The sequence below is a fragment of the Macaca mulatta genome, chromosome 1 (genome assembly GCF_049350105.2).
Source record: "Macaca mulatta isolate MMU2019108-1 chromosome 1, T2T-MMU8v2.0, whole genome shotgun sequence".
NCBI lineage: Eukaryota > Metazoa > Chordata > Mammalia > Primates > Cercopithecidae > Macaca > Macaca mulatta.
Window position 1 is genome coordinate 135,560,907 of NC_133406.1, and position 144,179 is coordinate 135,705,085.

Below are 144,179 nucleotides of genomic sequence, written 5' to 3' on the forward strand. Positions count from 1 at the left end.
TCATGTCTAAAACACCAAAAGCAATGGTAACAAAAGCCATAATTGACAAGTGGGATCTCATTAAACTAAAGAGCTTCTGCACAGCAAGAGAAACTAACATCAGAGTAAACAGGCGACCTACAGAATGAGAAAAATTTTTTGCAATCTACTCATCTGACAAAGGACTAATATCCAGAACCTACAAAGAACTCAAACAAATTTACAAGAAAAACACAAACAAACTCATCAAAAATTGGGCGAAGGATATGAACAGACACGTCTCAAAAGAAGACATTCATACAGCCAACAGACACATGAAAAAATGCTTATCATCATTTGCCATCAGAGAAATGCAAATCAAAACCACAATGAGATACCATCTCACACCAGTTCGAATGGCAATCATTTAAAAAAATCAGGAAACAACAGGTGCTGGAGAGGATGTGGAGAAATAGAAACACTTTTACACTGTTGGTGGGACTGTAAACTAGTTCAAGCATAGTGGAAAACAGTATGATGATTCCTCAAGGATCTAGAACTAGAAATACCATTTGACCCAGCCATCCCATTACTGGGTACATACCCAAAGGATTATAAATCATGCTGCTATAAAGACATATGCACACATATGTTTTTTGCAGCACTATTCACAATAGCAAAGACTTGGAATCAACCCAAATGTCCATCAGTGACAGACTGGATTAAGAAAATGTGGCACATATACACCATGGAATACTATGCAGCCATAAAAAAGAATGAGTTTGTGTCCTTTGCAGGGACATGGATGCAGCTGGAAACCATCATTCTCAGCAAACTATCACAAGAACAGAAAACCAAACACTGCATGTTCTCACTCATAGGTGGGAACTGAACAATGAGATAACTCGGACTGGGAAGGGGAACATCACACACTAGGGCCTATTATGGGGAGGGGGCAGGGGGAAGGGATTGCATTGGGAGTTATACCTGATGTAAATGACGAGTTGATGGGTGCTGATGAGTTGATGGGTGCAGCACAGCAACATGGCACAAGTATACATATGTAACAAACCTGCACGTTATGCACATGTACCCTAGAACTTAAAGTATAATAATAATAATAAAAAATAAAAAATAAAAAAAAGAAAATGTGACACATATACACCATGGAATACTATGCAGCCATAAAACTGATGAGTTCATGTCCTTTGTAGGGACATGGGTGTAACTGGAAACCATCATTCTCAGCAAACTATTGCAAGAACAGAAAAACTATTTCAAGAACCAAACACCGCATGTTCTCACTCATAGGTGGGAATTGAACAATGAGATCACTTGGACACATAAAGGGGAACATCACATACTGGGGCCTATTGTGGGGAGTGGGGAGGGGAGAGGGACAGCATTAGGAGATGTACCTAATGTAAATGATGAGTTAATGGGTGCAGCACAACAACATGGCACATGTATACATACGTAACAAAACTGCACGTTGTGCACATGTACCTTAGAACTTAAAGTATAATAATAATAATAATAATAAAAAAGAAAAAAAGAATACTCCCATCAGCAACATGACAGTGTACAAATGTCATGGAAACATCACGAAATTACCCTACATGGTCTAAAATGGGGAGAAACCCTCAGTTCTGGGAATTGCCCATCCCTTTCCTGAAAAACTTTTGAATAATCCTCCTCTTCTTTAGGATATAATCAACAAATAACTATAAGTATACTCAGTTGAGCACCCCATGCCATTGCTCTGCCTATGGAGTAGCCATTCCTTTTTTCCTTTACTTTTTTTATTATATTTTAAGTTACAGTGTACATGTGCACAGCATGCAGTTTTGATACATAGGTATACATGTGCCATGTTGGTTTGATGCACCCATCAACTTATCAGTCACATTAAGTATTTCTCCTAATGATATCCCTTCCCCAGTCCTCCACTCCATGACAGGCCCTGGGGTGTGATGTTCCCCACCCTGTGTCCAAGTATTCTCATTGTTCAATTCCCACCTATAAGAACATGCATTGTTTGGTTTTCTGATAGTTTGCTGAGAATGATGGTTTCCAGCTTCATCCGTGTCCCTACAAAGAACATGAACTCATCTTTTTTATGACTACATAGTATCCCATGGTATATATGTGCCACATTTTCTTAATCCAGTCTATCACTGATGGGCATTTGGATTGGTTCCAAGTGTTTGCTATTGTGAATATGCCACCATAAACATACGTGTGCTTGTGTTTTTATAGTAGCATGATTTATAATTCTTTTCGTATATACCCAGTAATGGGATTGCTGGGTCAAATGGTAATTCTAGTTCTAGATCCTTGAGGAATCACCACACTGCCTTCCACAATGGTTGAACCAATTAACACTCCCACCAACAGTGTAAAAGCATTCCTATTTCTCCACATCCTCTCCAGCACCTGTTGTTTCCTGACTTTTTAATGATTGCCATTCTAACTGGTGTGAGATGGTATCTCATTGTGGTTTTGATTTGCATTTATCTGATGACCAGTGATGATGAGCGTTTTTTCATGTGTCTGTTGGCTCCATAGATGTCTTCTTTTGAGAAGTGTCTGTTCATATCCTTTGCCCACTTTTGGATGGGTTTTTTTTTTCTTGTAAATTTGTTGAGGCTCTTTGTAGATTCTGGATATTAGCCTTTTGTCAGATGGGTAGATTGAAAAATTTTCTCCCATTCTCTAGGTTGCCTGTTCACTCTGATGGTAGCTTCTTTTGCCATGCAGAAACTGTTTAGTTTAATTAGATCCCATTAGTCTATTTTAGCTTTTGTTGCCATTGCTTTTGGTGTTTTAGTTATAAAGTCCTTGCCCATGCCTATGACCTGAATGGCTTTGCCTAGATTTTCTTCTGGGGTTTTTATGGTTTCAGGTCTAATATTTAAGTTTTTAATCCATCTCGAATTAAATTTTGTTTAATAAAGAAGGGATACAATTTCAGCTTTATACATATGGCTAGCTAGTTTTCCCAGCACCATTTATTAAATAAATAATTCCCTATTAAATAGGGAACCCTTTCCCCATTTCTTGTTTTTGTCAGGTTTGTCAAAGATCAGACAGTTGTAGATGTGTGGCATTATTTCTGAGGGCTCTATTCTGTTCCATTGGTCTATATCTTTGTTTTGGTACCAGAACCATGTTGTTTTGGTTACTGTAGTCTTGTAGTACAGTTTGAAGTCAGGTAGTGTGATGCCTCTAGCTTTGTTCTTTTTGTTTAAGATTGTCTTAGCAATGTGAACTCTTTTTTGGTTCCATATGAATGTTAGTTTTTTTGTTTGTTTGTTTGTTTGTTTGTTTGTTTTTCCAATTTTGTGAAGAAAGACATTGGTAGCTTGATGGGGATGGCATTTAATCTGTAAATTACCTTAGGTAGTATGGCCATTTTGACGATATTGATTCTTTCTATCCATGAGCATGGAATATTCTTCCATTTGTTTGTGTCCCCTTTTATTTCATTGGGCAGTAGTTTATAGTTCTCCTTGAAGAGTTCCTTCACACCCTTGTATGCTGGATTCCTAGGTATTTTATTCTTTTTGTAGCAATTGTGAATCAGAGTTCACTCATGCTTTGGCTCTGTGTTTGTCTGTTAATGGTGTATAGGAATGCTTGTGATTTTTGCACATTGATTTTGTATCCTAAGACTTTGCTGAAGTTGTGTATCATCTTAGGGATATTTTGGGCTGAGACGATGGGGTTTTCTAAACCTACAATCATGTCATCCAACAACAGGGACAATTTGACTTCCTCTTTTCCTAATTGAATACCCTTTATTTCTTTCTGTTGACTTATTGCCCTGGCCAGAACTTCCAACAGTCTATTGAATAAGAGTGGTGAGAGAGGGCATCCTTGTCTTGTGCTGGTTTTCAAACGGAATGCTTCCAGTTGTCACCCATTCAGTATGATATTGGCTGTGGGTTTGTCATAAATACCTCTTATTATTTTGAGATACATTCTGCCAATACTTAGTTTATTGAGAGTTGTTTGTTTTTCTTTTTTGAGACGGAGTCTCGCTAGTTGTCCAGGCTGGAGTGCAGTGGTGCAATCTCGGCTCACTGCAAGCTCCACCTCCCAGGTTCATGCCATTTTCCTGTCTCAGCCTCCCGAGCAGCTGGGACTACAGGCGCCTGCCACCACACTCGGCTAATTTTTTGTATTTTTAGTAGAGACGGGGTTTCACCATGTTAGCCAGGATGGTCTCGATCTCCTGACCTTGTGATCTGCCTGCCTCGGCCTCCCAAAGTGCTGGGATTACAGGCATGAGCCACCTAGCCAGGCCTATTGAGAGTTTTTAACATGAAAGGCTGTTGAATTTTGTGAAAATCCTTTTTCTGCATCTATTGAGATAATCATGTGGTTTTTGTCGTTGGTTCTGTTTATGTGATGGATTACGTTTATTGATTTGCATATGTTGATCTCAAGCATGGGGAAGTTCTCCTGGATAATATTCTGAAGAATGTTTTCCAACTTGGTTCCATCTCTCCTTGACTTTCAGGTACACCAATCAAATGTAGATTTGATCTTTTCACATAGTCCCATATTTCTTGGAGGCTTTGTTCATTTCTTTTTATTCTTTTTTCTTTAGCCTTGTCTTCTCACTTTATTTCATTAATTTGATCTTCAATCACTGATACCCTTTCTTCCACTTGATCGAATAAGCTATTGAAGCTTGATTTCACTTTACTCTATGGACTCACCCCAAATTCTTGCATGAGATCCAGAATTTCTCACTTGATGACTGGATCAGATATGCTTCTCAATATCAAAACTGCAACGTGAATTCAGTTCAGACATATTTAGGTTTGACGTGCCTGAGGAACTCAGATTATTTGTATCTGTGTCCTCACTCAAATCTCATGATGTAATTGAATCCCCAGTCCTAGAGATGGGGGCCTGGTAGGAGAGATGATTAGATCATGGGGGTGGTTTTTAAATGCTTAGCGCCATCCTCCTAGTCTGTTTTCATGATATAGTTTTCATGAGATCCTGTTATTTAAAAATGTGTAGCACCTCCACCATCTCTCTTCTTCCTGCGCCAGCCGTGTAAGACATTCCAGCTTCTCCTTTGCCTTCTGACGTGATTTTAAGTGTCCTGAGACTACCAGAGAAGACAAGTGGATGCCAGAATTATGCTTTCTGCACAGCCTACAGAATGATAAGGCAATTAAACCTTTTTTCCTTATAAATTATCCAAACTCAGGTATTGCTTTAGAGCACTGTGAGAACAGACTAATACAGGGACAGTAAGCTAAAGATATTTGTAGTTGAGTATCTAGAACTCAGAAATATAGATGAGAGATTTAGGAATTGGTAGTCCTTACTTATGGCATAACAACAAGGATACTCACTTCCAATATTATTTATATTGGCTAAAATTAAATAAAAATAAATATTTATAATTAAAAATTCAGTACTTTTTTTTTTTTTTTTTTTTTTTTTTTGAGATAGAGTCTTGCTCTTTTGCCGAGACTGGAGTGCAGTGGTGCCATCTTGGCTCTGTACAGCCTCTGTCTCCTGGGTCCCAGCGATTCTCCTGCCTCAGCCTCCTGGGTAGCTGGCATGACAGGCATGTGCCACCATGACTAGCTAATTTTTGTATTTTTAGTAGAGACTGGGTTTCGCCATGTTGGCCAGACTGGTCTTGAACTCCTGAGCTCAGGTGATCTGCCCACGTTGGCCCCCTACGGTGCTGGGATTACAGGCGTGAACCACCACGCCCGGTCGAAGATTCAGTACTTTTAAATGATTTACTATGTATCATTTTATGTGTTTTTATATAATTATCGAACTTAAAATTTACAGGCATTATACAGGAGGAGAGGAGAGAGATTTAATTGAAATTGCTATTCTACAGATGAATATATTGAGAACTACAGAAGTAAACTTAAAAGTTACATTAAACTACTACCTGCAGAGCTAGGAGGTAGATTCAGATCAACTGACTTCAAGGTTAGTCCTTTCTCAATGTCATTAGTTCCCTCTTATGGGCATCATTTATATTTTGGTAGTGTGATAAAACTCTAGCAGTGAATATCATAACAATCATACTAACTATAGATTATAAAAGTAAATTAATATTTTAGAAAATTGAGTCAGGGGATGTATGTTCAGCTAACTTACAAAAATATATTGCCCAGGCATGAAGTATGGGCTTCTAGTGTGCTCATAACCTAAATAGTGAACATTGTACCCAACAGGTAATTTATTCCCCTTATTTTCCCTTTTTTGGAGTCCTCAGTGTCTATTATTTCCATCTTTATGTCCATGTGTACCCTTTGTTTAATTCTCACTTATAAGTGAAAACATGTGCTATGTGATTATCTGTTTCTGAGTTACTTTATTGAAGATAATGCTCTCAGGCTGTATGTATGTCGCTGCAATAAACTTGTTTTCTTTCTTTTTTATGGATGCATAGTATTCCATGATGTATGTACACCATATTTTCTTTATTCAAACATCCATTAATGGATGCTTAGATTGCTTTTATGATTTTGTTATTGTAAATAATGCTGCAATTGACATATGAATGTTCATATGTCATTTTTGATATAACATATCAAAATATGTCGATATAACATATCAAAATATTGATATAACATATCAATATTTTTGATATAACATATCAAAATAACATATCAAATGTTTTGATATAACATTTTGACATAATGTTCATATGTCATTTTGGTGTCTTTTTGATATAACAATTAATTTTCCTTTCAGTAGATACCCAGTAGTGGGATTTCTGGATTTAGTTCTATTTTAGTTCTTTGAGAAATCTTCATCCATACAGGTTGTGCTAATTCACATTCCAACCAACAGTGCATAAGCATTGCCTTTTATCCACATCTTCACAGACATCTGTTGATTTTAATAATAGCCATTCTGACTGATGTGAGATGGTTTTCTCATTGTGGTTTTACTTTGCATTTCTTTGACGATTAATGAGGTTGAGAATTTTTTCGCACTTTTTTGGTTGTTTGTATGACTTCTTTTGAGAAAGAATGCCCTTTGTACAATTTTGAATGTGGTTATATGATTTTTATCTTGTTGAATAGAGTTCATTGTAGATTTTGGATATTGGTCCTTTCTTGGATGCATAGTTTGCAAATATTTTCTCTAATTTTTGTACGTTGTCCATTTACTCTGTAGATTATTTCTATTGCTGTGCAGGAGCTAGTTTGATTATGTCCAATTTGTCTATTTTTGGTTTTGTTGCATTTGTTTTTGAGGTCTTAGTCATAAACTCCTTGCATAGGCCTATGTCTAGAAGAATTTTCCTAGATAATTTTCTAGAATATTTATATTTTCAGGACTTACATTCAAGCCTTTTATTAATGTTAACTTTTGCATACAGTGAGATATAGGCGTTCAGTTTCATTCTTCTGCATGCGGCTAGACAGTTTTCCCAGCACCATTTATTGAATAGGGTGTCTTTTCCCCACTGTCTATTTTGGTCAGCTTTTTTCAAGATTATTTGGTTTTAGGTATGTGACTTTATTTCTGGGTTCTCTATTATGTTCCATTGGTCCATGTTTTTATTTTTGTACCAGTACCCCATGCTGTTTTGGTTAATATAGCCTTTAGCATAGTTTGAAGTCAGGTGATGTGCCTCTGGCTTTGTTCTTTTTGCTTAGAATTGCTTTGGCTATTTTTATTCTATATGAATGTTTAGATTTTTTCCTAATTCTGTGAAAAATGGCATTGGTAATTTGATGAGAATTGCATTGAATCTGTAAATTGCTTTGGGCAGTGTGATAATTTTAATGGTATTAATTCTTAAAATCTGTGAGCATGGGATGTTTTGCCACTTCTTTTTGTCATTTGTGATTTCTTCTATCAGTGTTTTGTAGTTCTCCTTGTAGACATGTTTCATTTCCATGGTTAGGAAGGAACCAATTAAATAAAATTCCTAGGTATTTTATTTCATTTTATTTTTTGTGTGGCTATTGCAAACAGTATTATTGATTTCATTTTTAGCTTGAATATTACTGTTATATAGAAATGCTACTGATTTTTGTACATTGATTTTGTATCCCAAAACTTTACTGAAGTTATTTATCAAGTCTATGGGTCTTTTGGAGGAGTTCTTAGGGTTTTCTTGGTTTAAGATCATACCATCAGTGAACAGAGATAATTTGACTTCCTCTTTCCCAATCTGAATGCCTTTTAATTCTTTCCTTTACATTATTTCTGTGGCTAGGACTTCCAGTACTATGGCAAATAGAAGTGGTGAAAGTAGACATGTTTGTCTTGTTCCAGTTTTTGTTGTTGTTGTTGTTTTTTGGTTTTTTTTTTTTTTTTTGAGACAGAGTCTCCCTCTGCCGCCCAGGCGGGAGTGCAGTGGCGCGATCTCAGCTCACTGCAAGCTCCGCCTCCCGGGTTTACGGGATTCTCCTGCCTCAGCCTCCCGAGTAGCTGGGATTACAGGTGCCCGCCACCACCCCTGGCTAATTTTTTTTGTATTTTTAGTAGAGATGGGGTTTCACCGTGTTAGCCAGGATGGTCTCGATCTTCTGACCTCGAGATCTGCCCTCCTCGGCCTCCCAAAGTGCTGGGATTACAGGAGTGGGCCACCGCGCCCGGCCTTGTTCCAGTTTTTAAAGAGAATGGTTTCAACTTTTCCTTGTTCAATATGATTTTGGCCGTGGGATAATTGTATATGACTTTTATAATTTTGAAATATGTTCCTTCCAGTCCTAGTTTGTTGAGGGTGTTTGTCATGAAGAGGTGTTGAATTTTATCAACTGCTTTTTCCGCATTTATTGAGATGACCATCAGGTTCTATGTCATTTGCTAATTGAGATCACAGCAACATCAAAAGAATCATCCAATTATCTGCAATGGATTTAACATAGGCTATTGTGCTTGGTAACTTAATAAAAAAATATGCATTGTGTAACTATTCCACAAACATTGCAACTTTTCTCAATAAGCTATTTAAGAAATAAAATATCTGAAAATTTTATAATTTCCGCTAACAAAGGCTCTTGGAATAGTACTTTGTTGACACATCCTGAGTCTGCTTACTGTAGTTTGGAGTGTAAATGTGGAAAAAATAACCTCATTTGTTTAAAATTAGCAATTATACACAAGGAAGAAACTAGAAATAATTTCTATCCATGAAAATTAATAATATTGGTGGGGGCCAACGAATGGGGGCTAATTATAGCTTCATTCATTTATATATTTTATTTTCATCATATAATGCAATTTGGTAGGCCTTGGTGTGTTACAATAATGAAAAATAAATTTTCTCTGAAAGATTAATTGCAGACGTGGAAAAGGGAACATGGGACGAAAGGGGCAAAAATTATAATGTATGTCAATACGAAATTTAGAACAAAAAGATAAATAGGGTAATAGTGGAAGCTTCATGAAATCATCATCAACAACTCTGTAATACAGACAATCTTTAGATATTGAATGTCTGATAAAAATATTATGATAGCTAAATAAATCAGTTAAGTCATCAGTCAAGATATTTAAGAGATGGGCACTGAAATATAAAATTAACCAGATTCAGAGCCACATGTTTACAATATATTCCAATTTACCCATGAATGCCTTTCTGTGGTTCCTTTTTTTGTCTAGGCTTTTATTTATTCATTTTATTTTAAGAGAGTTAATGGCATGCTGTACTTTATGTGCTAAGCTTCCATCCTTTTTACCTTGTGACTAAGACTAATGTTAGCCTCAGTAAGTCCATATGGCAGACATATCTTCACTTCGTAGTATAGAATTGATACATTACCATCTCTGAGCCTTTTACTTTTTTTTGATGTAACTACTTCCATCAAACACTCAAAAATGTCCATAATGTATTTTTTAAGGGGTAGACATATGATAGAGTCGCAGTTATGTCCCTAAGGGTGTATTCAGAAGAGCTAGCGTTAGTTTTCTTAACTTTCTGAATGAATAAACCAGACTTCCTTTCATTATAATGTATGAAAATAAAGAAGCAAATTAGTTGCAAGTTTTGAGAACTTTACTGTTTTATGCACTCTTCACTTTGTAATATTAAACTACTTAAAATAATGTTCCTAATGTTGAATTAAAATTAACATGTTTTATTCAGAGAACACCTTTGATTTTAGAACAACATGGTAAGTACCTGGATTGTAACTATTAAATAATTATTATTACTTTGACAATATGGAAAGCAGTTTCACTTATTTATTGGGGTTGTGCATTTGAATAGGAATATTTCATGGGAATAATATTTTATCAAAATTTTAAAGATTTGAGAAAATAGGAATACTGAATTATGTAATATTCTAAATATTAAAGTATACTTACATATCTAAATTTGACACATTCTTACATGAGTAACATGTTTTTATTCCACATATTTTAGTTGGACAGGCAAATCCTTTCAAAACTTGTACGTTTTGAAAGGATTTGCCTGTTGCATCTTGAAATTTAATGTAACTCAGCCTGAATGTGATGTCTGAGTGCTAATATGGGTTTTAATTCCATACTAGTTTTAAGCTTTAAAATTTCTTCTTCAAAATTAGCAGGTGTAAATAAAAATTTCTATAGCACTTAGAATAAACAGTCTCTATGTTGAAAATCAGTAGAGAAAACAAGAGTACTGAGAGAAGTATCAGAATTTGGGACATGGATTTGGTGATGTGATGAGTGAAGCCATGAGAGTAAATTAGTTATTTTAGGTAGAAACTATGGAGTATGTAAAGAAGAGAGAGGGGTGGAAAAAGGGAAATTAAAAGAAAAACAGAAAAGAGGGGAGGAAGGAGGGAGGCAAGGGAATTAATCCACAGTGAAATTCTCTGCCTTTCCCCACTTTTAACAGGAATGAAAACAACCAAGATCCTCTTGTCTCCTATATTAAAGTTTTTTTACACATTCTTGAAAAGCACGAAAGAAACATAAACTCTAAGCTAATGTATCCACTGCATTGGATAGTTATTTTGAGGTCTATGTTGAAGTAAGTCAGTGCTCAATTTTAAGTGAATTCATTTTTGCACAGACAACAATTTGAAAATAAATAATTAGTAAAAACCTAACCTAATTAGACTGTCATAGCCAAATAAATTCCAATTTGTCATTTAAAATATCACTATCTTATTAAAATGATTTTAAATAATACAGGAATTTCATTTAATGATTAAAAACATGTTTTATTTGTGAAGTAATAAGAAGCTGAATGACAAAAAAACAAAAACAAAAACAAAAAAACAAAGAACCTCAACTTCACAACTAAATATTTATTTACTTAAAATTGAAGCTTTAATTTTCAGTCTGCAAGAGTTTTACTTGTTGAGAGCATGGAGAACACTAATGCCAAGTGTGATGGGTTTTCTGTGCCCTTTTCCCCTCTAGCTTGATGATATGATTTGTTTTCTTTACTTATGGTGAGAAGACAGGTTACTTGCACTATTTCGGTTATGAACTGAGTTAGCTTCTTGAACTTTTCTAACTAGTAATTTTCCTTTTTGCCTCTCAAGTGTGTTTTTTCTCTGTATAATATAGCATAGGTATACCACCAACTTGTTTAAGAAAATGTATTAAACATTTTTTCTATAACTATTAAATACTTGTACAAAACACCGTGTAGCATTATTATGCAAATTGGAGTAAATAGCATATTAAATAACCCACAATATAGAATCAATAATTTTCTGAGTCAGAGAATGTTACAAATTTATCTATATATAGAAACATTTTTTTCTTTTATTTTTCTTTTATTAGATTTAGCCTACATATCACTGCATATTGGGCCACATTTATGTGAACCAAACTTCTGCTTATAATTTTATAGTCTTTAACCCTTTAATAGTCTATGAAACACTTTTTGTAAGGTTGTTACGCTGTTATAACACTTAATAACTATTACTATAAACAGAAGGAACTCCAAATTCCTAAAAAGAGTTTAGAAATTTCCCATCAGTGCATTCTACTCTTCCCGTCTGATTTTAATGTTCCCTTAAAAATAAGCTAATTAATGACTTCAGCAGGACACAGAGGATTTTTACCAGGTTATACTTCCCTGTGATAGTATTTTAAATAATATGGAGCATCTTGCACATGTTATAGAGCTATCAGGCTTGCAATTCTTTAGAGAAAAAATATATGAACAGGCTTCCCCAGAAGGACTGCCTAGTGAAATGGAGTATCTCTTTGTTAAACATGCATAGCTAAGCTATTTAGTAGAACTTAATATAGTATTAATATTTTAAATATTGCATATCAATGTGTGTCTCCAAAAGTATATATAGGTGTATATATTATGTGTATGTGCTATTGTAAAAACTCAAAACAATAAATGAGTGAACTATCACTGATTGCACTGATAGTAAATGGTATATTATTTTGTCATTGAAGTGAGGCTGAGGGCAAAGAGTAATTAGGTTGGCATGGTATTTCCTCCTGATTCAGGATTTGTAGGGTCCTTGGAGAACAATGGTAATAACCTTTCAGAAGTACTGATTACAAAGAGAGATGATCTGCATATTAACTACAGATTTTTACCCAAGAGGATCTAGAAAATAACTAACAGTGTTAAAGAAACAAAGTGGAGAGAAGCCAAGAATGCTTTGAGGGTGGGGTAGTGAAGCAATTGTCTTTGAATATAATGATTAAGATGCACTGGTGTTGAAGCAAGGTAGGTTGCTGACATTACAAGACAGAAACAATGTTAAAATCAATTATATCACTTCTCACTTAACAATTTAGTAGTTCTCTAAGTGGAAATGTGGGTTGTTAAAGGTGAGATCTTTATCAGTGTACACTGTCATTGTACATTATTTATTACATATTTATGAAGACTAAGGGCTTACTTATGTTAAAATACAAGGACTCAGTTTTAGGAATAAAGCCTAGTTTAAAAAGAAATATTTAATGCATTTATAATTTATGAGATAAGCACTTCATTTTTGAAACTTATGAAACCATGGAATATAAAAATATCAATATGAGAATGTCAGATTAGAAAATGACAGACATTTGTGAAAGATGATGCATATACACTTAAAGTGATTGCGTGTCACTTACATTTGTAAAAGCAAATGAATATGAGAAAAACATTCTTATTATTTAATTTATAATTGTTTTACATGGAATGTAATTACATACCCAGAGTTTTAATATGGTACCAAAGGTATACAATATCTAATATGGAACTAAGATATGGGATATCTAATATGGAATTAAGATATTTAAAGGTAGGATTAAACGGTTAAGATCAGGGATTTTTTTTTTTTTTTTTTTTTTTTGGACTGAATCTCACTCTCCCAGGCTGGAGTTCAGTGATGCAATCTCTGCTCACTGCAAGCTCTGCCTCCTGGGTTCAAGCAATTCTTCCGCCTCAGCCTCCCGAGTAGCTGGGACTACAGGTGTGCGCCAGCATGCCAGGCTAATTTTTGTGTTTTTTGTAGAGATGGGGTTTCACCATATTTGCCAGGCTGGTCTCGAATTCCTGACCTCGTGATCTGCCTGCCTCGGCCTCCTAAAGTGCTGGGATTACAGGTGTGAGCCACTGCGCCCAGTCAAGATCAGGTTTTATGCAAAAAGTTGCTGTCTTCTAACTTCCTAGATTAAATTTAACAAAATATATTTTTAATAGATCTGAAGGTTTTTTAATACACCAATGAAGATAGTTATCTCTTATAATGTAGAATAACACAACAAACAGAAAATTTATATTAAATTAATAGTTTTTCTTTATGAAATATCTATTTAACAAACATTCACTTATCACTAAGTGCTCTGACCAAAAAATTATACATTCAAGAAAAAGTAAGTTTAAATGCCTCATTCGTGTTCTCTAGACTCTTGGGTTTCCAATAGGAGATGGGCAACCACCGAGTACAAAATAGTAAAAAAAATTCAGCAGCTTCTAGTATTTAATAAATTGAGGAAAACGTAAAAAAGAATCTACGTCTGGTGGACTAAATTACTAAATGTTTCATGAAGTGGACACTTGAAGGATGAGTACCTTTGATTTAAAGTTGCATAAATATATGCAAACACACAAGAAAGCTGGCTGGAGGATGGGGTGGGAGATGGGAATGGAACTGCACATAGTAAAAGAGAAGATGTACAAAGATGATGAATATTTCTCATCCATATCAGGCACACTGCACCCCCTTTTTTTTTTTTTTTTTTTTTTTTTTTTTTTTTTTTTTTTGAGACGGAGTCTTGCTCTGTCATCCAGGCTGGAGTGCAGTGGCGCGATCTGGGCTCACTGCAAGCTCCGCCTCCCGGGTTCACGCCATTCTCCTGCCTCAGCCTCCCGAGTAGCTGGGACTACAGGCGCCCGCCACCTCGCCCGGCTAGTTTTTTGTATTCTTTTTAGTAGAGACGGGGTTTCACCGTGTTAGCCAGGATGGTCTCGGTCTCCTGACCTCGTGATCCGCCCGTCTCGGCCTCCCAAAGTGCTGGGATTACAGGCTTGAGCCACCGCGCCCGGCCCTCTTTTTTTAATAATAAATAATTTCAAAGACTTCTTTTATTTTTCTGTATTGAATTAATAGATAACATAAACTCCCCCCCAAACTACTATAAAACAATAACGATATAATGTCCTCAGAGGAGAAAAATAGCAAAATTAAGGAAAGTAATTTATAATAAAATAATATGCATCTTAGTAGTTACATCCTCAAGGCTTAACTACATTAAAAGACAATCAAGTGTTTGTATGTGTGTGCCAATATACAGGACCATTCATGATTCTGAGAGCTGCAAATGCAGATTTATAAAGATGATGTAGTCATCATTCAACTACCTGGGTTGATATTGTGTTAGATAACATGGATTTCCAGATGGAATAAACCCCTGATTAAGCTTTGGAGAAACAAAGTAAATTTTCTTCTGAATTTGCATTATAATTATTTATGATGGGAAATAAAAATTTAATATCAGGCTTATATCTTATTCTATCTTTGCTGGTATATAACATTTCAAACAAAGAAAGATGACCTAGACTAATTTCTTACTAAATATACTAAAAACAGAACTCGAGAAATACACATCTATTCGCTAGCCGGGGAGTCTTCTTATGGACTACTTTTTTAACAGATATCGTGTTTGTCTAGAATTGCTCATAAAAAACAAACCTAAAATCTCCCGATGAAAATTTTATTGAATACACCACATTTTATTCCTAAAAAAGTACTACTACTACTTAAAAACTATTCTAAAATTCACAAGAAACTACAAAGGACCCTGAATAGTCAAAACAATCTTGACAAAGATGATCCAATCTTTCTGATTTCAAAACATATTCCAAAGCTACAATAATTACAACTCTCCAGAATTGGCATAGTTACAGACAATGAGATTATTAGAACAGAATAGAAAGCACAGAAATAAACCTATACATGTACAGTTAAATTATCTCTGACAAGGAAGCCAAGAATATACAATAGGGAAATGATAGTCTCTGCAAAAAATGGTATCAGAAAAACTGGGTATCCACATGTAAATTAATGGAATTTCACCCTTATATCATACACAAAAGTTATCAACAACAAGAAAACATTGAAGACTGAAATGTAAGTCCTGGAACTACAAAAATCCTGAAAGAAAACAAACAAAAACCTTAATGAGATTGATTTGGCAATACTTTTTGGAATATAATACTAAAAGCACAGGCCTCAAAAGCAAAACTAGACAAGTAGGACTACATTAAACTAAAAAGCTCTGCATAGCAAAAAATTTATCAAAATTAAAATTGTATGCAATGGGAGAATATACTTACAAATCATCTATGTAATGAGAGTTAACATCCAAAATATATAAGAAAGTTCTACAACTGAATACCAAAAATCTGATTGTTTTAATGAATGAAAGATTTAAATACACATTTCTTTAAAGAAGAAAATACAACTTGCCAACATAATATATGAAATGAAGCTCAGTATCACTAATCATCAGTGAAATGCAAATCTATACCACAATGAGATGTCAACTTATACTTGTTAGGATGACTATTACCAAAAAGTCAAAAGGTAAGTGTTGGTGAGGATGTGGAGAAAGGGACCCCTACTACATTGTTAGTGAGAATGTAAATTAGTAGACATTATAGAAAACAGTATAGAAGTTTCCTCAAAACATTAGAAATTGAACTATCATATGATCCAACAACACCACTTCTGAGTATTGGGTATATATCTTAAGACATTTATATCAATGTGTGAAAGAAATATCTGCACTCTCATGTTCATTGCAACATTACAATAACTAGGATGTGAAAACAACTCTAGTGTTCACAAACATATGAATGGATAGAGAAAATGTGGCATATACATGCATACAATGAAATATTATTTAGCCCTACAAAAGAAGAAAATTCTATCATATTTGGCAACAAGAAGAAACCTGAAAGACATTATGCTAAGTTAAATACACCAGTCACAGAAAGATAAATAATGCACGATTACACTTATAGGGGATACTGAAATAGTCAAACTCATATACGTAGGAAATAGAATGGTTGTTTCTGGGGACTAGGCGATGAGAAATAGGGGAAGTTCCTGTTTCATAGGTAGAAATTTTTAATCATGCAAGATGAATAAGTTCTAGGGATTTGCTGTACAGCATTGTGCCAATAGTTGTCAATACCATAGCGTACGCTTAACATTTTGCTGTAGAAAGCAGATCTCATGTTACCTTCTGACTAAAATAAAAATAATCAAACTGTGGTATATTCATTGAATATATCACATTTTATTTATCTGTTTCCCAGTTGATGAACATTTTAGTTCTTTCTGGTTTAGGAACAACATTATGAATAATGATGCTATAATTGCGAATGTAAAATTATATGTGTGGACATATTTTTCCATCTCTGTTGGGCAGATATCTAGGATTAAATTAGTAAGAAATATGGTAAATATATGTTTATCTTTTTATGGTACTTACTGTTTTTACATTGTCATCAGCAATGTATAATAGTGCCTTAGTCCATTTGGGCTCCAATAACAAAACACCTTAGACTGAGTAATTTAAAACAACAGAAGTTTATTGCCTACAGTTTTGGAGACTGAGAAGTCCGAGATCAAGGCATAAACAGATTTAATTCCTGTTAAGGGCTTGCCCTCTGCTTCATATATGTTATGTTGTTGCTACATTCTCAAATGGTGGAAGAGGCAAGGAAGCCCACTTGAGTCTCTTTTATTAGGTTACTCATTACAATCATGAAGGTGGAGACCTCATAACTTAATCACTTTCTAAAGGCCCCACCTGTTAATACTCTTACATTGGGTATTGGGTTATAAAATATGAATTTTGTGGGTGACACCAAGATTCAGATCATAGCAGATGGTTTTATCTCCTACACATATTCTGCAACACTTGATATTGTCTATCTTTTTTATTATTATTCTCCATTTGTAAAGTAGTATCTTACTGTAATCTCCCTGTTAACTAACAATGTTGTATTTCTCATGACTAATGAATTGAACTTAATTACATGTGCTTATTAAACATTTGGATATGTCCTTTGGGGAAATATACATTCAAATATTTAGCCTAGTTTTAATTGGGTTACTCATCTTGTTATCATTGAGTTGTAAGAATTCCTTTTACGTTCTTGATGCAATTACTTTATAAGATACATGACCTGGAAATATTTTCTCTTACTGTGTGGCTTGCATTTTCTCATTGTATTGATTCCTTTTAAATTACAAAGTTTTATAATTTTAATGAAGACCAATTTAATGATATTTCTTTTATGGTTTGTGATGTTTGTGTCTTAAGAAATCTTTGTCCAATTTAGACCAGAAAAAATATGCTTTAAACCTTCTTCTAAATAAAATTATAGCTTCAGTACTTAGGTTTGGGTCTGTGATTCTTTTTTATTATTATTATACTCTAAGTTTTGGGATACATGTGCAGAATGTGCAGGTTTGTTACATAGGTTTACACGTGCCATGGTGGTTTGCTGCACCCATCAATCTATAAATCATTTCAGAGTAATGTTTATATGAACATTGGATCTTCTCATCTTTAAACACTGAATATGTCTGCATTTAATTAGATCTTTACTATCTCTCAGCAATGTGTTATAGTTTGCAATGTACACACTTGGCACTTTATTTGTTGAATGTATACTTAAATATTTTAGTCTTATGCTATTGTATGATTGCTTTTTAAATTAATTTTCTCTGTTTACTAGCACATAAAAATAAATATATATTTTTGTATATTGATCTTTCATCCTGTATTATTGTTGAGCTCAATTATTAATTGTAGTTGTTTTCTTGTGTATTTGTTGCAATTTTTAAAATATGGAATAATGGTATTGGTAAATACAATTTTTCTTCTTTCCAATTCTAAAGCTATGGATATGATTATTTTTCTTGTTTATACACTTGCTAGTTTTGAAAGATTTTTTGTCTTTCATCATTAGTTAAAATTTAACATTAGGCTTATTCAAGTTAAAGAAGCTTCTTTCTGTTAAAAGTTTCTGAGAATCTGAACTACAAATGGATGTTGGGTTATTTCAGATGCTTTCTTGTTGCTTCAGTTGACACAATCGTGCTAATTTTGTCTTTGTTCTATTGATATGGTTTATCACATTAATAAATTTTTAGATAACTAGAAAGTGATGTATTATTGGGATAAATCTCACTTGCTTGACATGTGTAATAATTTTTATATATTGGTAAACTTAGGTTGCTACTATTTTGTTGATAACTTTTATATTTATATTTATGATGGATATTGTCTATCATCTCTTTTCTTGTGATGTCTTTCCCTAGCTTTGGCATAATGGTATTACTGGTCTCATAATATGAGTGGGTATGTATTCTTTTTTCTTTGGACTTCAAGAATAGTTTGTGAAAGAATAATATTTCTTAAAATTTCTAACATAATAAAACCATAAAGCAATTTGGGCCTGGAATTTTCTTTGTTGGAACACATTAAACTACTAACTTAATTTCCTTACTTGTCATAAGTCAATTCAATTTTCTATTTTTTCTTGGCTCAGTTTCAATTTTTGTCTTTTGAATGTTTTTTCCTTTTATTTAGATTTTGTAATTTTTTTACTGTAAAGTTGTGTATAGTATTTCTTTATCATCTTAAATTTCTGTGAGGTCATTGGTGACATTACTTATTTTTGCTGATTTTAGTAAATTGTGTCTTTTTATTTTTTTCTTGGTCAGTCTAGCTAATTTAACAATTTTGTTGATCTTTTCAAAAATCCAATTTGGTTTTATTGACTTTATTGCACTACTGGTTTTAATTTTGAGATTGAGTTCATTTTTTTCTCATTTTTTAAAGTGAAAACTTAGGTTTTAGATTCAAGGCCTTTTCAATTTTTCACTAAATGTGCTTTTACTTTTAAATGTTTTATATGTACTATGTTAGCTTCTCTTGTAAATGTTAATATTTAATTTTCATTCAATCCATAATATATTCTTTTTTTTTTTTTTTTTTTTTTTTTGAGAGGGAGTCTGGCTCTGTCGCCTGGGCTGGAGTGCAGTGGAGCGATATCAGCTCACTGCAAGCTCCGTCTCTGGGGTTCACGCCATTCTCCTGCCTCAGCCTCCCGAGTAGCTGGAACTGCAGGCGCCCGCCACCGCGCCCGGCTAGTTTTTTGTATTTTTTAGTAGAGATGGGGTTTCACCGTGTTAGCCAGGATGGTCTCGGTCTCCTGACCTCGTGATCCGCCCCTCTCGGCCTCCCAAAGTGCTGGGATTACAGGCTTGAGCCACCGCGCCCGGCCAATCCATAATATATTCTAATCTCATTTGTGATTTTTTTGGATTATTTAGACATTTACCTTTATTTTCCAAATATTTATAGATTTACTCTTGCTTTCATTTCTTATTGATTCCTAATTTAGTTATTTAGGTATTAAATTGATTCCTAATTATTTATATAAGTTAAATTCTTTTAAAATTTTGGTCTACGGCATGATATACCTGGAAAATGTTTCAAGTATATGTGCAAAGCATGTCCATTTTGCTGTTGGTTGAAATGTTCTATAAATGTCAGTAGGTCACCTTTCTTGATAGAATTGTTTAAGTCTTCTATGTAATTCCTGACTTTCTATCTAGTTATATGTGCTGCTGTAAATGGAGGTTTCTATTACCTTAATATTTTAATTGAACTAATTATTTGTCTTGTTCATTCTGTCAGATTTTTTTCTCATGTAATTTTGGGTTTATCACATTGTAAACATTTGTTTGATTTTTAGAGCAGTTTTAAGTTCACAACAAAACTGAGCAGAAAGTACAGATAATTCCCATATATTCTCTGCCTCCATACATACATTGCCTCTCCCATTAACAACACCCCCGCCAGAGTGTACAGTTGTTACAATTCATGAACCTACATTGACACATCATCACACAAAGACTATTGTTTACATTAGAGTTCATTTGTGGTGTTGTATATTGTGTGTTACATATACTTGTTTAAACAAGTGTATAATGATATGTATCTGCCATTACAAGATTATACAGAATAATTATTACTGCACTGAAAATCCTCTGTGCTCTGTTTATTAATTCATCTCTTCCCCTTACCTGGCAAACACTGATCTTTTTACTATCTTCATAGTTTCGCATTTTCCAGGCTTTTGTATTATTGGTATTATACAGTATGCAACTTTTTCAGGTTGGCTTCTTTCACTTAGTAATATGCATTTAGGTTTCTTCCATGTTTTTCATGATTTGATAGCTTATTTCCTTTAATGTTGAGTACTAGTCCATTGTCTGAAATAGGATTGTTCTTTTAACCTAGTTATTCATCTTTTATCATACTACAGGATAATAAATTATTCATTATTTAATGATTCATTCATCCTTTAGCTTAGTGAATGACATCTTGGTTGTCTAAGGCTTCTTCACAGCAAAAGAAATAATCAACAGAGTGAACAGACAATCTTCAGAATGATAGAAAATATTTGCAAAATATGTGTATGACAGTGGGAAAATATCCAGAATTTACAAGAAACTTAAACAATTCAACAACAAGCACAAACACAAATGAATAAAAAATAACCCCATTGAATAGTGGGCAAATGACATGAATAGAGAACTTTCAAAAGAAGATATGCAAATAGCCAACAGGCATATGAAAAATGCTCAACATCACTAATCATAAGAGAAATACAAATTAAAACAACAATAAGATATCATCTCATATGAGTCAGAATATCCATTATTGAAATGTTAACAAACAAACAAAAACAAAAAGATATTGGTCAGGATTCAGAAAAATGGGAACTCTCAATCACTGTTAGTGGGAATGTAAATTAGTACAATCTCTATGGAAAATAGCATGGGGATTTCTCAAAGATCTAAAAATAGAACCGTCACTTGATCCAGCAATACCACTACTGGATATTTACCCAAAGAAAGATAAATCATTATATAAAAAAGATTCCTGTACTCATATGTTTATTGTAGCACTATTCACAATAGTAAAGATAGAATCAACCTATGTGGTCATCGATGGATAATTAGATAAAATAATATGATGTATATATGCAATGGGATACTATTCAGTCATAGAAAATAATTAAATCATGTCTTTTGCAGCAACATAGGTGAAACCTGAGGCCATTATTGTAAGTGAAACAACTCTAATTCAGAAAGTTAAATACTGCATGTTCTCACTTATAGGTGGGAACTAATAAAAGGTGAGAACTATGGACATAGAATGTGGAATAATAAATATTGCAAAATCAAAATTGTGGGAGAGTGAGAGGGAGTGGTACAATGTACATTATTGAAGTGATAATTACACTAAAAGTCTAGAGTTCACCAAAACTCAATATATTAATGTAACAAAAGTACACTTGCACCTCTTAAATTTATATAATTTTTTTAAAAAACAAGTTTTTGCAATTATGAGTAAAGCTGCTATAAATATATTTATGCAAGTTTTTGTGTAGTCATAAGTTTTAAATCCTTTGAGTAAACACCACAAAGCAGGTTTGCTGAATGATATAAGAATATGTTTAGCTTTCTAAGGAAGCATCAAACTGTCTTCCAACATGACTATATCATTTTGCATTCTCTTCAGCAACGAATGAGAAAGTTTCTGCTGCTTTAAATCCTCATCACCATTTGCTGTTGTCAGTATTCTGGATTTTGGTCATTCTAACTTATATGTAGTGGTATCTCATTGTTTTAATTTCCATTTTCTTGATGATCTATGAACAATCTGTTCTAATGATTATTTATCATCTGTATATTTTCTCTGGTGAGCTGTCTGTTAAGGACCTTGGCCCACTTTTAAATTTTTTCTTTTCCAAGATGGTGGATTAGAGGCATTGCTGGCACACCTCTCCAACTTGGAAGAACAAAATAGTGCGTAGAGATTAACACCATGAATTCTGACACAGAGTCTCGCTCTGTCACCCAGGCTGGAGTGCAGTGACGCGATCTCGGCTCACTGCAAGCTCCGCCTCCCGGATTCACGCCATTCTCCTGCCTCAGCCTCCAGAGTAGCTGGGACTACAGGCGCCCGCCACCACCCTCGGCTAATTTTTTGTATTTTTAGTAGAGACAGGGTTTCACCGTGTTAGCCAGGATGCTCTCGATCTCCTGACCTCATGATCTGCCCGCCTCTGCCTCCCAATGTGCTGGGATTATAAACGTGAGCCACCGCGCCCGGTGTTTTTTGTTTTTGTTTTTGTTTTTGTTTTTTTACCAAGAAGCTATGCAGGAACTGAACAGGAAAACCAATGGAATATACAGACACTTTGAAGGAAGCAGGAAGCTGCAAGCTACATAGTGGGTCAGGCTGACAGTCCCTAGAATGTGAGGAGGGGAAAGACCCACCAACATATACACGCCCACAGGGGACCCTGAAAGTCCAGGCCACATGGAAAAGCCTCGACTCTATGCAGTGCAGGAACTGACTTGGGGAGTTTGGTGGAATATAATAGCAGAAGCAGCAGCAAGAAGATCCCTGCATGCACTCCTAGATCCCAGGGCAGACCGAGGTCAGCTATTCCTTGCTGTTCCTCACAGGGGACATTTTAGAGGACAGCAAAAAAGTTCAGGCAGTGGTCACAGATTGAAAGAAGTCCCCAACTGGGTCTCACATTATAACCACAAGTGGGGACAAACTCCCTTGACCTGTGCTGGGGTGGGGGTAAGTAAAAAGTGGGCTGCAACTGTGAGTGCAGGAGCTACCGCTGCAGGAAAATTAACTCTGGTGATATGACAAAATAGGGTTCTATAACACCTCCAAAAGATCACACTAGGTCTCCAGCTATGAATCTAAATGAAGATAACATATTTGAAATACCAGATAAGGAATTCAGAGGTTGATTACAAAGCTACTCAAGCAGACACCAGAGAAAGGTGAAAACCATTATAAATTAAAAGAGCAGTTCAGGAAATGAATGACAAAATTTGTAGAGAGATCGATATCATCAGGAAAAAACAATCAGGACTTCTTGAAATGAAAGACAGAGGGAATTACAAAATACAGTGGAAAGTTTTAATAATAGACTAGAAAAATAGAAGAAAGAATTTCAGAGCTTGAAGACATTGAAGACAAGGGTTTTTTTGTTTGTTTTTGTTTGTTTTATTAACCCAATCACACAAAAATAAAGAAAAAAGAATCAAAAGAAATAAACAAACTCTTCAAGAAATGTGGGTTTATGTAAAATGGCTAAACCTAAGAATGGTGTTCCTGAGCAGTGAGGGAAAATAATAAGTCTGGAAACCTTATCTGAGAGATGGTTGAGGAAAACATTCTAACAGCAGTAAGACAAAGGTATCAGGTAACCTAAAAAGGAAAACCTATCAGAATAACAGCATACTTCTCAGCAGAAACTTCACAAGCCAAGAGCTTCATAATTGAGAGAGAAATAAGTTCATTTGTTTCGGACAAACAAATGCTGAGGCAACTTGTCACTACAAAACCAGCATTACAAGAAATATCAAAAGGAATTCCAAACCTTGAACAAAAGCTTAATATACACTAAAGGGTAACTATTGAAAGCTTAAAACTCATAAGGCCTATAAAACAATAACACAATGAAAAAAAACTATCTAGTTAACAATTTACATAATGAAGAGTATAGTGCCTTATATCTCAATATTATCACTGGAATTAAGTGGCCTAGAAAGTAGGGACATTTCAACCAACACCACAGAAATATGTAAGATTATTTGAGACTGCCATGAACACCTTTTTTCGTAAAAACTAGAAAACCTAGAGGAAATAGATAAATTCTTGGAAACATACAACCCTCCTAGATTAAATCAGAAAAAAAAAAAAAAAAGAAAAGAAAGAAACTTTGAACAGACCAATAACAACCAGTGAGATTGAATCAGTAATTTTAAAATATCCAATTTAGGACCATGTGGATTCAAAGCTGAATTCCACCAGTCATTCAAAGAATTGAAACCTATTCTACCTAAACTATTCCAAAAGACTGAGAGAGGGAGTCCACTCTAAATCATTCTATGAAGCCGGTATCACCCTGAAATCAAAACCAGGAGAGGATACAAAAACAAAAACAAAACTACAAACCAATTTCCCTGATGAACATAGATGCAAAACTCCTCAGCAATATACTAGCTAACCAAATTCAACAGCACATCAAAAAGATAATTCACCATGATTAAATGGGTTTTATTCCAGGGATGCAGGAATGGTTTAAGGTATGCAACTCAATAAATGTAACACATCACATAAACAGAATTAAAAACAAAAACCATATGATCATCTCAATAGATGCAAAAAGAAGCATTTGACAAAATCAATCCTCCCTTTATGATAAAAATTCTCAACAAACTAGTCTAGTCATAGAAGGGACCTAACTCAAATAATAAAAACCATATATGATAAACCCACAGCCAGTATCATACTGAATGGGGAAAAGTTGAAAGTATTCTCCCAGATAACAGGAACAAAACAAAGATGCCCACTTTCACCACTCCTGTTCAACATAGTTCTAGAAGTCCTAGCCAGAGCAGTTAGGCACGCAAAGGAAATAAAGGGCATCCAAGTTGGAAAAGAGGAAGTCAGACTATTGTTGCTTGCAGATGATATGATTGTATACCCTGAAAATCCTAATGATTCCCCCAAAAAACTCCTAGCTTTGATAAATGAATTGAGTAAAGTCTCAGGTTAGAAAATTAATGTATACAAATCAGTATTTCTATTCCCCAACAATGACCAAGTTGAGAATCAAATCAGTAATTCATTCTCATTCACAATAACAACAAAAAGAATGAAATACTTAGGAATATACTTAACCAAGGAGGTGAAGATATCTACAGGGAGAACTATAAAGCACTGCTGAAATAAATCATCGATAACACAAACAAATGGAAATGCATCTCATACTCATGGATGGGTTAAATCAGTGTTGTGTAAATGGCCATGCTACACAAAGAAATCTACAGATTCAATGCAGCTCCCATCAAATAACATAATTTTTCACAAAATTAGAAAAAAAAATCCTAAAATTACTGCAACCCAAAGAGAGCTTGCATAGCTAAAGCAATTCTAAGCCAAAAGAACAAACCTGGAGGCATCCCATTACTGTACTTCAAATGATACTTTAAGGTTATAGTTACCAAAACAGCAATGTAGTGGTATAAAAGTAGGCACATGCACAAATGGAACAGAATAGAGAGCCCAGAAATAAAGCCAAATATGTACAGCCAACTAATCTTTGACAAAACACACAAAAACATAAATTGGAGAACAGACACCCTATTTAATAAAAGGTGCTGGGAAAACTGGCAAGCCACATGTAGAAGAATGAAACTGGATCCTTATTTCTCATCTTATACAAAGTCAACTCAAGATGGATCACAGACTGATATATAAGTCCTAAAACTTTAAAAATTCTAGAAGACAATGTTGGAAAACCTCTTCTAGACATTGGCTTAGACAAAGAATTTATGACTAAGACCCCAAAAGCAAATGCAGTAAAAACAAAAATAAATAGATGGGACCTAATTAAACATAAAAGCTTCTGCACAGGAAAAGAAATATTCAGCAGAATAAACAGACAATTCACAGAATGGGGAAATTATTTGCCACCTATACATCTGACAAAGGACTACTATCCAGAATCTACAAGGAACTCAAACAAACCAGCAAGAAAAAGCCTAAATAATCCCATTAAAAAGTCAGCAAAGAACACAAATAGACATTTCTTAAGAGAATATATACAAATGGCCAACAAATACAGGAAAAATGCTCAGCATCATTAATCATCAGGGAAATGCTAAATAAAACCACAATGAAATAACACCATATTCCTGCAAGAATGGCCATTACTAACAAGTCAAGAAACAATAGATGTTGGTGCAGATGTGGGGAAAAGAGAATGCTTGTACACTCCTGGGGTGAATGTAAATCAGTACAGCTTATATGGAAAACAGTATGGAGATTCCTTAAAGGGCTAAAAGTAGATTACTATCCAATCCAGCAATCCCACTCCTGGGTATCTATGCAAAAGAAAAAAAAAAAGTCATTATATAAACTAAACAAAACAAAACAACAACAAAAAAACACTTGCACACATATTTTATAGCTGCACAATTTACAATTGCAAAGGTGTGGAACCAAGCTTAGCACCCATCAACTAATGAGAGGATAAAGAAAATTTGGTATGTGCACACACACACACAAACACACACACACACACACCCCCCATGGAGTACTATTCAGCCATTAAAAGGAATGAAATAATGTCTTTTGCAGCAAACTGAATAAACCTGGAGGCCATCGTTCTAAGTGAAATAACATAGGAATGGAAAATCAAAAACCTTATCTTCTCACTTGTAACTGGGAGCTAAGCTATGAGTACACAAAGGTATCCAAAATGGTATAATAAGTTTTACAGACTCCTAAGGGGAAGGTTGAGAGAGGGGCGAGGGACAAGAAACTACACGTTAGGCACAGCAAACACTACTTGGGTGATGGGTGCACAAAAAAATTCTCAGAATTCAACACTCTGCAATTCATCCATGTCACAAAAACTACCTGTATCCCAAAAGCTATTGAAATAGTTTAAAAACATTTAAAAAGTATAAATAAATTATATTTTTTGTTTCCTTATTGTTGAGTTTTAAGGCTTCTTTGCATATTTTGAATGAAAGTCTTTTATCAGGTATGGTTTTTGCAAATATGACCACTGTTTTTTTTTAAATCCTTTTGACAGTGCCTTTTATAGAGAAGAAATTATAATTTTAATAAAATCCAGCTTGTGAATTATTTCTTTCATGGATTATACCTTTGATGTATCTTAAAAAGTCATCACCAAACCCATGGTCATCTGTAATTTCTCCTATGTTATCTACTAGGAATTTCATAGGCATACACTTAAACGTTTTATTATCATTATTTGTTTTTTAAAAATAAGACCGTCTTTCTAGCTACCATTGCTAGGTCAGGAGAGCTTAGTCATCAGCCAGGATTGTCCAAAAATTGTGATTACACCTTGGGCCAGTAAGGGTTCATCCCTTTGTTACTATACTTTTGGAAGGACAGTGATTTATTCACAACTTGGTAACTTGCAATTTTCTCTTGTCTTTCACTGTCTCTGTGTATAAGCTTTCATGTTCAGCCAAAAACTATAGACAGAGACTGTTTTCTTTGGTGACTCATGAACTTACATGTGTTCTTCTATATTTAGACAGTTTCCCAGACTAACAGAGATATATGGAAGTTTATTAAGGTACACTATAGTTTTCAAATTTCTTAGATCTTCCTGTGAAATTTTTGGCCAGCATCTTACAGACCCTACTGAATATTAAAAATTAAATGAATTGCAATGTTGGCTCTTCCCTGATTGTTTGATATCACATATGTGATGCCTGGATAGGAGAGACAAGACCAGTTTCGGGGCTGGAATAACTGTGTGTCCTTTGGTGTCTTTCACTGCCTCTCTATCATCTTTCCATCTAATCTCTTCTACTGGGCGTATTCAAGATAACTGGACTTCTCAGATGTTGGCTTTGAGCTTTCAAGGCATGAGGTACATTAAGAGAAGCCAGGTGGAAGCTTTGACAAATTAAATGTAACAGATTTTATTGTTTTTTCATTATAATCTATACTCACATATTATGAAGTACCACATCCACCATATTCTATTTATTAAGATAGTCACCCTGGGTGTGGTGGCTCATGCCTCTAATCCCAGCACTTTTGGAGACTGAGGTGGGTGGATCTCTTGTGCCTAGACTTTGAGACCAGCCTGGGCAACATAGTGAGACACTGTCTTTACAAATAATACAAAAATTAGTTGTGTGTGGTGGCATCCCCCTGCAGTCCCGACTACTTGGGAGGCTGAGGTCTGAGGAATCACTTTTGCCTGGAGAGGTAGAGGCTGCAGTGAGCCATGTTCATGCCACTTCACTCCAGTCTGAGTGACAGAGTCAGACCCTGTCTGGGAAAAAAAAAAAAAAAGTCACAAAACTCCACCCAGGTTAAAGAAGAGGAGATATAAAACCCAAATTTTAGTGAGGGAGTAGCAAGATTCTACAAGGGCATGTAGGAACATAAGTATTGCTTTGGGGAAAAATAGTACTGAGATGTCAATAACAGTGGCCCTAACTTTATATAAATGTTGCTGCTCCAAGATGTACCAGTTTCTTGGTTCTGGGATCCTGAAGCAAGCAATTAATTAAAAAATTTGTACCAGGCTGATGATATATATTGTTATGGGCTTTTATAAGTTCCTTTCACTAAAAGAATTTTAAAGAGTGGCCAAAAATATGAACAAACCTAAAACAGAACTCTTATCAAACATTATCTAAGACAAGTAGAAACAATACACCATCATGCAATGATAAATACACAAAAATTAAACCCTTATAAAATGACCTTATGAAAGGAAAAGCAAAATGAAAATTTAAAAAGCAATTTAAAGTACACAGCAAAAACAAGAGAACTAAATAGTAAAAACAAAAAACAAAGATATTTAAGTAGGATTAAAATGGAATCCTAGTAATGAAAACAAATTTTTATTGAAATTAAAAGCACTAGTAAGATGTTAATAATAGAAGAGACCGTGGGTCAAGGGAAGGTATTTAAGGGATTCTCAATACTTTTTACCTAACTTGTATGTAAATCTAAAACCACCTAAAAATAAAGTCTACCATAAAATAAGTAATAATAAAATTTTAATGGAAATTAGCTTAAGAAGGAATTTAACTGAAAGATTGAATTGCGTTAATGAGATAAAAATGTAATTGATGGAGAGCATGAAGGTGATGTTAAGAAAATAATCAGAACATAATGAAAACATTAAGCATATATGTGAAAGCCATCCAGAAAGATATAATAGAGTAAAATGCAGAGAGCTAAAAATAAAGGTTAAGTAGCGAGAAATTTTTATTTAAACAATATAAATTTATAATAATGAGCGAATCTCCAAAGGATTAATAAAACTAAATAAAAAACCTAGATATATTGTGTTGAAACTGCAGAAAAATACAAAACAGAAAAAGAGACTAATTAAAAAGCAGCACATAGAAAAGTGAAATATTAGAGAACACATGGAAAACGGAAATATTACTTTCAGAACATACAAATACAAAGGCTTCTCAAAAACAGTAAATATAACAGGCTTGGCTTGATTTATGAAAAACAAAAAACAACGCAAAACAAAACAGACAAGCAATCTCATATGGACGTGTGCATTAAGATATACATTATGAACTAAAACATAGTAAACATTGAATAAGAAACTAAGACAGCAGCAAAAGAACAAACGAGGGCTTGCCTCATACTTCAAATCTACAGTATTTACTACATTGAGCTAAAAAGAACATAGTAATTCTGGTTCTACCTTTTTGTTTTGTTTAAGTTTCTAGACTTTTATTTTCCACATCTGATAAAAAAATAGAGTTGAAACAAATATATATTTTGGAAATATTATTTCTATTATCACTTGTAATTGGGGGCTATTCCTTTTACCGAACTCATTGGTCCAATACGGTATGCATTTTTTCCCACTATGTACAGAAGGTGAGGATACCTCGTTAGAATGTTACTCATTTTTTATATTGAATGATTGCCATTAAGATTTGTTACGTTTTTGCTAAACTCACTTGGTATCGATTGTGTAGGGTAGAAGATGCATTAAAAGAAGATAAAACATAAAAGATACCAAATAAAATGGTTTTAGTTAATGCTATTAATACTGATAAAATATTTTAGTTATTAAATAACCCTTCAAAAATAATATAACAGGTAGTTATACAGTCAACACTCAAATTTAACAGATATTAAAATATTGTCATATTTGTTTTTAAAAAATAAAATGTTGAAGTCAGAGCTAAGGCTACCTTACTTTTCCTGTTTATATGGATACCTATTACATTGTTTCCTGAATGGTGAAAGTATGTAGTTAACGATTCTATTTTATTAAGAAAATAGCTACACTTGACCACTTTGTAAACATGTGGATGTGATATAATAACAATGAGACACTTGATGGAGTGTCTGTATAATATATTTTTTAATATATTTAATTGCTTTTGGTTGTTTATTGTAAATAAACTTGGAATGTAGATTCATGTGATGCAGCTGTTTGGAAATTCAGTGTCAACTAGGAAGCCCCAATGTTAATGTGTCCTCTTATCTAGCTTATATCAGACAGTTATGTCGTTCATTCTATTATAAAGAACAACTTTGGGCCGGGCACTGTGGCTCACGCCAGTAATCCCAGCACTTTGGGAGGCCAAGGCAGGTGGATCACGAGGTCAGGAGATCAAGACCATCCTGCCTTACACGGTGAAACCTGATCTGTACTAAAAATACAAAAAAAAAAAAAAAAAAAAAATTAGCTGGGCATGGTGGCAGGTGACTGTGGTCCCAGCTACTCAGGAGGCTGAGGCAGGAGAATGGCGTGAATCTGGGAGGCGGAACTTGCAGTGAGCTGAGATTGCACCACTGCACACCAGCCTGGGCGACAGAGCGAGACTCTGTCTCAAAAGAAAAAAAAAAAGAACTTTGGCAAATTAAATGTAACAGAGTTTATTTGAGCAAAGAATGGTTTATGAAACAGGCAGCACTCAGAAACAGAAGTGGTTCAGAGGGGTCTACCAGCCATGTGAGCCTGGAGCTTTAATAGGCCTCAGAGGGAAGCAAATTGAGATATTATTTAATTGGCTACAGACAGACATTTGCCTTGTTCAAGCATGATGTGATAAGGCATTTTCCTTCTCTGGGCATGGTCTGATCAGTTGGATGCTCAACTGTTTTCAATTGGCTGAAAATCAGCTATTATAAAAATATACTTCTACATTAGGTTTTAGTTTGTTTATGTATTAATTTAGGTTTCAGTTTGATACAGAGGAACTTAAAGTACTGAGACAGCTTCAGGCTCATGGCCTCCTGCTTATTTAATTTAGGAACTCCAAAATCAAAATGTATACCAATACAGAGAAAGAGTATTTTGGAGGCTGTATCTTACAATTCAGAGTCTTCCAGAAACAGATTATAATATATCTGTGCTTTCTTTTTACCGGCATTCTTCATTATTCATTAGTAACGTTTGTTTTGGGTAAGATCTATGATTCATGTTGAGTCTGCTCTGATAATTCAGCCTTTTGTGACACTGCAAATATATAAGCAGCAGCCATCAGCAAGTGGATTTTGATGAAACAGATCCTATCCATAATGACAATAAAAACCATAGGTATTTGAAAAATATTGTAATATAAAATATATAATACTTGAATAATCAACGGACGAATCTTTCCTGACAAATGTATAAGTCTTGAATGAAAAGTGAGATAAAGAGATTTTTAGAATGAGAAGACTGAATATTGTAGAGATGTCATCTCATGGTAAATTATTTAGAGATTAATGCAATTCCAGTAAAACTCCATGCTGGATGTTAATTTTAACCTGAAACAGCTATCAGTGAATGCAAATAGAAAACACAATAGGGAAAGACAGCAAAGACATCTTTGAAAAACAATTTTTACCATTTCTTACCAAACTGTCAAAATTTGGCAGGACATTGGCCATTCTGACTGTATCTAGCTTACATTTTTAATATAATGTCCAAAAAAAAGATGCAGTGTAAGGAGTTATTAAGGAAAGACACTGTCAGTAGCTGGACCAAAGTATAATTGTGAAGTATAGGTTTAAAATTGAAAAACACACAAAAATAAGGATTTTTGTAAAAATAATATCAACTTTTTTTCACACTACCTAGAATTTACTATCAGAGTGTTGGAAGTGTACCTTATAATGAGGCCTCCTAAAATAGTAGTGTAATCTAGTTAGACTGTGCATGTCTTAATTCTATCCTCAGCTGTTTTAGAGTACACCCTCTTTCAGACCCACAAATTATATTTTTTGTACACCTTTTCTTTAACAAATACATATATGCCTATCTTAGCAGTTACGAAGCATTATTGTGTGTATTTATTCTTCCCTGCGAAACAATCTGATAACTTAGGAAGCAGGGCAATTTCTTTAAAAAATGCTTTTGCTAACATATTCTCAATGCCTAACAGAGTATCTGAAATTGAACAGGCACAAAATAAATTTATATTCTATTAAGCAGATTCATGAATGGATGAATGGTAAGAGATTATCACTCTTTGATTCTGGTAGTGGACATAATATAGATGTACAGTTCATTCTCACAGTAAGATTTAAATATAACTATTATAACATTTTGCAAAATAGAAAATTTAGTTATATTAACTAGCTATTCAAGTTTACTCAAGTGTCAGTTTCATGGTGATTTGGGTTTCAAACAAATGATTTTATTGAAACCCTTGATAATATAGACAAAACTGAGGTGTTGAACAAATAAACTCACCAAAAGATATTTTATTTTTCATTGAGTTTTTAATTGACATATAATGAGTACATATTCATGGGGTACCTAGTGATGTCATCATACATATTATGTATAGTCATCAGATCAGGGCAAAATAGGTTTGGAAAATACAATAACATGATAAAGGACAAATAAAAAATTAATAGGGATGAAAGGTGATATTGATTAAATAATAGCAGAAATATTGGCTTGAAATTTGAACAAAAAATGAACAGAAATTAGTTTTGATTCAATTAAAAATTACATTTTAAAACAAATAAGCAAATACAGTTAACTTAAATGCTATCGGTCTCAAATGTTTGGATGAGAAGGCATTGAAAACTAAAAGTTATCGAAAATATAAAGAATTTATACATATGCTTTTCAATATCTGCCCTATTTTTTCTTTTGTATTTTTTAAAAAATAAAATACTAAAGAAGTAAAAATGTACCATGTAAACATGTTGGTACTAAGAAGCTGAGAAGAGGATTTATTTTATATGTTATAAAATATGCAATTAGATATATAAGTAAGGTCTTGGAGAGAAGCTATACCTAAAAAGAAGGTATGAATTTAGGGCCAGTGAAGAAAAATCTCAAGGGGATGGTTTGAGTGAGCAAAATCCTAGAACCTTATTACTGTGTAGATGTATGAAGTTATTAGAAAAGTGTTCAGACCACCAATTCGTAAGTGTTAAATGAAATGTCAGGGCTCAATTATAAATATTCTTTTCTTTTTTGCTAAGAGATTTAGACTGATTCTGTGAAGTAGACCCTGAAAAGAAGATTGGGAACTTTATAATTACAAACAACAAAATATGTGTGAAGTAATTAACATGAAGGTAAATAAAAATGCAAAAATAAAAATGAAAAATCAATAGTCATATAAGGAAAATGTATATAAATGTATGAAGACTGAAAGATAATGTCTATTATAAAACATTAAAAATATAGCTATGATAATCTGTATCATGTCATATATCATTTAATTTTGAACTATAGGTAAGATGGAGGAACCATTGTAACTATTGTTATCAGTAGATTCTCAAATCCTCTTTAAATATTTTCAATATTTTGGTAAACAGATAAATAAGACATAGAGATATTTTCCCTGAAAGTAATAGATTCTGTTGTCATAGCTCATTTATCATCTCAAGTTTTCTATAAGCAGTCAAAGCAGAAAATCTATTTCTCTCTTGTGTGAACCATATTCTGTCTACTTCTGTCTGAAGCCTCTGCAAATTCATTTGAAAAGATGGTTTGTCAGTTTTACACTTCTGTGGGTTGCTGCTATGAAAGGATAGGTAATTTGCTCAGAGAAGCAGTGGATTCTGTGTTAGTACTTGTCATACTAATGGCTAATTCAGAAAACCTTAAGTACTTCAAAACAGAAGTCTCTGATATAGGTCATCATTAGTAGTGAGTGAAATAGAGAACATACATCAGAGTTGGTTAATAAACACTGTTTATGCCGGGTGCAGTGGCTCATACCTGTAATCCTACCACTTTGGGAAGCCAAGGTGGGCAGATCATGAAGTCAGTAGTTCAAGACCAGCCTGACCAACATGTTGAAACTCCATCTCTACTAAAAAATGTGCAAATGAGCCAGGGGTGGTGGCGTGTGCCTGTAATCCCAGCTACTCAGGAGACTGAGGCAGGAGAATTCCTTGAACCCAGGATGCAGAGGTTGCAGTGAGCGGAGATTGCACCACTGCACTCCAGCCTGGGCAACAGAGTGAGACTCTGTCTCAAAAATAAATAAATAAATAAACAAACACACATTATTATTCTGATCAGATATTCCATGGCTTTCACATTCAATTATCTGTCTTAGGTTAGGTTCCTCAGAGAACATCCAGAGACTGAGCTTTACATGCAGAATGTTTATGAGGAAGCACTCTCCTTAATGATATTGGAGAAATCAATAGGGAGGATTAAGCAGAGAAAGAAGTGGAACTGTAAAGTATTGCAACAAAGACCTCAGCTAATAGCATATGGAATTCTAGATCTGGTATGGCCTTTCATAGTTATCCTTCCCTGAAGAGATAGTTCTTCTAGGCCTTCATATTCTGTATGCACTAGTCTTTAGATGGAGGCAGTCTTAGAAATAGGAATGTCATTTCGAGCAAAGCAGTTTACATCTCCTGTAGGAAATGACTGGACAGGGACTCCTGAGTGGTCTGATTCCTTGTCACTGGGTCCTTCTCGGTCCATAGCTGAGGCACTTACTGATTTGCCATAAACATAAGGAAAAGGAATTATAAGAGAAATACATGGGCATCACCTGTATGCCAATTTTTTCCCTATTGTAAAACAACAGCCTACCTGCTGGAATGGTGTGATGGTTAAATTCATGTGTTAATCTGACTGGGTTAGGGGATATCCAGATAGCTGGTAATGTGTAATTTCTGAGTGTATCTACGAGGGTGTTTCTGGAAGAGATTAGCATTTGAGTCAGTAGACTGTGTAAGAAAACGCATTATTGTGGGCAAGCATCATCTAATCAGTCAGTCGACAGCTCAAAAAGAACAAAAATGCAGAGAAAGCACAAATTTCTTCTCTTTCCTGGAAATGGGGCATTTATCTTCTCCTTTCTTTAGACAACAGAGCTTCAGATTCTCAGGACTTCAGACTCTGGGATTTATGCTAGCACCCAGATCACAACTCCTTTCTCAGGCATTCAGCCTCCGACTGAGAGTTATACCATTTAATATTCTGATTCGCAAGCCCTTTGACTGAGACTGAATTATACCACTGGCTTTCCTGAGTCTCCAGCTTTCCAAACAACATATTGTGGGACTTCTTGGCCTTATTGCATGAGCCAATTCCCATTATAAATCCCCTTTTATCTATCTATCTATCTATCTATCTATCTATCTATCTATCTATTCATTCTACATCTATCATTTATTTATCATCTATGTATTTATCTCTATCTATCTATCTATCTATCTATCTCTACATATGATCTGTTTATCCTATTGGTTTTGTTTCTCTGGAGAACCCTGACAAATACACTAATACAGGTGATAACTTTTTTCCTTGCTTGAAGAGATCAAATGGCAGCTCAATATTTAGTGGGATACTTGATTTGCCTGGTGGAAGCATTCCTTATCTGGGATTGGAATATCTAAATCTGCAGAGATCAGTGTTCTAGTGACATAAACTACAAATTTTCCAAGATGGATCACTTAGAAAAAGAGACACTCTTACTCCATCCTTTGGTTCTTGTTTCCTAGAGAAACAGCATCATATCATGATCATTAGTTAAAGGTATAGTCTGTGGCCTGAGAATGGCATTCTATCCTTGCATGACAAAAGAGAGCAACTCAGCTGCACCTTCAAAACAGCATTTTATGAGGTCGATATTTTGAATGGTACTGAATGTGCTTGAACCAGTATATGTAATCGTGTGTTAATTGCTGCACCTTTTGGCTATAAAATAGATCATTTAGTCTTTTATACTTTAAGGGATTTTGTGTATTGGGGAGTGTTATGAGAGATTCTATGTCAGTGAAACAAATTCTTCTTAAGCCAGTGGTTAACAGTGCTGGTTAAGGTCTTGTGGGCAGAAAAGGCTGTGTTATTGGAATATATGTAAGTTCTAGTCAAGATGAGTCCTTGTGCTGTTAAGGATAGAAGAGATCCAATGCAATCTGCATACGATCAAGTTGCTAATGGATCTCGCTAGAGAAGATGTTAAATTATGGACAGTAAGAGTTAAATCAACCTTGGTCAATAGGAGCCCATGTAAACCCTCTGTATTAGTTTGCTAGTGCTGCCACAACAAAGCAGTTTACATTTCCTGTAGGAAATGTCTGGACAGGGACTCCTGAGTGGTCTAATTCAGATTGTTTGGCTTAAACAATAGAAATTTACTTTCTCACAGTTCTAGAGGCTAGAAGTCCAATATTTAGGTGTCTGCAGGTTTGGTTTCTTCTGAATTTTCTCTCCTTGCCTTGCCTTGCAGATGGATGCCATCCTGCTACCTCTTCATATGGTTGACCCTCTGTGCACACATGTCTGTGGCTCTGTGTCTGTTAATTTCCTCTTTTGATAAGAACATGAGTCAGACTAAATTAGGGCCCACAGTAATGGCTGCATTTTAATTTGGTCATCTCTTTAAAACCTCTGTTTCCAAATACAGTCACATTCTGAGATACTAGATGTTAAGACTTCAACAAAATTTCTATCCTCCCTCCCAGAGCTTCCTCTACTTTATCCTTGCTACCCAGCAATGTAAGCAAAGCTTCTCTAGGTGGGGAGGGAGACATTTTTTATTTTTTACAAGATAAATGAAGCTGAACAAATGGATTGCTAATGCATGAGCCTAAAGAAAGAGAATTTCATAGAGAATTATTTTCTACAAGGTACAAGTTGGATTTGATGGTTAATTTTGGCTAGGGTTTCTGTGGCAAAAGATTTTTCTTGGCAATCCCCCAAGTAATAACTCTTTCCTCCCAGGGCAAAGAAACAATGTGGCGTTTATAATAATTACCAATATGTCCATTCTAGTTATACATTTTGAGTTATTGTGCCACATAAACTCACTGTGAGTTGTAATTGGGCCAAGTCCTCATTATGTGCCTTGTCCCTGTGTTTTCTCATTTATAATATAGGACAGGAAATCACTTTCAGTCTATGGGTTTCAGTGCTAAATTGGATCTTGTGTCTAACAATCCTTGAAATATCTTGGTGTGCTTCATTCACAGGTGAATGATTAACTAAATATAGGGCTACAGTTTTGAGGAAGTAATGGACAAAACGTCACCACGCAAATTGTGGTGTTACAAGATTCCTCTTCTTGCAGTGTCTATAGCAGTCAGAGATTCCCAGCTCTAAATTTTTCAGCTTGAAAACAAGACTTTTTTTTTAAAGTGATTATCCTCAGCCTCCTCATCATCAATTTTTTTCATTGATTATATTGAGCAATGCCCTTATCAGCTTCCCATCTACCTTGACCACAGAGACGTTACATTACTTTAACCATCTCCTTAACTCTTTTTGGGTCATATGCTGCTGAGTGTCACTTTGATTTTTACCGTTTATTATGATAATAATGTTATTTTTGCTTCTGAAATTTAAGTACTCCCACCTAGATTCTATCACTTGAGATATCATATACTACTTTACTATTGGAAAACCCAGTTCTATAGCAGCATCTACCACCATCAACTTTGGCTTGTAGATGACACCCAATAGTAAGTTTCTCAGTGATGCTGGTGTCCCCCTTACCGGTGCATTCCTTACGGCGTTAATAAATAGCATGTCCTCACAGTTCTTACACAGAACACAAACTGCAGGTTAGTTTTCTGGCTTTATCTAGTATAGCAGCCATTCTAGCATGCCAATATATTTGAGACATTTATTACCTTTCTCAGAATCTGACATGGAAATGGTGACATTCCTGCTTCACTTAAGAGTTCATTACTTTCTCTAAACTTCCAAGAACTAAGCCAACATTGTGTAAACACCGTCTCTAAAGTTTTTTCAGGTTAAATCCCATACTAGGGAAGAATTCTCACACATCCATAAATGCTTCCATATGTTGTGTTACTTCTTGATCCAGTAATCTCAGAACCCAGTCACATACTACTTTCTTTACTCCTGTACAGCTTGGTTAGATTTGGCAGTTTCATTGAACAATTACTTATTTCCTCTTTTAATATGCTCAGAAATTCTTCAGGTGGGTTATATATATATTTTTTTTCTACTTAATGGCCTATGGGTGTAGAGCTTGAAAAGAGTAGGTTTGACTTTCAAAACAGAGATCTTTCATCATCTGCAACAAGGATGTAGTGCTTGCCTCAAATAATAAACCACCTCTGCAAGGCCTGAACATTCAGAGTGATACAAAGTTTTAAATTTTTGAATCCATTGTCCCGGATTTCCCAGTCTCACTCATTCCCAAATAGAGGCCTGATCGTTGCATAGCGTTACGTACAGGGGTTGAGTAGCCAACCTGCTTTGGAACCTTGCTACCTACAAGTGCACCTGAAACATTCTCCATGATTGATCACCTATTAGGCCATAAAAGAAGTGTTAAAAAATTTAACAAAACTGAAATCATATCAAGTATCTCACCACAATTATATAAAATTAGAAATCACTAACAGAAAGTAAGTTGGAAATTGATAAACGTCAAAACACATCCTCAGAAAGTGAGAAAAAAAATAAATCAAAGGGAATTCAGAAAATATTTTGAGGAAAATAAAGATAAAAACACACAACATACCAAAACTTGTGGTATGCTGTAAAAGCAGAACTAAGAAAATGCTTATAGTGATAAATGCCTAAATTATAAAAGAAAAATCTCAAACAACCTGACATTAAGCCTCAAAGATCTTAAAAAATGTAGAAAATAAACAACATGGGGGCAGAGCAAGATGGCCGAATAGGAACAGCTCCAGTCTCCAACTCCCAGCGCCAGCGACACAGAAGACCGGTGATTTCTGCATTTTCAACTGTGGTACTGGGTTCATCTCACTAGGGAGTGCCAGACAATCGGTGCTGGTCAGCTGCTGCAGCCCGACCAGCGAGAGCTGAAGCAGGGCGAGGCATCGCCTCACCTGGGAAGCACAAGAGGGAAGGGAATCCCTTTTCCTAGCCAGGGGAACTGAGACACACAACACCTGGAAAATCGGGTAACTCCCACCCCAATACTGCGCTTTAAGCAAACAGGCACACCAGGAGATTATATCCCACACCTGGCCAGGAGGGTCCCACGCCCACGGAGCCTCCCTCATTGCTAGCACAGCGGTCTGTGATCTCGGCAGCAAGGCAGCAGCGAGGCTGGGGGAGGGGCGCCCGCCATTGCTGAGGCTTAAGTAGGTAAACAAAGCCGCTGGGAAGCTCGAACTGGGTGGAGTTCACAGCAGCTCAAGGAAACCTGCCTGTCTCTGTAGACACCACCTCTGGGGACAGGGCACAGATAACAACAAAAGCAACAGAAACCTCTGCAGACGCAAATGACTCAGACAGCTTTGAAGAGTGCAGTGGATCTCCCAACAGGGAGGTTGAGATCTGAGAAGGGACAGACTGCCTGCTCAAGTGGGTCCCTGACCCCTGAGTAGCCTAACTGGGAGACATCCCCCACTAGGGGCAGTCTGACACCCCACACCTCACAGGGTGGAGTACACCCCTGGGGGAAGCCTCCAAAGCAAGAATCAGACAGGTACACTCGCTGTTCAGCAATATTCTATCTTCTGCAGCCTCTGCTGCTGACACCCAGGCAAATAGCGTCTGGAGTGGACCTCAAGCAATCTCCAACAGACCTACAGCTGAGGGTCCTGACTGTTAGAAGGAAAACTATCAAACAGGAAGGACACCTACACCAAAACCCCATCAGTACGTCACCATCATCATCAAAGACCAGAGGCAGATAAAACCACAAAGATGGGGAAAAAGCAGGGCAGAAAAGCTGGAAATTCAAAAAATAAGGGTGCATCTCCCCCGGCAAAGGAGCGCAGCTCATCGCCAGCAACGGATCAAAGCTTGATGGAGAATGACTTTGACGAGATGAGAGAAGAAGGCTTCAGTCCATCAAATTTCTCAGAGCTAAAGGAGGAATTACGTACCCAGCACAAAGAAACTAAAATTCTTGAAAAAAAAGTGGAAGAATGGCTAGAGTAATTAATGCAGAGAAGGTCATAAACGAAATGAAAGAGATGAAAACCATGACACGAGAAATACGTGACAAATGCACAAGCTTCAGTAACCGACTCGATCAACTGGAAGAAAGGGTATCAGCGATTGAGGATCAAATGAATGAAATGAAGCGAGAAGAGAAACCAAAAGAAAAAAGAAGAAAAAGAAATGAACAAAGCCTGCAAGAAGTATGGGATTATGTAAAAAGACCAAATCTACGTCTGATTGGGGTGCCTGAAAGTGAGGGGGAAAATGGAACCAAGTTGGAAAACACTCTTCAGGATATCATCCAGGAGAACTTCCCCAACCCAGTAGGGCAGGCCAACATTCAAATCCAGGAAATACAGAGAACGCCACAAAGATACTCCTTGAGAAGAGCAACTCCAAGACACATAATTGCCAGATTCACCAAAGTTGAAATGAAGGAAAAAATGTGAAGGGCAGCCAGAGAGAAAGGTCGGGTTACCCACAAAGGGAAGCCCATCAGACTAACAGCAGATCTCTCAGCAGAAACTCTCCAAGCCAGAAGAGAGTGGGGGCCAATATTCAACATTCTTAAAGAAAAGAATTTTAAACCCAGAATTTCATATCCAGCCAAACTAAGTTTCATAAGTGAAGGAGAAATAAAATCCTTTACAGATAAGCAAATGCTTAGAGATTTTGACACCACTAGGCCTGCCTTACAAGAGACCCTGAAGGAAGCACTCAACATGGAAAGGAACAACCGGTACCAGCCATTGCAAAAACATGCCAAAATGTAAAGAACATCGATGCTAGGAAGAAACTGCATCAACTAACGAGCAAAATAACCAGTTAATATCACAATGGCAGGATCAAGTTCACACATAACAATCTTAACCTTAAATGTAAATGGACTAAATGCTCCAATTAAAAGACACAGACTGGCAAACTGGATAAAGAGTCAAGACCCATCAGTCTGCTGTATTCAGGAGACCCATCTCACACGCAGAGACATACATAGGCTCAAAATAAAGGGATGGAGGAAGATTTACCAAGCAAATGGAGAACAAAAAAAAGCGGGGGTTGCAATACTAGTCTCTGATAAAACAGACTTCTTCTCCCTCATGACCTAATCACCTCCCTCAAAAACATGCTTCCTAATACCATCATCTTGAAGTTTAGAATTTCAACATATAAATTTGAGGGCACACAAACATTCAAAATTTAGCACCTCTCAACAAAGAAAACCCCAGGAACAAATGGCTTCACTAGGGAATTCTGCCAAATGATTAAAAGAAGAATTAATGTTAATCTTTCTGAAACTCTTATAATTATAATTAAAGCAGGGCCAAATACTCAGATTTTCTGGCCTCTAAGGAAATGATTCTCATCTACCAAGAAGGCCCTTCAACTTTTGTGTTTTTCTCCAATTGTTGATTAAACACCTTGGTATTCTGTGTGTGTGTGGGGTGTGTGTGTGTGTGTGTGTGTGTGTGTGTGTGTGTTTAATACACTGATGAAACTCAGTAAAAGCCATCCAATTCCACTGGCCTTCTGATTAGTATCAACTTACCTCCCTCAAACTTCACAATAAATATTTTTTACAGTAAATCTTTTTCATTTTTATTACAGTAAATCTGTTTCAATGTATTCAATTCAAGTTCAAGCCTAACAAAACTTTTAACAATTGCACCATCACTTCTTGGTAAGCTGTACCATTAGTGATGGAGTCTTCATTATCAGCTGACTGGTGGATGATTGAGCTCTAAATCTCACATTACATTTGATTTCTTCTGACTACTTTTAATTTAGGTCAAATTTCCTAGGAAACTAATTTTGAGGAGGACATTTGAATCAGGAGCATAACTGGAATGTTTTTACACATCAATAATTAGAAGATTACAGTAAGTAATCACTAGCAGAAGGAAGATATACTATTTTCCTATTACTGTTGTAATAAAGTATAACAAACTTAGTGGCCTAAAATAGTATGAATTTATTCTATTATATTTCTGGAGGTCAGGAGAGCCTCCTGTAAGTTCTAGCAGACAATCAGCTTTCTTGACTCGTTTAGCATATAGAAGATATTTGGATTCCTTGGTTCCTGTCCTTGTTCTCTATCTTCAAAGTCAGAAGCATAGCATCTTCAAATATCTGTCCTGCTTCTGTTAACACAATGCCTTCTGTATCTATGACCATCCTGCCTCCCTCTTATAAAGACTCATGATTCAACTGGGCCTACTACATAATCCAGAACAATGTCCCCATCTCAATATTCACAACATTTCTTTAATCATGCATGATAACACATTTACAGGATCTGGGGATTAGAATATAGACAGCTTTGATGAACCATTATTCAATGTCTCACAGTCTACCCTCTGAGATATTTTCAATGTATAACCCATGGAACTGTTGAAGGTTAATGACATTTTTGTGATATCCCTAATATTATTGGATATCCCTAATAAAGTGGATGATCTCTGCAACATGAACATAATTTCCTTACAGGTGAAGTAATAATGAATCTTAGCATGTGGTTTAATGCCAAAAAATTCTTTAATTGTGTGCTATTACTGTTTGAATTTTGAAACGTTTATATTTAATTATTACAGTTTCTGCAAATGGCTTATGTTTACTCAAAACACAATTTTTACATTGTGCTTGTGCTAAGATTCATTTCATATTTAAACTTTAACAATAGTTGTATTTTTACATATTTTTCATCACAAGGGTTTAATTTTCCCTTAACATTTACAGACTTTGAGTCTCTTTTCCTCTGTATACTTCCAATAAATTTTGTGTTTTAAATTATGAAGTAGAGATATTGTATAAATATCAGAGTTAAACAGAATTAGGTAAAGTATATTTGGGAATAAATTGTTTATTTTGTAAGATTAACCTTTTACTACAATTACCTAATTCTTAGTAACTTTTTATTTAATTTTAATTTTATTTTATATATATATATTTTGAGATGGAGTCTTGCTCTGTCACCCAGGCTGTAGTGTAACAGTGCGATCTTAGCTCACTGCAACCTCCACTTTCCAGGTTCAATTGATTCTCATGCTCCAGCCTCCCGAGTAGCTGGGATTGAAGGCACGTGCCACTGCACTCTACTAATTTTTGTATTTTTTTTTTTTTTAGTAGAGAGGGGAGTTTTGCAATGCTGATTAGAATAAATGCATGTTAATTGTCATATCCTCACCTTTAATAAAGTGATATATTTACCATCTTTATTTTTATACATGAGAAGAACCCATAAGCAATCTTTTGAACATGCAACCTCAAAATTTTAGGCAAAAATGTAATAAAATTCAGACCAAAAACATTGATAAAGATTATATCTTGTAGATGAAAAGTTTGATTTATTATTCCAAACAACTACATGTAATAGAAAATACATTATTTGCATCTGCCTAGAGATTCAGTCTAAACATATATTTTAATATTTTTACTAATTAATAAAGGCTCATAATGATCTTAGAATAATACAGTAAATAATTAGTGTTCATTCCTATATGACCTCCATATCCGTCACCTGGGACAGTGTCTATGACATTGCTGTATTTTACAGCCAGTTCTATTCGATACATATTTTATGAACATTAAGTGATCACTTCTAACCTAGATATGTTTACAGAGTGTGTGCTTTGCCTCATGGAACTGAGACCAAAGCTTTCAATAAAAAGCCATTGGAGATCAGTACAACATAAATTACAATAAAATAATATTTATTGAATAATATTTGAACTGTTCACATATAAAATGCTTCATAGAGGCTTTATCATATAGTATTCAAAAATTATAATGGGCTTTTAAATCAAACAGAACTTAGATTAAGTGAGGAATGCAGCCCAAGCTGTATTGCCTTGGGCAGGTCAATTATTTTTTCATATATTGAAGAGGTTTGATAGTATCTATACCCTAGATTATTTGTGAGGTTAAATTTGATGAATCCCATAAAGCACTTTTGGTGTTATACACTATTTAGTACTTGCACATGATTTAGTACATACACAGCACTCCATATATGTCAGATCTTTTATTACCACTATTGCCTCTTTTAGGATATTTTTGTTAGTGTTAGTATTTACATTAGTATTATTTTGACTATTGGTTTATGTGTTACCTGAATTGAAAGAGACAAATATCTCAGGGTCTCTCTTGGCAATGTATTCATAAAAGTGGTTATGTGATTCTTGCAGCACACATAAGACTAGGGTAAGGAGATGGGAGGTAAATGTATTTTATTAATCGATTAATAATTTTTTAAGCATTCACCACATTGGAAGAACTACATTAATTCCTGAGAAAATTGAATCTATTCATGCATCATTTTGCTTTCAAGTAATTTATAATCTGTGGCTAGAAAAATATAAGTAAATCAAGGATTAATATGCCTAAGAGTATATTCAGAAGCATAGAAAAAGAGAATTAAAATTCAGATGGCTGCTCAGTGAAGACTTCAAAGAGCAAAAGAAATGGATGGTGTTCTACTTAGGCAGGGAAAATAAGCCTGTCATGTACAAATAAAGCTAAAGAGTCCAAAATGATGGGAATCAAGTCAGGAGATGTGTTTTACAAAGTATCTGGTTTGATAGATGAAGTAGAGCCAGTTTGCACATGACATGGACATCGTGGAGATGTGGAGTTCTCTAGATAACAGCTTGTCACTGGAAAATTGGAGCATGGGACTAATAAGACTAATACAAACAAAAGTTATTTGGCAAGGTACATATGAATTATATTACCAAAATACTTCTACTATTTTAAAAATACATATTAGATTGACTGCCAAAGATAAAGGGAAGCCTATTTTATTGCCCTTTACCTTTACAACTGCCTTCAAGAGAAGACGTCCGAAAGTCACATCTAACCTAAGGAGTTGGACTTTGTCAGCAGTATTGTCTATGTAAAAATGCCAATAAGAAGTCTCACTCAAATGACAACTTTCTCCTGGCCATTGTCCTATAGCTTGAATGCATTCTTTGTGAATTAATCATTTAGCTAACAATAATCTCTTTGAGATGTAAAATGAAACATTCTTATACTCAATATTTCAGGAAAAAAAAAAGTGTTAGCTGTTTTGATCTTGAATATAAATACAATTTGAATCTTTCAGTGTTAGCTATTTTGATCTTGAATATAAATACAATTTGAATCTTTCAGCTTAGTGGCCCATATGAAATACAATAAAATATTTCCACTTTTCCTTTGCATCCTCATATGTCAAAGACACTTTAAAAAATAAATCTCTTATCACCATCATCAAACTTTTATGAACATTGGCAAGAAAAATGAATGCTAGTAGATACTATAATGGTGAAAGAATTTAGGGTAAAAATTGTCCTGAAAATCAAAAACACACACATGCCCACACAAATACGGGCCAAAATCACAACTTTACAGCATGTGCGTTAAAGGTAAAATTACATAACTAAAACACAGATTTGAAAGAATAGGAAGAATTTACATTTCTCTTCAGATAACATTTTATCCCGCTGTCTCAGTACTTTGCCTTATAGAAAATATGACAAAGTGAGGCTTTTTTTTTTTTTTTTAAATACATAGAGGATTATTCCCTTTACTGGCTACATTATGCATTATAGGCTCCACACTGAGATACTGAGCTTCTTACCTCATAAAGTGATTTATTTATGGAGCAATTGTAATCTGCTGATATAAATTCCATTTTTAGTGGCTCATAGAAAATTATGGGCTATGTTCCTGATGGATAGGAAGACGTCTGGTGAGAACTATGACTATAAAATGATGGGGAATGTGGCAAAAATGATACTCAGATAAGTGGAGACATTATTTTATTAAAGTTTTAAATTAAAACATTCAAAAATGCAGGAAAAAAGCTTTATGAAATGTTTTATAAAATTTAGTTCATGCTACAAACTTTATTTTTATTGTAACATTGTATTTCGCCTAATGTTTTATAAGATCTTAGCCCCAAAAATGATTTTAAGTAAACATCTACAATATATTTACTTTCTAAAATTACTACAATTTATATTATGTTTTATTTCAGCTTATAGCTGCATAAAATTCTTTAAATGCAAACATAAAAACATATATTATTTCATAAAGTATTCCTGTTACATAGCTACAATCTACAAAACTAAAACTGTAAGTAGCATTTTAAAATTTGAATAAAAAATAGAAAATAATTTTGGTAGATATAACTGTATTCTAAAATATGTAAATGGCTTAATGAATCTACAGTTTAATTTTTTTATGTTTCTACTTTGTTTGTGGGACTTGTGTATTGTATCTTCTAAATGTATATTTCCTGTGGGCCTTATTTTATTTTTATTTGAAACATGAAAATACAGATTATCTCAGTTGAATGTCATGTTCTTACTTTGAAACGAAGAATTAAAATATGAACTAGACCACCACCTTATATATCAAAACATATTACATAGTAAGACATTATTTTTGTTAATTTGAATGTTGTTACAAGGTTGACATGAAAAAGCAAGATGTTTATTGCTCAAGCAGGTTCTTTGGGAGACAGCAGAAGGGAAGTCATGGACGTAAATTTAATAGTTCACCTAGTAATAACCAGATTGATCTGTTATCCGGAAGGGTATTTGGGACTACTAAGATTAATTTCTTTAGACGTATTGATTTCCATAGATTCAACACGAAGAACATCCACTTTATTATTTAGTGACTTTAGGAACAAGTTAGTAATTCAATGGATTCAGTGAATATGATATTGAAGGAAAAAAACTGGCTCATCCTATGAAACTTTCCACCTATGCTATTGTAGATCTTATTATAGTCTTTCTATTATATGAGAAAATAAGTGAGCAGGACACCTATATCACTGGTAGAGAGTATTTATTTTCCTTGGACATGTTTGGGTACCTGCTCATAAATTATTTTATTAAATTTTTTCAATGTCTTCTATCTATCAATAGAATCATTTTTTTTTATCCTTTGACACTTCAGCTGAACAACCATTTCACAATTCACTGCATCATTCTTACCTTTATAATATTTTAACTTCATAATATTTTAACTTAATAACACTCTCTCTAGGAAGACATAATAACCATTTTACTAAATTTTAAGTAGTGTTGTCTACTCTTTCCTGGGATCTAAGTTCCTCTATGTGATGGAAGCAGGAAACAGACAAGTTCCTAGGTGGGAAGGGGCAGATGCCCAGTGATGCCTGACCTTCAAGCCAGGGATAGACTGAAGCCTGAAATCTAGGCTGCCAGTTCCAGGTGTAGCACATGACCCAAAATAATAACTTTCTTGATGCCTTTCAGCCAGTGGCACGGTGCTTTATACAGGCCCAACCATGAACCAATCAGCACACACTTGTTCCCACCCATGGGCCAATCAGCATACAGTTTCTCCATTCTGAGTCCATATAAAAACCTAGACTCAACAGGACTCAGACATACATGGAGACTACCTACCTGAGGGTAGGAGCTACCTACTTTGGATTTCCTTTCAACTTACAGCTGTTCTGTTGCTCAATAAAACTATTCTCTGCCTTGCTAACCTTCCTGTTGCTCATGTAACTTCATTCTTCCTGGATGTGGGACAAGAACTTGGGACACACCAAACGGCAGGTGAGAAAGGGGCTGTAACACTTTCCCTGGCTGGCATGCCAAGTTGTCGGCGGTGTAAAGAGATGTAACATATTCCTGTCTGGCTCACCGAGCTACAGGTAGTGACAGCTCCTGTTTGTAAAAAGTAAAGAGTGGTGACCCTTCAGGCAGCCCACACCTTGGGATCCCGAGCTAGAACTGTAACACTTTAGCGCTTCTGCTCTCCACCAGCAACAGGCAGCTGTCCCACATTATGGGAAGCAGCAGCAGGGCCAGACCAGCCCAGGAACTGTAGGTCAGAGCAAGAAAAAGGGCTGAAAGAGCTGTTAACACGCCCTTGTCTGCCGAGCTGCAGGTGGCAGGAAGAAGAGAGCTGTAGCATGCCTCCCTCAATACCTTGGATCTCTGCAGTTGCTAGCATCTCCGAGTTTTCAGGCTCCACTGCATTCCTCTCATCCAGATGCCAGTGTCCACAGTAAAAGACACTTGCGGCACGCCTGGCCCATTCGAAGCCTCGGATGGAGCCAGTGCCTGTGTCAGAGCCTGGAGCTGCCCGCTCTGGCTCAGCAGCTGGTGCACCTGGCTGTATGCAGTGCCCAGAGTGCTCAGTCATTCACACAATCCTTGCTGCTCCGCACCTGGCTCAGCTGGTAGTGTGAGCTGTTAGGCCAGGTGGGTGGAAAAAGCCCAGTAGGTGGGAGTGAAACTCAAGCAGAGGCACTGCCACCCACAGAGGTTTCCAGATGGTGAAGCCACATCCAAAGGATACTGTGACATATGCATTAACCTTAATAGTAGTATGTTTTTAAAAATATATTGATAGTGAAGAGATTTGCCATTCCTGAAATTATACCAGTGTATGGATATTTATTTTGTTTACCCACTGATGCTTTGAGACTAGATAAATGGTATTCAATTTTAGGATAAGTTAAAAAAAAGTGCAAAGTAAGAATAAAAGCTAGTTAAAGAGAGAGTAAAATCCAAGTCTTTTAATCCCAATTTTTAAAAGTTTTGTTAGTTTTTTATGTAGAAATGTAAAAGAGCCTTTATTATTATTTGCCATTCTTGACTCACTAGAGACTCATATACGACAGACATTAATGGACTTTTCTCTCTTAATTTTTTTTTGTTAATGACTTATTACTTGCTGTTTAAGTTTATTTTAGACAATGGAAATGATGTTAGACAAAAAGTAAATTCAAGTGATTTTCTTATTCAAGTTCAAAATGGGTCGTAAAGCAGCAGGGACCTCTCACAAGATCAACAATGCATTTGGCCCAGGAACTACTATCAAACATACAGTGTAGTGGTGGTTTAAGTTTTGCAAAGGAGACCAGAGCCTTGAAGATGAGAAGCATGGTGGCTGGACATTGGAAGTTGACAATGACCAATCAAGAGCGATTATCAAAGCTGATTCTATTACCACTATAGGAGAAGTTGCTGGAGAACTCAGTGTTGACAATTCTATGGTCGTTCAACATTTGAAGCAAATTGGATAGGTGAAAAAGTTCAATCAGTGGGTGCCTCATGAGCCCAGTGAAAATCAAAAAAATTGTCGTTTTGAAGTGTCATCTTCCCTTATTCTATGCAACAACAATCAATCATTTCTCAATCACATTGTGATGTATGATGAAAAGTGGATTTCATGTGACAACTGCTGATGAACAGCTCAGTGGTTAGACTGAGAAGAAGCTTCAAAGCACTTCCCAAAGCCAAACTTGGACCAAAAAAGGTCATGGTGACTGTTTGGTGGTCTGCTGCCAGTCTGATTCTCTACAGCTTTCTGAATCGTGATGAAACCATTATATCTGAGAAGTATGCTCAGCAAATTGATGAGATGCAATGAATACTCACTCAATGCCTGCAGCCAGCATTGGTCATCATAAGGGGTCCAATTCTTCATGACAATGCCTGACTACATATCATACAACCAATGCTTCAACAGTTGAAAGAGTTAAGCTATGAAGTTTTGCCTTATCCGCTGTATTCACCTGACCTCTTGCAAACCTACTACCACTTCTTAAAGCATCTCAACAACTTTTTTCAGGGTAAATGCTTCCACTTTCAGCAGGATGCAGAAAATGCTTTCCAAGAGTTTGTCAAATTCTGAAGCACAAATTTTTATGCTACAGGAATAAACAAACTTATTTCTCATTGGCAAAAATGGGCTGATTGTAATGGTTTCTACTTTAATAAAGATGTGTTTGAGCCTAATTATAATGATTCAAATTTCATGGTCTAAAACCGCAATTACTTTTGCACCAACCCTAATATACGCTCCATCTGACAAACTCTGGGCCAAGACAGGGATAAACTCATATATATTAACGATCTATTGTGTGCTATTTAAAGTCCTGAAACTCCCCTGGAGGCATGGCACCATTGTTTATAGAGAATGTACAGGCAGATGAGTTGCACTTAATTTAACTGGTTACCCAGTGTGGTTTGGCTATGTGACTAATAAGGTATTAAAAAGAAACAAGCACTCTCAGTGAGCTTTGCCTCAGCTTCCCTGACTCCAAGATATACCTTCATGGTTTGTGATCCTGAGATGTAGCATTTTTCAGGAGAATGAGATATCTTGAAAATGTTTGCCTGAATGTCTGAGAACTCCATAATGTTTGTGTTTTCCTTCTCCTGTCATACACATTGTCTTTATTAACATTTCACTTGAGTATACATTGTGTAGTCATATAAATCCTTTCAATAATGCAAAATGCATATATAGTAATTGCTACAATGCTATAGGAGTAATCATTAAAATGTTTTTATTTCATAAGTGAATCAATGGACTACTGAGTAAAAAAAAGAAATGCCAACTTAAAAGAAGAGCACAAATGAGCTTGATTCAGTGAATTGATGGGGAAATTTGTTATTATTAGCATTTTGGTGATTAAAAACATGCTTGCTTACTTATTTCAACAATCTCTCATCTACATGAAAGATTATGTACAGGTTGAGTATCCATTATCTAAAATGTTTAGGACCAGAAATATTTCAGATTCCAGTTTTTTTTTCAGATTTGGGAATATTTGCATATAATGGGGTATCTTGTGGATGGAACCCAAATCTAAACACAAAACTCATTCATTTTCATATACAAGTTATACACATAGCCTAAGGGTAATCCTATGCAATATTTTTAATAATTTTGTGTATGGAACAAAGTTTTGACTGTGACCTGCCACATAAGGTCAGGTGTGAGATTTTCCTCTGGTGGTGTCATGTCAGCACTCAACAATTGGAGCATTTAAGATTTTTATTTCTTATTAGAGATATTCAACCTGTAAAAGTGATTTTTGTATTGATTTTCTAATTTTTATTTATATGTTCAGGAGGATGCTTCAGTAATTTTTTAAAATTTAGAACAAACCATGTAAAAATGTTTGAAGGCACATAAAAAAGTAACATGAGCCATCTGTCTTTGCTACTGTTTATGTAGGTTAGTTCTAGATGAAACCAGAACCCTGATTATTAAATGTTATATAACCTCATGCTCAAAATCTTTGCTGACCCAGTTATCAGGCTAACATATATTCTGTCCAACACAGGTAACTGTCCTTAATTGAGCTCATTAAATGACTTCCATGCCTCTCCTCTACCATTCATTCTTAGTCTTTAACCTATCACATGACAATCCATAAATTATATACTGTTTTATGAAAATAAAAGGCTTGTTTTAGAGCTGAAAAATAAGGGCCCATCAAATTCTGTTCTGAAGCAAAGTAACCCTGCTTCTAAGTTTCCCCAACATTGACTGGCTCCTTGACATTTTTATATATCTCAGTGTGTTGACCTGCACAAGCTCACATGAAGGGCACCTCTTGTGTTGAACATGATCACTGATGTCTCCGACTTGCTCTACTTGGCTTCCCTGTATATGTACTCTGAATTCTTGGACTCTCATAGATTATGTGGTCTTTCTCCTTTTCAGAAACATTTAAGTCTCATTATTAAAGAGGAGGAAATTTAAAAATATCTTCTCAAGACCCACATTGCTGTCAGAATGAATGGATTCAATCAGCTCCTACCATTAATGTGAATTTTTACTTTCAATATTATCTCTTACAATGTGACTACAGATACATCACTAAATAATTTTATGAACATAGTTTATTTATTCACACTTTAGGAAAGTGTGATCTCAGTGAGTTCTTTTTAGTTTCTGATTTGTAAGTAAAATACCTCTTTCGAAATTGGATTCAAAATGGTGCAAAAAGAGGTTACAGTGGGGAGTTAAAACAAAACAAGGAAGAAAGACCTGACATGTATCCCTCAGATAAATATCAAGTAAAAAACAAATAGCCAGACAGGATTCAATAAACAGGTGTTAACCTAAAATCAGGATTTAAAGCAAGAGTTTAAATATTATTGGTGGAAAAGAGGTTAGGTTTTCTTTTCCTCTTTTTGATGACTGTTGATGTACTTTGTCCTGATACAGTCAGATGCGTACTTTTCCATAAAAAGAAATGAAACTGTCGAAACTGTACTACAGAGCAGCTTAAACATGCTAGTAAACGAATTGCATAGTATTAAAGCTTTAATCTATAGAAAAATAATACAGACCCTTCCATATGCAAAGCCTTGCCTCGAAATGTACATAATTAACCAGATCTGGCCTTAGCTTTTGGCTATTGTCTGGTATAATACTGCAACAAATTCAAGATAACAGGGTCCCACTTATCTTTTCTACAAATAAAGCTTGGGAAATCTGCCTGTGAGATTTCATCCTAGCATAAATATCTGAGACATATGACTGAGAGTTGAGATTCTTCTAAATATAGCTTGATATTTAAAATAGAACCAAGTGGAGAATAAAGCTAGAATTTACTTTATTTTAAAAACCCTTAGTGAAAATATGTAATCAGGACAACTATAGACCTACAAAACTGGCTGATATCTTGATTCCAATAATACCTGATTACAAGATACCAATAAATTCCTCAAAGATAATATACAGTATGAGTACAAATCTAATTTTATTATAACATCAAATGTTGAATGTATCTCTGCATTGCTAAAAGAACCATAAAAATAATTAGGTCTCTAATTGGCCAAATGTCAATTTCTCTTTAATTATCTAGATATTGAGATCTCAATTATATTTACGAGTCCTTAAATTATCTACATGTGTGTGTCAAATGTCAAAGATATATTATCAGATATTAAATACTTTGGTAGAATAAATTGGCAGATTGACTAATTTTAAACTTGGAGTTTGCTTCCATTTTGGAATTATATGTTACCACTTTGTAAGTAAATTTTAGTGGTTTTCAGATAGAAATATGCCACATACAAAGGGCATGTACCAAGGGCGTGAGTACAGAGGGCATCAAACCTTTGGGAGGGGAATGTTGGCACCTGACTTAAAGGACAGGAGTTGGCAAATAAACAGTATGCAAATATGTTTTAGAAAGCAGGAGTAGCCTTCACAAAGACACAAGAGAAAAATCTGATAATTAAGGAAACTGAGATATTTGGCACATAGTAAATACTTATTCAATGTTTGTCATTATTTTATTAGAATTATTGTTGTTATTGCAGGTGGAGAAAAGCATATAAGAGTCAGCGAGGTGAGATCTCTGAGAGGTTTTTAGAAGAGAGCAAATAATAACATTTAACTATACATTTTTGCATACATTCTGTGAAATAAAGAGAAATGTATGGGTAGTGAATTGAATAGATGTACATTGTGGATGATTAGCGAAGAATAGATAAGAATAGCATAAAACAGATTACTGAAGTTTCATTGTAGTAATCTAAGGGAGATACAGTAAGTCCTAATAGCAATAGAGGTGATGGGAAAAAGAGTATCATTGTTTTGGGAGATAAATGAAGAGATGGGACTAATTTTTTGTGAGGAATGAAAGAAGGAGAGTAAAGCAAGGAATTTTAAATGACTTCATCATCCATGCTTGAAAAAGTAGGGGAATAATTCTGTAACCAGTGTGTCCAATTTGAGAAATATCATGGTTAGGGAAGAAGATGCTACATTACATCTTGAGTATGTTTATTTTGAGGTACCTGATGACTTCTAAGTGAAGACTTCCATTAAACATGTAGAGATAGATATAAATTTGGGGAGTCTGCAGCTTGTAGATAGAAGGTGAAATTGTGAGAATGATCTCAGCACCTAGAGAGAGGATGCAGAGAGATAAGTAGGAAGATTGAGATCAGAACTCTCCTAAATACCAGTATTTCATTATTTACTTATAGTCAGAGAGAGGATGCAGAGACAGAAGTAGGAAGATTGAGAAATGAACTTTCCTAAATACCATTGTTTCAATATTTATAATCAGAAGAAGCGGACACCACACACACACACACACACACACACACACACACACAGAGAGAGAGAGAGAGAGAGAGAGAAGAGAAAAAAAGATGGAGAACTGCTTTAAATGCGGTAGAAGAGAACATTCCGAGGAAGATGAGGTGAGTAGTTTCAAATACTGCAAAAACAAAGTATATTGGAAAGATTCACTGGACTTAGTAAAGAAAGGCTATGTCATGGAGAATGTTACTTTCCTTGGAAGAGTGGGCCTGAAAACCAGGTGTCAATAACCTGAGGACTAAATCATGGGCAAGCAAATTGTGAGAGAAAGTGTAACCTAGTCTATGGAAAACATTAGCAAAAACTCTTGGTTGTATCTATTTTTAATTACTGATGGTTACATTCTCCAAGGTTAATATCATCGAAGTCTTGAGACATGAACAAAGCAATAAGGCTATGAAATTTCCAGGTTGAGGTATCATTTATGAACTAAAATTAATGGGAATAGTAAGAGCATCCGACCGTGGCAGATGGTGTACGAGGAATCACGATTAACCAAAAGAGCAAATATAGAAAAAAGCAAATACAGAAGTCATATATTTGTGGTGAAAGGTAATGAGTTTGGTTTTTGACATGTCTGCCACATATTCTAGTGTAAATGACTGGTTGGAAGATAATTATAGAGTCTTAGTATTGGAAGACTGGTCAGTGATGGATATTTGTGAATTTCTAACACAAAACAAATGTTTTATTGGTCTGAAGTCTGTGCCTTTGCCTAGGGGAAAAGAAATGAGACTAAAAACAGTCATTGGTTTGCCCCGAAGGTTATTAAATCCTACTAGGGACTGGAGAAAAAGTAGCAGATTTAAGTAAAAACAGGGGTAATTACTTTAAATCCATACAATAAAAGGTGGCATGATTTTCTAACTGGCACCAAGGCTGTCTTATGTGCTAGCAGAGGCTCTCTCAGAATATTGATGATAATTATTACTGTGGAAGTGGATGAGAGACTATACATTAAAATAAAGAGATGGCAAGTACGGAAAGCAAGAATAAAGTAAATGAAGGCCAGAATCCTAGAAAACAAATACGTAATGGTTGCATAAAGAAGAGAAACAGGCAAGAAAACTAACACATGTTCAGAGAGATAGGAAGAAAATCAGGGCAAAATAACATCTAGCAGGTCAAAGGTAATCTGGGTCCATAACTCTGATGGGTTTGACACCCTTTTGGAAGAGCATTTGCTGTGTGATTTAACACAAGGTAATCTTCTTTGGCTACTTTTCAAACTGGATCTTCTCTGGCCCAGATAGCTCTTTGCTGCCCCCTTCTGATTTTTTCTTGCTACAACGCCTGCAAATTAGAATTAACTGTGAATTTAGGTCAACGTTAAAAATTCAGAGCCTGACAGCACATACCACTAGGGTCCTGATTTCTATGTGCGATCCTTCTAAAATATGAAATTCAGTTGATGCATCCCAGGCAACTGTGGTTATGTTAAACCCCATCTTTTACTAATTTTACCCCTTTTAATTACTAATGGTTATCCTCTACAAGGCTAACCTCAATGAAGTCTTGAGTGATATAAGCAATGAGGTTATTATATTTCTAGTGAAATTTGAAGTTAGTCTAATTCTACAGGTCTGATGCCTGTGCACCTGGAGAGAACTCTGAATATCTGAGTGTTCACTTACCTGAATCTACTCTAAAATTAACTCCTTGTTTATTTTAAGAAGGAGATTCTGCCTTGGGTTCCTATTCAGCAATTTAAAACCTGAATGACCTGATGTTAGGCACCCTGTTGTGCACTTCTAAATGGTTGGGTGAATCAAAACTGCATTACAATTACCTTTTCAAACATCAGTCTTTAATGATAGCCTTTGTTATTACATGATCTCAATTCTAGCCATTCTTGTCCACAGCTGTATTCCTGATGCACTAGAAAAGTCTAGAAAATGTTAGGCTTTAATGCTATTTCTTAAGTGAATTAGTGGGTAAATTTTGTTAAATACGTACACTAAATCCTAGACCCTATGTCTGATATGTTTTCACTGCTATTAGATCTGTTCTGAAAGAACTAATTGTATACATCATGTTTCACAAAGACTTCAAGTGTCATCCAATATCAGAATGTCCTCTCTCTAAACTGAAATCTAAGCTAAATACTTCAATTTTTAAATACTCTTTTACATACAACTTTGGACTTCAGCGTATCTCCAAAGAGCCAGCACTCAGCTAGGTCAGTAGCTTCTCCATATCCAGTCAATTTCCAAATCCCCTCCTTCTACCATTGATCACAGTGGCATGGTCCTGGCATTCCTTGCAGCTGAATACATAAAAATTTTTATCAATTTTGTTCTCCTTGCAATGTAACAAAATGATCTACACATTTATCAGGACGTATTTTTTTAACTATTTTTTTTTACCTCTTCCTATTGCTACCTTGTTCTTTCTGGATCTTCTGTTATAGTTCTGTCCATCCCTACCTCCTACTAAACACTAGATGTCAAATGTCTACATTCTCTGAATACTTATTTTCTGGGTGTGTGTGTGTGCATTCTGATTCTATTATGGGGAATTTGACATAAGAATAACCTTAATTCCTTTCTTAATCTTCTATATATTGTGATGAAACAAGCTGCTCTATGGCTCAAGATTTTGTGAAGTCAGTGAAACTCTTGTAGATAATGTGGACCCCAACAAAGAGAAGGTCAAAAAACAAAAGACTTGAAACACTGAATCGATAAATCAAGACGTATTTATGAAATATCCCAGGGAAGGAAAATACATAATTCTAATTTTCCTTTGTAGTGTAATTCTAATACCATTACTAATACTGCCATTATTACTAGCCAGCCTGTGTGGACCTTGTAGTATGTAATGGACTGCCTATATATAAACACAATTTATATATTATTTAATGTCTTTCTCACAAAAATTCTATTCTGATATGAAATAGAGAAAGAGCAAGAATCTTGCTGAAAATCAATGACCTGGGAAGTGGTAAGCTGGGATTTTCATCCATAAGTGAATACTATTTAAAGTTCTATAGAGCAGGTTTCTGAAGTTTGACAGAGATAGATAGGGTCAGGAAAGGGGCATGCATGGGGCTTCAAGGATTATATTTTACTTTGTAACATGGCTGGTGGGTAAGTGAGCTCTCATATTTTTAGTCTTCACATTCTAGGCATACACTACAAATAGCTTCTGTGTTATTGTACAATACTCTGTATTCAATTTGTAATAAGACTTTTAAAAAAGGAAAATTTAATATTCCTCTAAGCAACAAGATATGCTCTACTTGGCAGTTTTAATTGACATCATGTGAATTTGTAAAGAAAAGATAAGTGTGCTCTTTCAATGATAGGTTTGCCAACCCCAAATTTCAGCTTACACCACAGGAAACATGGTAAAATATGAGACTGTATTTTCAGTGCATAATCACAGTTGTAATGGCCTGAAATTCGCTTTTGTAAGAACGATATGTTAAGCAAATGTCACACATACTTACATGAGATTTTTTTTTAGCGTGTGCTGGGGATAACCTGATTATAATAATACAGATTACTATATCAAGATACCCATTCATGATATAGAGATCTTATACTAAATTACACAATGAAAATATGAGAATTGTCAAATACTAAATGCATATATAAATTTAGAAGTCATTTAGCTCAACAAAACTGCACAATTACAGCAAGTAAAACAGTCAAAATTAGAATACATACCATTAAAATCATTTTCTAGTAACAAGTGAACTTGAATGTCATTTCATGTTAATTGAATATTAGTATTTCTTCATCTGTAATGTGCCAGTTTATATGTTTTGCCAATTTGTTTTCTATTACATAGTTCTCAATTTTAAAAAATAGGTGTTTGATATGGTTTGGCTATCTCCCTACCCAAATATCATCTTGAATTGTAGCACCCATAATTCCCACGTGTTGTGGGAGGGACCTAGTGGGAGGTAATTGAATCACAGGGGCAGGTCTTTCCCATACTGTTCTTGTGGTAGTGAATTAGTCTCCTGAGATCTGATAGCTTTATACCAGTTTCCCCTTTTGCTTGGCTTTCATTCCCTCTTTGCCTGCCACAATGTCAGACATGCCTTTGTTCTTCCCTCACCTTCCGCCATGATTGTGAGGCCTCCCAGCCAGGTGGAACTGTAAGTCCTTTAAACCTCTTTTTCTTTATAAATTACCCAGTCTCAGGTATGTCATTATCAAGCAGCATGAAAACAGACTAATACAGTGTTTTATATACCTTGAACATTGTTACCCAAAAATCTTCCTCATGATAATTCTGAGATTTGAAGCATCTTTCTGGGGTTCTGGCTCATCTATTTTCTAGATCTTATGTCTTTCCTTGCTTGGGTTGCATTCTCATCTGGGAAGTTCATACCCCCTTGAGGCTTCCTGGAGGGAGGCATTTGATAGAAAAATATTTGAGAATATAAATGCATGAAAATGCTTTAACTCTCATATTCTTTTAAGTTTGACATCAGAATGAAAATGTCTAAATTGGAAATCCAAATTTCATTTTCTTTGCAACCTGAATGATCTAGGAAATCAAATCTAAATTTACTATTACGTATCCCTTTGGACAATTGAAATTGTTTAAGAAAGGACATGTTACTCCAAACAGACATAATTAGAAAAAGAGCAGAAGTGCATTAGAAATTTCTAGAAAGCATGGTTTTCCTTTTCCAGTAGTTGTTGGATACCAGTCTTCTCCATCCCTCTGAATAGTGTGTTGTGCAGAGTGAATTTCTCTGGTCATTTTCCCTTGAAGAACTTGAAACTACAGAAGGCAGAGCTGACAGGCAAGAAAGTACCAGCTCATCAGTAAGTCAGTGAATAAGCACAACCCTGAAACCTATTTTGTGTCTGGACTACCTAATAATGCAAACCATTCTAAATGTCCCTTATTATTTAAGTTGATATCAATTGTGCTGCGTGTTAATTTACACACAGAGAATCTAAGTAATGCATTGGGCATTACTATTTATTCTAGGAAGTAGCTGATATTTGATTGCCCAAATCTCTGTCGTTTACAAGGGTTATTTTTAAGATAATAATCTAATTAGAGTAATGATTTCAAGTAGAATGGAATGGGAAAAAGAAATTCATAACCGTGTATCTAGGCAGTAGAACAAGGACTCAGTCTTTGAGTCAAATTGACTATCCTAAATATTTAAGCTATTTAAGACTCTCAGAATGCCATGCAAAAATGATTGTCTGAGCGGCAGAATATTTGTCATCACCAGAGATCCTCGGCTAAAAGTGGGTTGGCCAATAATTAAAGTGTAACATTTCTGGAGCAATTTGTTCCATAATTTTTAGAAGATATTTCATAACTTCATAATTTTTAGAAGATATTTTTGCTGTGGACACTTTTTTTTTTTTTTTTTGAGACAGAGTCTCGCTCTGTCACCAGGCTGGAGTGCCGTGGCACAATCTCAGCTCACTGTAATCTCCGCCTCCCGCGTTCAAGATACTCTCCTGCCTCAGTCTCCTGACTAGCTGGGATTACGGGCACACGCCACCAGGCCCAGCTAATTTTTGTATTTTTAGTAGAGATAGGGTTTCACCGTGTTGGCCAGGATGGTCTTGATCTTCTGACCTCATGATCCGCCCACCTCGGCCTCCCAAAGTGCTGGGATTACAGGCATGAGCTACCATGCCCATCCATGGCCACTCATTTTAAAGTTCTCTTGGATTTGTGATGTGTTTTAAAAGAACTTGACAAGTAATATAGCATCAATCAAACTATTTAAGTAACATCCTAGAACAAGCCTGATTTAAGAGAAAGAGATGGAAAAATTTATTGCATAATTGACATATACTGACTTTTAAAAATTATCCTAATAACTACCTCCCAAAGCATTGCATACAACCAAAGGGTGAGAAGATGTTCCTGATAATATCTGTAGACTTATATTTTTCTCATATTCTACAATTTTTAACATCAATAATAGGTTTAGCATTTGGCATTCAAAAGCAAGTATATATAGAGAGATAAATATATCTATATATGTATGTATATATAATGTATAGATATATACACATATATATGCACATACATAGCTCATGTAAAATAATCTCTAAAATATCTAGATATAAATATATCTATATATGTGTATATATAGAGTATGTATAGATATACACACATATATGCACTTACACAGCTCATGTAAAATAAAGACAATAAAATATCATGTATATGCTTGTGTTTTTGTGATGGTTGTGTGAATGTATTACAAGTTCAAGTAGAATGGATAATAAATTTCTATGAGTAAGAGGAGCAAAGTTTGATGACATTGAAGATAATACTTTAAGATTTATTTTTTATTACTATTTAATTTTATCTGAGAATGTCTTCATTTATGCCATACATAAAAATGTATGCCATCCATAAACCAAAAAAAATTACACCATGAATAAAAAAATGTATGCCATGTATAAACAAAACCATTATAGCTCACTGCAGCCTCAAATTCCTGGGCTCAAGTGAACCTCCCACCTCAGCCTCCCAAGTAGCTAAGACTACGGTTATGTGCCACTAGCCTGGCTATTTAAAAAAAAAAAATGTGGAGATGGTGGTCTCACTATGTTTCCAAGGCTGGTCTTGAACTCCTGGCATCAAGCCATCTTCCTGCCTTAGCCCCAAAAAGTTCTGGGCTTACAAGTTTGTACCACTGTGCCTGGAGAGGTTTCCCTATCAACAGTATTTTTCTATTGCATATGTATACAATTATTATCCATTAGTGTTTACAGGTAGTCATATAATGCAATTCTCACAAAAGCCTTGGTATGTATTCTTATGTCACAAAAGATTAAAATCTATGGGGACTTTCCCAAGTTGCACAAACATCGAGCATAATCCTGGGAGCTTTTATCCAAGGCTTTAGGTTCAAGCTCATTGCCCTGTTAAATTTACTACGCTTCAGTGCTACAAAGGGAATTTTATACATTATACATGGAATGAGAGATATAGATCACTTTATGACCTGGATGATTGTACAACATGCTTCTCTAGATCCTCAGAATGACTTGGTGATGCAACTAGAATGAGATGAGACATGGCACTTGCAAAAGATTCCCATGCCCCCTTCGGCAAAGTGCTGAGCTGCTATCTAACTTCTAGTATATACACTCTTGTTGGCATCATAGGAATAGAAACAAGTGCACATACATTGAAGGAAATTGAATTATTGAAAAATGTGACTAGCTTAAAGCAAAATGTTCAGGTTGGATCATGACATGCTAATAATTTACAAGAGTATCTACAACAATAGTTATAGTTTACTTAGTCATTAGTAAGCCACAGTAGAACCAAAATAGTATTTTAGTTCAGCAGGGTAAATGTCTAGGAAGTCCTTAAAAATTTTGAAGTCAACATTTTAATGTAATTTGAATAAGTGTTACAACCTAAATGAAATTATTAATTCTATTATATCTTGCTCAATAGCTCTTTCTCAATGCTAAATATAAAATTATCAAATTGATTATTTTTAGAGGATGTATGGTCTTATTACATTTTGTATATATATATATTTTTTTTTAAAAAATTTATTATTATTATACTTTAAGTTGTAGGGTACATGTGCATAACGTGCAGGTTTGTTACATATGTATACTTGTGCCATGTTGGTGTGCTGCACCCATCAACTCATCATTTACATCAGGTATAACTCCCAATGCAATCCCTCCCCCCCACCCCATGATAGGCCCCGGTGTGTGATGTTCCCCTTCCTGAGTCCAAGTGATCTCATTGTTCAGTTCCCACCTATGAGTGAGAACATGCGGTGTTTGGTTTTCTGTTCTTGTGATAGTTTGCTGAGAATGATGGTTTCCAGATGCATCCATGTCCCTACAAAGGACACAAACTCATCCTTTTTTATGGCTGCATAGTATTCCATGGTGTATATGTGCCACATTTTCTTAATCCAGTCTGTCACTGATGGACATTTGGGTTGATTCCAAGTCTTTGCTATTGTGAATAGTGCTGCAATAAACATACGTGTGCATGTGTCTTTATAGCAGCATAATTTATAATCCTTTGGGTATATACCCAGTAATGGGATGGCTGGGTCATATGGTACATCTAGTTCTAGATCCTTGAGGAATCGCCATACTGTTTTCCATAATGGTTGAACTAGTTTACAATCCCACCAACAGTGTAAAAGTGTTCCTATTTCTCCACATCCTCTCCAGCACCTGTTGTTTCCTGACTTTTTAATGATCGCCATTCTAACTGGTGTGAGATGGTATCTCATTGTGGTTTTGATTTGCATTTCTCTGATGGCCAGTGATGATGAGCATTTTTTCCCGTGTCTGTTGGCTGTATGAATGTCTTCTTTTGAGAAATGTCTGTTCATATCCTTTGCCCACTTTTTGATGGGGTTGTTTGGTTTTTTCTTGTAAATTTGTTTGAGTTCTTTGTAGGTTCTGGATATTAGCCCTTTGTCAGATGAGTAGATTGCAAAAATTTTCTCCCATTCTGTAGGTTGCCTGTTCACTCTGATGGTAGTTTCTTTTGCTGTGCAGAAGCTCTGTAGTTTAATTAGATCCCATTTGTCAATTTTGGCTTTTGCTGCTGTTGCTTTTGGTGTTTTAGACATGAAGTCTTTGCCCATGCCTATGTCCTGAATGGTACTACCTAGGTTTTCCTCTCGGATTTTTATGCTATTAGGTCTAACATTTAAGTCTCTAATCCATCTTGAATTAATTTTCGTATAAGGAGTAAGGAAAGGATCCAGTTTCAGCTTTCTACTTATGGCTAGCCAATTTTCCCAGCACCATGTATTAAATAGGGAATCCTTTCCCCATTTCTTGTTTCTCTCAGGTTTGTCAAAGATCAGATGGCTGTAGAAGTGTGGTATTATTTCTGAGGACTCTGTTCTGTTCCATTGGTCTATATCTCTGTTTTTGGTACCAGTACCATGCTGTTTTGGTTACTGTAGCCTTGTAGTATAGTTTGAAGTCAGGTAGCGTGATGCCTCTAGCTTTGTTCTTTTGACTTAGGATTGTCTTGGAGATGCGGGCTCTTTTTTGGTTCCATATGAACTTTAAAGCAGTTTTTTCCAATTCTGTGAAGAAACTCATTGGTAGCTTGATGGGGATGCCATTGAATCTATAAATTACCTTGGGCAGTATGGCCATTTTCACGATATTGATTCTTCCTATCCATGAGCATGGTATGTTCTTCCATTTGTTTGTGTCCTCTTTTATTTCACTGAGCAGTGGTTTGTAGTTCTCCTTGAAGAGGTCCTTTACATCCCTTGTAAGTTGGATTCCTAGGTATTTGATTCTCTTTGAAGCAATTGTGAATGGAAGTTCATTCCTGATTTGGCTCTCTGTTTGTCTGTTACTGGTGTATAAGAATGCTTGTGATTTTTGCACATTAATTTTGTATCCTGAGACTTTGCTGAAGTTGCTTATCAGCTTAAGGAGATTTTGGGCTGAGACAATGGGGTTTTCTAAATATACAATCATGTCATCTGCAAACAGGGACAATTTGACTTCTTCTTTTCCTAACTGAATACCCTTGATTTCTTTCTCTTGCCTAATTGCCCTAGCCAGAACTTCCAACACTATGTTGAATAGGAGTGGTGAGAGAGGGCATCCCTGTCTTGTGCCAGTTTTCAAAGGGAATTTTTCCAGTTTTTGCCCATTCAGTATGATATTGGCTGTGGGTTTGTCATAAATAGCTCTTATTATTTTGAGGTACGTTCCATCAATACCAAATTTATTGAGCGTTTTTAGCATGAAGGGCTGTTGAATTTTGTCAAAAGCCTTTTCTGCATCTATTGAGATAATCATGTGGTTCTTGTCTTTGGTTCTGTTTATATGCTGGATTAGGTTTATTGATTTGCGAATGTTGAACCAGCCTTGCATCCCAGGGATGAAGCCCACTTGATCATGGTGGATAAGCTTTTTGATGTGTTGCTGAATCCGGTTTGCCAGTATTTTATTGAGGATTTTTGCATCGATGTTCATCAGGGATATTGGTCTAAAATTCTCTTTTTTTGTTGTGTCTCTGCCAGGCTTTGGTATCAGGATGATGTTGGCCTCATAAAATGAGTTAGGGAGGATTCCCTCTTTTTCTATTGATTGGAATAGTTTCAGAAGGAATGGTACCATCTCCTCCTTGTACCTCTGGTAGAATTCAGCTGGGAATCCATCTGGTCCTGGACTTTTTTTGGTTGGTAGGCTATTATTTATTGCCTCAATTTCAGAGCCTGCTATTGGTCTATTCAGGGATTCAACTTCTTCCTGGTTTAGTCTTGGAAGAGTGTAAGTGTCCAGGAAATTATCCATTTCTTCTAGATTTTCCAGTTTATTTGCGTAGAGGTGTTTATAGTATTCTCTGATGGTAGTTTGTATTTCTGTGGGGTCGGTGGTGATATCCCCTTTATCATTTTTAATTGCATCGATTTGATTCTTCTCTCTTTTCTTCTTTATTAGTCTTGCTAGTGGTCTGTCAATTTTGTTGATCTTTTCAAAAAACCAACTCCTGGATTCATTGATTTTTTGGAGGGTATTTTGTGTCTCTGTCTCCTTCAGTTCTGCTCTGATCTTAGTTATTTCTTGCCTTCTGCTAGCTTTCGAATGTGTTTGCTCTTGCTTCTCTAGTTCTTTTAATTGCGATGTTAGAGTGTCAATTTTAGATCTTTCCTGCTTTCTCTTGTGGGCATTTAGTGCTATAAATTTCCCTCTACACACTGCTTTAAATGTGTCCCAGAGATTCTGGTATGTTGTATCTTTGTTCTCATTGGTTTCAAAGAACATCTTTATTTCTGCCTTCATTTCGTTATGTACCCAGTAGTCATTCAGGAGCAGGTTGTTCAGTTTCCATGTAGTTGAGCGGTTTTGATTGAGTTTCTTAGTCCTGAGTTCTAGTTTGATTGCACTGTGGTCTGAGAGACAGTTTGTTATAATTTCTGTTCTTGTACATTTGCTGAGGAGTGCTTTACTTCCAATTATGTGGTCAATTTTGGAGTAAGTACGATGTGGTGCTGAGAAGAATGTATATTCTGTTGATTTGGGGTGGAGAGTTCTATAGATGTCTATTAGGTCTGCTTGCTGCAGAGATGAGTTCAATTCCTGGATATCCTTGTTAACTTTCTGTCTCGTTGATCTGTCTAATGTTGACAGTGGTGTGTTGAAGTCTCCCATTATTATTGTATGAGAGTCTAAGTCTCTTTGTAAGTCTCTAAGGACTTGCTTTATGAATCTGGGTGCTCCTGTATTGGGTGCATATATATTTAGGATAGTTAGCTCTTCCTGTTGAATTGATCCTATTACCATTATGTATGGCCTTCTTTGTCTCTTTTGATCTTTGATGGTTTAAAGTCTGTTTTATCAGAGACTAGTATTGCAACCCCCGCTTTTTTTTGTTCTCCATTTGCTTGGTAAATCTTCCTCCATCCCTTTATTTTGAGCCTATGTATGTCTCTGCGTGTGAGATGGGTCTCCTGAATACAGCAGACTGATGGATCTTGACTCTTTATCCAGTTTGCCAGTCTGTGTCTTTTAATTGGAGCATTTAGTCCATTTACATTTAAGGTTAAGATTGTTATGTGTGAACTTGATCCTGCCATTATGATATTAACTGGTTATTTTGCTCGTTAGTTGATGCAGTTTCTTCCTAGCCTCGATGGTCTTTACATTTTGGCATGTTTTTGCAATGGCTGGTACCGGTTGTTCCTTTCCATGTTTAGTGCTTCCTTCAGGGTCTCTTGTAAGGCAGGCCTAGTGGTGTCAAAATCTCTAAGCATTTGCTTATCTGTAAAGGATTTTATTTCTCCTTCACTTATGAAACTTAGTTTGGCTGGATATGAAATTCTGGGTTTACAATTCTTTTCTTTAAGAATGTTGAATATTGGCCCCCACTCTCTTCTGGCTTGGAGAGTTTCTGCCGAGAGATCTGCTGTTAGTCTGATGGGCTTCCCTTTGTGGGTAACCCGACCTTTCTCTCTGGCTGCCCTTCACATTTTTTCCTTCATTTCAACTTTGGTGAATCTGGCAATTATGTGTCTTGGAGTTGCTCTTCTCGAGGAGTATCTTTGTGGCGTTCTCTGTATTTCCTGGATTTGAATGTTGGCCTGCCCTACTAGGTTGGGGAAGTTCTCCTGGATGATATCCTGAAGAGTGTTTTCCAACTTGGTTCCATTTTCCCCCTCACTTTCAGGCACCCCAATCAGACGTAGATTTGGTTTTTTTACATAATCCCATACTTCTTGCAGGCTTTGTTCATTTCTTTTTCTTCTTTCTTCTTTTGGTTTCTCTTCTCACTTCATTTCATTCATTTGATCCTCAATCGCTGATACCCTTTCTTCCAGTTGATCGAGTCGGTTACTGAAGCTTGTGCATTTGTCACGTATTTCTCGTGTCATGGTTTTCATCTCTTTCATTTCGTTTAGGACCTTCTCTGCATTAATTACTCTAGCCATCAATTCTTCCACTTTTTTTTCAAGATTTTTAGTTTCTTTGCGCTGGGTACGTAATTCCTCCTTTAGCTCTGAGAAATTTGATGGACTGAAGCCTTCTTCTCTCATCTCGTCAAAGTCATTCTCCGTCCAGCTTTGATCCGTTGCTGGCGATGAGCTGCGCTCCTTTGCCGGGGGAGATGCGCCCTTATTTTTTGAATTTCCAGCTTTTCTGCCCTGCTTTTTCCCCATCTTTGTGGTTTTATCTGCCTCTGGTCTTTGATGATGGTGATGTACTGATGGGGTTTTGGTGTAGGTGTCCTTCCTGTTGATAGTTTTCCTTCTAACAGTCAGGACCCTCAGCTGTAGGTCTGTTGGAGATTGCTTGAGGTCCACTCCAGACCCTGTTTGCCTGGGTATCAGCAGCAGAGGCTGCAGAAGATAGAATATTTCTGAACAGCAAGTGTACCTGTCTGATTAATGCTTTGGAAGCTTCCTCTCAGGGGTATACTCCACCCTGTGAGGTGTGGGGTGTCAGACTGCCCCTAGTGGGGGATGTCTCCCAGTTAGGCTACTCAGTGGTCAGGGACCCACTTGAGCAGGGAGTCTGTCCCTTCTCAGATCTCAACCTCCATGTTGGGAGATCCACTGCTCTCTTCAAAGCTGTCAGACAGAGTCGTTTGTGTCTGCAGAGGTTTCTGCTGCGTTTGTTATTGTTTACTGTGCCCTGTCCCCAGAGGTGGAGTCTACAGAGACAGGCAGGTTTCCTTGAGCTGCTGTGAGCTCCACCCAGTTCGAGCTTCCCAGCGGCTTTGTTTACCTACTTAAGCCTCAGCAATGGCGGGCGCCCCTCCCCCAGCCTCGCTGCTGCCTTGCCTCGGAGATCACAGACTGCTGTGCTAGCAATGAGGGAGGCTCCGTGGGCGTGGGACCCTCCCGGCCAGGTGTGGGATATGATCTCCTGGTGTGCCTGTTTGCTTAAAGCGCAGTATTGGGGTGGGAGTTACCCGATTTTCCAGGTGTTTTGTGTCTCAGTTCCCCTGGCTAGGAAAAGGGATTCCCTTCCCCCTTGCACTTCCCAGGTGAGGCGATGCCTCGCCCTGCTTCAGCTCTCGCTGGTCGGGCTGCAGCAGCTGACCAGCACCGATCGTCCGGCACTCCCCAGTGAGATGAACCCAGTACCTCAGTTGAAAATGCAGAAATCACCGGTCTTCTGTGTCGCTGGCGCTGGGAGTTGGAGACTGGAGCTGTTCCTAATTGGCCATCTTGCTCCGCCCCTCCCAATATATATATAAAACATATACATATATTTCACATTATTTGTAGTGTTTTTGCATTTTTTTTTTTGAGATGGAGTCTCACTCTGTTGCCCAGGCTTGAGTGAAGTGGCGCCTTGGCTCACTGCAAGCTCCACCTCCTGGGTTCATGCCATTCTCCTGCCTCAGACTCCCCAGTAGCTGGGACTACAGGCAGCCGCCACCACGCCAGGCTAATTTTTTGTATTTTTAGTAGAGACAGGCTTTCACCGTGTTAGCCAGGATTGTCTCGATCTCCTGACCTCGTGATCCGCCCACCTTGGCCTCCCAAAGTGCTGGGATTAAAAGCCTGAGCCACCGCACCCGGCTGCCTTTACTTCTAATTTGAATCCGTTTTGTATTTTGTGCAGGCAAAATAATGTATAATATGCATTGTAACATTTGCCAGCAATACGCCTATGGCTTACTCAGTAAGTCACAGTAACAATGGTAATACAACATACACTTACAAAGGAGGGAACACTCTTTACTGACAGATTTATTTTTAACATTGAGAATGACACTGAAAAGAGAATATCTTGGAAATTTCCTCAAAGTTTGTTTAACAAACTAACAATAAGATTATAAAAATTATCCAATCCTTATTTTATGAATGAGAGTTTTATGTTTATTTCACATGGACCTATAGAAGGCTGTAAAAATAGTCAGCATTATATCAGTGGCCAGTACTATATATTTTATTTCTTATTACTTGATTTCCTATATGTTTTGTTTCAAAAAGTAAAATGGAACTAAATTTTCAAATACATTTAAAATAGTAGTTTCTTATACTAAAAATAGCAATACTTGTACTGAAAACAGTAATAAAAATAACAATATTTTATATATTCTATATGTAATAGGTAATACACTGAAATATTTGTGTATTATCACTTAATTATAATTATGAAATATTTGTGTATTATCACTTAATTATAATTGATAATCACTTTTAAATTACAAATATTTTCTTCATCAATATAAATTCAAAACCCTAAGTAAAAGAAACAGGTACTAACAACATTTAAATCTTTATTATTGTATAATTTAACCTGTACAGTCTAGTCACCATTTTCTTCTTCTCCAAGTTGCACTTTGAAGATTATTTTTCTTGTGTTCCTTAATCTAAGTAATAAATACTTCTTTTAATACATGTGGAATCAGAATATGTCTTTGCTTTCCTTAGATTTTCGGAAGCTCTTCTGACTTTCTCACAGATTAGATTAAATATCCTTTTCCACTGAAGAAACAGGTTTTTAGGAACAGATTTTTAACGTTGTTGTTTGTTTTGGGGGTCTCGCTCTGTCTCTTGCTCTGGCTAGAGTGCAGTGGTGCAATCTCGGCAACTTCTGCCTCCTGGGAGGGAATATGATTCCCACCACAGAAACCACTTTCCAAAGAATAATTCGGTCCCTGAATGAATTCGGTTCACAAATATTTCTTTATTACCAGAACGTTTTCAATTTTAATTCTGTTCTTGAAAGATTATTCTTTTAGTTCCATAGCTATATGTTTCTTAAGAAAGAAAATGGCCACTTTATCTGGCTAGAAGGGAGCAAGACCAAAGAAAAGAAGTTGCCAGACTGTGTGCAGGCAATTCTCCTGCCTCAGCCTCCCGAGTAGCTGGAACTACAGGCATGTGCCACCACTTCCAGCTAATTTCTGTATTTTTAGTAGAGATGGGGTTTCACCATGTTGGCCAGGATGGTCTTGATCTCTTGACCTCGTGATCTGCCCACCTTGGCCTCCCGGAGTGCTGGGATAATGTTCTTTCTGACCTTTCTCAATTTATAATAGATTAATGCAGGTTTCTATTTTTAATAACAATAATATTTCTTAATACTAAGCATTAACTTCTGCCAGCTACTCCCATTACTTGTTTTGCATGAAGTCTTTTATTTAATTATTCACAAGAGCTCTGAATTATATACAGTCACTACCCCAAATTTGACGGAAAAAGAACATGGAACTTATAAAAGCTACAGGTGTTACTTCAGTTGTCATTGCAGAACTAGTAGGTGAATCATCTGAATACTTTGCCTCAAGATCTTGTGCACTTTCTTGAGAGCCGGAACAGTTATAGGAGGCATGGGAATGGATGTTGGCATAAGACAATAATGTTCTGATACACCCATGCCTCCAATTGCAAAACAAACAAACAAACCAAAAACCCAACTGGATCAGAATTTAGAGTAAGTATTTATACATGATGGAATACATGCATTCAATTACTTGTTCAACAAAATTCATTAATGCTTTAATACCTACAGTTCACTACAATAACAGCTGGGTTCCATACAGAAATTAAGATAAAGGTGCCTGATGTTTAGGGTCATATATAATGTAGAGGATGTAAGGAATAGAAAATAATTATAAGTTATTAAAATAACTTGCAAATTTCACGTTCACAGATATCTATGTAATGACTAATGTTTTTGGCTTATAAAGATTATAAGAGTGTATAAATAGCTGTTATTTTTAAATCTCTACTAACATGCGTCATTAACTGCCTGTTTCACCAATAAACTTAAACTGGAAACACACAACATATCGATTGTATTCTATTTTAAATTAAAACATTATTAGAGTCTTGTCCAAATCCCCAAAATATTTTGGCAGATTTTCTATTTTGACAGTTAAGGTGTTTTCAATTTTAATTCTGTTCTTGAAAGATTATTGTTTATTATTATTCTTTTAGTTCATAGCAATATGTTTCTTAAGAAAGAAAATAGCCGCTGTATCTAACTAGAAGGCAGCAAGACCAAAGAAAAGAAATTGCCAGACTGTGCTTTATTTCCCCTTCTCTGAGCTCCACACAGAAGTTTTTACCCTTGCTTGAAGTTATCAGAGCTAACAGAACAAATTTTTAAATAGTCTGTCTCCAGCTGTCTCCTTGTTTGAGTCCCTGGATGATTTCTCTATGTGAAATTGTCTTTCATCTCTTTTCAGGGGAAAGGTTTACTTATAGCTTTTCCAACTAAAATCTCCTAAGCTCAGAAATGAAGCTCAGACTCTTTCTGAAGGAGGCTGGCTCCTCAGAGCTGCTCAGCTGCAGAGCATACACTGAGGTTCTGCCACCCACCACTTGAACAAGGGACAGGTTCCAATTAAAAAGAAGCCAAACAGGTAGGATGTACATAGGCAACGAGATACTTAATGCTTCATCTTTGCCAAATAGACACACTCTGGCCAATGAAACATGTCAGATGGAACTATGAGACTTGTTTTCACAGGTTATCAGGGGATATTGAGCCAGAACTAACACATGTGACCTATTTTGTCTTTGGTACCCTGGATTCTTATTTCCCTTCTATCTGAATTGTCATGGCCCTCTTTTTCCCAGAAGACTTCTTCCAGCTTACCAATGCATTCTTCATTTTTTCTTTCTTTTCTTATTTATAACCTGTTATTGTTTTTTTTAAAAAAGTGACATATTTATTCATTTACTTTGGGATGAAAATTATGGGTAAGGCTTAATCTCTTTTATGACTACTTGCCATTTTGTATGCTACAGAATCTAAGGCCAAAGTAAAGCATATTTAAATGATAAACTATGCGGCTACAGCAACAAAGAGAAGAATAATATTTGGAAAGTTAGTGAATCCTGAATGTCCTTAACCTTTAAGATTTATTTATTCTGTACATAAATCGTATACATACACATAAATAGTGCAAGTTAGGGATGTGTGTTATGTATATGTGTGTGGGGTAGTGATGGTAGTGGTGTTACGCAAGAAGAACAGCATTTGTCAATTTATCTTGGTAAAAATAATCCTAATACTCTGATAATACAAGTGGTATTATTTAGCTACAGTTCCCTTCTGTCTCTCTACATTTATGTTCACTGGCTTTCATTCCAGGCATTGTGACATATTACACATCATAAATGACCTACCCACTGAAAGCATCTAGAACTGCTCAATAAAATAATTTTTAAAGTTTTTTTTTTTTTTTTTTTTTTTTTTTTTCCAGAAGAAAAGCTGATATGGCAAGGAAATAAGAACTTCTAAATGGTTAAAAACAATGAAAGTAGGAAACCTGGAAGGTGAACGGGAGGCAAGTATGTTTTGAAGGTGGCTTTTGCCCCGAGGGTATCTGCCAAATGCCTGTGCAGCAATTACTTAAGGTCAGATAATTGAAAGGGCTTGTGATACTCCACAGGGTATACGCACATAAGGCTTTAATAAAGCTAAAATATATGGTTTAGCAGAGAAGAAAAGGCAAAGGCAAACATCACAGAGGTCCAAGACTTATAGACACAGCTCCCAGGGTCTGTCCTTAGTTGCACAACTCACACACACTTGGTCTTCAGATCATTAATCACTACAAAGTGGGAGGAACCCAAGTCTCAGGGGAAACTCCGTCTCAGAGGAAAACCCCAACCAGCGTGCATTACTGTGCTCAATAGCAGACACCAAGAGAACAAAACAGCAATCCAGTGCAAACTATCAGCCTGTTCATACTTTATAAACAATGCTGAAACTGGTACAAGTTGCCTCCCAGTCTATCTCAAATCCTAGCACAGGACCACACTAATCATTAGTTAGTACAATGTATTTCGGCTTGGCTAAGTTTCCCAGAAAACTCCAGGCAATCTGGATGGAAGCACAGCATTGCAATATGTTAACTGAGATTAATTCTACACTTACACAAATCACAACTTTTTGAGAGTCCGATAGAATTGAAGAGATGGAAGGTAGTAAAGTCTTGGGCTCCGCAAAGTTGGCAAGGAATCTAATGGGGAAAAAAAAAATGTGCTTTTACATGAAATTCCAAATGCAATGATGAAATAGAAATACACTTGACATACCAAAAAAACAGCCAAAAAGAAATAAATTTTTATCTCAACCTGGGTGTTTGACAGAAAAGGAAATGTCTTTGTTGAGGACTCCTAATTTTAGGACTCTCATGTGAATTCGTGGTCTAAATAGGTTAAATACAAGAATCATTATTAAATACAACAATCAAAATATAAATTCTACAGTTCATGAGCTCTAAAATCACAAAGCACATAAAGACACAAAGAACAAATGTTTGGCCAGCAGAAAAGTAGTAGCAAACATAAAATATGTCCGACACAGATGCAGATGCAAAGTAAATATGTCTGTCAAATTTTGTTTAAAGAAACAAAACATAGCTACTATTTTAAAAATAAAATGAAAAATAAAATGACATACCATATTATGGATTAAAAAATATAAAAGTGTCTAAAAAAAGGAGGTCAAAAAAATAATCAAGAGAATTGGGAGACTGAAAATACACACACATTTATATGGGGGAGAAGATTTATTTAAAGGGAAAAATAATATTCCAGAATAGATGAGGAATTGTCTCATATTTGGAGACAATTCCAAACTAATGAATTCCAAACAGATTAAATAAAAGCAAATGTATATTATGGAAATGTAGGTGGCCAAAGATAAGATATTTTCTAAAAAAACAAAACATTGATTATCACTGAAGGGAAGAAAGGACACTGATAGCTTAATGTGATAATGGAGGCCAAAATTATAAAAATACATTTGATAGGCTGTGACAAAATGACTTCTGAGCTAGACTTGTATGCCAGCAAATCTGTCTTTCAGAAACGAGGTTAAATTTTTAACAGTTCAGATAGGCAAAAGTGAAAAAAGATTGCCACCACTAGGTATTCTATACAAGTTTGTAAAGAATGAATTTTATTCTATACAAGTTTGTAAATAATGGATTTCAACAATTCCATTTGGATCAAAAAAAGATCAAAAAAAGATCCAAATGGAATTGTTGAAATCCAAAATGTAAGTTAGTAAACATATTAATAACTGTATTGGTCAATCAAAATATTAATTTATCAGATCTATCAAATTTAGTTAAAAAGATAAGACCACTAAAATATGTGATGTATTGAAATACATAGTATATTTAAGTTGGGGAAATTTGCAACTAGAGGGAGTTCAGAGAATTTCACCCCTACATCATTGTTCTATTACTGAAGTCTAGATGGTATTTAATGTTAGCTGTCTTATCAAAACACTTCCTAATAAACATATAGATTACACACATGTCGAGGTTGTGTAGCTAACAAATTTAAAATAATGTATTTTGTTAGTCTTAGCTGATCCTTTTTCCTGCTTCCTGTTCTTAGAATCTTTGCTTCTTATTTTTGTTCCTAACAACAATCAATTGAAAAAAAATAAAAAAGCCCGTATAGGGGAGTTTGCTCAAGTAAAAATACTTCCAGGGCTTTCTTACCAATATTTCACTTCTCTGTTGTAGGGTCAAAGACTTCTATTCTCATAACACTGCGAGGAGACAATATATATATATATTTTTAATTCACACCGATGTGGAAATGACTTGTCATTTATCTTCTCCATACAATGGGTTTGATTTAGAGAAGAAAAGCATGATTTTTCTAAATGTCTTAAAGGAAGTTAGAGACCAAAGGCAGTTAAGTAGTAGGAGGTGGGGCAGGCTAGAAGAGGGAGGAAGGGATAGAAAATGAAAACAATTTTGCCTGGGAGACAAACTCTTTTCAAATGTTGGCCTGGAGATTACTGGATCTACAATCTTAAAAACCTGATAGTCACTGAACCTCAAAGTCATGCATGCTAGGTTCTCAGGAATGAAGCTTGCTATATTATCCTAATATAATTGTTGTATTGGTCAAATAACAGAGAAACCCTACTTTTAATGCCTTGACTCAAAGAGAAATAATCTTTCCAATCAGTGTTTTTCATAGCAGGAAATGTCATTGTATCACATGAGTACCAGGAGTGTCAGTGATTTGCTTTGCGTATTACAGACTATTAAAGCATTCTTGGCTTGTCAAATCTAAATAGTGTGAGAGTACCGTCACCACATATTATTAATTTACCTTTCAACAAGACAAAGCTACCATATTTACTAAACAAAGCTAAACTGATTTTTTTTTTTTTTGCAACCCAAATAAATATATCACTGCCATTTAGCAATCCTCTGTGTTCAGTTGAACTTTTCCAGCACTATTAGAAGGTTAAAGGAGGGTGAAAATAGACAGTTCATTGACTTCCCAAGCATATATCTATACCACTTTAATCTTGCACATAAAAGGTCAAGCATAAAATTATTTGCTTGGAGCAGCTGTCCTCAGAGATTTGAATTAACATAGATGGAGAGAACCATGGGGGAAAAAAAGTTAATTTTATCTTAATTGGATTAAGCCAGGGCCCATCCATACCGAGGGAATGAGGGTACAAAAGACTAGAAACTGCCAGGTTGACAGAAAGGGATTAATTCATGGGCTAGCGTCAGGATGTTGACTAATAACATATTGATAGTATCTGTAAGATATGCAGAATGTCCGTCAGGAGCAGAGGCACTTTGGAATTGAAGATGGCTAGGGTATCTGACATGATCAAAGTTAGATTAATATTATTAAGGAGCTGCAAGTGAGCTGCCTATTACCTTAGCAACCACAGACATTTTCTACACGTGTCTGTGATTGACCATCATAAACAGTAGCAGTACTTGCTGGTTAGAGGGAAGTAACCGATTTGTGTAGCTGCTTCTCCCTCAGCCCCTTATTTAATGTGTTCCAACAGACATATTGAACGGCCACAGTTTAATCCCAGTGGAGCCTGCAGGTGGTATTGTCCTTGCATCGAAGAGTTATTAAATTCTTAAGGTCACCATAAAAAAGGTTCCATTAAATTTAGTTAATAAAAACATCGGGCAAAGGTTTGCAAAGAGCACAAATGTCAAAGCTGTGGGAATTGGAATCTATCATGATACCAGACTAAAATAATAATTTAAATCATACTATAATATAAACATTATGCATTATTTTAAAAGATATGAAATGTTTGTACCTAATACACATGTGCCTATGTGAACACTTACATGAAACATTCATTTCTTTAGTTTTTTTGGTTTTTTACGTTTCACTTTTTTCAGTTGAGACTGTTTAAAAACTGACACAGCAGGAAAATAGTACCCTGATAGTGAATACCCGGTGAATTTTTTGGAATGTTTTTGTATATTTGAAAACTGATTTTTTTTTTTTTAAGAAAACATATATAAAAGAAGGAAAACATGGCACTTGACTTAGGATGGCTTTTATACTTGCCTCAATGGAGTATGTGAATGTGGATTAGAAAACAGTGTTTAGTACTTAAGTGGAAAGTTGCAGCTACTAAGATTCTTCGCTTTACATCCTATACACAAGACTGCGCTAATGGCATAAATAGTCTGGAGATCCAATTATGTCCCATGCACACCACTTGCCTGCGGTTTATGACAGCCTGCTTCTTTTCCACATCTCATGGAAGAGGTAGTAGAATACACTAGTTTGACAGTATTGTAATAAACAATCTAAAAACTGCTTGTTACCCAATCTTTCCACATATTAAATTTTAATATTCTAAATTTTCAGAAAAAAATAAAAATGACTCTTTTGGAGATTCACAACTTGTAGCTTTCTAGAATGAATTTACCAAACTGATTTTATGACCTGCTCAAGAAGTAACCACTATTTCTTAACCAAAATCTCATGTACTGTTTTTTGTTGTTGTTGTTTTTGTTTGTTTGTTTGTTTTCTGGAGCACAAGCATATCCAAATAGTCTATCTTCCTAGGGTTCATTGCATTCTCTAATAATATGACTCTGTCCTCCTTTGGGGATAGCTCCACATTTGTGAGGCTCTGTGTAATATGAAAATATGTAGAGCTGGGAATGGAGAAAAAGGTGCGTTGAAGCAGGAAAAAAAAATGTTCCATTAAAGGTACTGTTCATAATTTATAAAGCTTTCATTTATCTCTGTTTCTTCCTCTCAACTTATCACATTATTTTTGTATTTGCTTATTAGTGTCTTTTCAGTTAAAAAAAAAAAAAAAGATTATTATTTCTTGTGACAGGGCCTCACTCTGTCACCAAAGCTGGAGTGCAGTGGCACAAACAGCTCACTGCATCCTGGACATCCTGGGCTTAAGCAATTCTCCTGCCTCAACCTCCCAAATAGCTGGGACCACAGGCACATGACACCATGCCTGGCTATTTTATTATTATGTTTGTAGAAACAGGGTCTTACCTTGTTGCCCAGGCTGGTCTCCAATTCCCGGGCTTGAGCAAGCCTCTCATGTTGGCCTCCCAAATTGCTGAGTTTACAGGCATGAGCCACTACACTCAGCCATAACAATTTTAATTATTAATATTAATTTTTCTGTTTACATTCATTGTGTTCAACTCCAGCTTTTAACGTAAGTATTAGGGCATTTAACGCTTATGAAGAATAACAGAAATTACAAAATTCATGTTTCAGCCTGTACATATGTATGTACTTCATTATTATCAGAACAGTGGAAATACTTCACAAAAATCAACTCAACTGCCTTTTTCTTCACTTCTTGATATGCATGCATACTCTCAATGCTATTTTTGGCTTACTGATGAGTAAAAAAGGATTGAAATGAAAAGAATCCATAGGTTGCTTTTTTTCTTTCCCTTTCATCTTCAGTGTAAGTGAAGACAGGGAAGTAAAACTGGTAAGAAAGAATAAGGTAGACTTGCTTGTTGTTCCTGTTTCTTGAAACACCATTGCCTTCATTCTGCATATTAAGAAAGTCCTGGTTCAACAGAAAAGTTTCTCGGGGCTTAGTGCCCCCACTTACTCAGTCTCAGAACTACATGTTAACCTTGCTCTTGCCCTGAATCTTGTTGAACTCCCATCCACCTAGGGTCCATTGTAATTTTGTGCTCGTGGAATGTTGCACAATTTATCTGTGAATGGTGCGGCAAGAAACAGTAGACACATAGATTGTGATTATCTCCTCTGCTCACATGCATGCTCAATTGTCCCATGAGCATGCAAAGAGAGTCCAAAGAAAAAAATTAAGAATTTCAAAAAAGTGACAGAAGAGCATTAATTCCAGTATGGGGCCCTTCTAAGTGTAGGTTCCTTTGGCACTGCATAGGTCACATGTCCATAAAACTGCTCTTGTTTGTATTAAAATAATGTGAGTGGAAGTGATATATGCATTTTAGCCTGAGTCTTAAGACATTAGGCAAGCTTCCATGAAATTTTGATCCTTTCATGGTGGCAGGAAAGTAGACTAGACAGACATAGCATTGTGCATGCAGAGGAAGGTAAGGCTTAAGGAATAATGAGCAGGAAATAAAAATATAAGCCTAAGTACTTTGGCAGGGCATGGTGGCTCACGTCTAATCCCAGCACTTTGGGAGGCCGAGATGGGTGGATCACTTGAGGTCAGGAGTTCAAGAGCAGCCTGGCCAACATGTTGAAACTCTATGTCTCCACTAAAAAAAAAAAAAACAACAATTATCCGGGCATGGTGGTGCGTGTCTGTAGTCCCAGCTACACTAGAAGCTAAGGCAGGAGAATTGCTTGAACCCGGGAGGCAGAGGTTGCAGTGAGCTGAGATGTCGCCATCACACTCCAGGCTGGGTGACAGAGTGAAATACTCTAAAATAAATAAATAAATAAATAATAATAATAAATCTAAGTACTTGAATAACCATAAGGAACAGAGCTACCTGCCCTAAAAAAGAGTGACATATTGCCATTTGCCATAAAATGAATGAAACTGGAGGGCATTATGCTAAGTAAAATAAGCCAGGCACAGAAAGAAAAATATTTCATGATCTCTCACTTATACATGGAATCTGAAACTGAAATCAAATATACAAAGATAGAGAAAAGAACAGTGGCTACCTGGGCAGGATTGGGATGGGATGGGAGCAAATGGGGAGGTGTAGGTCAGAGGATAAAAAGTAGCAGACATGTAGGATGAACAAGATTAGAGATCTAAGGTACAATATAAGGAGTCTAGATCATATACCTTATAATTTTATTAGATTCCTGCTAAATAAGTAGGTTTTATCTGTTATTTCCACATATACCAAAAAAACATATAATGGGTAACTATTTGAGATGATGTATTCATTAATTTGCTTTACTATAGCAACCCTTTTACTATCTGCATATAATCTGTAAAAGCATGTTGAACACCTTAAATATGCACAACACAATTTATCTACAAAAGAAAATGGCAACTTAGAAATGTTGAGAAATAAAAAAAAAGAACAGTTCTTTTCACTACATGGACTGTCCAAATTGGGAAATTTTTATGAAACAGACATAATGATTTACAAAAGGAAAATCTTAGGAGGTAATATAATACCTTAGGGCTAATAGCCCGGCGATTGTTAGCACACCAGTTCTGAAGGCCAAGGAGAAAGAGTAGTCGATGGAGACAATGTTTCACATGAATCTCTTATCTTTAGTTGAGGAATGCAGCAAGTCTAAGGTGCCCCTGCTGAGAAGGCGTCAGGGAAAAACCATTGGCCACTTTTTACTCCCTTCATTGAATTTCCTACCAAGATTCCAGATTGCTGAACTCTCCCACTGCTGCCTATTTAGAAACCACAAGCAGCAGAGTCACAAGGAGCCATATTCATCAACCATAATGAGTAGAGGAAAGGTGAAGGGTGGAGTGTGGATAGGGAGAAAAAAGAGTAAAGATGTCCCACATGTTCTGTTTCTTTTGGTCCACAGCACCGGTCTTATCTATTATCTAATTAAAGATAATTTGCCCAAACAAGGAACCACATGTCCCAAAAGCTATTCTGCTATCATAAGATGTTGTCAATGTGCCATCATTCTTCATGTGAACTTGAAATGTTAGCCATCACAACTGATTGTTCACTAGAGAAAAAGTATTAAGGGGAGGGGAGAAAACAAGTAACACTGAACTATCATTGTTCCTGTGTCCATAGCAGTTTCCATAGCCTAAGCAGGTAATCATTACTTAATAGTTTTACAAGATTCCCTTTCCTCTGCCAGGCATTCAGCTGAACCTAATTCCAAACATGAATGACCCAAACATACATACGTGCAGGAAATTAATACAAGTATGATGGTCGATTATGTATTGGGTTGCTGCAGTTTTGCATTGACTGGGAACGTTGGGCAAATAAGAAAAGAGGTTTTGGTAAATCTCCTAATCTCCATCCTTTCCCCTACTTTGTTGCGACGAGACACTTTTCCCAGGCAGTGGTGTAATAATCAGGAATTCAGCATTAGAGTCAGTTGTGTGAAGACTGAGTCTTCAGCAGTGATAGATGCTATAACAGCCTTGCAGAGGAAAAAGCCATACTAATGATTGGATACCTTGTTCCTTGTGATCATTAGTATTTTGTGAACAACACTGTTAAGCACTGGGAAACCCTGAATAAATACTGTAGTGCAGCTACAGGTTGCATTCCCATCATATATATATATATATATATATATACACACACACACACACACACACAAACAACTACATATATATATATTTTTTTTAATTTTTACAATTATTAATTTTGAGAAAGGGTCTGTCATCCAGGCTGAAGTACAGTGGCTGCACGATTATGGCTCACTGCAGACTGGACCTCCCAGGCTTGATCAAGCAGTATTCCCACCTCAGGCCTCTGAGTAGCTGTGACAACAGGTACATATCACCACGCCTGGATAATAGTTTTTTTTTTTTTTTAGCCGGCATGAGGGTTTTGCCGGGTTTAAGCGATCCTCACACCTCGGCCTCCCAAAGTGCTGGGATTACGGGGGTCAGACACCATGCCCCATCTCTCATCTAATTTTTGATAGCTTGTTTTGCAATACAAATCTTCTGGTAGTTTTTATATAATACAATATATTTCACTCTGAGAACCTCCAGAGGAGTCCATCTACATAACTCTCCCTTGTAGACAGACTAACTCATTTTCTTATTTTATTTTATCCAAGTTCTGACTAGCTGGCCAACACATGAGAGAACTTCACAAGGATCAATGTAGATTCTTACTACAGGCATCTGACTTTCTCCTACAAATGAACAATCAGATATACCAACCAAAATTCTAATCGGAAAATATAATTTATCTTCATTATGTTTTCTGGACCAAGGTAATGACCACTCTGTCTACATCCATCTATTAAGTAAACTGAACTATTTCTTCTTCCATGAACTGATTATTGGGAAAGCTACATGAAGGCAGAGATGTCAGTTGAAAAAGAAATGGGAAAATAATGGAAGGGGTTTTCTTGAGAGTCTGAGTCACCTGTCTGTGCAGTTTCTTCAGATGTTCCAAATCATTGAGCAAAGGTTCATATATAATATTTCTATATTAAAAAAATTCTATACCTGAATAGACTGTAGATCAGAGAACAGACTGATCATAACTGGCAATTCAGGTTACTTTATCACCTAGAGTATTGTGACAGGCATAAAGTTTCAACCAAAAACCAGTAACAAACCAGGATCTGCTTTTTAAATGGAGAACAGAAGATGCCATAACTTTCTGATTTTTCATGTTTGGACTATTATATTCTCATTGGGAATTTCCAAAAGCCCATACAGTATTTCTGTCTACTAGAGAAACTCACAGCAGTATTCAACATGCTGGAATTATAGAGTTCAAAAGCAGAACAACATGAATTGCAGCCAGGAACTAATGTAGAATTCTGTCATTCTTCAGGCTCAACTGGAACATGGAAAATCTACTTTATATTATCTCAATATTAGATAAGTTGGTTAATGAGAGACAATGAAATATGATATGCATTGCCAGCAAGACATGAAGAAGCATATTAGGGATGTGTCGCCTTTTTCATAAGTTTTCTATTAAACCTACCTTTGACTTCATGATTCAAATTATTTCTAAAAATTATAGAATTTCAGTTTATTTTTAAAATTCTAGTTTTTGGCAGAAGTCTCCATTTTGCCATTTAATATTTGATATTATTACTCATATTTATTTTAAACTTTGTGCCTGATAATGCCAAAAATGTGATATCTGGGATTTCCTTGAGTGTCCTTCTATTGTCATAGGTCGTGATGTTTATTTATCCTTAGAGAAATTATGCACTCTTGGCCGGGCGTGGTGGCTCAAGCCTGTAATCCCAGCACTTTGGGAGGGCGAGACGGGCGGATCACGAGGTCAGGAGATCGAGACCATCCTGGCTGACACGGTGAAACCCCGTCTCTACTTTAAAAATACAAAAAACTAGCCGGGCGAGGTGGCGGCGCCTGTAGTCCCAGCTACTCGGGAGGCTGAGGCAGGAGAATGGCGTGAACCCGGGAGGCGGAGCTTGCAGTGAGCTGAGATCCGGCCACTGCACTCCAGCCTGGGCGGCAGAGCGAGACTCCGTCTCAAAAAAAAAAAAAAGAGAAATTATGCACTCTTTAATTCATTCATTTTAGTGGCAGAAAGCTAGCATTGGCAAAAAGACAATATATTTTGATCTTCAATTTACATTAATTAAAGGTGGGCTTCAGTACTTTCTAGAGATAACCAAAATTATTTCTATATTTTTTTTCACACATAGTGCTTAGCACTCAATGAAAAATGACCTAGCACGTAATGAAAAATAACTGACTGGACATCAAAAGAAAAATATGTGGGTAAAAGTAAGTAAATGGTGACTATACAACACAACTATTGTAGTAATGTTTTATGTGGTATACAACATAAATAGAATTAAACCAAAACAATAACTCATAATGTGGCAGCAGAGTGTGGATGAAATTTCAAGTTTTCTAGTGCCCTTGTTTTATATGAAAAACAATAAAAAGTATTTCTTTGTTTTAGATGTTAACAGATTAAGGCTGCATGTTGTGTTCTGTAGAATAAAACTACAGAATATTTGAAGAATATTTACTTTACAAGAAAACAGTGAGGATAATTCCATAAACAACTGTTTCAAAATGCAAAGGAAGAGGGTGAAAGAGAGAAAAAAAGTGTATAAAATAGTTTGAAAAAGTAAAAGCTAGTAAGATATATTTAAAGCCAAATTGAGAGATAATTGTATTAACTAAAAAGTGGCTGAATGGTTCATAGTAAGATAGATTTAAATCAAAATTGAGAAATAATTATATTTTAAAAAGTGGCTTAATGTTTCAACTAATATTATTGTTAAGTGGATAAGAAAATGACACATGTAGCTAAGAAGTGACAGCCTTCAAATGTCAAGTTGAAATTCTATGAATGAAAACAGAAATATGTGAAAAAATTAGCCATGAAATGGTGGTGTAGCTATAGTATTACTAAAGAATAATTTAAAGAAAACAGCATTGGTAGAAATAAAATATGAATATTGTGTTATAATGATAAATAGATGAATGTGCCATACATATATACCAGTTCTACAAATGTCAGAGCAAAAGATGATATAACAGGGAACAAATCCATTATCACAACAGGATATTTTAATTTACCTCTTACAGTAACTGATAGAACATACAAAAACAAATCAAAGACAGAAGATTTGAATAACAGAAATTGTCTAACTTGACTAAATGGACATATTTACAACATTGCACCCAGTACCTGGAGAATACATAGTTTTTTCAAATGCAATTAGAGCATTTTAAAAAGGATAGTAAATTACAGGGATTGCTTACATGCTAGAAAAACAAAATGGACAGAAATCATTTTTTAAAGCCAATTTAGCAATCTCTATGTGTGTAGATAATAAACAGTAAAAATCTAGCTAACCTATAAGCCTTAGAAGTAATCATAAAAATTTTGAACATATTTTGAAATGAAATATATATGATAAATCCTGTGAAATATATGTAAAAATATTTGGGGACAAATTTTTTCTCTTTTTCATTAAATGGTTATAGCAGAAGGGGAGGCTGAAAAATTGATGATGAAATCATCTATTAAAATAAAGTAATAACAAATTAAGCCCAACTTTGTTGAAGATGTGAAATCATAAAACTAAAAACAGAAATTACTGAAATAAAACCAAACAACCACAGAGAGAGCCATTAAAGCCAAAATAGTCAGTTCTTTGTAAAAACTAAAAGATTGATCAGCTCCTAACAACCTAGATCAAGACACATGAGGGATGGTACAAATAATAATTATCAGTATTACTCAAAGACTATCAATAAAGATCCTATTTTTTAAAAACAAATTAGCCTGCGTTTGGTGGCTCAGGCCTGTAATCCCAGCACTCTGAAAGGCTGAGGTGGGTGGATTGCTTGAGCCTAGAAGTTCAAGACCATCCTGGGCAACATTTGGAGACCCTGTCTCTGCTAAAAATACAAAAAAAAAATCAGCCAGACATTGTGGTGTGTGCCTGTAGTCCCAGCGACTCAGAAGTCTGGGGTGGGAGAATCAATCGAGTCTGGGAAGTCAAGGCTGCAGTGAGCCATGATTGTTCCAGGGCACTGAAGCTCACGTGATGAGAGTGAGACTCTGTCTCTAATATATAAATAAGTAATAACTTATACATTATGAAAAAATCTGTGATAATACATTTGAAATGTGGGTAGAATAGACAAACTCGGAAAACTTTGTCTACCATAACTAATATGCACACAAAATATGAAGACAACGTAGTCCCATATGTACCAAAAAGCAAATTTCTAATTAAAATCCTTAACACAAAGAAAATTCCAGAATCAGGAAGCTTTAACAGAAACATTGAAAGTTCAAATATCAAAATAAGACAAAACACCATTCCAACAAAAAACTTATCAGGGAGAAGAAATAAAAAGTGGGCACTACAATACTTATTTTATAAAAAAAGAATAACCTTGGCCCAAAATTTGACAGGCATATTATAAGAAAATAGGTTGGTTTCCTTCAAAAACAAAAAGTAATCCTAAACATAAAATCAGCAAATTAAATCTAGCAATACATAAAATTTACTGTACCATTCCAAGTTGGAACTATTCCAAAATTATAATATTATTTTAGTATCCAAGTATCAATGAATGCATTTAATCACTTTAACAGAATAGAGTAGGTAAAATTATCCAGTCGTTGAAACAGATGCAAGATAAACAAAAGTAAATAAAATTTAACTTCTATTCTTTAAGAAATTTTAACAAATTGGAAATAGAAGTTTAGTTTCTAACTTTCAATGAGATTAAAAAAACTATAACATTAATCATAGTTGATGAATTACTGAAAACTTTCCATATAAAATTGAGAATTAAACAAGGATGCTGCAATCACCATTTATTGACCTAAAAGAGACAATCCCAGAGTCACCGACAGTTACTACATGCAGCTCAGTGAATAGCTATTCCAGTCCAGATATGGCTCCTGGATTGTAGTGAATTTTAAGCAATATCCCCACTTACCTATACAACCAATCTAAAATATATTGCAACAGACAAAATTTCTATAATAAACATGTTCATACACAACACAAAAGAATATTTATTGCGGCACTATTCACAATAGCAAAGACTTGGAATCAACCCAAATGTCCATCAGTGACAGACTGGATTAAGAAAATGTGGCACATATACACCATGGAATACTTTGCAGCCATAAAAAAGGATGAGTTTGTGTCCTTTGTAGGGACATGGATGCAGCTAGAAACCATCATTCTCAGCAAACTATCCCAAGAACAGAAAACCAAACACCGCATGTTCTCACTCATAGGTGGGAACTGAACAATGAGATCACTTGGACTTGGGAAGGGGAATATCATACACCGGGGCCTATCATGGGGAGGGGGTAGGGGGGAGGGATTGCATTGGGAGTTATACCTGATGTAAATGACGAGTTGATGGGTGCAGCACACCAACATGGCACATGTATACATATGTAACAAACCTGCACGTTATGCACATGTACCCTAGAACTTAAAGGATAATAATAATAATGATAATAAAAAAAAGAAAAAAAAAAAGAATATGGCAGACATTGATCCATGGCAGATTTGAAATCATCACAGGCAACGATTTTAAAGACTCCATGTGGCATCTGATCCTGACCTCTGAGGAGTTCACTTTTCTGTTTATTAAAACCTGACCTCTGAAAGGAAGTTTGTCTTTTGTCTACATAGGAAATGGACCTTGAAGTGTTTATTCTTTATGTGGGCTACACAGTTTTTCAGTCTCTTACCTGAGGATGGACTTTTGAGAACCCACATTGCTTTAATGGTTAAAAAAAATCACAAGCATTTTCAGAAAATTTATACAATTTATTTCTCAAAACACACAAGCTTCTGTTCTCTTGTAGTCTGTTCTGTGCATAAGTTACTACAAGCAGAAATGCTGTGGAGATATAGTCCTTACTTTAGGAGAAGGATTTGGGGAAGTAGCAGGGTAAAGTGAGTTTGTGACATAATTCTTTTGAAGTGGCTACAGTACATCCAAAAAAGCCTAGATGTCCTTCACCTATACATAGCTGGAACTCAGGAGAAATACTTGAGTTGGAGGGATGGATTTGTTAGTCCTCAGAAATCAAAGTCTATTTCAATTGTTTAATTTGAATAAGGCCTTCAAGGAGACTGATAAAGAGGAACACTACAAAATACTTATATAGGGTTTTATAAAAACATCAGTATCGAAAATCAAGTATGATATTAACTTACAGCTAGATATTTTTCAACAATTACTGTTTTTTCTTATTACATTAAACTTTTGATTTTGACAGATTTCCCCATGATTCAGAAACACTGAATTTTCTAATAGTTATGATTTTAGCTCTGGTATAGCAGTGTTCATTTCAGTCAGCAGCAAAAAGAGACGAAATAAAGAATGTTGTTGGATCCTGATTAGCAGCTTTTATACTAGAGTCAAGAGGAACTTTTCCATCTACTTATTTGTACAGGCTCAGAACGATGGACAGAAATTTATAATTAAAAAAACCGGTATTGGCAAAGTCAGGCAAATTGACTAAATATTCAGCTCCAATTCATCTAGCAAGCAGTATGGACCATAATTTATCAGTCATAGAATTATTTAACAAGTTATCTCTGAACTCTGCACCTTAAAACAATATGTATAATCAGTTTTCATATTAAATGGCAATGCAGGGCCATAAAAATGACTGTGCAAACTGAAACCATGAAACGTAATTTTAAGAATCAACAGGGAATTGTTCACTGATGTTTTAACATTTTTATAACATTAAAGACTTTTATTTTGGCTATAAATGTAAAGGGAAATGGAAAAAAGGTAAAGGTGGTATTTAATATAGTAACAGAATCAGTGATAATGCTTTACTTGTAAAAAAAAAAAAAACCTTGTCAATAGTAGGTTGAATAGCATTTGCGTTTTGAATCTATAACATATTTTCTATACATTGACAAATTGTTACATTCCTTTCTAAATATAGATACATTTGTATTTTATTCTTTAACATTGTGAAATATCTAAGAGTTACCTTAATGTGAAATATTTTGCTCCAATTACTTCCTCTAGGGCATCTCCATTCTTTTCATTAAAATAACTTTTTAAATTTAAGTTGAGAAGTTCACCTTAACTAAGTTTCCCTGGCTGCATATATATTCTTATGAATGATAGCAGTGTCAACATTTCCATGGTGAACTACTTCTTCTGTAACTATTACATTTTTATTATGCAGTAATTTGCACAGTGAATTAAAATATTCACTTTTTTCTTTGTTGCACTTTCATCTTTGTTGCCAATTATCTCCTAAGTTTATTCATTTTTGTAAAATGTCACATGATTTGATCACTAGAAGACAAAGAAGCAACACAACTACATACTTTGCTGTGTGTGAAGTGAATAACACAAGTGCACCGGCCAATCAGTGACAGACACAAAAAAAGTGACAAGATTAGTCACTGAACCTGATACACACTTCCTAATTACACATAGATTTCTGTGCTGAAGAGCTAGCAGCAAAGTATGTACTTTACGTAATAACTCATAGCTAATATATCATGATAACTGAAACTTAAACGGTGTTGTAAGCCTGTTGTTATTTAACAAAATCACAGTTACTGATATTTGTGCATACTGGAACTATGCAAAATGCAGACTATATTTGTATCACATTTCTATGGTGTCAAAATCTGTAAATGGCTTACAATTCTTGTCCAGGGGTTCTTATGAGGTTGGAGTCAAGATGTTGGCTTGGACTGTGATCAGGTGAAGGTTTACATACGCTTAGATTATTTATGATATGGTTTGGCTGTGTCCCCACCCAAACCTCATCTTGAATTGTAGTTCCCACAATCCCCAGATGTCCTGGGAGGGGCCCAGTGGGAAGTAATTGAACCATGGAGGCAGTTACCCCCAACGCTGCTATTCTCATGATCGTGAATGAGTTGTCATGAGTTCTGTTGGTTTTATATGAGGCTTTTCCCCCTTTTGCTTGGTACTTCTTCTTCCTGCCACCATGTGAAAAAGGAGGTGTTTGTTTCCCCTTCTGCCACGATTGTAAATTTCCTGAGGCCTCCCTGGCCATGCTGAAATCTGAGTCAATTAAACCTCTTTCCTTTAAAAATTATCCAGTCTTGGGTATGTCTTTATTAGCAGCATGTGAACAGACTAATATAATTCATTTGCTAGCACTTCTGGAAATTTGGAGCTGGTTGACAAGAAGACTCAGTTCCTTCCATGGACCGCAAGGATATCCTCATGATGTGTCAGTGGGCTACTATAAGAATAAGAGATCCGAGAGAAAGAGAAGATAGTATAAGGTGGTAGTAACATTGTCTTATCTGCTCTGAGAAGCCTCACACCATCACTTCCACAATATTCAATTGTTTACAAAGGGTAATCCTACTCGATATAAGAAGGAAGTCTAGTTCATTGGAGAATCATCTTGAAGAACGAATCCTACACACAGCAACCGATAATTTAGGAGATGGTTTAGAAAAAAATAAAAAGAAAAAGAGGGAATCCTCCCTAACTCATTTTATGAGGCCAACATTATCCTGATGCCAAAGCCTGGCAGAGATACAACAACAAAAAAAAAGAGAGAATTTTAGACCAATATCCCTGATGAACATTGATGCAAAAATCCTCAGTAAAATACTGGCAAACCAAATCCAGCAGCACATCAAAAAGATTATCCACCATGATCAAGTGGGCTTCATCCCTGGGATGCAAGGCTGGTTCAATATACACAAATCAATAAACGTAATCCAGCATATAAACAGAACCAAAGACAAAAACCATATGATATTTCAATAGATGCAAAAAAGGCCTTTGACAAAATTCAACAGCCCTTCATGCTAAAAACTCTCAATAAATTCGGTATTGATGGAACGTATCTCAAAATAATAAGAGCTATTTATGACAAACCCACAGCCAATATCATACTGAATGGGCAAAAACTGGAAAAATTCCCTTTGAAAACTGGCACAAGACAGAGATGCCCTCTCTCACCACTCCTATTCAACATAGTGTTGGAAGTTCTGGCCAGGGTAATCAGGCAGGAGAAAGAAACAAAGGGTATTCAATTAGGAAAAGAGGAAGTCAAATTGTCCCTGTTTGCTGATGACATGATTGTATAATCAGAAAACCCCATCATCTCAGCCCAAAATCTCCCTAAGCTGATAAGCAACTTCAGCAAAGTCTCAGGATACAAAATTAATGTGCAAAACTCACAAGCATTCTTCTACACCAGTAACAGACAAACAGAGTCAAATCATGAGTGAACTCCCATTCACAATTGCTTCAAATAGAATAAAATACCTAGGAATCCAACTTACAAGGGATGTGAAGGACCTCTTCAAGGAGAACTACAAACCACTGCTCAATGAAATTAAAGAGGACACAAACAAATGGAAGAACATACCATTCTCATGGATAGGAAGAATCAATATTGTGAAAATGGCCATGCTGCCTAAGGTAATTTATAGATTTAATGCCACCCCCATTAGGCTACCAGTGACTTTCTTCACAAAATTGGACAAAACTACTTTAACGTTCATGTGGAAACAAAAAAGAGCCCACATTGCCAAGACAATCCTAAGCCAAAAGAACAAAGCTAGAGGCATCACGCTACCTGACTTCAAACTATACTACAAGGCTACAGTAACCAAAACAGCATGGTACTGGTACCAAAACAGAGATATAGAACAATGGAACAGAACACAGCCCTCAGAAATAATGCCACACATCTACAACCATCTGATCTTTGACAAAACTGACAAAAACAAGAAATGGCTTCCCCATTTCCCTATTTAATAAATGGTGCTGGGAAAATTGGCTAGCCATAAGTAGAAAGCTGAAACTGGATCCTTTCCTTATGCCTTATAAAAAAAAATTAATTCAAGATGGATCAGAGACTTAAATGTTTGACCTAAAACTATAAAAACCCTAGAAGAAAACCTAGGCAATACCATTCAGGACATAGGTATGGAAAAGGATTTCACATCTAAAACACCAAAAGCAATGGAAACAAAAGTGAAAATTGACAAATGGGATCTAATTAAACTAAAGAGCTTCTGCTCAGCAAAAGAAACTACTATCAGAGCGAACAGGCAACCTACAGAATGGGAGAAAATTTTTGCAATCTACCCATCTGAAAAAGGGCTAATATCCAGAACCTACAAAGAACTCAAACAAATTTACAAGAAAAAAAACAACCCCATTAAAAAGTGGGCTAAGGATATGAACAGACACTTCTCAAAAGAAGACATTTATGCAGACAACAGACATGATAAAATGCTCATCATCACTAGCCATCAGAGAAATACAAATCAAAACCACAATGAGATGCCATCTCACACCAGTCAGAATGGCAATCATTAAAAAGTCAGGAAACAACAGGTGCTGGAGAGGATGTGGAGAAATAGGAACACTTTTACACTGTTGGTGGGACTGTAAACTGGTTCAACCATTATGGAAAACAGTGTGGCGATTCCTCAAGGATCTAGAACTAGAAATACCATTTGACCCAACCATTCCATTACTGGGTATATACCCAAAGGATTATAAATCATGCTGCTATAAAGACACATGCACACGTATGTTTTTTGCAACACTATTCACAACAGCAAAGACTTGGAATCAACCCAAATGTCCATCAATGACAGACTAGATTAAGAAAATGTGGCACATATACACCATGGAATACTATGCAGCCATAAAAAAGGATGAGTTTGTGTACTTTGTAGGGACACTGATGCAGTTGGAAGCCATCATTCTCAGCAAACCATTGCAAGAACAAAAAACCAAACACCACATGTTCTCACTCATAGGTGGGAATTGAACAATGAGAACACTTGGGCATAAGAAGGGGAACATCACACACTGGGGCCTGTTGTGGGGTCTGGGGATGGGGGAGGGATAGCATTAGGAGATATACCTAATATAAATGACGAGTTGATGGGTGCAGCACACCACCATGGCACATGTATACATATGTAACAAACCTGCACGTGGTGCACATGTACCTTAGAACTTAAAGCATTAAAAAAAAAGAAAAAAAAAAGAAAACAAACAAGAAAAAAAGAAATTAGAGAATTAAAATATACTCAATAAAACACACACACACACATTGAAAAGACCAAAAAATAAGCAAAAACTATGATTCAATTGGGTTAGATCGAAGGTTAATTTTATTTTTATAATATTAATACTCTCTTAATGCTTTTAGGAGACAAACTCATCTTCATTGCAGACATTTAATAAACTTAACTGAATATTGTATTATTCACTCCTTTCCTCACATATACTAAATTTAAAGGCTCCTTGAATCACAAGCAAAATATTACTTACCTTTGTATGCATAGAATTTAAAATAGGACCTAGCTTATAAAACATACCTAATAGATGCTTTGCAATAAGGTCATCAATTGGGGAGAAAAACTTTTAAGTTCTTTCAGTTGTTTTGATAGTGCTGGTGACTTCATACACTTTAATTATTTAATACTGTTGTAGCATATTTTCCCATAAGAGAACGTTTTATGTATAAAAAAGATTTTGAGAATATCAATATATTTTTTCTTTATAAAGATTGTTTCCTACATGAGTGTACAAAGGTGTTCATTTCCATGTACATTCATCAGCATTGGTCATTAGTATTGCTCTTTATTATAAAAATCTGTAAAATGAAAACCGATTTGCACTTGTTTTGATTTTCAGTTGTTTTATTACTGGCAAAGTTGAGTATTTCCCTAATGTACATCCCATCCTTTTTATTTTGTAACTTACCTAAAAATATATTGTTATATTGTGTCAATAATATTTTATCTTATAATAGCATTATTATATATTAAAGTACAAGATTTTGTCTAATACATGATGAATGTGTTTTTATAGTTTGATTAACTTATTGTTTTCAGTAGTGGAAAAGATGATTTTGGAATTTTGTTTTTAATTTCTATGTAATAAGATGTATTAATCTGCTTTAAAATTTTATTTATCCTTCCTAGGTCACTCTAATAGTAATTAATTTGTGCAAATATTCCCATAAAATTCTTGTAGTGTTTATATTAAAACTTTTAATGAACATAGAATGAATATTGGTGTGTGATTTTCATCAGGCATAAACATTTATTTTTTTGTCTAGAATGTCAGCTAGTTTCCTTACCAACGGAACAATCCATCTTTAATATTTCAGAAATAAGTATGATTTTTTATATGAATTGTATATTGTATGCCAGTTTCACACTTTTATAATTGTTTTTAGGTTTTTTTTGTTTTTTTGGTTTTTTTTAATCAGTAGTTTCCTAAATTGGTTTTAGATTAAATGCCTCTTATGGGTATAATTGGCAGATGGCTTTTACCACATGTGAAGAGTGCTGAAAGTAAAAATCAATAATACTTCTTTCTCATAAATGTGCCACTGACCTTGAAATATTCACTGTTAACTTATTTCTGCCAGGCTCATCTCTTTTTACAATAAACATTTTCAAATAAAATTGTACCATCTAGAAAGATTGAAGATTTTTTATATTATATTTAATTTTATAAAATTATATTTCTAAAGATACATTCTGATGCATGTCAGTGTAATTTTTAAAGAGTTATTTTGGTGGTGGGAAAGAGAAGTACCGTATATAAAACAGTTTTGAGAAGTATATATACCGTTTAATCAGAATACCTCACTAGACATGTGAAGATGTAGCGCTTGTATAAGAATGTGCATAGGAAAAACTGGACTGTTTGATGTTATCAAAAAACAAAGAAAAAAATGTGCTAAACTTGAAAGATATTTTTCCGGAAAAGTATAATACTAATTGAAAATGTATAACGTGTGGGGATCTCTCTCTTGATCTCTTTTACTGGGAAATTACAAAAAGAATAAGAAATTAATAGAAACAGCTCTCCAGAATTTTGAAAATCAGGAAACAGACACATGCATTTTGATCCTGCTTTCTCCCACTGGCTAAAGATGCACCCCTGTTAACTCCACATTATGTGCAAAAACAGGAAAATCTTATATACAGAAAACAGAAATTGATATTATATATATATTATATAATTCACTTAATTCTTGTAGAATGATGTAAACTTTAAGTATAAAAGGGCATTGGCATTTACAAGTAGAGCTTCAAAATCCAAAAAGACACAACTTCATGTGTACAGTGTCACTGGCCAATTAGAATCCCTTCCCACTGCTATCCCCTCATTCTGTATTACAAATCTTTGAAACCAAGGAAGTTATACTAAAAAGTCCTGTATTTTTTTTTTCTTTTTAGGTCTATATTATGTCCAAGATGATTTTGTATCCTCGGCTAATTAATTATGCTTACTCTAAATTTACAACTGTGCCTATAGGTTTTCCTCTTCTGTAAATATCTAGAGTACCAGAAATACTATAGCTGGCATCAGAAATGAGATGAGAAACACTACTGGTGTCATTAGAATTTAGCTTTATAGCCCTGTCAACATAATTAAATACTAAAAGTTCTGACACTCAAAAGAACTGAGAACTGATTCCCTAGCAATTTAGGGTAGTTTCTATAGGAGATTATATGAGAGATTCACGTACATTCCTCTACTCTTAAAGGAAGACTCAAGATTAGAGGTGCCCAAGGCTCAATCCTTTGGTTTCTCAGGTTTCCCAAGGCAGAAGAGAAGTCCAGAGGATTGCAGATATTTAGGTGGCTTTGCTAGATGTCAGAAGCAATGCTCTGGCATAAAACTAGTCAACAACCAAGATTTTAACTGTGGAAGTGAGAAATGGAATTAAGAAACAGTTTAATTCTTTATAATCTCATTTACTTGCTAGACTGAATATGAAAATTTTAAAATGTCACTATTTTTCCTTTTCAAATGCAGGAAGGTGTCATTTTATAAAATAAACATTTTTTCAGTTATTCTCCTTTTCTTGGAAATCTACCTCCAGAGAAGAACTATTGCAATTTAAAGATTTTAACTGAATAATTATCTTCTAACATATATGTGTTCATTGTTTTTCCCTTGCAAACATCTGTGGTCTTGAACTTTAGCAACTAGGGCAAACACATTGTGAACAAATAGCAATAAATTAAATGAAAAGCGCTGACAAATATTACTTAAATAGAAACCAGGTAGTTCTGCTATTACAATGATCTTAGTCCATTTGTGCTACTAATAAGTTACCTTAGATCAAATAATTTAAAAACAATAGAAATCTATTGTTCATAGCTCTGGAGGCTGGGGAGTCCAAGGCACCAGTAAATTCATGGTTTGGGAAAAGCATGCTGTCTGCTTCAAAATGGCGACTTGCTGCAGCAACTTACATGGCACAAAATACAAGGCAGCACACTTCAACCACTTTTATAAGGACACTAATCCCATTTATGTACCCTCATAACTTAATCAGTTATCAAACACCTCACCTTTTAATAGCATCCGAATGATGACTAGGTCTAAAACACAAATTTTTGAGGGACATATTCAGGTCATAGCAAATGGCAATGTACTTCTTTATGAAATTTCTGCTTGAAACAGCTAAATGATTCAGCTGAAGATATGAGCAATTAGAGTGGGTTACATTTTAGCATTTCCTGGATAAGTCATAGTCCTCAGATATTTAAGTAGTATGTGGTGATTCTATTGAAAAGTTAAGTAACTAATTTCTAAGTTTCAAAAAACATAGTTGTAGAAAAGGTAATGAACTTGACATGGAACAAAAGGCTGCCAAGCTACTGGCCTTCTCAAAGTTTACAAGGCCTGACTCCTTTTTCCTTCCCTCCCACCATCAATTTTTGATTAGTTTTAAAATTTCATTTTGAGATTATGTGTTTCTTACCACAGAGTTCTTGGATTCTTCCATCTTTAGTATAATTAAGTTGGGGGAAGGAGAGGAATCTGTAGATGATTTTTTGAAAATCCAGAATGAAGACAATGGAGAATCTCAAAATGGACAGAAAAGTAATACACAGTATTGAGAGAGAAAAATGTATCATTGTAAGTTCACAAAGAAAATAGGACCCAGAAGAACTAAAGGGACCTATCAGGGAGAGTAGGACTGAAGTAAAATACCCAGAAAAATAAGAATTTGTCCTCTTCACTTTCCAGACAAGAAAATCCACAGAATGGAGATGGAAACCTAGGCTTACATAAGGAAAACCATACCCCCAAATGATAAATCATTGATTATATCTGCATCTGATGGCTGAAAGTCAGGAGTTGTACCCATTTCCTTGCATCAGGAAAAAAAATTGTTGACATTTTCCCTCTTACCCAGTGACAGATCCTGCACATTTTAAACTCACATCTGCTGAATGGCCAGGGCACAAGAAAGCAGGAATTTTTCTATAAGGATCAGATGGGTCAGTTCTTCTATGTCAATAGAGATGTAATTTATAAGTTTTTGTTTTTCTTTATTTTTTAAAGGAAACTTTACAATTATCAGCCCCTTAAGCAGATGATCTGAAACAGTTAATTATTAAACAAAGTGTGAGTGGCTGTGGAATCACCGGGAATTTTTGTTTGTCAATGAAGAATAAATTACTACCTGTGAACCAAATCATGTACAAGCGGGAAGTCAAAAAATCACTAGGGTAGTTTAGATATTCCTGAAACTATATGTCAAATATGGGTGTCTTTTTTTGAATCCTACAAACTAAGCTACCAAAACAAAGAGTGATTCTGCAGTTTCTTCTTTGGGATAAATACAGCTGCCATAGAAAGCAAACTTGGAAGGATAGACAAGATACCTTTAATTTATGGAAAATTTGGATTTTTACAGTAAATTTGAAATGGCTACAAAGCCATATATCTGTGCTGTGCTGTCTTTTGTGAAAAAGAAAAATGTAAAGGACAGAGCTTCTAAAACAAACCACTTTGTCCATTGGCATGAAGGTGAGGAGGGTGAAAAGTATTATAGAATATGACCATAAAATTTAACGTGCAATAGATCATTAACGAAATGTTTTGGTGTATTTTATTAAATTTGTGAACTCCAGAAAAACCATGTGAATTATTTTATTTTTCTTTTAAACTTTATGTGAAGATTAAAGAATATGATAAATCTTGACATAAATGTCATGTATTTTCTGACATTATTGACGTTGGAAGGTTTGTCTAATGACTGAGATAATATCTGGATATTTATAACACCCTTTCACAATTCAAGCTGAAAAACTGCCTATAATAAGTATGGGAAAATTTTAGACCTAATTTAGACAAATGCTAAGCAAGCCCTACAATGTCTCTTTTGTTTACCATTGCTTGTATTTTCCTTTCTTGAGTGCATTTCTGCATAAGTCTTGGGCTTATTTTTTATTTTTGATACATGACTCTGGTCAGAATCATAAAAATGATCTTTAAAACCTGAACCTCATAGACCCATTTTAGAAGACTTTAGAAATTGTTAAAAATGGGTAAAAGGCAAAGGAAGGCTTTCACATTTGAGGATAAACTGATTTGATCACATTTGGAATAACAAAGCATACAGCATTATACAATGAGTTATAGACAAAGCAAAAAATACAGATTCTCATTTGAGAATGGCATGAAATGAGGTAATTTGTATTATTAAGATAAATTACTGCAAAATTAAGCATTGTTCCCTGATTTATATAAGTGTCTAGTAGCCTTGTAGTCTGCTGCACTGCTTTTAGTACTCACATATACAAGGCGTACTTCTGATATCTGGATATTGATTTAGTCACTAAAAGACATCAATCCCCTTTTGATAGTAACTAGTTCTAGGTTTGTGGTAGGTCTGGAGGACCTTACACAACCTGGTAGGTTGTAAGAACAAACAAACAAACAAAAAATTTAGCTAGATTAGATAGATACAAATGTTCACATACTCATACAATTATGTGTATATATTTACACAAATCAAAATGCATATATATTTATAAATGGCTCCACAAATCAACCTATGGTAATTTGGTAATTATATAATCTAAGAAAATATGATTTTATACTACTAAAAAAAGAGTTGTTTTTGAAAGTATACTTCCATGATGATTTTCAAAAAGGCCCAATATTGTAAAACTTGCCAAAGTTGTTTATTCCAAGTAAAATATTGATGCTAGTTATAAAATATTATTTACCTAATATTGCTGAGATAAAAGACTACCCACTAGTCAGAGATTAAATTCTAGGGAAATAATTTAGTGATTGTTATTGTCAAACCAAATGACATTCGAAACGACGAAATGGAAGGGTTTTGCCTCACAGACTGAAAAAAGAGACTCTCTTATATATTAAAATCCTAGAGACTGATGAACAACTTTCTAGGTACAGATTCTACTCCCTCGCGCCACCTCAGATGAGAATCAGATCTTACTAATGTTAATCCCAATTCAGAACCTGAGAAGTCTGACATCCAGAAACACATGTTGTAAACTCTAAGAAGGGTAGTGGCATAGCTAGATAAGCATTTCTCATCTATGCTGCACCCTTATCTTATGTGTAAAGTATCACTGATAGATGCATGACTCCCATAACACGATATGGTGTATAGAAGTATCTAAAGGTGTTTCAGCATCTGCTTTTGTGTAAAAAAAAAAATAAAATAATCGATTGACATAACAATTAAATGTGTAATTCAACTTTAGAGTATGTGTGTTCTCTTTTAATCTGTAATGTATCAGAAAAGTAAAAATTTAAGTAATCAAAATCCAACCTAAATAGTAGAGAGGTTTTTAACATATAAGAGATTTAAGGAAAAGAAAAACGAAATATATCAAGAGGAATTCATACTCAGAAATTTCAAAAACAGAAAGATTCTACAAAGCTGCATAAAATTTTCAGGAAAAAAACTCTGGTTTACTCATGCTTGGTGGTGGTAGGATGGAGAAAGAATTGGATAGAGGACAAGACTGAAATTATTTAAATGTAATCCCATATGAATCTTTCTAAGCTGTAATCCCATTAAATATGGTAACAGAAGGGGGCTTCTGCTTCTGTATAATTCAGGGAATATTAGAAAATAGAATCTTGAGCAAAATCAGTTCACATATACAAGGATCACTAATAAAGAAAATTAAAAGTTACCCTTCGGCTCATTTCTATCAAGGCTGGTACCAATGAAATTCACCATCTATATTTTCCTATCATCGCCTGTTAGTATTTAGGGCCTGTGATAAATGAGGGAGCAAGGAGGAGAAAGAGATGGGCTCTGGGATAAGTGAAGGAGAAAGAGAGGAGAGATACTCTCTGTATGTCCTTGGCAGAAGAATTTGAGGACAAAAAATTAGAATTTTTTTTTTTTTTTGGTCTCAAAAGCTTCTGGAGCACTACTTAAAAAAAAAAAAAGTTCATAGGATTTCTTCTGACCATCAGAGGCAATATGTTAATGCCTTTTGCTTTTAAAGCTGTCTTGAAAGAAGAGCAACAAAATGCTTTAAACTTGCATTTCAATTTATACTTTATAAGATTTTTTATATGTATATTTCCATTTCATCTTTTTAGTACAATGTGTGATTATGATGTACATAAGAATAATTCATTTTTATTAATCTACTTGAACTAAAGGATGAAACAGTGTAGAACAGGTTAAATGCTATTTCCTAAATCACAAATCACAGAGGTAAAAGCTTCTTAACATTTAAGTTTTCAGACCCCCACTTTAGGATGGTTGTTTTTATTTGCTCACATTATTTCCTATATGATTTTCTGTGGCAATTCCGTTGATCCTTTTTCTTTTTTTCCTTTTTTTTTTTTTTCTTGGTGTGTGTGTGTTTGGGGTGTGTATCTTCATATGAAATGAGAAAGAAAACCCTGAGGCATTATTTTTCAAAAATATATTAACTACAATTGAATGTATTGTATAAACCAGTATTACTTAATAAGTAGTTACACTGTATAGAAGAGGCAGCTGTAGCAATTACTAAAGACAACATATGGCAGGTGTCTTAAAGCTCTAGGGTGACAACAAAAACATATGACTTCAGCTCATTATAAGCATTTTCTAAGATCTTCTTAATTGCCATAGTAATTAAAATGTACCAATATTTGTGAATTTGCCAACTGACTTGAATATTTGAAATGAATATGTTTTGTACTATTAAGTTGACATGAAATATACATTTTAAGAAAATGTAGTCTGACCCTCTACATGCATGCCTATGTAATCATATAAAGAAACCTTAGAAACAGAATCTCTTACACAGCTGTCATGTATCATTTCTATTTTCTTCACATAACATTGTGTCTGAACATTTTCTGATTAGTAATACATACTGTGTGATGATTGCAATCTGCTGGAATAGAGTTATAATTAGCATTAAGAAAATGTATTATTTCAAATCAACATGACAGTTTAGCTTTCCAGATCACATAGTACTACCGGTAACACCACTGTGATTAAAAGAAATGCTTGCTGGATTAAAATACAAATGAAAAATAATAATACGTGATAACATTTTAATTCTGGGATCCCATATAACAGAGAAAAACACTTTCTAAGGGAAATTGGATTTTTTTCCTTTAAACCTTTGTTAGATGTTAGAGGTTATTGGATACCCTTGAGAAAAGTTATTCTTAAAAAATATATAATTTCAAATTCATGACAACATAACCACTTGAAATTACCTTTCAAGTAAGGATTTAGTTTTCATTTGTTTAATCAATCCAAGCTTTATGAAACACTTGAAGGTATATAAATAGCTAGAAACTTAAGAAAATATTAAATATCCTAAGAAAATTGTTTATCATAAATTCTGTTAAATTTAAACAATGGTTCTAAGTTACAGGTCAAAATGGATCAGGTTAAAAATATAAAATGTTTTAGAATGTAATGTAAAATATAATATATTAACCTAAGGTTAATTTCTTTATTTTTTAAACACTCAGATTATATCAAGTAGGGTACAATGTGGGAAGAGAGTCTACTTTAGGTTTTTTATTTATTTCCTTTGTTTTTTCCACAAAGAGAAAGTGCTTACAAAATCAGAGGTCACCACTGGAAATACTAAGTTTGAGAACACATTCCCTTAGATGCCATGTATATATCTGAACACCGGAACCAAAAAGCTGCTGCTAGATCTGTAGCTCAGCACCAACAAAATAATGACTATACTCCGGAATTCTGAGCTTAGCTAGTTCAACTAATTCTTAATATAAATTAAGCTACAGACACTAAACACTCAAGTCAATTGTAGCAACATCTATCTACAATTCAAATACCATGTTTGACAGCAGAAATGTTAAACAAATACCAGAAGTGTTTCAGTGTAATCAGGAATATAAAAACCAATCTAAGTACCTAAAATAGTGGAAATTTAATTAAGGTAATTTGATTAATGCTGACACTGAGTCTTCAGATGTAAGTTGAAACTCAGGTCTATTGTCTCAATATTGAATGTAATAACTCTTTAGAAGAGATAATGTACTAGATCACATAGCAGGCATGAAACTATTATCATTGATATCAATTAAAAAAAAATAAAGGAGGGTGTTAAATACATCCTGCTTTTAAGTAATTGACAGAGATCAGTGATTGTCAAACAAGGATGATTTTTCCCCTTATGGGACATTTGGCAATACCTGGAGATATTTGTGGTTGTTAAACTCCAGAATGGAGTGGGATGACACACAGTGCAGAGGGGTTGTATTGAAAGAGTCAGTATCAGCATTAATAACTAAGGATGCCAAATTTTAAAATATCACTAGCATTCCACTTGTAGTAGATAAAATTGTCATTTATTCTTTTTCTTTCTTTTTTCTCTATATTGATTATGACTTTCCTGTGGTCAATTCATACCTCTTGGCACCTGTGTCTTTGGTCTTGGATCTGTGAACTGCTTTGTTTTGTAAAAGAGTGTGTGGGAAAACTTTGCAATATACCAATTTCCATCTGAGGCCTTAAAATATATGAAATTTTTATCAGCACTCAGGGTTTCCAACTTATGAAATGTTATGAGCATATTTCAAGAAGCCATTGCTCTGTCAGACTTGGTTCTGAAGAACAGACATGGACCCAACCAAAACTTGGAGTCCTGCCTAGCCCAGTCAAGGCTGGAGAAACGTAACCAAGATGATCAAACTGCAGTCATGCAGACACACGAGTATAACATAAATTATTGTTATAGTAAGCCACTGAGATTTTGTTATTGTTTTGTACTGAACTTCATTACAAAAGAATGCTTGGATGTACAACACAGTCACTGTTAGCTCTCTAACTTAGGGGAAGATGTTATTTTATGTGCTGTAAATAACTTTATCTACAAAATGAGGCAATTTGAAAGGTAATTTTAAATTTGTTTTCTAACATAAATATTCTACATTCTCTGATTCTATTTCATTTATAACATTATAGATTTATATCCTCACATCAAAAAAAGTATGTGAACTGTAAGTTTAAAACGTTCTCCATCTGTGTGAGTGAAAGAGTGATACATTATTTGTGTCATTTGAAAGACAGAGCCTGCAACTGATACTAAAAATTAAAGAAATGGGTGGTTCACAGGAGTATCCACTGATATCCTAAGTTAAGGTGTCAAATAATTAGAAAAAACTTACTTTAGGCAGTAGAATTAGTATTAAGAAACACAGGAGGAGAAGAGAGAAGGAAGACAGGAGAACCTATGCATCTCCTTTGGAAAGGGGGAGCAGTTGGTGGAAGAACCACAATTATAATTTTGCAGGACATAGATTATGAAAAAGACTACCTGAAATATCAAATGAAGTAACCCAAGCAGTGTGATACTATCACATAAGCCCCTAGGGGAAAATAATTTTGAGTGTGTTTTCTACAGGAAAAATGTATATATAAGAGACAATGGAAATTAGTAATAATGTATTTCAAGGATATTATCCTCTTTGCTATCTTCACAAGGGAAACAGGGGTTATAGATGTTACATGGTTTTTTTGAATATCTAATATTGTAAAGTCCATACAAATAAAAATAAAGATTTGGATCTAATATATTACGTTGCCTTTATGTATGTTTGCTCTCTATTTTTCAAAATTCATAGATGACTATCATATTTTCACTTCTTTATTCAAATATCAAACACCTCTTACACCATCTCCACTCTTAACTGAACATATTGCTTCCAAGTTCACATAATGATGGAAGCGGTCATATTCAAATGTGGCCAAATTGAAGGTCTTTCGAGGGAAAGTATGGGATCCCAGAATTAGAATAGGGTATCTTTGTCAATACCTTATAAATATTAAAACCTTTTCGCCTGCTTTCCTAACTGTGTATGTCCTAAAACATCCTATACTCTTTTAAAATGGGTGACCTGAATGTGCTTCCAGCAAATCACAGAATCTCCATCTATGTCCTTCTATGTACCAGATCGCACAAATATTCTCAGCTTTGCCTGCATTATGCTTTCTCTCCACTAAATTTTTCTCAATAGCCTACACTTCACTGTTCAGTCATTGCCTAGTTTTGCTCTTTGCTTTATAGTGTATCTTGGAAATCACTTTCTATACTATATCAGATATTTTTCTTGCATTTTCTCTCAAATCAACTAGAGTCTGGTTGACAATCACTGTCCCACCAAAACTGTTCTTCTTAATGTGATTAATAATCTCTATTATCAGTGAAAATTCATCTCTCCTCTTATTATTTGCAATAACAACATATTTGATTTCTCTCTTCTCACAGAATCACTTTCTTCATCTTTCCAAGCATGAGACTTCCTGATATTCCTCCTAACTTGTAGTTGCTCATTCTCCTTTTCTGCTCAATTTTCTTCATCTCCTTGACTCTGATATGTGGTAGTATCCCAGTAACACTAAACTTCTTTCTTTTTAATACAAAATCTCCCTGAGAATGTTGTCTTTAAAAGCTCTATTGAGATGCAATTCATGAACATAAGATTACTCAGTGTATGTCTCAGTTTTTCCCATATAGAGTTGCACAACCATTGCCACCACAATCTAGTTTTAAAACATTTTCTTTGCTCCCAAAGAAATCCCATATGAATTCACAGTCACTTCTCACTCATCTCCCTCTCTCCAAGCTCTATTTTCCTCTTCTGGAAATTTAATATAATTGGAATTCTAAATATAAGGCCCTTGTGAATTGTTCTTTTTTTCTTTTCTTTTTCTTTTTCTTTTTTTTTTTTTTTTTTTTTTGAGACAGGGTCTCCTTTCTCTGTTGCCCAGGCTGGAGTGCAATGTTGTGATCTTGGCTCACTGCAGCCTCAAACCCCCAGGTTTAAGTGATCCTCTCACCTCAGCCTCCTAAGTAGCTGGTACTACAGTCACATGCCACCACATCTGGCTAATTTCTGTATTTTTTTTCCTAAAGACAAGTTATCACCATGTTGCCCAAGCAGGACTTCAACTCTTGAGGTCAAGCAATCCTCCTGCCACAGTCTTCCAAATTACTGGGAGCACAGCCACGCACCACCATGCCCAGGCCCAGCTGGAACTGTTTTCTAAATGCCATTTTTACAATGTCTATTTTAAGCATAAAATTATATAATTCTATTCTACATATTCTTTATCCTAAAACTCACTGAATTTCTTCTAAGTTCCAATTTTGTTTTAGTTGATTATCTAGCATTTCTGTATACGGTCATCCCTTGGTATCCATGGTGGATTGGTTCCAGGACAATCCTCTCTTCCCTGCAGATGTCAAAATATAAAAATACTCAGTTTCCTTTAAAAAAAAGGTCATAGCATTGAATTCCAGATTCCACTTCAAGAGGGCTGACTAGAGATATCAAAAATCCACCCACTCTAGAAATAAGAACAAAAATTATAAATCAGTAATGATTTCTTGAATAGAACATCTAAGACAACACCAGGGTTCAAGAGAAACTCATGGGAAGCACCTAAGACACAGAAGAAGAAGGAAGCAAGCAGCCAGCTTGCCCTAGATCAGGTTGAAGCCACGAGGAGCTCATGGTACTGTGGGGAAAGAGTAAATGAGAGTGCTTCGGTGGTCCACATACATGCCACCGGCTGCTGCAATCCAAACCATGAGAAAACTCATTTACTCTTACAAACCCTGATGCTAGCAAGGCTGCCGATTTGAAAACCTGTGAAAGCGTTAACCAATCTAGGAACTTGCACTGGGTCATTCACCCTCCCTCCAGACTTGAGCAGCTGTGACAGAGCACCATTTTGGAAGTACATCAGTCACAAGATTACAGTCAGCACTGATAATCACAGACCCCGTACCTCCACATCCCAGGAACTCCTTCTGATATTGAGAAGTGTCCACTTAGAGAGCTGCAGCAACACAGCACTGGCTGGACCCAGAGGTGCTGCAGGCTCCTCAGTAATCTAGCCCATAGGGAATGTTATTCTCCAAAGGATTATGAAGTGCAACACAAAAGCAGACCTCAGGATAAAATAAACCAAAAGGCACTTTTATCAGGTCTGAAAGCAATTTGTGTCTGTGTAAAATTATTTTCCATCTCATCCCTAGCAGCCACACAAACTCCGTGTTTATCTTTGTAAGCAAACAGTGAAATTCTCTCCCACCAGCAAAACAGCCTCTATGCTAAGACACACACACAGAGAACAGGATACCTCCTCTCTCCTACTGCATACTTGCTCCTGCTACCACTGAAGTTGGGGGTGGGTGAGCCTGAGGGCTCCCTCTCTGAGTCTGTGAGTGACAACTGTTACCCTACTGGTGGTGTGGCCTCTGTGATGAAGCTCAGGCTTGCAGGGTGGGATCCCTCCCCACTATCTGTGGTGCTACGGCACTGTTGCTACAGAGAGCAGGAGAACCTGAGGGTAGTATGTCTAGGCTGTGGGTGGAGACACTGCTTCACAGCTACCACCAACACTGGCCTGCAATTCTCAAGGCACAGAGGGTTGTCCCACAACTGCTACTGCCATCACCAACACTACACCAGCTTCCCAGGGACTTGAGAACCCACTCACCTGTCTAGGCCACTTCTGCCACTACTGATATCTGGGGAAGCCACCAGGAGGCCTGAGAATCAGCATACTGCTAACCACAAATACAGGTGCAATTGGTGAATAAAAATAGGGGCACAAACATAGGCAATGCTCGACCCCCCACTGCAACTATGGGACATAAAGATTGGCTCACATTTCCTCCCAGTTCCCAGCACAAGGTCCTTATAGCTTCTACTAATAACTACATCCCAATACTCAGGAAACCACAGAAAGTACTAACAATGTTTACAGCCAAAGAAATGGGGAGACTAACTACTGCACAAACTCAGGATCAAAGTCAAAGGGCCCTATCCAGCCCAAAACCAAATATATTTATAAGGAAAAGTGCTACTCTACAAAAGTAAATTGAACCATAGGAAAAAGTGGCTGTTACACCAGAGGTGCAGATGTCAGTGTAAGACACAGAAAACATAAAAACACAAAAAGATATGACACTTCCAAAGGAAACCAACAATTAACCAAGAATGGGTCTTAATAAAAAATATCACTTTTGAAAATCACAGATAAAACATTTAAAATATTAATTTTAGAAGACGCTCAGTTAGATAAGAGGATTCTAAAAAAAAAAATTACAAATTAATCCAAAAAAATTCAGGACATGAATGATAAATTTACCAAATAGAATATATTAATGAAAAGGAAACAAACAGATGTTCTGTCACTAATTAACTGATAAACAAAATACATTTCAAAGCCTTAAAAGTAGATCTGGCAGAAGAAACAATCTCAGAACTTATAGACAGGTTATTTGAAATCATCTATTCAGACAACAATCAAGAAAAAAAAAGTAAAAAAGAGAGATGAAAAGATTTCATGACATTTGAGACAACATAGAACAGTTAAATATTCAAATTATCAGCATCCCAAAGCATGTAGAGACCCCCCCCCCAAAAAAAGGGGAGGGGGGTGGTAAAACTATTTAATGATATAGTGGATAAAATTTTTCCAAATCTAGCAAATGATTTAGATGTTTAGATACAGGAGAATCAGTGATCTCTAGTAAGACGCATTGAAAAAATCTCTTTATAGCACATTATAGTCAGATAGTATAAAGTCAAAGAGCAGATTCTAAAAACAATAGAAAAGTGCCTACTCACCTATAAAGGATCATCAGATTAAAAGCTTCTCAACAGAAACTTTAAGGGCCAGAAGAGAATGTCATTTTATATTTAAACTTCTAAAAGAAAAACAAAAAAAACTAGTCAAGAATACATTAAAGTCTCTCGCACACAAGCAAATTTTGAGGGAATTTATTTTCATTAGACCAGACTTACATGAAATGTTCAAGGGAGTCTTAAACTTGGAAGCAAAAGGATGACAGTTATTATTACAGAAACACATGAAATTGTAAAACTCATGGGAACATAAATCACACAAATGAAGGAAAGAGTCAACTGGTACCACTACAGAAATCCACCAAACAAAAATGACAATCAGTATAAGAAAAAGAAAGCAACAAATAATATATAAAACAACCAGAAAATAAATTTCATGACAGGAAAAACATCTCACATCAATAATAACCTTGAACATAAAAGAATTAAATTATCTATTTATAAGATAGAGAATGGTAGAATAAAGAACACATGATCCCACTACATGCTGTTAAAAAGAAACTCAACTTATTAGTAAAGACACATATAGACTAAAAGTAAAGAGATGCAAAAAGATAATCCATGCTGATGGAAAACTAAGTGAGCATGAATAGCTATACTTAGAACAGACTTTAAGTCAAGAACAGTAAAATAGATCAAAGAAGCTTGTTACATGATACAAGGATCAATCCCGCAAAAGTATGTAGAAATTATAAAATACACACTCCAAATACTGGAGCACCCAGATTCATAAAGCAAATATTACTAGAGTGTTGGAGGCTGCACAAGTGTTTACGATTAGGCATAATTGAAACCTGTTAACAGTATGAACCAGTGATCAATTAAGTAGCTGATCACTTGTTACCTTCTCCTCCTTGCTCTTGTTATGTAGAGAAGGGTAACATTTACAGGGAATAAGCATCAGTTGAGCAACTTACTATCCTGGTTCAAACACCCAAAGATCTTGTGACATTACCACTATCTGAATTTCTCCTTCACAGTTAAAATCAACAACTCCTGGACCTGTAAGTTAAGACAGCTTTTACCAAAATCAATCCCGTGTATCTTGTTGGCAAAGGTCTCTAAATACCGGTATGAATCTTGGTTTGTGTCTTTCAGTTAACATAATGTGTTCTCTAGGAGATCTAATCCTGCATTTCCAGGTGTTCCTGGGGAAAGAGAATGAATATGGAATGAGGGCAAAGTCCTGGTGTTTCTATTGGGAGGGGAACTGCATAATAAGAGCCCTTTTGCCCAGAGGTCTGGCGGTGTGCTTTTTTGAAACGTCATTTTTCTATACTTACAACACTTCTCCACTTTAGGGCTTAAACCTTGGCTTCTCTTAGATCTGTCGATTACCAAATTAGCCATTGCCTGAGTCATGAAGCTCAGTTCCCACATCTTAAAAAGCTCCAAGAAAATCTCCCAAGTCCCCTGCACATCTCACACGTGTCAGTGCACGTTTACAATCCACAAAAGCCAAAGCTAAATTTAGTCTTCCTGTAGCCACAAAAGACAGTACATCCAATTTCCATTCTCCCTCTCCTGTTGACCACATTCAATAGGTGCTGTAGGTGGAGCAAACAATTATCTCAAACCCTGAAATAATAAAAATATGGTAGGTACCAAGGTCCAAACAAAAGAGAAAAATAACCAAATTCTTCCCATGTTATTCTGATTCAAAAACTTCCTGTTTTTGTACCTCTAGGGCATTGACCAGTACCTTTTTAGAGCACTCACCTCATGTTGCTGCCGGCAGACATGTAGTGGGGTGTCTCATTCATCTAGTCGGTTTTAGTTGGTTTTGGTTCAAGCAGATCTTCTTCATTTAAGTCCATAACAGGCCCCTTCAGTTCTCTGTTTGTCCCTGTTAGTCCCTGTTCCGGTGCCACTTGTGGCTGACTGCCACTATTAGTACTTGCGACTGTCATTATGGCAGTTACTATTGTTACTACTTGAGACCATCATTGCAAGACTCAATGAAGGGACAAACACAGAAATGATGAGAGAAAACAAAAGTAACCATTTTAAGGAAAGGCTAGGATGGGGAAGAAGAGGAGAGCTCCCTGTTTCTAGTGAGCAAAGGCAGCCGCCCAAATTTCTACAGCTCTTCCTATTTATTAACAAGAGCAAGGAGGAGCAGGTAAGCATTGGTCAGCTGCTTAATTGATCACAGGTGTGAACAGGCTTCAATTATGCCTAATCATAAGAAACACTTGTGTGGCCTCCAACACTAGCTCTAAAGAGAGACACTGCAATACAATGATAGTGGAGTCAGTGAGGGAAATTAAGATGGCAATAAAAATATTTTGAAGCAAACGGAAACAGAAACACAATATAAAAGAATAAACCTATGGCATACAGCAGAAGCAGTGCTAAGAGTTAAGTGTATAGCAATAAATGTCTGCATTAGAAAAAGCGAAAGGATTGCAAACTAAAAATCATACAATGTGCCTTAAAGAGCTAAAGAAAAAAGAACAAAACCTCAAATTAGCAAAAGAAAATCAGCAAAAAAAGATCAGAGTAGAATTAAATGAAATAGAGACCTAAGAAGCAATACAAAAGGATCAACACAACAAAAACTGATTATTGGAAAAGATAAGCAAAACTCGTAAATCACTGGCTAGACTAAGAAGAGAAAGGAATGAAATAAAATCAGAAATGAAAAAGGAGACATTACAACTGATACCACAGATTCACAAAAGGTCATCTGAGACCATTATGAAAAACCATACGGGAACAAACTGGAAAACCTAGAGGATCTGGATAAATTCCTGAAAATATACAACCTACCAAGATTCAATGAGGAAGAAATAAAAAAATATAAATAGACCAATAATCAGTGGTGAAATTGAATCACTAATAAAAAGTCAACAATGAAAATTCTGAGACCTGATGGATTCACAGCCAAAATACACCAAACATATGAAGATACTAATCCTACTGAATTTATTTCAAATAATCACAGATGGAAATTCTACCTAACTCATTCTACAAGACCAGCATCACCCTGATATCCAAACTAGACAACAACATACAAAAACAAACAAACAAACAAACAAAAAAAAACAAACTGCTGGACAATATCCTAGATAAACAGTCACAAAAATCCTAAGCAAACTACTATCAAGCTGAATCCAGCACCATATCAAAACGATGATAAACCACAATTAAGTGTGATTTACACCAGGAATGCAAGTACAGATCAACATATGCAAATCAAAAAATGTGATACCTAACATAAATGGAATGGAAGATAAAAGATATATGATTATCTCAATAGACATAGAAAAAGCATTTGATAAAACTTAACACCCATACATGATAAAAATTGTCAACAAACTAGGCACAGAAGAAACAGACCTCAAAATAATAAAAGTCATATATGACAAAACCACAACTAATATTATACTGAATAGGTAAATAATGAAAGCCTTTCCAGTAAGAACTGGAACAAGACAAGGATGTTCACGATCACCATTCTAATTCAACATAGTATTATAAGTCCTTCCCACAGTAATCATTCAAGAGAAAGAAAGAAAAGACATCCATGTTGAAAGAGAGAAAATCAAATTACCCCTTCTTGGCCGATGATATAGTTTTATATCTGAAAAACCTGGTCTCCAACCAAAGTAAATCTTAAATTTAATAAATAAATTCAGCAATGTTATGGGATACAAATCAGTAGTGTTTCTGTATACCAATAATAATCTAGCTAGGAAGGTAATAACATTTACAATAACTACAAAAAGAATTACCTAAAAATATATTTAACGAAGGAGGTGACAGATGTCTATAAGGAAAACTGCAAAACACTGATGAAAGAAATTGAAGATGATGCTAGCAAATGGAAAAACATCCCATGTTCACTGATTTTAAAAATTAATACCATTAAAATAAACTATTGAATTTTGGGAGGCCCAGGAAAGGGGATTGGTTTTGGCCAGGATTTGAGAGCCTGGGAAACATAGCGAGACATCATCTCTACAAAAAAATGTTTTTTTAAAAAAATTATCTTGTATAGTGGCACAAACCTGTAGTCCTAGTTATTTGGGAGGCTTAGGTGGGAGAATTGCTTGAGCCTAAGAATTTGAGGCTGTAGTAAACTATGATCCTCCCAACTGTACTTCCACCTAGGTGAAAGAATGAGATCCTGTTTCTGTTTTTTTTTTTTTTTTAATGACCATATTGCCAAAAGCAATTTACAGATTTCATGACATCTCTATCAAAACACCAATGCTATTTTAAATAGAACTTGGGAAAAAAGAAAAAAAAAACCTAACATTTATATGAAACGAAAAAGAAGCCCAAATAACCAACACAATTCTAAGCAGAAAGAACAAAGCTTGAAGCATCATGTTACCTGACATAAAAATACATAACTAACCTATAGTAACCAAAACAGTTTAGTATTGGTATAAAAATACACATACAAACCAATGGAAAGCCACAGACTTGTGGCCAACTGATCTTTGACAATGCTGGTAAGAACTTACATTGGGGATAGAATACTCTGTTCAATACATGATTCCAGGAAAATGAGATACTCACACACAAAAGAATAAAACTGTATTTGTATCTCTTACCATATACAAAAGTCAACTCAAAATGGACTAAGTACTTAAATTGGAGACCTGAAACTATAAAAAGCTAAACCCAAACAACAACAACCACCAACAAACAAACAGGGAAATCTCTTCTGGATTTTGATCTGGGCCAAGAATTTATGACTAAAACTTCAAAAAGCACAGGCAACAAAAATAATAGACACATGAGACATAATTAAACTAGAAAGCTTCTGTACATCAAATGAAATAATGAACAGAATGAAAAGACAGTCTTCAGAATGGCAGAAAATATTTGCAAACCATTCATCTGAACAGGGGAGTAATATAAAGACTGTAAAAGTAACTCAAAGAACTCAACAGGGAGAAAACAAATAATCTCATTACAAAGTGGACCAAGGGCATAAATAAACATTTCTTAAAAGAAGACATACACATGAACAACATATATATATATATATATATATATATGTGTGTATATATATATATATATATATGTGTATATATATATATATACACACACATATAAATACCCAACATCACTAAACAACAGATAAATGCAAATCAAAACTACAAATGTCAATTATTAAAAATACAAAAATTAACAGATGTTGGTGAGGATGCAACGAAAAGGAAACTCATACACTGTGGGTGAGAATGTACCTAGAACAGCCACTGTGGAAAAGAGTATAGAAATTTCTCAAAAAACTTAAAATAGAATTACCGTTCTATCCAGCAATCCTGTTACCGAAAATGTATCCAAAGTGGGGGAATATATATATATATATATATATATATGGAATGCCTGCAGTCACATGTTTATTGCAGCACTATTGACAATAGCCAAGATATAGAGTCAACTTAGGTGTCCATCAATGGATGAATGGATAAAGAAAAGGTGGTTTATATACATAACACAATACTATTCAGCCATAAAAATAATGAAATTATGTCATTTGCAGCAATATGGATAAAGTGAAATAAGCCAGACATAAAAAGATAACACATGTTCTAACTCATAAGCAGAAGTTAAGCAATTTGATCACGTGGAGGTAAAGAGTGGAAACATCTATAACAAACAAAGGAAGGAGCAAGAGTGTGGGGGAAACGATGGAGAGAAGTGGGTTAAAAGGTGTAAGCATACAGCAAAATATGACCAAATTCAGTGTTTGATAGAATAGGGTAATTGTACTTAAATATTTACTGTACTTTGGTGACAGACACCCTAAATACCCTGATTTGATCCGTATGCATTATATACATGGAAAAAAATTTATATGTAACCCATACGTTTGTACAAATAAAAATAAAATGCCATATTATTTGCATATAAGCTATGCACATTTTCTCACATAGTTTAAGCCATCTCTAGATTACTTATAAAACCTAGTGTAATGTAAGTGACAGTTATACTAATTTTTAAAATTTCCATTATTTTATAATATTTTGAACTACTATTAAACTTTGCTGAATACTTTTAACCTTAATGGGTACATGATATTTTCAAATGCTTTTTCTGCATCTATTAAGACTTTCAAGTATTTCTTTTTCTTAAATTTATGTAATGTATTACACTGATTGATTTTTATATATTAAGTCAAATTCGTAATCCTTGCATAAATCCTACTTTTTCATAGTGTATGACCTTTTTATATGTTGCTAGATTCAGATTGCTAGTATTTTATTAAGGATTTTTGAATCTATATTTTTAAGGGATATTGGCCAGTAGTTTTCTATGAAACCTTTGGTTTGGCTATTAGGGTAATTTCAGCCTCATAGAATGAGTTTGTTAATATTATTAATTTTTTCAAACAATAAACTTTTGGTTTCATTGAGTTTTTATATTGATTTTCTGTTTTATTTATCTTGTTCTTTTTTTTTTCTCATTTCCACAGGGAGAAGATTAGATTATTGTTTGAAATCTTTTTTAACATACACGTTTACAGCCATACATTTGCCTCGGAAGACTTATTTAACTGCATCCCATTACTTTTTGCATACTATGTTTCTATTTTTATTTATCTCTGAATATTTTATATTTTCCTTGTGAATTTCCCCCGTTTCATTGGTTATTAGGATTCCATTTTTTAATTTTCACATAGTTAATAATTTGAATTTTCACTTTCTTTCACTATTGATGTCTAATTTAATTGTATTTTAATCAGAAAACATACTGTGCATAATTTCAATATTTTTAATTGGGGGGCTTGTTTTATGTCTTAATATATGATCTAGTCTGGAGAATGTTATGTGCACATGAAAAAAAGTGCATTCTATTGTTGTTGAGTGAGGTGTTTTGTAGTCTATTTTTCATCTTTTTTTGGGTAAAAGGTTTTTCTTATGTTCATTGTGCCAGTAAGGTTCTGTTCTTTATAGATGATTCTGAGCATAGCTTTGAGAATATTGTCAAATCTTCCCCACATCTGGCTTACTCTGCTCCCAAACAGGTGTAACCTGACATTTATGTGCAGCCTTCCTACCCACAGGGTTGACTGTGATACCAGGAGTGGTATTCTTGGATCTTTACCTTGTTCTCTCTGATTAACTTCTGGTTATTCTGAAGGCTGCATATTCCTACTAATTGCGGAGTTATGAGTGCCGTCTTAATTGCTTTCCCACTTTCCTTCTGTTTTTTGTTTGTTTGTTTTTGGTGATTGTAGTTGTAATTTTTTGACTGACAAATGACGGGATTTTTTCCCTATATTTATGGTACTCACTATGATGTTTTTATATATTCCATACATTGTAGAAGGGCTAAATCAAGCTATTTAACATATGCATTACCTCATATATTTATCATTTTTGAAGGTGAGAACACAAAAATCTACTCCTACTCTCAGCGATTTTTATATAGAGAATATATTGTTATTAACTGTAGTCACTGCTGTGATGTACAACAGATCTCTGGAACTTATTCTTTCTGTCTCATTGATACTTTGTGTCCTTTGACTAATGTCTCCACAATGCACTCAACCCCCAGTCTCTGGTAATCACCATTTAACTTTCTGTTCTATGAGTCTGAATATTTTTACACTCCAAATATAAATGATATCATGCAATATTTGCTTGTTTCTGTGCTTGGCTTGTTTCACTTAACATAATGTTCTCCAGGTTCATCCACAGTGTTGCAAACGACGAGATTTCTTTCCATTTAAATATTGAATAGTTTTACGTTGTGTATACATCCACATTTTCTTTATCCATTCTTCTTTTGATGGACACAGGTTGAATCCATATCTTGGTTATTGTGAGTAATGCTGCAGTCAACATGGGAATGAAGATATCTCTTCAACTACCGATTTTTATATCCTTTACATATATACTCAAGAGCAGGATTGCTGGATCACATGGTAGTTCTATTTTTAATTTTTTGAGGAACCTCCATACTATCTTCCATAATGGCTATACTAATTCACATCTCCACCAACAATGTATAAGTGTACCTTGTTTCTCCACATCCTTGCCAATATTTTTAATCTTCTATGTTTTTGTGATAACAGCCATCCTGGGCAGAGTGCAGTGACTCACAACTGCAAACCCAGAACTTTGGAAGGCCAAGGCGGGTGGATCACCTGAGGTCAGGTGTTCGAGACCAGCCTGGCCAACATGGTGAAACCCCATCTCTTCTAAAAATATGAAAATTAGCCATGGATGGTGGCAGGCACTTGTAATCCCACTACTCAGGAGGTTGAGGCAGGAGAATCGCTTGAACCCAGGAGGCAGAGATTGCAGTGAGCCAAGATCACGCCATTGCACTCCAACCTGGGTGATAAGAGTGAAACTCCATCTCAAAAAAAAAAAAAAAAAAAAAAAAAAAAACAAGCCATCCTAATCTAAATGAGGTGGTATCTCATTGTGGTTTTAATATGAATTTCCCTGAAGAATGTATAAACATTTTTTTCATATATCAATTGTCCATTTGTATGTCTACTTTTGGTATGTCTACTTAGGACCTTTGTTCATATTGTAATTGTGTCCATTTCTCACTATTGAGTTGTGTGAGTTCCTTATACAGCTTGGATATTAATTGCTTATCAGACGTATGATTTGCAGATATTTTCTCCTATTCTATAGGTTGTGTTTGTATTCTATTGATTTTTTTCCTTGCTATGAAGAAGCTTTATAGTTTGATGTAATCCTATTTGTCTATTTTTGCTTTTGTTGAATGTGCTTTTTGGATCGTATCTGAAATACCTTTGCCAAGACCAATGACATGGAGCTTCTCCTTTAAGATTTCTTCCAGCAGTTTTACAGTTTTGCATCTTATATTTAAAACTTTAATCCATTTTCAGTTAATTTTTAGATTTATTTCTATATTTTTAAGTTGAGATGTGTTTTGCTATGTTGCCCAGGCTGGTCTCTAGCTCCTGGGCACAAGCAACCCTCCTACCTAGGCCTCCCAAAGTGCTGGTATTACAGGCATGAGCCAATGTGCCTGGCTCATTTTCAGTTTTTTTTTTTTTTTTTTTTTTTTTTTAATGATATCAAATGAGAGTTTAATTTCCTTCTTCTGCATTATGGATATACAGTTTTTCCAGGACCATTTATTGAAGGTTCTCTCCTTTCCTTGTGTGTTCCTGCCATATATATATATACATACACACACACAAACACAAAAAAAAATACACACACACATATATACACACATACACATACACATATATATACACACACACACATACACATATATATATACACACACACACACACATATATATACACATATACATACATACACACACATATATATGGCACATTTTATATATATACACATTTTTTTAAGACAAAGTCTTTCTCTGTTGCCCAGGCTGGAGTACAGTGACATGATTTTGGCTCACTGCAACCCCCGCCACCCAGGTTCAAACGATTCCCTGCCTCAGTCTCCTGAGTAGCTGGGATTATAGGTGTGAACCACCACACCCGACTCATTTTTGTAATTTCAGTAGAAACAGGGTTTCACCATGTTGGCCAGGCTGGTCTAGAACTCCTTACCTCAAGTGATCCACTTGCCTTAGGCCTCCCAATGTGTTGGGATTACAGGTGTTAGCTCCTACACCCAGCCAACATTGCATTTTTTATACAGTTTTGAGTCATATGGACATTTTAACAGTATTAATTATTCCAATACATTAACATGGGTTGTCATTTCACCTAATTGTATCTTCTTCAACCTCTTTCATCAATAATTTATAGTTTTCAGTATACAGCCCTTTCATCTCCTTGGTTAAATTTAGTGCACTTTTTTTTTTAATGCTGTTGTAAATCAGATAATTTTCTTAATTCCCTTTTCAGATAGTTTGTTACTTGACAGAAACTCTAGTGATTTTTAAAACTCATTCATTACCTCTCAACTTTACTGAATTTTTATTTCTAACCAGTTTATGGTAGGGATTTTAGAGTTTTTTTACATATATAATGTAATGTAATCTGCAAACAAAGACAATTTTACATCTTCCTTTTTAATATGATGCCTTTTATTTCTTTCTCTTGTCTACTTGCTCTGGCTAGGCTTCTAGTACTATATTGAATAAAAATGACTATTGACTTGTTTCTGATCTTAAATAAAAAAGCTTTGAGCTTTTAGCAGTTAGCTATGGGCTTATAACATATGGCCTTTATTGTGTTGAGGTACGTTCCTTCTGTATCTAAGTTGTTGAGAATTTTTATCATGAAAGTATGTTAGTTTTTGTCCTTCATTCTATGAATGTGATATGTCACATTTATTTGTTTGTGTATGTTGAATCAATCTTGCATTAATGGGATGAATCTTACTTGAGCGTGGTGAATGATGTTTTTAATATGCTGATGAATTCAGTTCGATAATATTTTGTTGAGAATTTTTGCATGTAAGTTCATCAGGAATAATGTACCATACTTTTCTCATCCGGTAGTGTCCTTTCCTGGCTTTGGTATTAGCGTAACGCAGGCATAGTAAAATGGGTTTGGGCGTTTTTTCCTCGTCTTCAATGTTTTGGAAGAGTTGAACAATGATTAGTATTAGTGTTTCTTTACATGTTTGGTAAAATTCAGCTGTGAAGCAATTAGGTCCTGGGTTTTCCTTTGAGGGGAGAAATTTTTTAAATTACCAGTTCACTCACTTTCTCATTATTTTCCTGTTCAGAGTTTCTATTCTTTTTTTTTTTTTTTTTTTTTTTTTTTTTAGATGGAGTCTTGCTCTGTCACCCAGGCTGGAGTGCAGTGGCCAGATCTCAGCTCACTGCAAGCTCCTCCTTTCGGGTTCACGCCATTCTCCTGCCTCAGCCTCCCGAGTAGCTGGGACTACAGGCACCCGCCACTTCGCCCGGCTATTCTTTTTTTTTTTTTTTTTTTTTGTATTTTTTAGTAGAGATGGGGTTTTACCGTGTTAGCCAGGATGGTCTCGATCTCCTGACCTCGTGATCCGCCCGTCTCGGCCCCCCAAAGTGCTGGGATTACAGGCTTGAGCCACCGCGCTGGTCCAGATTTACTATTGTTTTGTTTTAATTTTTCAGTTTTAGTAGGTTGTATTTGTCTCAGAATTTGTTCATTACTTCTAGATTATCCAAATTATTGGTGTGTAATTTTTTCATAGTAGTCTCTGATGCACCTTTGTGTTTCATTAGTATCTCCTCTTTCATTTCTGATTTTTATGTGAATTTCCTCTCTTTTCTCTTACTCCTGCACAAGAATTGTCATTTTTGTATGTATCTTAAAAAAATAAAAATAAAAATAAAAACTCACTTTCATATATGTTTTCTACTGTTTTTCTAGTCTCTATTTTATTTGTCTCAGCTCTGATCTCTATGACTTCCTTCTTCTACTAATTTGGGCTTAGTTTGTTTTTATTTTATTCTAGTTCCTTGAGAGGTAATGTTAAGTTGTTTTTTTTTTTAATCTTTTTATTTTTTCCTTTTTGACCTAGGCATTTATTGTTGTGAACTTCTCTTAGAATGGCTTTTATTGTATCTCATAAATTCTCATGTGTTGTATTTCCTTTTTTGTCTGTTTCAAGGTATTTTTAGAATTTTCTTTTTATGACCCATTACTTGAGCAATGTCTTTTAATTTCTACATACATAATTTTTCAACATTTCTATTATTGATTTTTATTATACCATTTATGTTTAGAAAAGATATTTGATATTATTTTTAATTTTCCTAAATTTATTAAGACTTGTTTTGTGAACGAACATGATTCATCCTTGATGATGTTCTACGTATGCTTGAGAAGAATGTACATTCTGCTGCTGTTGGATGGAATGTTCTGTATATACCAGTTAGGTCCATTTTGTCTAAGTGCAGTTCAAATCCAATAGTTCCTGATTGATTTGCTTTTTAGATGATTTCTCCATTATTTAAACTGGGATATTGACTTCCCCTATTGTGTTGCGGTCTATCTTTTTCTTTAGATCCATTAGTATTTGTTTTACATATTTATATGTACTGATATTAGGTGCATATGTATTTACAATTGTTATATCTTTTTGATGACTTTTTCCTTTAATCATTATATAAGATTATTCTTCATCTTTCGTTTTGGAAATCTCCTCTCTGAAGTTTTCCTCTCTAATTACCTCAGTGTCAGGATATATCAGAGTCTTCTTGCTGAACAGGCCACTGGGGTTGCAGTGGTTTCTGCCAAATTGCTGATACTGACATCCTCCATCTTTCTTTGCTCCTGGCCATCTTCAACAGTCTTAGGTATGTGGATCTTACCAGTGATCATTTCTATGTAATATTCCTTTTTTTTTTCTTCTCTCTCTCTCTCTACTGTGTTGCTTCCGATTATCTGGTGAACTCCCTCCCTTTCTGGACTCTTTTTATTTGTGAATAACTGTTGACTATTTATTTATTTATTTATTTATTTATTTATTTATTTATTTATTTGCACAGGTCCTGACAATGAGTCTTCAATTAGTATTGAGAGATGAAGCCAACTGGATTTCTGGGTTGGGTGGGGACTTGAACAACTTCTCTGTCTTAGGACAGGTTTGTAAAAATGCATTGGTGCTCTGTTGAAACGCACCAATCATTGCTCTGTGACTAGTTAGAGGTTTGTAAAATGGACCAATCAGCAGGACATGGGTGGGGGACTAATAAGGGAATAAAAGCTGACCACCCCCAGCCAGCAGTGGCAGCTCCCTGGGGTCCCCTTTCACTCTGTGGAAGCTTTGCTCTTTTGCTCTTTACAATGAAACTTGCTGCTTCTCACTCTTTGGGTCCGTGCCACCTTTAGCAGCTGTAACACTCACCACAAAGGTCCGCGGCTTGGTTCTTAAAGTCAGTGAGAACAGGAACCCACCAGAAGGAACAAACTCGGACACAGTATTAGCAAGACAATGAGAAAGTGCACATTATTGAAGGATGGAAAATGGCTGTGTTGCTGCTGCTTTTAAGGAGGACAGTATAATTGGAGAAATGAGAAAAAGAAATGAGACTTTTATTTCATTGGATTTATTTTTATTTCTTTGGATTTATGGGAATATGTGATGTGAGTAAGCATTTCACCACTTTAATTCTAGCTTAAGTGTTTGGGAAAAACGTAAATTTTTATATCTATGTATAAATGAGATTATAATACATAAGCTCAGTGACACAATTTTCCATGCTTCTTTCATTTGTAGATTTGTTCAATTCAAGGAGTATGCACATGATAAAACCTCAGTTAAGATTTACTGATGACAAAGAAAAACAATAGAAATAAACAGAACATAGAAAATAAAGCCACAAATGCTGAAATGTCAAGTGTAAAATATTTCTGAAATAAAGTTTAATTTCTAAAAGTATATTCTCTGAGCCCGGGTTGCCTAGATTTGAATCACAGTTACCAGTGTAATGTTGTGCAAGTGAATTTACCTTACCTTGCTTGGTTTTCTCAGCTATAAAATGGAAATTCTCACTATATCTCTCTTACAGAGGTAATAACATAATTTAATGGAGTAAAGCATCTAAAATACTTTTCAAACTGACAGTAAAACAGTGTTCAATAAACATTTGCTGTAATTAAATATTATATTATTACTGAATCTACCTCAGCACTTTGAAGGTAATATTTTAATGTTATAGCTTTATTAAGAAATAAATCACAAACCATAAAATTTATCAATTGAAAGTTTACAGTTTAGTGGTTTCTTGCATATTTACAGATCTGTGCAACTATTACTACAATCTAATTTTAAAACATTTTCAACACCCTCAAAAGATAGATAGCCTATAAACTACATTAGCCGATATTCCCAATTGCCACTTCCTACCCCTACCCCAAACCTCAGCAACCACTAATCCAAGTCCACTTCTTCGCTTTTACAGACTTACCTCTTTTGGAAATTTCACATATGGAATTCAATAATATGTGGTCTTTTGTAACTTCTTCCTTCTATTTAGCATAATGTTTGCAAGTTTCACCCATGTTGTATTATGTATCAAAACTTCATTCATTTTATCACCATACAATAATCCATTGTGTGAATACACTGTTCTATTTACTCATCAGTTAATGGACATTTGGTTTGCTTTCACTTCTGTGCTGTTACGAATAACACAGCTGTGAACACTGTATGAATATCTGTTTTCATTTCTCTTGCATATATACTTACAATTGGAATCCCTGAGTCATACGTTAACTCTACATTTAGTAATCATAGAAACTGCCAAACTGTTCTCCTAAGTGATGGCATCATTTTACACTTCCAACAGCAACAAATGGAGGATTTTAATTTTTCCACATTTTTGCCAATCCTTGTTATTGTAAGTGGGAAGCAGGTTTCTACTGTTCCAGTTTAATTTACGTTTTCCTAATGACAAATTAGAGTGAGCATATTTTCATGTGTTTATTGGTCATTTATGTATCTTGCTTGGAGAAATGTTTATTCAAAGCCATTTTTAATTGGATAATTTGTCTTTTTATTATTCAGTGGTATTATTATTATTATTATTATTATTTATTTATTTATTTATTTATTTTGAGATGGAGTCTGGCTCTGTCGCCCAGGCTGGAGTGTAGTGGCCGGATCTCAGCTCACTGCAAGCTCCGCCTCCCGAGTTCACGCCATTCTCCTGCCTCAGCCTCCTGAGTAGCTGGGACTACAGGCACCCGCCACCACGCCCAGCTAATTTTTTGTATTTTTAGTAGAGATGGGGTTTCACCGTGTTAGCCAGGATGGTCTCGATCTCCTGACCTCGTGATCCTCCCGCCTCGGCCTCCCAAAGTGCTGGGATTACAGGCGTGAGCCACCGCGCCCGGCAGGTAAGCATTGTTTTTATAGTCTAGAATTATAAGTCCCTTTTCAGGTATATAACTTGGAAATATTTCCTCCCATTTGTGTTTTTCTCCTTTTTTAAACAGTGTCTTTTGAAGCTGCAAATTTTAATTTTTGATTAAGTCAAATTTATTTTCTTCATTTGCCATTTTTTCAGTTGGTGAGATATATAAGAAACTATTATCCAACTCGAAATCACAGATATTTACTACTATTATTGTAGAATTTTGTGAGTTTAACTCTTACGTTTATGATTCATTTTGAGTTCATTTTAGACATGATATCCATAGAAAGTTATTATTTTGCATGTGACTAGTCGTCCAGCACCATTTATTGAAATAATAAAAAAAAATTTTTCCACTAAGTTTTCTGGGCATTCATGTTAAAAATGAATTCATCATAAGTGTAAGAATGTATTTCTTAACTCCTCATTCTACTCCACGATCTATATGTCTATCTTTATGTCTGTCCAAGACTGTCTTGGTCACAACTTTTTCGTATCAATCAGAAAGGGAGTCCACTAACTTTGTTCTTTTTTGTTCACAATTATTTTGGTTCTTCAAGGTCCCTTAAACTTCAATACAAATTTTGGAATCTGTTTACCAATTTCTGCAAAATACTAGCTGGAGTTATATAGGGATTGCTTTGTATCTATCCATCAATTTGGAGAGTATTTCTATCTTTGCAGTATTAAGTCTTCCAATTCGTAAAGTGTGGGATGTCTTTCCATTTGTTTATATTCTTTAATTTCTCTCAATATGTTTTAAAATTTTTTGGTGCACACAACTCACATATTTTTCTTAAATGTATTCCTGTTTTATTTTTGTTGCTATTATAAATGAATCTGTGCCTTTAATTTTATTTTTACATTTTTGATTTCTAGTATATAGAAACACAGACAATTTTTGTAAATTGACCTTCCATCTTGCCACATTACTGAACCCCCTTATTATTTCAATAATGTGTGTATATGGTGTTCATGTGTATATGCATGTGTGTGTGTATTCCTTTGGATTTTCTATATCCAAGGTTATGTCATCTGCAAATATAAACAGTTTTACTTATTTCTTTATAATCTGGAAGCATTTTATTTGATTTTTCTTAGCCAATTACCATGGTTAGAACCTTCAGTTCAAAGTTAAATGGAAGTAGTAAGAGTGGGCATTCTTTTCTGGTTTCTGATTTTAGGAGATTGTATTCAGTGTTTCTCTATTATATATCATGTCAGTTGTAGTTTTTTCTTTCTTTTTTTTTTTTTTTTTTTTTGGATACACCTTGACACTTTGTTAGGGTAAAGGAGTTACCTTATATTTCTAGTTGCTGAGTAATCTTATTGTAGGATATTTTTAAATGATTTTGCTGTGTCTGTTGAGATAACCATGTAGTTTTTAATCATGTATTTTATTTGATATGCTGTATTATGTTGTTGGGTTTTTATATGTTAAACCAACCTTTCACTTCGGGAGTACATCCCACTTGATCATAGTGTATAATCTTTTTTACATGTTGCTGGATTCAGTTTGCTAGTATTTCACTGCAGATATTTTACATGTGTACTCATAGGGCTATTGATCTATAATTTTATTGTGGTGTATTCTGGTATCGGCCTCAAGGAATCAGTTGGGAAGTGTTTTCTATTCTTTGGAAGACTTTGTGAGGACACATATTAAATCATCTTTAAATGTTACTAAGAATTCATCAGTAAAGTCATCTGGGTCTGGACTTTTCTCTATCTCTCTTTTCTCTTTAAGTGGTAATTTAATCACTTTGCTTGCTATATAAATCTACTCAGATTAGTTAGTTATTTTTGAAGTCAGTTTTGGTAGTTTGTGTTTTTCTAGAAAATTGTCCATTTCACCTAAATTACCTAATTTGATGGCATTTCTCCATATTATGCCTTTCTATGTTGTTTTCATACTATCCTTTTTTATTCTGTAAGGCCAGCAGTGATAGCCTTGCTTTCATTCTTAATTTTTGTATTTGCTTCCTGAGTGTATGGTACCCAACTCTACACTACTGCCCCTCTGGGATGAGCTTAGTTCCTTGTCAAATCAAAGTCATAACCCTCTGAACATACAAATTTCCCAGGGAGGAAACTACAAATTGGATAAAATATCGACGATGCTCTGGGGATGATGCTTTTAAACGAGCTCCTTAAACAGTGAGATATTTCCATTGACTGGAATGTTGCTGGCTTTTGGCTACCGTACAACTGAGCAGGGAATAAAGAAGGAATTTGAATAGCCCTAAGTTAAAGAGTCATAGACTCTGCTGTTTTAATAAGGTGCAGTAGTTCCTCTTGGAGAGATTATTTTTATTTTGTTCTGTGGCTTTGCCTAATTGCTAGATTTTTGAAATAGTGATTTTAGTTGATTTACCATATTTTTATCATTTTACAGAGAGTTTACTGACATTTTCACTCCACTATTCTGTAAGTCCATCTGGGCTGGCAGAATTTGCTTCTGCTTTATGTCTGTTTTGAATTTTGAGTCAGTAGTAAGTCATTGAAATTTTCTGTAAAATAAGAGTATAACATTTTTGAAATATCTAATAAAAAAGTTAATCAATAATTATCAATGCAAGTGGAAACTTTAATACCTTTAATTTTATCATAATTTAATTATTGCAAAGGAAGACAACAATTAGATAAATAATTGTTGCTAAAATAATGAAAACCCCTTCTAAAAAATAAGATGGTCACAAATGTTTGACTACCTCAGTTATTCTATTAAATATCTAAACTTTTCATATGACTTTTTACAGGTAAACATAAACTTATCCTAAAGCTGTCAGCATCAGCTATCTACTGCAGATGATTAATTAATGCAGCTTTGATTACAGGTTTAATAATTCATTTGCCTATTAATGCCACCATAAAGTCCCAGAAGCTCTTTACAAAATTTGCAGTGAAATAAAGTTAGCAGGTGCTATTAAGAGAATATGCAAGTTCGCTTTACAAAATGCCAGAAGGTGATTGTCGACCAGCTTGGGAAGACCTGTGAGATCTTTCCAGTATACACAAAAGAAATGAATTTATAATTAAATTACAGTTACTCACAGATGGCTATTTTACAACAGGTGCTCAGTTTTGAAAGTATAGTTCTAGACTACTTTTGTTCCAACATGGTGCTTAATCCTTGTTGGTTATCTGGCAATATTTTACAGTTAGAAAAATGTTGATTTTGTGGTTAAAGTATTATTTATTTCATAAATATAGTAAATATTGTCTAATATTAATTTTCACGTATGTTTTGTGAGCATGTGCACTTTTTTGGTATTTAAAAATCTTATAAAAAAGACTCATTTAAAATATTTTTTATCATATTTATAAACTACCTTTATTTAGCAATAATTGCCTTTCAATGATATTAATGGAATGACACAAAAAAACATTAAGAATTAAGAATGCTAAATTACTAAAACTTAGACAAAAAAAAAATTACTCATATTAACAATGGCACGTTTAGCAAAATACAGGCTTATTCTGATCACATTTCACTTTCAAAAAAGTTAATAATAGAATTAAAAGATAACATTTAAAATGTATATTAGTCATCACAATGTCTGAAGGGAAGGAATGGAATAGAGTATATGTACATATTTTATTTTTACAGAGTTATAGGATACATGATAAATTTTGTTACATGTATATAATGCATAGTGATTAAGTCAGGGCTTAGTGTCCATCACCCAAATACAATACATTTTTGTTACATCTAGTCTCTCTAATCTGCTACCAAGCATTGAATTTATTCCTTCTATCTTACTGTATGTTTGTAACATTTAAACCGGTTCTCTTCATTCTCTTCCCTTATCTCCACTTACTCTTCCAAGTCCTATTAACTCTATTATCTTTCCACTCTTTACCTACATGTCACCACAGTTTTTAGTGCCCACATATGAGTGAGTACATGTGGTATCTTTCTATGCCTGGCTTATTTCACTTAAGAAATTTCATGTCTGCAAATGACAAAATTTCATTTCTTAATGGCGTAATAGTATTCCATTGTATATATATACCACATTTTTCTCATCCATTTATGTGCTGGTGAACACTTGGCCTGTATTTTTTTGTTACAACTTTAAAATTAATACTTCTCATGTTCTGTAAGTATCTTTTTTCAGCAATGCTGTTCCCTCTTCAGAATATCTTGAATGTAAAGCTTATATAAGTACCTATATTATAATGTCTAATTATTAAACGGCTATTAAATGCAAGATCCTGAAGCAGATGCAAGTTACAGTTAGCTCTTTTAGTTCTGGCATTTTATTGTGGATGTATTAGATTTCTACATTTTTATAGGTTACCACTAATACCTTTCAACTCCCTATATATGCCTCTATTAACTCAGTTTGTAGAGTGGAATAGAATACCCCTAATGGCTTTGACATTGCTTTCTGACAACACTGCTTTCAATCTTATTATTTTATACGATGGTCCAAATGGGCATTTCTCCTAAATAGGGGATGAAAATACATGTGCATACACACTCACACACACACAAATACGCAGACGCACACACAAAATAAGAAATAAAATACGGAATGTCATCCCCAGTACCCCAAAGTAGGACAAAGGCCTTGTTTAGATTTTTGAAAAAAATATTGTAATACCTATTTATAGGCACAAAAATAGTTAGAATAATAAAGACACTATTATGTTTCAGACCTAAGAACATAACTGCCATATGTGAGAAAATGGTTGGAATTCAGCTGAATACACAGAAACAAATGAAACACATGTATGATCAAAATACATAAATCAGAAACTACAAAATAAAAGATTCATGGAACCGATAAACGTGTTTCAAATCAAGACTTTGGTAAAAGTTCAACAACAATGGTTTGGCCTCAGACCTCCTTTCCATAAAGGAACATTCCTGGACCAGCTAAACTGAACCATAAACATTCCATTATATATGCTATTTTTTCCCACTTTCTTTACCACTTAGCATTTGCACATTTTTTGTTAGGGACTTCTCCTTTCTCCATCCTACAACTTGAATATCTCTCTGCTTTCCCCACTCCCAATTTAGCTTAATACCTCTCACACCTGTTATGTCAGTTACAACTTATATCCAGCATTCCTCGAAAACATTTTTATTCAATATTTAAATATGTGATTTTCCTGTGCTACTTGTAAAGTACTTGGTATTTATACCAAAATTACACTTTTGTTCCGTCTTGAAAATTTCTTTTTATTCGATCTATGTGTGTTCCTAATGCATCCCGTGATTACATCAGATCCCATGGTATCTGTCACGTAGGCACTGAATAACTTTCTGATTTCTTTGAATGAGTAAATATGATCCAAGAGGCACCACTTTTGTTGCTTTAAAATTTTTACATAAGAATATGTCACTTGTTTCCTACCCTTAATTACAGAAAATAAATGCAAAGTAAGAATACTACATTATTAATTGTAAAATAACTACCATTTGAAAACCTCAAGGTCTTTAATGTATTTTTAGTGTGTACTCATACATTTTCAAATTAGATCAAAATGTTGAAAAAAGCATAGCTTATCTAATTTGTACCTAATGGTTAGTTTCTTGCCTATGCCATCTTAAAAGCTGTTGAAAAGGGTTATTTAATACCTTGATTATAAATCTACCTGCTAGAATTATGTGTCATGTCTGCATTTTTCAGCATACATTTTAACAGTAAAAGACACGTATGGAATCTTTAATAGATTCAATGCACAAAAGTAGTCACCATAGCAGGGTAAATCCTATACCTCAAAGAAATCTCATATAAAGCAAGTGAATATGATGAGATTTGACATCACCAATTTCACATGACCTACATTTGAAGAGCACCCCAGTGAGTAACATGCTTTGAAGACAAATATTATATCTCAAAAAAACTACCATGGCAGCTGATTTCCTATTAGAATAAATTTCATATATTTATAGAGTTTGTTTTCTAAGAAGTATCCTAATTCAATGTTTTCAGAAACATATAGTTGAACTGTTCACTTTCATAAAGATATATTTGATCTTTAGTCACAGGGATTGTGACTAAATTATATCCAAGTGAGTTAATTTTAATGGAGTTTTAAAGCTAGAATTTTGGACATAATTGATAACATATAGTTCTGAATATGAGAAAGTTCAACTATACTTGGAACAATTAAAAAATAAAAAGATGTATGTATTTTTAAAATAGATATACTCGTTTTTATAAAATGTGAGAAAAATAAAGATCTTGAGTTATAATCTCTTAAATACAGTGTCTCTTGATCCTCTTTTACAGAAACCCTTAAGTTTATGGAATTTATTTTAACTTATTTCTTAATGAACAGCTTATAAATTCATGGCCCAATGGACAAATATTAAGATATTTTTTTTAAAGAAATTAAGCCAAGAGTAAAAGAATTAGAAAACTAACAGAAACATGTAAATTTATTCCTTCTCTTGAGAAGGAATATTAGGTTTGGGTGTCTTTTATTAAATATTCATTCTGTGGTCTATAAACTATTGTCTATCCGACACAAAGAGTAATTATCATTGCCCATTTACAACAGCTCTTTCCCTATTATGTTTTTCATACATGATAAATATTTTTCTAAGTTATATCTCTACTAAGAGTTAGAAAAAAAGATAGTCAAAGAAAGTCACAGTTTTTTAAAGTAATTTGTATAAAATACATCTTTATGAAAGTTAACAGTTCAACTATATGTTTCCGAAAATGTTGAGTGGGTTACCTGGGGTATAGTGAAGAGAGTAAAAAATGAAAAGATCAGGAAACTTCTTATATAGATCATTACAAAATTAGATAAAAATATTTTTTTAAATAAAAAAGCATAACAGAAATTGTGTCATAGGTAAAATTAAATTAAACAAAGAGAAACAATCCTGTCAAATATTAAATCAGTGTTGTGAAGCATAATCTCAAGAAAATCTTAGAAGCTGTGAAAAAAAATTATATCAAAAAATTTAGAAATAAAGACAAAGATGATAGTTATAGAGTCCACACAATGGAAATATTATATGGATAATATAGCTGAAGACCAAAAATAAAACAAATAATAGAGAAAAATTTTAAATGATATTACAAAAGTAACATTTCTGTATAGATCTGTTTATGAAAACTGAGACATACAAAAATTAAATAAAAGCAGAAATTGCAAGCATACATCTATAAGTATGTGTTATGGATGAGCAGGACAGTAGTTTTTATATAAATTTAAATCTAAGAAACTAGTTATGGACGGTTATAAGTTTATATGCATATGTTAAACACTTGAAAACATACACAAACATTAGATTATTCAAAATTACTAAAAATAGCAAACTGCTCGCCCAAATTAGACACTAGAAATGTGAGAGGTGGAAAAAGGTGATAAGTTGCAGACCTCCTTTTTTTTTTTTTGAGATGGAGTCTTGCTCTGCTGCCCAGGCTGGAGTGCAGTGGCCGGCTCTCAGCTCACTGCAAGCTCCGCCTCCCGGGTTTACTCCATTCTCCTGCCTCAGTCTCCCGAGTAGCTGGGACTACAGGCGCCCGCCACCTCGCCCGGCTAGTTTTTTGTATTTTTTAATAGAGACGGGGTTTCACCGGGTTAGCCAGGATGGTCTTGATCTTCTGACCTCGTGATCTGCCCGTCTCGGTCTCCCAAAGTGCTGGGATTACAGGCTTGAGCCACCGCGTCCAGCCATGGAGACCTTCTTTATTGACAGAGCTGACATGCAGAAGTGATTCTAACTAGCAAACATAAAAGATAATTAAAACAATACATATCTAAGTATTATTAGCATTTGACGAGAGCCACATATTTTTATTTATTTATCTAATAAAGAAAAATAGTTTAAATCCTTACTATGTGCCAGAAATCCTCTATGTTCTGGAGATACAATGATAAACAAAATGTGTGTGTGTGTGTGTGTGTGTGTGTGTGTATAATATACATGTTATATATGTGTCTGCATTTTTATATATACATAACATGTATATTTTACATTCTTCAAGAGTAGTATATGTACATATTTGTATATATGCATAGATCATTATTGTGTTTAAGGATACAAGATTTCTAGAGATCAGCTGGAGAATGGGTGAGTACACGAGATGAGAGCTGAGGTTCAAATCCAAGTGTCATGCCCTTGGTTCTGACATTTAAGTTACAAAGAAAAGCAAAACAAATTCAGCTCAAAGTAATTGAAAGGAGAAGCATATGAAGTTAAAATGTCTAGGGATATGGATGAGAGAGACAGGGAGAGAGAAGAAGAAGGGGAGAAAGAATGCTGGGGAAGCTAGGGATGTATATTTCATCAGAATGTGGATGAAAGGAAAGTACATAAAAGACTTATTGAAGTAAGTTCAAGAGAGAAAGAGAAAAGAGGTAAAAATAGTGGATACAAGCATGTGATTACAAAGATTAAATTTTCCTGTAAGATGAACAGAAAATCAGACCGGTTGTGGTGGCTCATGCCTATAATCCCAGTTTGGGATTATCTCATTTTGGGAGGCCGAGGTGGGTAGAAAACCTGAGGCCAGGAGTTTGAGACTAGCTTGGACAACATGGTGAAACCCTGTCTCTACTGAAAATACAAAAAGTTAGCCAGACATGGGGGCACATACCTGTAATCCTAGCTATTCGGAAGGCTAGGGCAGGAGAATCACTTGAACCCGGGAGGTGGAGGTTGCAGTGAGCCGAGATTGGGCCATTGACCTCCAGCCTGGGCAACAAGAGCGAAACTGTGTCTCAAAACAAACAACCAAAAACCCTAGAAAATCCAGTGCGTGGAGGGGACTCTACTTACAAGATGTTTTGTTGCCTGTTTTTAATTTCTCAGCATGACTGACGTTGAAGCATGCTTTTAGCTGATGAAGGTAAGCCAACCATGAGTGTTAAAAATGGTGATGTAGGACAGAGCAGGGATTGATCCAGCAATGAAATTCTTCTGTTTCAAATTAATGGATCCATTGAGCAAGTGGAGAACAGAGCCTAAAATAGGATTAGTAATGATGTATAGTAACAAAAACAAAGGCAAAATGTATCTTACACATGGAGAGTCACAGATACTAACATGGACCATCATTAGTGACATTTGAAATTTCTAAGAGAATCATAGCTCTGTCATAGAGCCAACTGGAAAAGTCAGGCAACTCTACCATGGCCTAGAAAACCATTGATATTGTGGTAGTTCATAATGAAGTTAAGATCTTTGTATTTGGGCTATCAACCCCCAAATTATTTTATACATAAAATTGATGTTTTAATTAATGTTTGTGTATCCTTTATAAATGCTTGAAAGTAATTTCTATTTCAACTGAAGTGATGACAGAATTTCTTTTTAAATTGTAACTCACAAAAGCAAGAGAAAGAAAAGCTTAAAACAGAAAAAGTTATTAAACTATAAATGTAAAGATATAAATCAATCAAGAATGCAAATGAGACATCTGCCTATTTTTAAAATGACATAATGAGTTAAAACTCAGTTGTTCTACAACTGAAATACACTATGAAGTTTTCAAAAAATAAAATCATTAAATTTAAAGGATGGTCCAATATCTATGAAACAAATAATAAAAAAGAACAGTTTATCTTAGAAATAATGTGTTTACAAGAAACAGAATCCATTCAAGTCAGCTATAAAAAGAAATGTGGAATAATGACACTAAAAAAGTGATGTTATTAATGTTTTTAAAATATATAATGTTTTAAAAAACTGATTTTTTGGGGAAAATGAAATTCCTAACAAGTAATAAAGAAAAAGGGTCACATTGTAATTTATGCTTGAAAAGTAGATATAACCACAGATAAACTGAAATATTTAGAAGATTATTTTTATAAACATGTGGTAACAAATTTGGAAATCAGTACAAAGTTTTGAAGGGAAGCCTACACTGCAAGAAGTAATAAGAAACCCAATTAAATGAATAATAATGTGGTAACATAAAAATATTTCAAATTTAACCTCATTAAGCATAACCACATCATCATCTACATAAGTAAGTTTATTTGAACACTCAAACATTACTAGGTCTGTATTCTAGTTGTTTCAATGCAAGGAAATAGAGAAAATCCCTTCAATTAATTTTTGAATGCTAATATAAATTTATGCCAAAACTCAGCTATGAGAACAATTTTTAAAACTCTGCATACTAATATTACTGAAAAATATGCAAAAATTTAAAATAGGAATTTAAAAACTTAAAACTTGGAACACTTGGTAAAAATGATATTGATAAACGTCATCAAGGTGGCAGAATAGAAAGCCCTGGAACTTCCTTCTCATCAAGAATACACAGATTGAGCGATAATACATGGGCAAATTCCCATGGTAAATTCAGATACTAGTTGAGAGATTTGTGCACTTTGGGTGAGTGTGAAATCAGATTCATCATAGTAAGTAGAAAAACTTCAGAATTCCTTTAGCCCTAATCCCTAACCCCATCACAATGCTATAAGATCAGAAGGAAAGCTGTCAGATTCTCCCTAGAGAAGAAGGACATTTGACCACATGACCAATACTCAGATCTTTCAAGGATCTGCCCAAGGTACTGATTTCTATCTCTGGTCTCAGAACACTGATGGATCCTGACGTGGGGCTAGTAAGAAGAAAGAAGATGGTTGAAAGCAGCATGCAAGCAGTAGCCATAATCCCTGCCCCTCAGCTCAACCTTAGATTCCACCTTTTCCCTGGAAAAGGAAAGAGTTGGACTAAGCATCAAACTCTCCAACTTTTCCAGTGACTACCTGAGGGATTGGCTATTGTCTCACCTGTCTTGAAGCACTGACTGATCAACCTGCTCTAGATAGATGTTTGAGGGTCCCTAAGAATAAAGACAGTGGTTTAGACTAACACGAAGGTCTTCCAGACCCCAAGAATCTCTGGCTAGGCTGATTGGTGAAGGTCCTACATGAGTGAAAACTGGGAAAGATGGCTGGTTTTACTAGTGCACAGATACCAGCAGAAAGAATCAAAGAAAATGAAGAAATAGGGAGTGACATCCCAAACAAAGTAACTAGATAAAACTTCAAATCAATCCTAATCAAAGTTATGAACAAAGAATTTGAAATAACACTGATAAAGATGCTCAATAAGGTCAGGAGAGCAATGTGTGAGCAAAGTGAAACTTTGAACAAAGAGATAAAAAATCTACCAAATAAAAATATTGGAGGCAACCATTAATCCTACTTTTTGTCTCTGAAGATAGTCTTTTTCTCATATTTCTATAAATATAAACAATATGTGTTCTCTTGAGACTGATTTCTTTCACAGAGCATACTGTTTTTAGTGTATTGTAACAAATCTTTTTATAACTGAATAAAATTCCACTGAATATGCCACATTTCATTTATGTATTAAGAAACAATTCTAAAATTTGTATGGAACCACAAAAGACTGAATAATCTAAACAACCTTGAAAAGGAAGAATAGAGCTTCCTGATTTCAAAACATGTTACAACGCTACAAAATTAAAACAGTAAGGTGCTATCATAAAAATAGACATTTCTAGCAATTCAACAGAATAGAGAGCCAAGAAGTAAACACATACATACTGAGTCAATTTATCTTTTACATGGATGCCAAACATACATAATGGGAAAATGATATATCTTCAACAAACGGTATTTGGTAAACCACGTATAACATGCAAATAATGAAATTGAAAGTTTATCCTATACTATACACAAAAATCAACTCAAAATAGACTAAAGACTTAAACACAAGATCTGAAACTGTAAACCTCCTACAAGAAACAGGGGAGAAGCTTCCTGACTTTGTTATTGGCAATCATTTCTTGGATATACACCAAAAGCACAAGTAATGAAAACAGAAAACAGTGAAGCTATGTAAAAGAAAAAGCTCTTCGGCTGGGCGCGGTGGCTCAAGCCTGTAATCCCAGCACTTTGGGAGGCCGAGACGGGCAGATCACGAGGTCGGGACATCGAGACCATTCTGGCTAACACGGTGAAACCCCGTCTCTACTAAAAAAATACAAAAAACTAGCCAGGTGAGGTGGCGGGTGCCTGTAGTCCCAGCTACTCGGGAGGCTGAGGCAGAAGAATGGCGTAAACCCGGGAGGCGGAGCTTGCAGTGAGCTGAGATCTGGCCACTGCACTCCAGCCGGGGTGACAGAGCGAGACTCTGTCTCAAAAAAAAAAAAAAAAAAAAAAAAAAGAAAAAGAAAAAGCTCTTCACAGCAAAGACAAAAAATCAACATGGTGAAAAGGCAATCTAAGAAATGGGAGGAAATATTTGCAAAACACACATCTGATAAGAGGCTAATAGTAAAAATACATAAGAAACTCACACAGCTGAATAGCAGAAGATACAACACAATTAAAAAATCAGCAAAAGTCTTTAGTAAATATTTCTCCTAAGAAGATAGGCAAATAATCAACATACATGAAAAGATACTAAACATCACTAATCCTCAGGTTAATACAAATCAAAATTGTAATATCATCTCACATCTGTTAGAATGACTTATAAAGCAAAGAAAAACAAGGCAAAATATAAATTTTGATGATGATGTGCAAAAACTAGAATCTTTGTACAATATTACTGGAATGTAATCTGGAGCAGTTGTTATGAAAAACAGTATGGAGGTTCCTCAAAAAATTAAAAATAAAACTACCAACAATTCCACTCTAGGTATTTGTCCAAAAGAATTAAAATCAGAGTTGTGAAAGATATTTATAATCCTACGTTCATTGCCCCATTATTCATAGTAGCCAAGATTTAGAGGCAACCTCAATGTTCAGTAGCAGATAAAGATAATATCGTGCAAACATACAAAAAAATATTATTCAGCCTGGCCAGTTGTGGTGGCTCATGCCTATAATCCCTCCCCTTGGGAGGCCAAGGCAGGAGGATTGTTTGAGCCCAAGAGATTGAGACCATCCTGGACAACAAAGGGAGACCTTGTCTCTACAAAATATTTATTTATATATATATATATATAGCTGGGCATGGTGGCTCACACCTGAGGTCCAGCCACTTGGGAGGCTGACAGGAGGATCTGCTTGAGACTGAGAGGTGGAGACTGCCGTGAGCCATGTTTATGCCATTGCACTTCATAGAGTAAGACCCTGTCTCAAAACAAACAAACAGATAAAAAAAACCCAACTGTCTGGCTTTATCAACAAGAAGAATGAACCGGGAGGAAGTTATGCTACACAAAAAGAGCCAGTCACAGAAAGACAAATACAACATAAGCCCAGTTATATGAAATATCTAAATAGTCAAACTCATAGAAGAAGAGAGTAGAATGTTGGTTGCCAGTGCCTGCGGAAGGGGGAAATTGGGAATTGCCATTCAACAAGAATAAAGCTTTAGTTTCATAAAATGAAAAAGTTCTAGAGATCTTCTGTACAACATTGTGCCTATAGTTAAGAACACTGTATTGTATACTTAAATATTTGTTGGCATAGATTCATGATAAACATCGTTACCTTAAAGAAGAAAAAGGGGACAGCACATCCATTTAGGATTTACTCTACAAGATATAGTCTAGAAAAACAAAAAAGTTCAATGATAAGAACTCATATAATAAGCCTACTTTCTAAAGAAGAAACTCAGAATATTAATCATGCATTTCCGAGTTTTAAAATTGTTTAGTAACGCAATTTAATTATTTTACTAGCCAAATGGAAAGCAAAATGTTTTTACTAATTGTCAGTATTATATTTCAGGACAAATATTGACAAGGCCTCTATTGAAAGCAGAAATAAGAATAGCATTAATAGTAAGTTTTTAAATTATTGTAGTGCTGGTCAATTCTGTTAGGTTTGTGTAAATGGCATAATTATTGCAAATATTTCTCCTTAAAAATTAAAAAATCTTTTAATATTATTGAGGGACTAAGTGGCTAAGTTGGCTTGACTTCCTGGGTCAACAGGGACTTCCCTAAGGGGACTTTCCCCTCTGCCAAAATGAGTCATAGCTGCAAGTTAAGGATTGAAACTTCAACCAATAAAAGGGGTCTTTCCCCTAGGCTAAAATGAGTCACAGCTGCAAGCTAAGGGATTGAAATTTCAACCAATCATATAGGGAGTTTAAATTCTAGCTGCAGCCTGATGTTTTTAACCAATCAGGCCCGCCAACTCAAAAGTGGATAGAAAATAAATTAATTCTATAGGACAGAAAAAGGAAAAGGGGAGCGGTCATAAGGGGATATAAGCATAAGACACCCAAGCCAGAAACGGCAACCCTTAGGGCCCGTTTACTGCGCGTGGAAGTTTTACTTTCGCTTTCACTTTACATTTACTTTCGCTTTGGTAAGTCTTGCCGCTGCACACTCCTTAGGTGCGGGTGTAGCTCTAATCAAGCTGTAACACTAGGCGCTGCGATCCACGGCTTCATTCCTTAAAGCCCATAAGACTACGAACCCTTTGATCGAGAAAATCCTTCTATCAGGAAGCAGACTCGTCATCTCATTTCATCCATGCGTTTCTCTAATGGAGCTGTAACACTCGCCACTGAGGTTCATGGCTTCATTCCTTGAAGCCCGTGAGACCATGAACTCTTCGATCAAGAAAAACCTTCAATCAGAAGAAGACTTCTCATCTCATTATTAACAAGAAGCATTGTGTAATCCTGTGGAAAACTCCATTCACAATATCAAGGGTATGAATTAACTAGTATTAACTTAAGAATGATATAGAATTTATATTATTATAACCTATTGTGAACTGAATTAAACATACGTACTAAAATATGACAAAACCAAACAGAGTAAACTGTATGACATATCGTTTGTGTGATGACACATATTTCTCTCTAAGAACCTATAATTATACATTTAATAAAATCTAATAAAATTATAATTCTATTTTTTTTGTTTGTTGGTGCTACTTGAGTCTAAATAAAATATTCCAAATTTCATCTGAAAAAATAAGCATGTGACAAGTTTCAGGATAAATGCTTTCCATCCAAATATTAACATATCCTTGCTACTCTTCTATGAATTAAGGATAAACCTCAAGGAATATAAACATACCTCTCTATTTTCAAAGAGCTTAAAATATGTATTGTGAACTCAGAAAATCTCAGATAGGTCTCAGATTAACTTAGAAATTTTATTTTTCCAAGGTGGAGGACGTGCCTGTGACGCAGCCTCAGAAAGTCCTGAGGACATGCGCCCAAGATGGTTGAAGCATGGCTTGGTTTCATACATTTTAGGGAGACATGAGACATCAGTTAATATAGGTAAGAAATTCTTTGATTTCTATCCGGAAAGGTGGGACAACTTGAATTAAAGGCAGGAAGACTCGAAAGGAGGAGAGAGGGGGATAAGTGAGACAAAAACGGTTGCATTCTTTTGAATTTCTGATTTCCCTTTCCAAAGGAGGCAATCAGATATGCATCTATGTCCGTGGGTGGGGAGAGGGGGATAACTCTGAATACAATGGGAGGCAGGTTTGCTCCAAGCAGTTTACAGCTTGAGTTTTCCTAAGTAAAGATTTTGGAGGCTGAAGATATTTTTCTTTCACAGTATTATAAATGAAATCAAATGCAATTGTGTAAATTCTGTGCTATAATCAATTATTACTTATAATGTTTTTCAGAACTTAATGTCAGTGAGAGAAAATTAATTATTCACTTGTTTGTTACAATGTAGAAAAGAACGCAAGTAGGCTCTTACAAGCTATGTATAAATAAAGATTTAAGGATAAAACCAGAAAATACAGAAATACCGAAAGAAAATGCAGGTTTATCCAAATAATGACCCAGAGGGGGAAAAAAAAAAGTATCTAGAACAAAAAGAAAATAAAATTTTAAAGTATCATAATAAATGTTAATGCAAAAGATAGAAGCTACTTTCCAATTGGTAAATTCTATAATGTTTTAATATATACTTCAAACTAATAAGAAATAAGCAAAAGATAAAAAATACTTTCCAGTTGGTTAAATTCTATAACATTTTAATGTATTGTTCAAACTAGTAAGAAAGAAATTGCATAAATTAAAAGGGAAGGGAATTATTGTTTTGCTAAAAATGAAATACAAACAACCGACAACTAAAAGTGTTCTTAACTTTCATTCTAAGCGAAATAAGAATGGGTTACAATATATTGTTAGAAGAATGTATTTCCAATCTATTCCTGAAAATTTACTATATATTTTCCTCTTAAAACTGGGGTGAGATTATAGCTCATTTTAGTTTTGATTTGCATTTCTGTGATTATCAATGATTTGGTTTGGCTGTGTCCCTACCCAAATTTCACCTTGAATTGTAATAATCCCCACATGTCAAGGGCAGGGTCAAGTGGAGATAATTGAATCATGTGGGTGATTTCCCCCATACTGTTCTTGTGGTAGTGAATAAGTCTAGAAAATCTGATGGTTTTATACATGGGAGTTTCCCTGAACAAACTGTCTTGCCTGCCACCATGTGAGAGGGGACTTTGCTTTTCTTTTGTCTTTCACCACTATTGTGAGGCCTCCCAGCCATGTGGACTGTGAATCAATTAAACCTCTTTCCTTTATGAATTACCCAGTCTCAGTTATGTCTTTATTAGCAGTGTGAGAACAGACTAATGCAATCCATGATGTTAAGCATCTTTTAATATACATGTTTTCCATCTGTATGTTTTCTTTTGATAAATGTCTATTCTGATCTTTTGTTCATTTTAAAAATTGGGTGATTAGATACTTCCTATGGAGTTGTATGAGCTCCATATATTCTGATTATTAATCCCTTGTCAGACGGGCAATTTGCAAATATTTTCTCCCAATCTGTGCGTTGTCTCTTCACTTTATTCATTGTTTCCTTTGCTTTGCAGAAGGTTTTTAACCTGATGTAATCTCACTCGTCCATTTTTACTTTGGTTGCCTGTGCCGGTGGAGTATTGCTCAAAAATTCTTTGCCCATTCCAATGTCTTGAAGAGTTTCCCCATTTATTTTTATTAGTAGTTTTATGGCTTGAGGTCTTATACTTAAGTCTTTAATCCATTTTGGTTTGATTTTTGTAAGTGAGAGATAGGAGTCTAGTTTTATTCTTTTGCATATAAATATCCAGTTTTCCCAGCACCATTTGTTGAAGAGACTGTCCTTTCCTTCAGTGAATGTTCTTGGAACTTCATCAAAAATTATTTCACTGTAGATGTATGGATTTATATATGAGCTCTTTATTCAATTCCACTGATATCTGTTTTTACACCAGCAGTATGCCATTTTGATTATGATAGCTCTGTAGTATAATTTAACTCGAGTAATGTGATTCCTCCAGTTTTGTTTTATATGCTTAGAATATCTTTGGCTATTCTGGATCTTTTGTGGTCCCATGTAAATTTTAGTCCTGTTTAATCTGTTTCTGTGAAGAATATCATTGGTATTTTGATAGTGATTTCATTAAATCTGTAGATTGCTTTGAGTTCTATGGACATTTTAACAATGTTGATTTTTCCAACTCATGAACATGAAATATCTTTCCCTTTTTTTCATAGTTTGTCTGGCTAAAGATTTTTGTGTCCTCTTCAATTCCATGCATCAAACTTTTATAGTTATCATTGTAGAGATTTTTCACTTCTTTGGTTAAATTAATTCCTAGGTATTTTATTTTTAGCTATTGCAAATGTGATATTTATTTTTTGATTTATTTTCCAGATTGTTTGCTGCTGGCATATACAACTTCCACTTATTTTTGTATGTTGCGTTTTTATTCTCAGGCTTACTGAATTTGTTTATCAGTTCTAATAGGTTTTTGGTAGAATCTTTAGGTTTTTCCAAATATAAGATACTATTGTCTGCAAGCAAGAATAATTTTACTTATTTATTTCCAATTTGGATACAATTTATTTCTTTCTCTTGTGTAATTGCTTTAGCTAGGAATTACAAGACTATGTTGAAGAACAGTGGTGACAGTGGGCATCCTTGTCATGTTCCATATGTTAGAAAAAAGGCTGCAGTTTTTCCATTTCAATGTGATACTAGCTGCAAGTCTATGGTACATGGCTATTAATATATTGAGATATCTTATTTCTATACTTTTTTTTGATGGACTTTATTATGAAGGTATGTTGAATATTATCAAATGCTTTTTCAGCACCAACTGAAACAAAAATATGGTACTTGTTCTTCATTCTGCTGGTATGATGTATCACACTGATGAATTCGTGTGTGTTGAATCACCCTTGTGTCATTGGGATAAATCCCACTTAGTCCTGATTAATGATTTTGTAAACATGTTGTTGAATATAGTTTGCTAGTATTTAGTTGAAGATTTTTGCATCAATATTTATCAGTGATATTGCCCTATAGTTGTTTGTTTTTGTTTTTGTTTTTGATGTGTATTTGTCTGGTTTTGGTATCAGGATAACACTGGGCTTGCAGAATGGCATTGGAAGAATTTCCTCCTCCTCTATATTTCACACTAGTTTGAGGAGGATTGATATTTGTTCTCTAAATGTTTGGTAGAATTCAGCAGTGAAGCCATTAGGTCTCAGGCTTTTCTGTGCTTGAAGCCTTTTATTATTATGTGTTCAATATTATTTCTTGTTATTCTTCTATTCAGGTTTTGTTTTTGATTTCTTCATGGTTCAATTTTGGTAGATTGTATGTGTCTAAGAATTTCTCTATTTATTCCAGAATTTCCAATTTATTTTCCAATTTGTTAGTTGTTTATAGTACCCACTAACAATCTTTTGACTTTCTGCATTATCAGTTGTAATGTCTCCTTTTACATCTCTGATTTTATTTATTTGTATCTTCTTTTTTTTTCTTTCTTTCTTTCTTTTTTTTTGTCTGGCCAAAGGTCTGTTGATTTGTTTAGCTTAATAGATTTTGTGTTATTGATACACATTTGCATTTTTTTCATTTCAATTTCATGTATTTCTGCTCTAATCTTTATTATTTATTTCAGGGAGGACTATCAATGGGGTCTTTTACTCCACCATCTTGCTCCACCCCTCTATCCCTCTCCTCACTTTTGTAAGAGCCCATACTCACTGATTCTGATATGTACATGGTTATGCAAATTTACCTGTTTCTAGTTACTGAAATATTGCTCTACATTGGATATCTTAAAGTGTTTGTAGAGTAGCAATGTTCAATTAAATTGAAATATATAAATATACATATTACTAGATCATACAAAGATAGACCTTCAAGCTCCCCTTTAGCTATTTCAGGAGCCAGGTTACTAGAATTACTCTCAAGAGTCATGAGGATAATAAAGAACTGTAGTCCCTTTTTACTCATATGATCTTGACAGTTAATATTGACTTGAATCTTTTGCTGTGCATAGGAGATCAAAGTATGCCCTGTTTAAACCTAGCTCTGTATATTTTGAAAGATTTCCAATGGTCTAATATTAAATACTTTCTCCAGGCTCCTCTGAATTGTGTCTATTCCCATTTTAATTACATTCCATATAAAAAAGAATGACCATACGATTTGTTTTCTGAATTGAGACACATGAGCATAAAAGGAGACATTATAGTCTCATACCAGCCATAAAATGATACATAACAAAGAGGTGGAGGTTGATCATAATAGTGGATTATATCCCCAATCTGGTTAGTCTATGACTTTCCATGATACAAAACTCTCCCTCACTTTCCATTACCAGGTCAAGAGCTACTTTTGATAACTTCAAACTACCTAAAAATTAAATATTGGAGAATCTGTATTTCTCTTAGAGGGATAGGGAAGAGGGGAATAACACGGTTATTGTATTGGAAAGCAGAAAAAAAATTTTAAATATTTTTGAACATTTCCGTCATCAAACTCTAATTTTATCCATAATCTTTGATTTTTTGCAAAGAAGTGGGAAGGGAATTGATTAAAAACAGTTGCCAATTTGAGTTCACTTAAAATCTGTATAAAAATTAATCTTCTCTGAGACTAATAATAGTGCTCTGTAGTATATAGCTCAAAAGAATTTTCACATTAATAATTCTCAACAACATTTAACTAATGCTATACACACACACACACACACACACACACATTGCTTAAATGAAATGTAACATGTTTTAGTTAAATCTTTTAAATTACATATATAGCTATAGTAAATATTATTATTTGTATAAAATCCACTAAAATGCTATTGTTTAAACACCAATTAAAACAAACAGTGTATAGCAGTGCAAATAGCTATAAAAGAAATGCTAATTTAATAATTTGAACTGCTAGTTTGTTTGTAGCTTTTAAGGTTGTTGCTTTTGTTTTTTCTCTAAAACGAAGTTGCATTGCCAAAACTTAGGGGTAGTGTTTTTAATGTGCATTAAAATGAAATATTTGTAAGACAATCATTTGTAAACATAAGACCATGAGTAAAACACTTAGGATTATGACTGGTTCATAGAAAATATTTATTAAAAATTAATCATAATTATTTTCATTTTAATTATTTACTGCTGCCTGAATTTAACAACAAAAATGCAATGAACTCAAAGAAAAATTCTTATAAAATACTGTGTTTATTTTAGAATGGCAATTAAATATAACATATAAAAATGAACTATTCAATGAATGTTATTAGCTATGTCTGACATCATACATTTCTATGATGAAATTATTATTGGCTCTACTTGGTTTTAACATCAGAGTTTTTAATGTGAACCTGATTGTCACTATATATATATATATATATATATATATATAAAACTTTTTATATATATATATATATATAAAACTTTTATCTTAAGCTTATTTGTTGCCCAGCAAAAGATGTGTGTGCCAATGAAATGATTGAAACATCAGGATTAGTGATATAAAATTATTGTTCTAGCACAAATATTAACAGTAGTATTTTTGAAACATTTTAGGAATTTGGATCCTGCTGCTTCTTATCATAAAACGGTTCTTATTGACTGGGTAGTCTTATCTGTAACAAAAATAGTCAATTTACACATATTTTGTATGCTACATATAGTATATTTATTGTTGCAATGAAGAAAGCTAGATAAAAGAAAATGTTATTAAGATAATGATAAGGAAGAAGAAATACATTTACTATTCATTAAGTGGATAGAGACTATCGTAACAGTATTCACCTTCACGGTGTCCAGAATGAGTAGGCTGAGGAGAAGGAGGAAGAGGAAGGTGGTGGCCTTCCTGTCTCAGGGCTGGCAGAGACTACCAAAAGGTGGAGGAGGTGGAAGGGGAAGCCAGAGAGGCAGGCACACTTACTTTAACTGTATGGAAATACACTATCATTTCCATCTGACTCTTTTGCTTTCCTTTCTCTAAAAATGTTTCTAGATGCTGCCCATCCCCCTTCCACTGTTATGCTTTGGTTTCAGTGCGCATATCATATAAGGATCTATGTCTTAAAAGAAATCAAAATCAGTCTTGAATAATCAGACTCCTTCTGACAGATTGTCTAATGTCAATTTGTTTTCTGACACTACTTCTAAATTTTTTTCCTCATACTCTGTCCCTGGTTCAGACACACTTGTTTCCATGAAATCATTTATGTTGCTTCCTCTGGTGTGGTGTCTATGAGCTGTTGAATTTCTTCAAGTTCCATATCTTTTTTTTTTGTTTTTTATGAATTATTATTATTATTATACTTTAAGTTCTAGTGTACATGTGCACAGCATGCAGGTTTGATACATAGGTATACATGTGCCATGTTGGTTTGCTGCACCCATCAACTCACCATTTACATTAGGTATTTCTCCTAATGCTATCCCTCCCCCAGACCCCCACTCTATGACAGGCCCCGGTGTGTGATGTTCCCTGCACCGTGTCCAAGTGATCTCATTGTTCAGTTCTCACCTATGAGTGAGAATATGAGGTGTTTGATTTTCTGTCCTTGTGATAGTTTGCTGAGAATGATGGTTTCCAACTTCATCCATGTCCCTGCAAAGGACATGAACTCATTATTTTGTGGCTGTATAGTATTCCATGGTGTATATGTGCCACATTTTCTTAATCCAGTCTGTCACTGATGGACATTTGGGTTGGTTCCAAGTCTTTGCTATTGTGAATAGTGCTGCAATAAACATGTGGGTATTTATCTTTATAGTAGCATGATTTATAATCCTTTGGGAATATATCCAGTAATGGGATGGCTGGGTCAAATGTTATTTCTACTTCTAGATCCTTGAGGAATCGCCACAATGTCTTCCACAATGGTTGAACTAATTTACACTTCCACCAACAGTGTAAAAACATTCCTATTTCTCCACATCCTCTCTAGCATCTGTTGTTTCCTGACTTTTTAATGACTGCCATTCTAACTGGCCTGAGATGGTATCTCATTGTGGTTTTGATTTGCATTTATCTCATGACCAGTGATTATGAGCATTTTTTCATGTGTCTGTTGGCTGCATGAATGTCTTCTTTTGAGAAGTGTCTGTTCATATCCTTTGCCCACTTTTTGATACGGAAGTTTGTTTTTTTCCTTGTAAATTTGTTTGAGTTCTTTGTAGATTCTGGATATTAGTCCTTTGTTAGATGGGTAGATTGCAAAAATTTTCTCCCATTCTGTAGGTTACCTATTTACTCTGTTGGTAGTTTATTTTGTCGTGCAGAAGCTCTTTAGTTTAATTAGATCCCATTTGTCTATTTTGGTTTTTGTTGCCATTGCTTGTGTTTTAGTCATGAAGTCCTTGCCCATGCCTATGTCCTGAATGATATTGCCTAAGTTTTCTTCTAGGGTTTTTGTGGTTTTAGGTCTATCATTTAAATCTTTAATCCATCTTGAATTAATGTTTGTATTAGGTGTAAAGAAGGGATCCAGTTTCAGCTTTCTACATATGGCTAGCCAATTTTCCCAGCACCATTTATTAAACAGGGAATCCTTTTCCCATTTCTTGTTTTTGTCAGGTTTGTCAAAGATCAGATGATGTTGATGTATAGTGTTATTTCTGAGGTCTCTGTTCTGTTCCATTGGTCTATATATCTGTTTTGGTACCAGGACCATGTTGTTTTGGTTACTGTAGCCTTGTAGTATAGTTTGAAGTCGAGTGGAGTGATGCCTCCAGCTTTGTTCTTTTTGCTTAGGATTGTCTTGGCAATGCAGGCTTTTTTTTTTTTTTTTTTTTGGTTCCATATGAACTTTAAAATGTTTTTTTTTTTTTCTCAATTCTGTGAAGAAAGTCATTGGAAGCTTCATGGGGATGGCATTGAATCTATACATTACCTTGGGCAGTATGGCCATTTTCACAATATTGATTCTTCCTATCCATGAGCATGGAATGTTCTTCCATTTCTTTGTGTTCTCTTTTATTTCATTGATCAGTGGTTTGTAGTTCTCCTTGAAGAGGTCCTTCACATCCCTTGTAAGTTCGATTCCTGGGTATTTTATTCTATTTGTAGCAATTGTGAATGGGAGTTCACTCATGATTTGGCTCTCTGTTTGTCTGTTATTGGTGTATAAGAATGCTTGTGATCTTTGCACATTGTTTTTTTTTTTTCTTCTTTATTATTATACTTTAAGTTCTAGGGTACATGTGCACAATGTG